We start from the raw sequence: 137073 nt of genomic DNA on the forward strand, positions 1-137073 counted from the left end.
TTGCTGAGGTTACCAGATTGGGGTGAGGAGGGGTTGTGAACTGTAGGAGTTAAGTGTGCTTAATGTGGGTTGACATAGGGGGGAGGGGACAGCCCGAAAGTGATGCCCAAAGTGATGTCCTGGTCTCTGCAATGTGAGAGCTTCAGGTTCCTGGTGTAGGGAGGGGATTAACAGTTGGTTGCTTGGATGGAAGTTCAGCTTGTTTCTCTGTGGGAACGCCAAAGTGAAGGGTTGATTCTCTTTGAAAAAAAATACAAATCCCCAAAATAGAGGCTAATGGCACCAAAGAACGGTAATAAGCAAGCAATGAGATGTCTGGTGTGGCAGCGACGGACCCAGAGAAGACCCTTCCTTCGTCAGGGGCTCCGTGTGGGGTGGAGCAGGAGCACTGAACGCACTTGGGTTGGGTGCGCATGGGGAGAGTGAAAGCAGCTGTGCAGTGAGGCTGCGATGGCTTCAGACCACGTTCTCCTGCTGCCCTGACTGCTGCTATGTTGGCTGGCACTGCGCCGGAGCCCCGAGAGTCACTGCGGTTCACCAGCGTTGTCCTTGACCTTGGTCACTCGTCTGCGGCTCTTGGGGAAGTGGCTGAAGGATGTCTGCTCATTCCAAGGGTTCCTCGACTTGTTCTGGTTGGGGTGAATGTCTCTCCTCCAAGGAAAAACATCTTGGGGTGCAGGGAATAATGGCATCAGTGTTCAGAGATGCAGGGGAGATTTAGGTTAGATATAAGGAGGAAGCTCTTCAGAATGAGAGTGATAAAATGCTGCAACAGGTTGCCCAGGGATGGGGTCCCTGAAGAAATACAAGATCAGACTTGACGTGGCCCTAGGCAGTCTATTTGGAGGGGGTTTGGACAAGATGACCTTTGAGGGACCATTCCAGCCCCCGACACAATCTGTGGATGTGTTAATTACCCCCATGTGCCATCCAGTTTGAGTGGAAATACTACAAATTGTGTGCACCCAGGAGTCTTGAGTCTTGGCAAATCCATAGTGCAAAGATGCTCCCGGAGCCCACCTGTGCAGCTCCAGAATGGGAACAGCCCCTGGACTCTGCTGGATGGAAGTTGAAGGTTGTAAGAGGCTGACTCACCGTCTGAGCCCAGCAATGGGATTCAAGTTGATTTGCTCTTGGTTATTGTGTCAACAAGTGGTTGGTGATAAAAGGTCATAAAGCATTGTGCCGTGGCGCATTGGCAGCCGCTGCCTGGGATCCAGGGGACAATTCAATCCTAATCCAGCAGCGCCAGTGAGCCTTCCATGTGACCAGCTTTATTTCCTTTTAGAGGGGCATGAATTTTGCTCCCTGCTGTGTGGGCTTGAATTTACTCCTGGTCTTGCAAACTGTGTGTGTGCACACCATTAGAAGCAGGGGGGACTGCTCGTAAAGTAAGTGTGAAAGAGATGGTGGAATGAGCTTTAATTAGGGGTTTTCTGTCACAATGAAAAGCAACTTTATTTTTTTTTTCCCGTGAGAGGGAAATCAATACTTGGTTTTGGTCTCAATTCTAAGGCCAGGATTAACCTGGACTTTGTGTCGTTGTAACCATGCTACTGCAAGTTTAATTCTGGTAGCGTTTTTGATACGGAGAACTAATACCGCAGAGCTGCAGAAGCACAAAGCTGATGTTGATGATTGCTTTCTGATCCCTCCCGGCTCTTGGGAAGCAGGCTGCCAAGATGCTCAGCTCTTTGACAAAGCACCTTTTCAAAACTATCACTTAAAGGTGATTTGCAATTCAATCCGAATATTTTCTTGCCCTAACAGATAAAATAAATTGTGTTCAGATTTAATTTTGTGTGAATGCTTGCATCCGAGTCAGATCTGTGGGTATTGGAACAAATAAAACCAGTTCCTAGACTCCTCCTTGGATAGGATTTTTTTTTTTTAATCTTTAATATCTCTGCTACTTAGACTCATTTTACAACTCCTGCAGCAGTGTTCAGGGCTTATGGCAAAGGTTTTACTTATCCTATCACTGCTTTATTAACGGAGGGGAGATTTAGACTGGAGATGAGGAAGAAATTATTTCCAGTGAGGGTGGGGAGACACTGGAACAGGTTGCCCAGGGAGGTTGTGGATGCCACCTCCCTGGAGGTGTTCAAGGCCAGGTTGGATGAGGCCTTGAGCAGCCTGGGCTGGTGGAAGGCATCCCTGCCCATGGGACACAGATATTCTTGAAGGTCCCTTCCAACCCAAACCATTCTATGAATATGAAATATTTGTAATTTCTCAGGTCTGTTTCTAGGTATACAAACATCTAGATGCAGCTTCTAAAGCACATGTGTAGCATAGAAGTCCTCTCTCAAAAATCTCAAGATACCAAATGCTGCCTCTTCTAGCAGAGGACAGTTGTTAATTTTTGTCTATTTGGCTTTAACACATGAAAAATTTCGTTGGTTGGCTGCAAATGGAGTAGCAACACAAGGTTGCTTAAACAACAACAGTTAACTACAGCATTGGTTTAAAAAAAAGAAAACTTAAACATGAAGTGAACGTTGCTTGGTGTTTTGTTTGGTTTTTTTTTTTTTTTTTTTTTTTTTTTTTTTTTTAGCAGGAGTGCAGGCAGAGCTGCACTTCACATCCCTCTGGATAAACATCCTGGTTATTACAGGTCAGTTGTGTTTGTGAATCATTATCCTGCAAAGCACTCAGGAAAAGGTCATTAAATGGCTTTCAGAGGTCTTTATCTGATAAAATTGCCCCCCTCTGCTTCAGCCTGATGCTTTCACCTCTGCTTCAGCTGAGGCAAACGCCCCTGAAGGGGCATGTGTGAGAACTGGACCTGAGTCCCCTTCCAGGCATGTGGAAGCTTTTGAAATGTTGATGCCTGTTCTTGCTGTGGCTTGTTTGGGGCTTTATCTGCTGTGCAGCCTTTACAGCTTGGGCTGATTTGGACTCGCCCTCCGTGTGCTCTCCTAATACAAATAACCAGCTCTGCTTACCGGAATGTTTAACAGTGAGTTGTTGCTCTTGTGACAGTTATGGTCCCTGCTTAGTGATGGCTCCTGGCAGAAGAGGCCTCCAGCTGGATCTGAATTAGTGGTTTCAATATGCAGTGACATGACAAACAGTAGCAGGAGCATGGCATAGAATCACCAAATGGTTTGGTTTAGAAGGGAATTTAGAGATTATCCAGTTCCAACCTCCCTGCCATGGGCAGAGGCACCTTCCACTAGACCAGGTTGCTCAAGTCCCCATCCAACCTGACTTTGAACACTGCCAGGCTTGAAGCTTCCACAGCTTCTCTGAGCAACCTGTTCCAGTGCCTGACGACCCTCATGGGGAAGAATTTCATCCTAATGCCTACTCTCAATCCGGCTTCTTCCAGCCTGAAGCCATTACTCCTCACTCTGTCACTACATGAGGCCCTTTCTGCGTGGAATTAACTGTATTTTTGTAAAGCACACGAGTCTCAACTAACCTTTAGCCATTGGGGTGCTGTTGTCTTTTGCAGAGGATGGCGCTGCACCCACGCAGGGTGCGCCTGAAGCCATGGCTGGTGGCCCAGGTGGACAGTGGGATGTACCCTGGCCTCATCTGGCTGAACCGAGAGGCCAAGCGGTTCCAGATCCCCTGGAAGCACGCAACACGGCACAGCCCCCAGCACGAGGAGGAGAACACCATCTTCAAGGTGAGGGAGGGACAGCTGGGATAGACCACGGCTCTTAAACACAGACAAAGGCATGGATTGTTGGCCCAGGAGCTGGGCAGGAATCTCAGGAGCTGTTTCCAGGCGCATTTCGTCTTCTGATTTCTTTGACCTTAGAAAAGAAACTTTGTGCACCTGGATGCCAAGCTTGGCGCTGCCTGAAAGGGTATTGAGTTCTTTAACCCTTTCCCACCACCACCAAAGGCCAGATGGTTGTGTGGAGTCTAGAAGGTTACTGCTGTTTGTGTCATCTGCTGGGTTTAGGATGTGGCAGCTGCTTGCTCTTGGCAGCAAACCATTAAATACTGTTACATAAATCTTAAGAGATCCACCACAAACTTCCAGCACTCATCATTGTTGTCCCTAATACTCTTATCCCAAGGGATTCATTATAACTCCTACACTGCTTTTGAGGAATTTTTGCCCTCTGCCTTGGAGGGATCTTAGGTCTGATAGTCTGCTCGTCAGCCAGGTGTCTGTGGCTGCCCTTCCACTCCATTTGAAGCCAGCCTGTTCCTCCTGGCAGGGGATGGCTCGCTGTCAAAAATGACTTCTGGTGTTGAACCTGAGGGACCTAGAAATGCTCACTGCACAATCCTGTACAATTTGTCCTTCCTTAACTCATGTACAGGTGCATGTCCAAAATTGCTCATGGATTGTGGAAGTTCAGATTGATATTTTGTTTCCTCCCCTTTCTTTTAATGGGAAAAAGCCATCAAAGCAGGAATTTGTCTTGGTGCTATCAGCAGAGCTATAGTGAAGACTCCCGCAAGACAAAGATTTTTTTTTTTTTTCTTCAGTCAATTTGTTTGGAAGTTTGATTTCTGATAAAAGCTGCTCTATTGAAAGGACTGGACTGAACAGACTGTACTTTGTCCCCAGGCATGGGCTGTGGAAACAGGAAAATACCAGGAAGGAGTGGATGAGCCAGACCCTGCAAAGTGGAAAGCGCAGCTACGGTGTGCTCTGAACAAAAGCCGAGAATTTAACCTGATGTATGATGGCACCAAGGAGGTGCCCATGAATCCTATCAAAATTTATGAAGTGTGTGATATCCCCCAGTCCCAGGGATCAATCATTAATCCAGGTGAGGGCCTTGCTCATACAGGGCTGGTGACTGAGCAGGTGTTTGTCCAACACCAGTTCCTCCCTCAGTGGTGTTAACTCTCAAGCTGCCTGTGTGCAGCAGAGAGCAGCTGCCCTCTCCAAGCCCAGCTTAAAGAGGACTCTGAACCATCCTGTACCTGTAGGATATTAAGCAAGCTGTGCACACCTGCTCGGTTTCTGCACAGCCCAATGTTTGGGATAGTTTATCTGTATCCTTAGCTTTTTAGAATTCCAGAATGCCAGGTTGGAAGGCACTCCAAGGATCATCTGGTCCAGCCTTTCTAGGTGATAATGGAGTTAAAATGAGCTGGCCCAGCCTCCTGGCAAGCTGAGTCTTAAAATTGCCCAGTGTAGGGAAGTCTACTGCTTTCCCTGGCAGATGATTCCAGTGTCTGATTGTTCTCATGGGGATAAAAATGTTCTTCTGGAGTCTAATCAGAATCTCCCCAGGAGTATAACAATACATTACACTGAACATGGCCTGTTGAACGGATCAGGTTTTGCCTTTTAAACTTAGATTTGGAAAACATACAAATAAATTTTCCATACAGTGCAGAAGCAGTATGAAAATGACACTATTTTGTCAAGAAATGCACTGCAGTGAATGTGCTTGTCTGCAGGTTCCACTGGCTCAGCTCCATGGGATGAAAAGGATAATGATCTTGATGATGAAGAGGAGGAAGAACTGAATCAATCCCAGCATGTCCCCATTCAAGAGACATTTCCATTTCTTAATATCAATGGTTGGTGGCATAGTCATGATATTGGCTTGTGAACTGGTGTGTGCTTGAAAGAAAACTTTGGTTTATTAAAGAACTGTTTCCCTTTTTTTGTAGATTCTTCGATGGCTCCTGCCAGCGCAGAAAACTGCAGCCCTGAAACTGTTTGGCCAAAGAATGAACCTCTAGATATGGAAATGCCCCCAACTGCACTGCAACACGACTTCTTCAGCAGCCCTGAGCTCTGGATCAGCTCTCTGCCAAGTATGTGCATGGATTTGTAATGCTTCTGTCATTGTAGTTTAAAAACAGAAGTGTTTTGACTTTTTTTTTTTTTTCCCCTTTTGTGGCTGTTTGGTTTTTAGCCTGGGGAGCTGTGTGTGGTTTAAACTTCCCTGTGACTGTGGTGTGGACTGAGTGGTGGTGTCTCTAGTGCTGGTGAACATCCAGGGAAAGCCATGCTGACAGTTTCTCTCTCAGTGACAGACCTAGAAATCAAGTTTGAGTATCGAGGGAAGGAGACTGGACCAACGACCACCGTAAGCAACCCACAGGGATGCAGACTTTTCTACGGAGAGCTGGGTCCCATGCCAGACCAGGAGGAGCTCTTTGGGCCTATTAGTTTGGAGCAAGTAAAATTTCCAGGCACAGAGCAAATCACCAATGAAAGGCAGAAGATCTTCACAAGTCGGCTGCTGGATGTTATGGACAGGGGACTGATCCTGGAGGTCAGTGGCCATGCCATCTACGCTGTCCGCCTCTGCCAGTGCAAGGTGTACTGGTCTGGTCCCTGTGCACCTTCCTCCACTACACCAAATTTGATTGAGAGGCAAAAGAAAGTCAAACTCTTCTGCCTGGAAACATTCTTAAGCGGTAGGTAACTTCCCCTGCTGGAAAAGGGCTTTGGATGCTGGTCTGGTTACCTGGTGGCACTATTGGAAAGGGTGGTCTGAGTGGGGCTCAGCATGGATGAACCAATTAGTTTTGCTTGTATATGGGGTGTGGGTAGGGGCTGCTGCTTCCCAGCTTCAGTGGGCCACGGAGCAGAAGAAAGTGAGCATGCACTTATTTCATACTCTGAAAAACATGGGAGGGCCTTGCTGCTTCTGAGTGCAAGAAATGAGATGTAATTGTGTATGTATAAGAAGTAGCTCTGGCAAAGGAGAACCTGGAGGTAAGACCTGGAATGGTAAAGTGAGGAGGGATGTGGTGAGTTTATCTAACAGAAAGAACAAGCCTGTAGCATTCTGCTTTTCTTCCTAGAGCTGATTGCCCATCAGAAAGGACAAATTGAGAAACAGCCACCATATGAGATCTACTTCTGTTTTGGAGAAGAGTGGCCTGATGGAAAACCCAGGGAGAGGAAGCTGATTGTGGTTCAGGTAGGAGCTGAGGCTCTGAAGTGACAGGTACCAGCCTTTTTGGGGCCATTGCATTGGCTCTGGATGGATGCCCATGGATACCAGAGACCTGTTCTTCCCTGTTGTGGTTACTGACAGTGGGGAAACCCTAGCAGGCTGCTAGGTTTTATCATGACAAATAGAAGTGCTGTGTGTGTGACACAGCATCAATCTGAGAGTGCACTTCAGGCCACTGCAGAGATCAGGGCAGGGGATTCTTGCAGAATAACAGGAGGGACTGCTTAGAAGGGCTTGTAGTGATAGGGTGAGGGGCAACAGTCTGAAACTGGAGCAGAGTGGGTTTAGGTTGGACATTAGGAGGAAGCTTTTTACAATGAGAGGGGTAAAATACTGGAACAGGCTGCCCAGGGACGGGGTTGAGAGCCCCATCCCTGGAGACATTCAAGATCAGACTTCATGGTGCTGGACAGTTTGATCTAGTTGAAGGTGTCCCTGCTGACTGCAGGGGGCTTTGGACAAGATGACCTTTGGGGGTCCCTTCCAACTCAGTGCAATCTGTGAATCTGAATATGTTGTGTGACCAACTGACTTCTCTGGCACAGGTCATTCCAGTGGTGGCTCGGATGATCTATGAAATGTTCTCTGGTGACTTCACACGCTCCTTTGACAGCGGCAGCGTGCGCCTCCAGATCTCTACACCTGACATCAAGGACAACATCGTGGCTCACCTGAAGCAGCTGTACCGCCTGCTGCAGAACCACCAGGAGGGGTGGCCGATGCCAGCCCCCCCCATGCACATGGCACAACCCCTGCCAGCACAGTGACAGACGCTTTGCTTTGCCCTGTGGTTTCTTACATTGTACATACAGGAAAGTATTTCTCAATGAGTGCCTTGCCTTAGATCAGAGTAAAATCTGTAAATCTGGTCCTCTGACTCTATTTCAGTAGTCTATGGTGCTTTAGTGTTGGAAGTGTTCAAAACTGAGGGGCTTACACCTGTAGCTCCTTCCCTGGGTTCAGCAGTTTGCTTATGCAACCACTATGTATAAATCAGATTTGCAATTCTGTAATATTTTTTTTTGATCCACTACTGATGTATTGTATATAAATACTTGATCGTGGGAGGGGGAAAAAAACCCAATCTGTGCTCTATTAAAACTGCCTGGAGAATATCACCTTGTCTGTTTTTCTTTTAATTGCTCTGTAGCTGCAAGCTGGGAGGATGACACTTTGTCCAGCTTGCTTTTTTATAGCTATGTATATATTTATTAAAAAAAAAAAAAAAAAAAGCCAGTTCTGCACACTCTGAGAAGTCACCTGAAGATGAAAGCACCTTAACAGCGGGTGATGCCTTAGTGCTGTGCTACCCCTTAGTGCTTCCCCAACTACTGGCTGAGGATGAAGGCAGCGATCTGCTCCTGAACGGTTTCTTCCTTCACGATGAGGTGGCTGGGCCAAGGCTCTGCTCGGGCCCAGCACTGCTCGGGAAGATCGCCCAGCCCGAGCTGGGCGAAGGTACCTCCCCAGGCGTGCCCAGACCTAGATCTAGAGCGGGCCGGACCGTAAGCACCTCCCCCGGGCGGCTCTCGGCTCCGCCCCGGGGTCCGCCCACGCCAGCGCCGAGGCTGCCCCGGAAGGGTTGGGCTCGGCCGTGGCTTCCATGGGCTCGGCGGAGGCCCCGGCAGGTGCTGCCTTATTGGCGCCGCGGCTGGTAGCGGCGGCTCGGGAAGAGCTGGCGGCTGGGGCCGGGCGGCGGCGGCGGTGGTTGCCGGCAGCCCGAGCCTTGCAGCTGGCCGGCGAGGTGCTGGCGGTGGCGGCGGGGCTGAAGCCGGCCTTGTTGTACGACTGCAGCGCGGCGGGGATGGCCGAGCTGCGGCGGTACCTGGCTCGGTTGAGGGAGGCAGGGCTGGCCCCGAGCCGCCTGCATTTGTTGGGTGTGGAAGGCTCGGCCCTGCTGCTGCACTCGGGGCTCGTCCGGCGGAGGCTGACGGCTGTGCTGCGAGCCCACCCTGCACCCTTCATGGATGTCTCTGCGGGGCGGCATTGTCCCGTTCTCTGCGGGCCGGTGGAGGCTGAGGCCATCAAGGGACACCTCGCTGCCCTCCTCGCTCACCTGGGGGCTGCAGAGGCTTCCAGCGCTGGCCCTCTGTCCTCCAGCGAGGTTGTCCCCACGGGCTGGAACCTCTGCACCATCGTCGGGGTGCTGCTGGGCTACCCGGTGGCATACACCTTCGCCATGGAGGAGGGGGAGAACTGCCTGGCAATGACACCGCTGAGAGTGTTCACAGTCCAGGCTTCCTGTCCCAGGATAAGTGACAGTCTCAGAGTCCAGATCTACTCCTTCAGTATCCCGGAGATCCTCTGCATGGAGCTGAAGGAGGTGCTGGACACCTGGTGTGGTGAGCTGAAAGAAGCCTTCAGTGCTCAGAGAGACTTTGTAGACCTCCGCATTGCAAGCGAGGTGGTGTCGCTGCCAGCCGTTGCCTTGTAAAATACACACTTGGACTTTTTTGGTGCATCTCTCACTTGCACCTGGGACTGAGGTGAGAGATCTGGTTCCCACTGAGTCTCAAGAGCCTCCTGAGCGCCAAAAGCTGAATTTTGACCATCTCAGGCCCTGGAACTTTGTGGGCCAGTTGCAAATCAAACAAGTGCACTTCCCAGAAGAGCAGTGTGTGGATGGAGGCACTCACAGCTGCTCTGCAGCCTCCATCTGGACTGCAAAAGGTGCCCTGTGAAGTCAGGGTGTCTTTATTTGCTGCAAAGAGCTGAGGATTAATAACCTGCAACACCATGGTATCCTGACTTTGCAAAGTTTCTGTGGGCTTCATACTGTATTTACTACTCATGCAAGGCGGTGTCACACACCTCCTAGCTGAGCCTCTGCTTGAGCAAGGGCTGTGTGCTACCTTAAAACCTGCACGGTGCAGCTCCAAAATAGGCTTAAACTCCCCATCTCTGTCAAATAAATGTGAAAGGGAAGCAGGTACAGCTGTGGAGACACTTGGCCATGAGACAGTGGCCCACACTTGCCCTGGAGGGCAGGAGATGGGAAGATTGCTCAGGATGGGCAGGGGACTGAGGTAAAAAGTGCCCTTAAACTGTGTGGTTTCGGCCAGGTAGTAGTGGAGATGGTCCAGAGATGAATTTAGGGAGGTAATAAAAACGGAAGATAATTTTGTAGTTCTCTCAGCTGCCAGGCTGGAAACCAGGGAAGCTGGATCCCAAGGGCATGGGATACTCCATCCCTTCTGCCTGTGAGCCCTGGCAGTGGCAGGTGGAGCGGCTTTGTCCCTCAGTGCTGCCGAAACTGGGTAGCACAACCTTCACCTGACAGAGAAGAACCAAAGCAGCCAAGGGAAGGAGTCATCTCCCAGCATTTATTTGGATTGCAGGAGATTGGAGTGAGACCAGCTCAGGATAGGAACCAAAGCAGAAGGTGCAGTGTGGTGAGGGTGTGTTGCTGTTGGTGAAGCAGTTCCTGTAGTGAAGTTGGTCATCAGGTAGGTCCTTCATGGTCTGTAAGTTGTGAGGAAGGTGGCTATGGCCACTGCTATCACTGCCACCAGAAGAGGGATCCAGTGACCACACTGTCTCTGCAAGGAGAAACAAGTGTTACTAGGAAACTAGCTGGGAGACGACTTCTCAGCTCAGCCCTAGCAAACATCTTTCCACAATGCACAAATAAATGAGGGAATTTTCCCCAGACCACTCTACAGCCCCAGTCTGAAAGCACTGGGAGTCAGGGTGAGGAACATCTCCTAACTTTGCCTGCCTGCTGCAGCAGTGGTTAGGATTTGGGGTTGGTATTCAGGGTGAGGAACAGCTCCCACCTTTGCCTGGTTGTTGTGGCAGCAGTTGGGATTTAGGGTTGGGATTCAGGGTGAGGAAGAGCTCCCACCTTTGCCTGCCTGCTGTGGCAGTGGTTGGGATTTGGGGTTGGGATTCAGGGTGAGGAACATCTCCCACCTCTGCCTGCCTGCTGTGGCAGTGGTTGGGATTTGGGGTTGGGATTCGGGGTGAGGGACAGCTCCCACCTCTGCCTGCCTGCTGTGGCAGTGGTTGGGATTTGGGGTTGGGATTCAGGGTGAGGAACAGCTCCCACCTTTGCCTGCCTGCTGTGGCAGTGGTTGAGCTCGTGGCGGCACTGGCGCAGGCTGCTCAGGCAGGAGCGGTACTCCTCGCTCAGGGCCTCCAGCTCAGAGCGCAGCTCCCTGCACTGCAAGCAGAGTGAGGGGCTCTTAGCAGGGGGCATCCCCTCGCCCCTGTACACACCCAGGCTGGCAGGGCTCCCACAGCACTGGCAGCACTTCGCCCAGGCACGGGCACTGCGGTGACAGGGAATTGTCACTGCTGCTGCCTCTTTGTCTGTAAGTACCTACGGGGGACAGAGCAGACCTCAGTGTTACTGGGAATGTGGTGATGGAGGCAATGCCCAGTCTTGGTACCAGTCCCTCACCTTCTTCTTTCAATCTCATGGAAGGAAAAAGCAATGATTATTTCTCATGTGGGTGTGTGCCAGTGAGGAATCACAGAATGAGCTCCAGAGATCGTCCAGTCCAACCCCCCTGCCAGAGCAGGATCACTTAGGGCAGGCCACACAGGGACGCATCCAGCTGGGTTTTGAATGTCTCCAGAGAAGGAGACTCCAAAACCTCTCTGGGCAGCCTGCTCCAGGGCTCCATCACCCTCACCATAAAGAGGGGTTGCCTCATGTTGAGGTGGAACCTTCTGTGTTCCAGCTTGTACCTCTTGTTCCTTGTCCTATCACCAGGCACCACTGAAAAGAGCCTGGCACCTTCATCTTGACACCACCCCTCAGATATTTATAGATGTTGATAAGATAAGGAAGAAGACATGGAGTGCATTTCAACTCCTGAAGTGTGGCTTTGGCTTTTCCTTGTGAGACTGAGACTCTGTGAGCAGAAATTGGTTTGTATGGCAAGGGCTCTGCTCTACAGTCCCTGATGCCAGGCATGCTGGTGCCCAGCCCCTGCATGCAGATGGTGCTTCGAGGGTTTAGGATAAAAATTCTTCAAAGGTAATCCTCACAGGAGATACCAAGTTTAGGTCACTTGCAGGAGCTTTGGTTCATTGTGTTGTGCTGCTGCTGCTGCTGCTGCATTTAGACCAGCAGCTCACTCCTCACCAGGCAGCTTGGTCCTAGCTGAAATTCAGTGACTTCCTCACCTCGTTCTCCTTTGCTGTAAGCTGGGATGTCCTTTTCTGCACCTCATCCTTCAGATTCTCTTCTCCCTCCTTCTTCTCAGGGTGCTCTAACAGCGCATTTTGTTTTTCCTTGGCAAGAGTGAGAGGTGGGGTCTGCGTGGTTTGAACCTGGTCTAGAAAACAGGCAGGCTTCTGATGAGAAACAGGTCCAGGCTTTCAGTTTGCTTTAGATCTTGCTTGATCAGCACAATTTACAGATAATGTTTGCATGCTACACACACAGCAGAGCACCCAGGAGCTGAGCTGGTTATCACAGGCCTACCTCTGCTGTAGCTACGAGTTAATCATCTTTAGAGGACTATTTCTAAGTAGCTGTGAGAAATGGAGGAGAGGGAGAGTTCAGATAAAATGCTTGGTATGATTTTTTTTTTTGCCAAGTACCAGCTGTAATTGCAATTATGAACTGGAATGTGGTTGGGGGGAGGTGGTAAAAAAAGGGCATTGCCACTGGAGTAGAATTTGCAATGAAATCCATTTATTTTGTAAATTGTCATCATAAATACGCTGATGCTTTAACATTAGCAAAATAGAGTAACTCGCTTTGTGCAGCTTGCAAACAGCTTTTATTCTAAACCAGACCTAGAGCCAGGTCTGAGGTTCCTGTGCTAGATGGGGTTAGAGAATTTGCTGACCTTTCCTTTGCACTGTCACCTCCTGGGGCTTCCATTCCTTGCTCTGGTTCTGTATCAAGTCTGTGAAGGTAAAAAAGCCCAGGGTTACCCTCAGTGCTTGGGCAGGCCTCTCACTCTGCAGCTTTTTGTGTTACTTACTGTGCATGTGGCTGATTGTTGCCTCCAGTGTCACCTTCTGGCTTTGTTCTTTTTGCAGTTTCTCTGGGGAAGTGACAGAAGGAAATGCAGGTTGGTGGCAGGCTCTGTGCATCTCTGTGCAGGGATGGCAGCATTTCCTTTCTCAACATGTGTAAAGTATAATGGATGTTGTTGCTTAGGCCAAACTTCCTCCTCTGCAGGATGTGATTTTAGCTGTTAGCTTCCCTTTCAGCTTTGGCAGCTTTTTCTAAGTGTTCCTTACAGTCCATTAACTTGGGTTTGATTTTAAAGCTGTTCATAGGAGACCTCTTACGAGCTGGAACTGCCACTATTTACTCTTCCTTATTCACGTTTTAAAATAACCACCTGCAATGTGTGTGTTTCCTTGCCTCTGTCTGAACTGGTGCTTTGATTAACTCCCTGGCAACATCCACCACCACCCAGCAGCACCTCAGACAGTCATGGGTGCTGCCTCCCCACCTGAGCAGGCTCCCATTGCTGTGTTTAGGTCTGACAAGGATGCAAAAGTCCTCATCAAAGCTGAGGACTCATCTTTGATTTCTTGGCAAGTCTCCCATTCCTTCCTTTCTTCTAGAAAAGTCACTGGCCTTCTCTGAAGTCCTTTGATCTAGTTGGAAACAACTCTAGGAATGGCTTAGTTGGGAAGGGACCTCAGAGATCATCCACCCCAACCTCTCTGTCATGGGCAGGGACACCTCTCAACTAGACTTGGCTGCTCAGGGCCTCATCCAGCCTGGCCTTGAACACCCTCAGGGAGGAGGCATCCACAACCTTCCTGGGCAGCCTATTCCAGAGTCTCACCACCCTCACAATGAAGAACTTCTTCCTCAGCTCCAGCCTAACCCTCCTCTCTCTCAGCTTCAAACCATTCCCCTTTGGTCTCTAGACACCCTTGTGAAGAGTCCCTCTGCAGCACATTCAAGGGGAGGTTCTTCTGCATGCATCTGAGCTTGGCTTTAAGGACCAGGGTTGGAAGAGTATTTTCCTTAGCTCTTCTGTTTATTGTGGGGACAGATTCCCACATGTCCCTGCACCAAATACCTTCGATGGCAGTGATGTGCTGAGCCTTCAGGTGGTTGTCCTCCCGCAAGGCGCTGGCTCGCTGCTGCAGGGCTGCGTGCTCGCTCTGCAGGCTGCGCAGGGCCTGGCCCAGCTGCTCCTTCTGGGTGTCCACTTGCTGTGGGTAAGAACCCTGGCATCAGCCCAGCCCTGGCACCACCACTGCCCACCCCCGGGCAGCTCACAAGCACGTGGCACCACCGACTTTCCGGCAATGAGTGGCAGCTCTGAGCTGAGGACCCGGTTGCATGCGTGGCCACTGTGCTTCATCAAGGAGCTATTTAATCCAGGGGGCTCAACCTGGGGGCTTGCCTGCTTGAAAATTAGGGCAGGTGGATGCTGTGCCTGTGGGGAGCTAAGGTACCTGTGGGGAGCTCAGGTACCTGCAGTTCACTTTGCAAAACGTGGAAGCTGTTCTCCAGCTCGGTGTGCGCCGTGGTCATCTTGGTCAGCTCATCTTTGAGTGTGGTGTAGTGCTCTTTCCAGAAGGCAAGATCCTCTCTCGTTGCTGCCAGGCTTCTCTGGGAAGGAGAGCAAGGACCCATGGGTGGGCTGTGACCCGTGGTCCAGTGGGACCATGCTAGACTGGCCTGGATAGCATCTACAGGTGTTGGTATCAGGTGGCCCATGTGTGAGGCTGGGGCAGCTCTGGGTTGTAAGAAGCTGTGTGGGGCTGATGCCATCTGATGGACAGAGTCAACATGGGCAGAGGGTTTGCTGTGAAACCTGAGTTCCTCTGCTGCTGGGAGGATTCAGAAAGCTGGTGGTCTCTGGGATATACCTTATTTATTGCTTCAAAAATACCAGTTAGCAATTTTTTGACCCACGGGATACCTCTTGGGGGAAAAAATCCAATTTCATACTCCAGACAAAGCATCTGTGGAGACCTCAGGCCATGAATTCTGTGTCTGGCTTGTTTCTCTGTGCATACAGAGCAGGGAATGGGAAGAAGGGAGGGTGGAAGAGATAGGATTACACTTAAAACTCCCAAATAGCAATGTATTTGACAGTTGAACTTGATGGCCTCAGAGGTCTTTTCCAGCCTTAATGATTCTATGATTCCATTTTCCTAACTATATGCTGTTTTAATAACCTGATGTGCAGCTCACAAAATGAGCACAGGTTGCCTCTAAGCTGCTTTGGACTTTGCTCAGGAGCTAAAAAATGGTTTCTTTTTGCATGTTTGTTACTAATTCATCACCTTTTCCTAAAATGAGGGTTCTTGGTCACAGTCGAATTAGATTAAAGCAAAACCATGTTCCAAGTAAACCATGTTCCTTACCTGAACATTTTGGAGCTGCTGCTCTGTTTGAAGTTTGTCCTCCAGCATCTTCTGAAGAGCCTCTTTTGCCTTCTGCTCATAGGTCTGCTTCTGTTCCTCCATCTCTATCAGGATTTTCTTCATGCACTCCTTTGAGTAACTCTTTAAAGGAAGAATGCAAGTGCTGGAAGGGTCTTGTCTGACATACTCCTAAGCTGGCTAAGCCTGAATATTAGCAAATCCTTCAAGTGCTGGAAGGGTCTTTTCTGACATATTCCTAAACTGGCTAAGCCTGAATATTAGCAAATCCAGGGTGTGCAAGTGCTGCTGCTGCTAATTTGCCATGAAACATTGCTTCAGCAAAGTGAAAAAATTTCTTTTCAGATCCATATCTAATCAAATTGCTCTAGAAGCTGAGACCTGACCCAATTAAATGGCTGAGTATTCTGTTTTCATGCCTTTCTTCACCTGTGTTTGTTCCTCAGCAGTCAGATATTACCTGGGTGCAGGCCTGCAGCTGGTTTTCAAGTGCCCTTAGTTTACACTGCAGTTTGTCTTCGTTCAGCTGACCCTGGAGGAGAAACAACCACAAATGAGCTGATGTGTGGAATCATGAACTACACAATATCCCCCCCACCCAGTGTTTTGGTAGCTTGTGTTTTAATTCACTCTCTCCCTTCACCTATAATACTGTGGCTACATTTGGTCCAAGCCTCTCCAATGCTCAGCGTTCAAGTAAGCCCTTCATGATCTCAGAATAAATGGGATATGGGGAAGTGAAACTTTTCTGCATTGAAAAACTCTCCTGAGGCAGTTCTGCTGGTTGCTGAGCACAGGTACTTGCAGGAGATGAGGATTTCAGGTTAGTCTGGATGGGTCTGGCAGAAGCAGAGCTGGTGCCTGTTCCCTGCCTGCTGGTTCCTCCCTGCAACACTCCTTGCCTAAAGCTTCAGCTGGTGCTAAGGTCTTGTCTTGCTGGTTTCTTTAGAAAATAGGTTGGGTCCATATTGCAACATCTAGCAGCTGGGCAGGGGGATAGAGAGCAGCACTGATGATTCATTTTCCTTATTGTCATCTCCTCTCACTGTTAGTCAGGCTTCTTAGGTTTTGTGAAACCAGCCTGCATGCAAGTTCAGATACAACTTCTAGCAGCATTGACGTAGGCTGGGTTTCCATCACTGATGCTGAGAACTCTGCTGTCCTCTCTGCTCACTGCTGTTTGAAGCCTCTGAAAAGCAGCTTACAGGAGTAGCTGTTAGACCCAAGCAAAACCAGATCCTCTGGTGCCTTAGTGCTGTTTATATTTGCTTATTATATTTATAGTTTATAGTCCCCAAAATCTAAATCTTCCCAGTTCAGTTGTTGGTCCAAAGACCTGGTTGGACCAGATGATCCTTGGGGTCCCTTCCAACCTGGTATTCTGTGAAGTAAAGGCTCTATCCTCCTAGAAAGCAGGTGGGAGTCTGAAAAGCATTTTTTCCATGTGAAATATTATGCAGAGCTCTCCTCTGCAGTTTCTCTGATTCTGCTATCTGCAAAGGCTCACCTTGGAGGATGGTGGTGTCCCAGCCCCTGTGCACAGATATAGATGTGCAAAGTAGAAGGCAAGGGAGCACTGGGCTCTTCCTAAACTTCAGAGCAGACAGGTGCTGGCAAATTCCTCTCATGGAGATGCAGCTTATAAACTGGCCAAAAACCCCCCAAACCCCAAACCAACCCAGAATATAAAGGTCTCCTTCAATGGAAGGAGCTCTCTGTAGGGCAGAACAGCATGGCAGTGAGGGGTGTGTGAAGGATGTGAACACACATAGGAGGGCACAAGAAATTGTGCTTCTGATCAGAGCTACTACATGAGCAAATCCTGGCCAAGAGTTTGTGTTGAAGATGATCTCTGTGAAAGGGGCTGCTTTAAAATAAACAAGTCACATTTCCTGAGCTGGAAAATCCCTCTTGAACTCTTCTGCATTTCCCTGTTGCTGTCATTTAAGTGCCATAGAAGTATTTTAAACTGGTTTGGCTTGACAGCTGTAGTGCTCTGGTTGTCCTGTGATCAGTGAATTCTCTGTTAGTCCTTCCCTTAGTCATTTTAAATCTTTGGTTTAAAGCAGTAACAATGAATGGTGTGTCTGGAAGGCCTCCAGCTTGCCCAAACACCATTCTGCTGCTAGAAAATGAAGTCCACCTAGCAGCAGTAATGCACTGGAAATGGCAAAGGACTTCAGCTCTGCAGAGCTGCAAGGCGCTTCCAAAATCCAGGCTCAACTTCAGAGGTCAGGAAGGGAAGAAAATATATTGAAGTAGCAATTTGCTTCTTTAAGGAGAGAACAGCTTCAAATTAATCACTCTTCATAATCATAATTGAGACTTAGCTTCCTTCATCTGGCAGCATTTTTGAACCAACTAAGCAAGTTTTCCAACAGATGGGGGACTTGGAGTACAGACCCTGTGTCTCTCTAGCTTGGAAGTAAAATTGTGGGAGGGAGAAAGAACCAAATGCTTTAGCCCTTCAATTTAACAACACCCCCACCTTCCAGCTCCATCAAGCCAGAAGCACCCAGAAACATGCCAGCCCCTCAGAAGTGACTTTGTGGCCATTTCAGGAGTTACTCCTGTATCTTTGATGGGTGTGCAGCAGTTTTTCTTTGAAACCCAAAATACTAGAAAGGATTAAAAAGCTGCTGCAACTACTCTTTGGCATCTCACCTGGGTCTGGAAACAGGTAACCAACCATCAGTTTTCACAGCAGTGTCATGGTGTAGGACCTGCCCATACCTCCCAGAGAGGCCACTTACTCCCAGCTGCCCCCCACCATGGGAGATCCTGGGGGATCCCATCCCAGCAGGCAGCATCTGCTGCATTTGCCCCCTTGGCACTGGTGCTAGCAGTGGGCTCATTTTCAGTCTGCTGAAGAGCTGAATGCAAGAGGCAGCAGCAAAGTCTGAGCAGCACCTACCTGTTCTGATCTGAGGTTTCATGGCTGCTTCCCCTAGAGTGTGTCAGGGTGGTTTTTTCCTGCTCATTTTATTTGAAGCAGCAAGCAAAGGCGGAAGTTTCTAACCACAGAACATCTAACACAGGAGGGTTTTTTTATACCATCTCACCCAGCCACTCAATTTTCTGCCCTAACAGTCTTTTGGGGCACAAAAGAGAAAAACTTGAAGCAATGTAACCCCCTAACTTCTGACTTTGTGGTCAGCCCCCTCCTAAAAAGAAAAGTGACAGGAAGGAAAGAGGCCAAGCAAGCAGCTACTCGCAGGGGAGCAGTTCTGCACCTTATCTTCTCTGCCAGGTGCCAGCTCTGGATGTTAAATCAGCAACATCTCCATGCCTGCCAAGCACTGCAACAGGGCAGAGCTCAAAGAGGAGACCACCCCCACCCTACTTCTGCACACAAGCCCGATTTCCACCAAGGCAAAACCTGCCCCAGCCTCCCAGGCATTGCCTCCTGCAGCTCTCTGGTACCTGCCAGGATTTTTCTGATGCTTGCAGCAGTGTGGAGAAGAGCTCCTGCAAAATGACCATCTTCTGCTTGAGCAGCAGCTCACGGTGCAGGGCCTCCTGTGGGGAAGGGGACAGTTGGTCAGAGGGCATCCCCCCCCCAAGCTGGTAGAGACCCTCAGCACTGGCAAAGGCAGCCCTGCTCCCCTTCAGCTCAGGACTTCTGCTGCTTGGGGGCAGTTCAGGTGAGTCTTGGAGGCTTCTCTGTAGGCTTTGTTGGCCACATTAAAACTGGGCATGTAGCAACCCCTTCATTTCATCATGATTTAAAAACTGTTGCCCTACTTGCCACAGACCTGCTGGCTGCTAGGGACTCAACAACCTTTGGTGCCTACCTTCAGGTAGTTGGACAGCTGCAGCATTTCCTGAAAGGGAAAGGGTAAACATTTACAAACAGTTGGATTGTTTCAGTTTATAAACGTTTTATGAACTGGCTACAAAATCCAAATATTTTGGAGTAGAACTGAAAATAACAGCCTGCATTTGGGAGGAATGGGAGAAGACTCTCCTGGGGTTCCTTTGGTTGTTTTATTTCCAGGGAAATCAAAATAGTCTCTGCAGCAACTGACAGCATTGGAGTTGGGGCATCTTTGCCATGTGGTGTATCAGGGGATCATAGAATGGTTTGGGTTGAAAGGGACCTTAAAGGTCATCTAGTCCAACTCCCTGCAGTAAGCAGGGACATCCCCAGCTAGCTCAGGTTGCTCAGTGCCCCATCAAGCCTGACATTAAATCTCTCCATGCAGGGAGCAGCCACAACCTCCCTGGGCAACCTCTTCCAGTGTCTCACCACCTTCACTGTAAAGAATTTTTTCCTAATCTCCAGTCTCAATCTCCCCTTTTCCAACTCAAAGCCTTTGTCCCTTATCCTGTCACTCCCAGCCCTTGTCAAAAAGTCTCTGCCCACCTCTCCTGTAGCCCCTTTCAGGCACTGGAAGACTGCTCTAAGGTCTCCCCAGAGCCTTCTCTTCTCCAGGCTGAACAACCCCAAATTTTAACCTTTTGCAGAAGGAAATAAAAAAAAGATTCCACTCACATCTTCAGTGTCCCCAACCCATAGACTGAGGGACACTGGGGACATGGAACTCCCTTTCTTTACTTCTGGTGCCCATGATTGGCAGTATCAAATCAAGGCAGTACAGAATGGGGGCAGGAGATGCCTGTGGGAGGACAGGAGATGCCCGGGGCACAGAAGTGCCTTTCCTCCTCTAGCAGCAGTGTCACCATTTCTGTTTTATTTTCTTGAAACTACAGAACTTTATCACCAGGCAGTGTCCAGGTGAGAGGTTTTAGAAACTGATTCATTCGAGGGTTGTTATCTGTGGTTTCTTACCTTATTAAAAACTGCTATTCCCCAGCTGAAATAAAACAGAGAGTGTTGCTGAGCAGAGCAGCATGCAGGGTCTGCAGCAGCCCATGGCTCTGCAGAGTGTACAGCAAAAGCTTGTGCCAAGGTGGAACATGTTTGGGCAGCAAAGGCTGCTGCCCTGTGGGTATCCAATTCCCAGCCCAGGGATGGAGGGGAGGACAGGAGCAGCTTACTCTGTCTGCTGGCTTGAGTCTTTCATCATTGTGCTTGGGTCTGTCAGGGTCTGGGTTCCTGTGAAAGCAAAGCAAAAGGATGGGAGTTGGCAGGACCTGGAATAGGCTGCCTGGGGAAGTGGTGGAGTCTCCATCCCTGGAAGGATTGTGGAGATGTGGTGCTGAGTGACATGGCTTAGTGGTGGACTTAGCTGGGTTAAGGGTTGGACTTGATCTTAAAGGTCTCTTCCAGCCTAAATGATTCTGTGACTGATCTCTGATTGTATGATCTCAAATCCAAGGGGCTGGGAAGTTTTGCTCTTTGAGCATCCACCTCAGCTCTCAGAGATGGCCTTGCTTCGAGGATGGAGGGCAGTGGCTTAAACAGTGCCCAGTAACACACAGGGATAAGAGGCAGAGCCCTGTTCAGAGGGACAAGCAGAAGTCGAGTAACTCTGAGGACTGAAGCTACTCCAGGGTCCTGGGTAATCTGGGGCACTACTGGGATGCTGTAGGGCAGAACATCTGCTCAGGTAAGCTGTGGGCTGGGCTGGTTTTATCCACAGGAAAAATATCTGTAACACCTGGAGTTTGCAGGGGAACCTCAGACTGGGATGGGAAAACTTTGTGTGGGGGCTGCTGGTGGAGGAGCTGGGGTTGGAGGGGGAACTGGGGTTGGAAGGGAGCTGTCAGCTTGCACTCTAACAGCTCAATGGAGAGGTGGGAGGGGAAAGCTGCAGCTGCTGTTGTGCTGAGAAACCCAAACGTCCCACACCTACCTTGGGTGTTCACAGAGGCTCCTTGCCTGGAGACCACTCTTGATGAAATGCTGAGGGGGATGCTGAGGCTGAGCAGGGAGTGTGCAGGGGGAAATATGGGGCAGCTCCACTGGTGCTGGAATGAGAGGGCAGCTTGAGTGAGCCTCTGTGGCTGGGTCAGGCTTTGTACCTACAGTGCCTGGGTAAAGAGCATCAAGGAGATGCCAGGAAACCATGGCAAATCCACAAGGATCTGCTGCTTTGGCTGCAGCAGTTCCTGAGTTCTGTGGGGAGGTGGGAGAAAACCTGCTGGCCTTTGGGTGGGGTGGAATAGACACTAGAACAGGGCAAGGAATTTTCTCCAAGTGTCTTGAGATATTTTTTAAATAGATGAAGACTTCTGGTGGCAGGAAGCTGGGTCCTGAATTGAGTCTTTGCTACCATTTGGCAGCCTTGGATCAGAGGTACCTGCTCTGCTCTGGCTTCCCCCCAGGGGCTGGGGGAGCAGAGTCCTCATCCCACCAAACCTCTTCCCTCCCCCAGCTTCCTGCCCCTTGTTACCTCTGCAGAAGCCAAGAGGGGAAGTCCATGTGCATGTAAAGGCTTGTTCCAGATTCCTGCTGCCTAGCAGGTGATTAAACCTGGTGAGGCAAATGGAGCAGGAGGCATGTAACTGCTCTGCATGCTCCTGGGCCTCTGCCAGTCCTCTCCTGTCCCACTGCCTCTGCTCACATGAATTTGGGAACCTCCTGGGCTGAACTCACAATAAACTTAGAAAGAAGTCAGTTTGGCTCTCAAATTGAGGTGTTTTGCATCTTTCTACAGATGTTATTGATGGTGGGGAACCCTCGGGGTTACTGGTAGCTGTGCAGCACAGGGGAGGCACAGGGTAGCAGGGAGTCTCCCAGTTCCTGCACCATTCCTGTGACCAGCAAAGGTGGTGGAGGGAAGCCAGGGGTCAGGAGCTCAATTTTCAAAGTCAAAAATAACTTAAGTGCAAAACTGTAACATGTCAGCTAGGCTGTGGGGCTGTGCTCAGAGACAATCTCCATCTAGCTGAGGGTTTGGAAGCTGGAGAGGAACAGACCAGGAGGGTGCCAGCTTCACCCCTGCCTGACTCTGCAGTTCGTGAGGAAATGTCCATTTTTGTGCATTCTCGCTGTCTGGCTCTACTTGGATTTGCATCCTGGTGCTGTTGGGATGGGTGGGCAGGCTGTGGGTGCTTTGGTGGGTGCCAGCTGGAGCAGGCAGAGCACTGAGCTGCGTTACCTGGAGCCGGACAGGTGGTCCGGAGTCCACCCTTGAGGAGGGCTCCAGGAGGACTCCTGCTTTGCAGTCCTGTCCCAGCTGTGTCCTTGCAGCATCGCTCGGCAGGTTTCTCCTCCTGAGGAACTCCCTTTGGCGGGGGCTCTGTTCTGGCCCCTCTGCTGCCCTCCCGGGGTGGCGGCAGGTGGTCAGGTTGTGCCTCCTCCGCAGGCTCTCCCTCGTCTCCTGCCGCCGCTCACACTTCTCATCGTAGCTCTCTCCCGCACACCGGGGCCGGGGCGCAGCCTTCTCGGGCTGGCTGACCATCCTGGGCCAGCTCCACTCTGGGATCTTCTGTCCTGATGAAACCAAGAGAAAAAGCCATCACAGAATCACGGAATGGTAGGGGGTTGGAAGGGACCTCTGGAGTCATCCAGTGCAACGTCCCTGCCAAAGCAGGATCACCAAGAGCAGGCCAGGCAGGAACAGGTCTTGAAAGTCTCCAGAGAAGGAGACTCCACAGCCTGTCTGGGCAGCCTGCTCCAGGGCTGTGTAACCCTCACAGCAAAGAAGTTTCTCCTCATGTTGAGGTGGAACCTCCTGTGTTACAGCTCATACCCTTTGTTTCTTGTCCTGTCACTGGGCACCAGTGAAAAGAGCCTGGCACCTTCATCCTGACACCCACCCCTCATATTTATAGACATTGGTCAGCTCCCCTCTCAGCTTTCTCTTCTCCAGACTTCACAACCCCAGGTCTCTCAGCCTTTGTTCATAGCAGTCCCTTCATCATCCTCATAGCCCTCTGTTGGACTCTCTCCAGCAGATCCGTATCTTGAAGTGGGGAGCCCAAAACTGGACATAGCACTCCAGGTGTGGTCTCACCAGGGTAGAGCAGAGTTATGTCTGAAAGGTATTGGAAAAGTTCCAGTTAAATGTCCTTTGGTGTCAAACAAACCCACCAGAACTTCATTGGTCTCATTCTATCTCAAGCAATTAGGAAGTTGTTGAGTCTAAATGGGAACAAGTAAAGGCTATAAAGTCATCAAATACTTTCCTGCTTTTTAGGCTGCATTCAGATCTGTCCTTGTCTCTTTGTTGTCCTGGTGCTAGCTGTGGTGCACCCAAACCCCATGGCTGGTGCTGTCTGTTCACTACAGACTGCTCCTTTTGGGAGGAGAGCAGAGCTTTTGGGGAGGTCAGCTCCTGCTCTGGGCAGGGAAGGTCCCTGCAAGCCCAACGCCAGGACACTGCTTCCAAGGCTGAGTCCAGATGGGTTGTGGGCTTTGAGAGCCCTCAAGTGTGGTACTGGCTTATGTGCTCTGATTCATTTTTATCTGAATATTCTTTTCTTTGAGGAGCTTCTGAAGCCTCTCGAGTTTTAAATTTACTGAAGGATCCTAACAGTGTTTGGGTATTTAACTGTGATACAGCTGGAGGAATTCAGGGTTATAAAAGGCTGAGAAGGTTACTCCCATGCAGCTCTCACATCCTCAGCATGACAAACCCACTGTGCTCACCCAGGGCCTCTTGGTGCCCACACACTTCCTTGGGCCCACCAAGGTCTGGCCAACAGCTTCACACTGAGAAATGCAAGTTGGGTCCACTCCAGTGCCCCACAACGTGCTCCCTTGAAGCTGGAGATGAGCTCCATGGCTTGGGATAAAGCTTGTATCTACAGCCAGCCTGCTCCAAGCTCCTCAGCACACTTTAAAGCTTATTTTTCTTAATTTTTAGAAATGGCCCAATTGCACGTTCAATCCAGACCTTGGATGTCCTGCCCAGTCCCTGCTCATCCAGTTCTTCCCTTTGGGAACAGCTCAGCCCCTCTCCCACCTGCGCTGTCCAACCTCACGGCCCAAGAGCAACTCTTAGAACAGGTTCAGTTCACAAAAAAAAAAAAAAAAAAAAAAAAAGTGATTTCAAGCAAGGTAAAGCTTAAAGAAACAGCCAGGCCATTACTCACCCCAAGCTGAGCAAACTGCTGAGGCCTTCCTGACAAGCTAATGCTCCGTTTCCTCCTCCTGTTACCCCAAATTACCCTCTCTAATTAACAGACGTGTCCTTTATCTTTGCTTTCCAAGCTCTTACACTTCTAGCTTCAAGGGAAACCAGAAATTAAAAAAAAAAAAAAAAAAGTGCTTCTTGCTGGTTCATGTTACAGCCTCCCAGGCTGAAAAATGGGGTGAAAAATGAGGAAAAAAGGTGCACAATGCTGCCTTCAGTGCTGCAGCTCCGCTCCCCTCCGTCCCTCCCCATCCCCAGCTCCGTGGGCACTTACCTGCCCGGGGGATCCTGTCCTACCCCCGGAGCCCTGGGGAGCAGTGGGGTGAGCAGGGGGTTATCTGGCACAGGCAGGCTCCAGCTGCCACCTTCGTGCCACCCCCCTCGAGTTGCTGCTCTCTCTCTCTCTCTCTGTGTCAAACAGGAAACGTTGCAGCAGAGCCCCGGTTCCTGTCTCTGCTCCCAGCACGGCTGCAGGGTGCAGGGAGCCGGCTGGTGGGGGGGTTTGGGTTATCTTGGGACCCCAAAGTCTGCAGCTTCTCCCCAAGCAGCGCTAGCAGCTATCTCCTGGACCATCTCCCATTATCGGGCTCCGACAGGCGGAGGTTGAGCGCCAGTTCATGGAGCTGCTGCTGGTGGCACCCAGGGACTGAGTCTCCCCAAGCTGCTTTGGGGTAGAGGAACCAGCCTTGGGGCAGTACAGTAATGCTATTATTTTTAAGGCTTCTTGCAGATTGGAAATTAAAAAAAAAAAAAAACAACACACGAAACCTGTGTGTAGGGCAGCTGAAGGGAGGTTAGGAATGGCAGAAATTCATTAAGGTCGTTAGAGAAGTGAAAGCTCGTTAATGCAAATCATGCAGGGAGGTGAGTTTGAGCAGCTGGGTGCTGGTATGGGCTCTGTGCCCAGGCACGTGGGGAAGGAGCATGAGTGGAAGCAGAAAACTCAGTGAAGTAACACAGGATTTATTTTTACAAAGACCAGCCTGGAAAGGGATACATGATAAAGAATTTTCCTGGGTCAAAGGCCCTTTATGGGTGGCTTTGGGTAGTTTTTGCTTGGCACAAACCCTCATTCTGAGCGAGGGCTCTGCTGCCCTCTGTGCCCAGCACTGTGGCCTTTGTGGCTGTGGATGGGGGAACCTGCTGGTGAGCAGGATGCTAGCAGCAGATCCTGCTGCCAGAAGCTTCTCTAAGTGTGCTTCTTGGTTGGAAAAAGCCAGTTGCAGGACTTCATGTCTAAAAAGCCAGCTGCAGGAGTTCATGACTAAAAAAAGCCAGCTGCAGGAGCTCATTCCTATGAAGGACCTTTCCATCCTGTGCACTACAGACTTCCAGTGCATCGCATCTTGGGTTGGCATGGGGCTGCCCTGGTGACGTGCGGAAGGACACCCGAGGAGCTGCATGATCACCCAAATCCCTTCTGCCTGGCCCAAGGTGTCCACCAGCCAGGGGCTATGTTCTTTGGATGTTTTCCACCTTGTAGTTGTTCCTGGTGAGAGAGTCGAGGAACTCGGGGGCGAAGGCCCTGAGGAGCAGCAGGATGCTCACCAGCCGGGGTGGGTAGTGCACCTCGCGCTGGCGCAGCGCTGCCCCTTGGATGATCTGCAGGGCGCAGTCCTCCTTGGGCGCCGGCGTGTCCTGGATGACGTGGGAGACGGCCCGCACTGCGTTCTCTGCAGGGATGGGATGGGATGGGATGGGATGGGATGGGATGGGATGGGATGGGATGGGATGGGATGGGATGGGATGGGATGGAGGAGCAGTGTTGGAAGGAGGAGCTATCACAAGCACCACCAGCTCCACTGGGGTGTCCGTGGCCTCCTCTAACCAATCGATGAGCGCTGGGGATCAGACCTGCTTAAGGCTTGCATGGTTACAATAACAGTTACAGCAGGGTGCTTCCTGTTCCTTTCCACTTCTTGAGTGACCACAGGACTGAATCCCCACCTCCCCTACTCCTTAGAGCACAGCCAAAGGTCTCAGACCACACTTTTTAAAGAGCTGGGGTCCTGTTCCCATTGCAGATAGAGGTTCCAGCAGCAGTGTGCTGAGCAGCCTGGGACTGGGTGCAGGGCTTGGCTTGCCTCTGGAAACACAGTCGTGGGGCCAGTGACACTGAGCTTACCTGTGTTGATGTAGCCCAGGATGCAGAGTGTGATGGAGACGTTAACCTTCTCTATGATGAATTCATTCCTCAAGGAGCCAAAGAATCCATCTAAGGCAAACTTAGTTGCAGAATAGGGAGCAGCAAACGGGGAGCTAGTTTTACCTGGAGCAGAGAGACAGTGTCAGTGCTCCTGAACTGGGTAGAGACCAGGCTGCACTGGTCTCCCTTCCTCTGTCCTTCAAGTAGCTGCAAGATGTGACTTAGGCTGACTGAGTAATCTGTTATGGGTGCTTGAGAGAAATGAACTAATGCAGGAAGGTTTAAAATGGAACATATGGCACAGAGAGGCATGAAGGACCTTCAGGTGTGGGTGGTGATGTTCTTGTACCCTGCATGTGTACCGGTGTGTAGCTAATGCATGTGCAATGTGTGACCACGCACACAAAACAACTCGCAGTGCATGGAGGTGCTCAGTGGGTGCAGAGGCTCGCAAGACAGGCCACAGCATATAAATCTTTCTTGGGCCTTGAACTGTGGCACCAGGATATAAATCACAGGCTGGTCCTGACTCCCAGTGGGGCAGCTCTTTGCCTTATGGTCCTCGTTTTGCCCTTTGGAGAAGAGCTGCAGCAGGGATCCCTTGCAGGCAGGGGAAGGGATATGGGGCAGGAGAGCTTTGGACCTTGTATGCTCACCTGCCAGGGATGAGACCACCACGATGCTGCCTTCACTCTCCTTCAGCATGGGCAGGGCAGACACAGTCATGGCTACGTAGCTGAGGAAGTTGGTCTCCAGGAGCTTTCGTACGTGCTCCACGTCCCCATTGAAGTAGTTGAAGTAGGTGCGACCAATGTGATTTAAGATGAGCATATCCAGGCCTCCTGGAAGCAGAGCAGGTTTGCTGTGAGCAACCAGCATCTCAAAACAAAGCAGCTCCTTGCTGGCAATGTAGCAGGGTGTACGTTGGGGAGGGAGGAGGGGCAGCTCCCCATCACCTACCCCAGGTGTTCTCAGCCTCCCTCACCACCACCTCAGCGAATGCGGTGTCCTCCATGGAGCCGCTCACATAGCTGGCGGAGGCAGCACCCAGCTTGAGGCACCGCTCCACAACCTGTGGTGAACAGTGAGAACAGTCTTGGCAATGGTCCCCCTCCATGGGCACCCTCCCATCCCCTGAAGGCTGTTCCTGTCTTGGGGTGGACGGGCAGCACATCTCTCTGCCCTGCTGGAAACCCTTCTCCCTTCCTGTGAGGGGACACATTGCCCAGAGAAATGTTGTCAGCTGTGGAGTTAAGCAATGATCCATCTGGGCCAAACATTCAGTATCTGTACGTGGGGATGGGATTGCTTGATTCTGATTCTATTGTATACAGGAAGCAAAACCAGTTCAGACTTTGAGAAAGAGCAAGACCTGGTCAGACCAGGGCTTGGCTGGACTTGATGGTGGAGATAAGAATTCATAGCTGAAGTCTGCAGAGAAAGAAATGCCAGGCTGTCAGCACTGAAAACGCAGTTTGTTGTGGTGAGGGATGTTAGCACAGGCTGGTGCCTGGAGAGCCCTGGGATGGATCTGTGGCTATCTGGCATCCCCATGTGCCCAGGGTGGGTGAATGGCTGCATCCTGCCCACCTATGGGGCTCTGGGATGTGAATGTTTTACCAGCCCAGCATGCCCTGCTTGCCATTTACTTTCTGCAGCTTGGCCTCGGTCCGTGCCGTCAGCAGGAGGTGAGCTTCCATGCGTGCCAGGTGATATGCCATCTGCTCCCCAATGCCACTGCTGGCGCCCGTCACGATCACCCGCTTCCCCCGGAGCATCTCTGGAAAGGAGGGCACAGGGCTCAGAGCTGGCACAGGGCTCAGATCTGGCACAGCCCCAAGAGCTTGTGCACCGCGGTGCCTCTCTGCCCCCACTGCCCCTCGCCTCTGGGTGCAGGCAGCTGCAGGCAGCAGCATTGCCCCACTGTGGTGTCTACCACTCATGGAGCCCCTGACTGGAGTCTGGTTGTTAACTCCAGTTTGGTGGGGAGCACGTGTGAGGTGGCTGGTCTGGGAGCAGCTTTTAGGAATGGATAAATGTTTAAAGTGGAAAGCTGCCTGTTGCCTAAATAAATCATTTACTGAGCTCACACACCTACTGTGCAGCCCAGCAGATGCAACACAATCCTGTGAGCCTTCCTGTTCAGCACAGAGTGCTCTGACCCCTCTGAGCCCTCAGCCTCCCCATGCTTTGGCTTTTCTGTCTGAGCTTCAGAAGGTTCTTCAAATGACCCTGTGTGGGCCCAAGCTGGCAGCAGCTGCCCTGATTGTGGGTTTCAAGCCTGGTTTTCAATGACTTACCTTCACTGAAATTCATGGGTGCTGAGTACAAATAAAAGGCCAGTGCCACTCCCAGCAAGGGGATGAAGATCTTCAGGAGCAGACCCATCCCTCTGCAGTACAGGCAGGAGCAAGACAAACTCTGACCCAAGGGAGGTGGATGTGTCAGTGAGTTGCAAATGGGGCTGGGACTGGTAGCAGTTTGGAACTGGTTCTTATCTTGCACAAGCTTGCTGGTATCTATTGGACCTTTTCTTTGCACTGCCTGTGATTTAGCAAACATTAACCTACCTCACTTTGGACTTTATGCTGTCCCTTTGCACCCTCTTCCTGCCACAATTTTCAGGTGTGGTTTTCGAGAAAGGCTCTGCAAAGCTTTTAGCTCCAGAGAGTAGTGGGTGTGGGCTGCCTTTGGTGCTGGGACTCCTGTGTCCCCTCAGTGTAGACTTCCATGGGATGGCCTTTCTTCTCTCTGTCCACTCCACGTCTAATCCAGAGGCATTTCCTTGTCCTGCAATTACATCAGGGCGCTTAGGGCCCCATTAAGTTTGAGCTTGAATGCCTCCAGGGATAAAGGATTCTTGCAAGGATCCTACCTTCCTGTGGAAGGCGAGTCAGTGGGGTTGTGCCTGTCTGCAGCTGCACTGAGTAGCACAGAAAGGGGGATAACAAACCCACATAACACAGGCAGTTCTTAGGTTAGTACAGTTTATTCAACAGTGAGTTTGTTCCCACTTTTCCCTGTCTGGGGAGGGGTACAGGGCCACCCAGACGGGACAGTGCAGGGGTTGGGAATTCCCGCTGTCCCACCTCGCACTCCGTGTCCATCCCAATCCCCCTCCGCGGTCATCCACCCTGTTTACCAATGCAATAATGACTTGTTCAAAGCACAAGAAGAGGCAGGGAGGGGAGGGCAGGCCTGTCCAGCCTGGGGGGGGAGGGAGGCAGGCAGGCGGGGAGGCAGTCCCACCGCACAGCCCTCAGCGGCTGCAAGACCCAACTGCAAGGTTCATCCCCGCCGGCAGAGGACGCTGTTGTGCCGGAAAACCCTCCCGAGCCGGCGGGCGCCGTTAAGGCGGGCTGTGCTGAAGGAGGCGGAGCGGGGGGAAGGATCGGGACGCTGTCCGTAGGGGCGGTGCAGGGTGCCGCTAGGGGCGCTGGAGCCCTTCCAGGCGGTAGCGGCCCCGCACCAGGTAGTCCAGCAGCTCGGCGGCGCAGTCGCGCAGCAGCAGCGGCAGCCGCGTGGAGCTGTAGCGGTAGTAGAGCTCGCGCCGCCGCAAGGCCGCCCCCTTCAGGATCTCCAGCGCGCACTCCTCGCGCGGCGCCGGCCGCACGCGCAGCACGTCCCCGGCCGCGCGCACCGCGTTCTCTGCGGGAGGGAGGAACGGGAGGGAGGAACGGGAGGGAGGAAGGGGAGACTCAGGAGATGGGGAACTGGGACCGAGACCCGGGAAGAGGGAGTCCGGGGGTGCAGAACCGCGTTCTCTGCGGGAGGGAGGAACGGGAGGGCTCAGGAGATGGGGAACTGGGACCGAGACCCGGGAAGAGGGAGTCCGGGGGTGCAGAACCGCGTCCCAGAGGATGGTCTAGAAGGGGACCGAGAACCGAGGCAGGGGGAGGGGAAACCGGGTCCCGAGAGGAGGGGTCTGGGAAAGCAGAGCCGGGGGAGGGAGTCGAGCTTCGAGGGGTGCATGGGGAAATCGAGCCCTGAGTGGGCGGTCTGGGGAACGGAGCCCCGAGGCTTCGAGGGGGGAAAAACGGGGCCCCGAAGGCTCTGGGGGGGAGCCCGAGCCATGGGGTGGTCGAGGGGAGCAGAGCCCAGTTGGGATGCAGGGGGTGAAACAGCAGAGAGGACCCGGGGAGGAGCTCTTAGAGGACTTGGGAGTGGTAACCGGGGGGAAGCTGGGGTCCAAGGGGAGCTGAGCGTGAGGGGAGCGAACCGATGGGGCTGGGGAGCATCCTGAGCAGGCTGAGGGGAGGGAGCTGAGGCGCTGAGGAAGCATCAGAGAAGTGATGCACAACTGCCTTGTGCATCGCTGCTAATGGGAGGTGGGTGGCACAACACTGGTGTTAACTGAATGCTAGGCTGTGTGCACCGCTGGCTGGGTTCGTGTAGTGTGGGGGAAGAAATGAGTTGGATTATTTTTTAGTATGAGAGAGGTTGGATTTCCCTCTGGGACCAGGCTGTGTTTGCATGCACTTAGGCTACAAGCCAGGCCAGAGCAAAAGCAGCAGCAGAAGTGACAGGGGAGAATGGTTGGCAGAGGGAGTGCAGTGGCAGGATAAAGATCTGGGCAGGTGATGCTTGGCTCTTAATCAGATCAAAGAGCACTGATCTTACCTGTATCGATGAAGCCAAGGATGCAGAGTGTGATGGAAACATTAATGTTCTGAATGGTGAATTCCTGCCTCAGGGAGCTAAAAAATCCATCCAGGGCAAACTTGGTTGCAGAGTAGGGGACAGTAAAGGGAAAGCCGACTTTACCTGGACACAGAGTGAAGCTGTGTCACAGCACAGAAAGCTGCTGCTAAACCTCTGCTTTTCCCTTCATCAATAAAGTATTTTACCCAAAGGGAGTTTGCTGTTACTGAAGTGTTGCCCTGGCACCTGAGCAGCAGCAGCATTACAAACTTTCCCATCAGCTTCTAGCTCTTTTCAGACCTTAAGGCCAACACAGTGGGCCAGGGTATGAGCAACCCATGGTAGCCATGAAACCCTCAGAGGGGAGAGGTAAACCACAGTTTAAACTCTTGGCTCTGACTATGGTGCTAAGATGATCACCAGCAGACTGACCAAGATGCTGGCTGGGAGTGGGGACATCTGTTTGCAATTTAGTTCCTGACTTAACAGAAATTCATTAAGTCATTTTTTGTGACTAGAGTCAGTCAATAACTCACTCTACAAATATTAGCAGGAACTTGACCTACCAAACCAAGATGAACAGGCAGAGACCAGCACACTGAGAAACTGTTGCATTTCCTCTTTTCTCCATAAAATTGAATTGTGGAATCACAGAATGGCTTGGGTTGGAAGGGACCTTGAAGTTCATCCAGCTCCAACCCCCTTGCCATAGGCAGGGACACCTTCCACTAAACCAGGGTTGCTCAAGGCCTCCTCCAACCTGGCTTTGAGCACTTCCAGGAAGGGGGCATCCAATTTTCTGGGCAACCTGTTTGAGACCGAAGGTCTGCAAGCTGTGCTCTGAGCCTGACACCAGGGTGTGGGGTTTAATTACAGGGCTGGAGCGGTTGGGTTGCAGCAGGGAACAAATTCCATTGAGAAAGTACAAAAAAAGCTTTGGATTTGGGTTTTTCTGAGGATTTGTTGGAGTGCATTAAGCAGTCCTGGCTCCTGGTATCTCTGCGTTCTTCTTGCTTGTGAAAATCAGCCCACGGTGCCTTGTGACTGAATCCCCTGCCACCTACCTTGGTCCCCACTCACCTGCCATGGACGAGACCACCACGATGCTGCCCTCGCTCTCCTTCAGCATGGGCAGGGCAGACGTGGTCATGGCCACGTAGCTGAGGAAATTGATCTCCAGGAGCTTTCGTACGTGCTCCACATCCCCATTGAAATAACCAAAGTAGGACGTGCCAACGTGGTTAAGAATCAGCATGTCTAGGCCTCCTGCAGGCAGAGGAGCAGGCATTAGTGCTGGGTGGGATAGGGCTGCAAGCAGAACAGCAGAGCTTTTCCTGGGAGCAGGATGGGTGCAACCAAAAGAAAGTAGGTTTTTGGGTCAGAGCTGTGACCTATCACCTCTGGAGTAGGGATAGAGCCTGGAAATTTTGTTGATACTGCTGTTTTTCTCTGGTTCAAAACACAAACGCTGTGGCACAAGGGAGGTCACCCTTGAGTTGTCTGTGGGTGCAGGGCAGGAGAAGGGGGTGCTGCCCACAGAGCTGAGCTGTTGCATTTCCAGGGCCATGCCCCATGACCGCAGTAACTATGGGCCTGATGGATGGTTTCAGACCACAGCAGCTAAGGGTGATGAAATCCAGGATTGTGATACTGGAACAGGATGTCACAAGGGCACAGGGCTGAAATTGAGAGCGCAGTTCAGTCTGAGCTGGAGCGGTGAAGATGGGCAGAGGAGGAGGAGGACCACAAAAGGTAGGATTAGGGACAAGTCTCTCCCATCTCAGCCCACCTCCATCTCTCCACTCAAAAAGCAGCCTGGCCAAGGCAAGATGCAGTGTTCCCATCTCCTTTGTGGAGAGCAGGCTGTAAACCTACCCAGTAAGATCTCTGCCTCCTCCACCACATACTTGGCAAAGGCCATGTCCTCCATGCTGCCACTGATGTACTCTGCAGAGGCTGCTCCCAGCTCCAGGCACTGCTCCACCACCTGCCACAGCAACAGCATGGGTTAGAAACCCCTGCCCTGCCCTGGGAAGCCTCATGCCTCATGCAAAAAAAGGGTGTCTGTGCTCCCTGTGATGTGTCCCCACCTTAAATCAGCGGTTTGGAGTTTTGGGAGTGTGTTTGAAGCCTTTCAAGCTTCAAAGAGAGCCTGGCAAAGTGGTTCCTTTGGTGAAAGCATTACCCAAGGCAGTGTGTGTGTGGGGTGAGCAGGAGGGGATATCATTGCCGTGGAATGAGGGTGTGTGTGCAGAGGGAGCTGTGTGTGTGCTGTGTGTACATAACTAAGCAAGTTCAAATACCATAGTGTGTGCTCTGCAGAGTGCAGGTATCTACAGGAGAGGGGGTTCTGTGCCCCCAGAGAGCAGGACAGGTGTGACTGTGCCCCTCTGCTGTTTGTGCCATGGCCATTACAGATGTGGCCATGCATGTCCCTGTGATGTGAGATTGCCTCCACGTGTTTGTGTGTGCCTATGTGTGAGAGTGCTGAGCTTGCCAGTTACTTTCTGCAGCTTGGCCTCTGTCCGTGCAGTGATGAGGATGTGGGCTCCCATCCGTGCCAGGTGGTAGGCCATCTGCTCCCCAATCCCAGTGCTCGCTCCGGTGACGATCACCCGCTTCCCTTTCATCATCTCTGGGGACCAAGGCACAGGGCTTTAATTCATCCAAACACCATTCAGAAAAGAAATTAAGAAGATCCTCTAACGCCCTTCAGAGTAAGCAGTTAACAGGATGCTCCATGAGCCTGCAAATGCAGAGTGTCCAGCAGCAGGATGCCTTTTCCATCAGCTGGAAAAACCTGTGCTGAGGAGCAGCAATCTGCAGCTCCTCATGAGCACAGCGACACAGGGACAAGCACTTGACCCCCTCAACAGCTTTTCCCCCAAGTCAGGACACAACTTACAAACACCTTGACTGCTCTCTACTAAACCCCATCTACTAAGAGCATGTTTCAGAACTTAAAATCCAACATTTAAAAGCCACGTTTCCAAATTGATTTGCTGCAGGCTGGTAAATGAGAGCATTGAGACCCCACTCCACCTCAGCCCCCCAGCCTCACCTGCTCCCTTGGGAAGTTTGGAATCAGTTTGACTCCAAAGCTTTGTTAAAACAACTTTGCAGCATCAGCTGCCGCACAAAGGCTCAGACATGGTTTGGTCCAAGCTCTGTGCAGTTTCCCTGCACAATGCTCAAATGTGGCTTTCAGTATCTTTGCTGAAAGAGAGATTCACTTTTCATACTTACCCGGTTTGAAATTCTCCCTCGCAGAATAAAACCAGAAGGCCAAAACCAATCCCAAAAAGGGAATCAGTATCTTTTCCAACCGACCCATCCCACTGTGGAGTCAGGAAATCAAGCATGAAAGAGAAGGGAGGAAAAAAAAAAATCCCCTCTGCAGAGCTGCTCCAGAGGGAAAGCAGCGATGCCAATCCTTTAAAACCTGTTAGCGAAGGAACTACAACTTCCAAAGCACTGGAAAATCACAGGGGTGGGTGGCAGGGGGGATGGATAAGAGAGGGAAAAGCTTGGATTTGCTGCCTGTCGGAGCAAAGCTCGGCCTAACCCGGCGGTGCTGTTTGGGTTCTGCCCGGCTCTTTTCATATTTCCTGTGCTACGTTAAAATGCAGAATTTTGCACAACACCCTGAAGAGGTGTGTCCTTGTGGAGCAGCGTCAAGTTTCACTTGGAGAAGATCAGAGGCAGCCCAGTGCAGGTGGTTAAACACTGGGGTTTGTTCCTGGGAGCACCCTATGTGGGTGCGTGGGGAGATGCAGCCCAGGTCTGATCGCCTGCAGTGGGTAGGGCACTGGGGGGCTGCTGAGGGGGGTGGGATGCTGCAGGGCCTCAGCAAAGGTCCTCTGCTCCCCAGGGCATCACTGAGCCCTGGAGCAGCTCCTGAGATGCTGGTCAGCAAGGACTCTTCACAGTGAGGATGGTAAGACACTAGAACAGGTTGCCCAGAGAGGTTGTGGATGCCCCCTGGAGATGTTCAAGGCCAGGTTGGATGAGGCCTTGAGCAACCTGGGCTGGTGGAAGGTGTCCCTGCCCATGGAAGGGGTTTGGAGCTGGATGGTCTTTAAGGTCCCCTCCAACTCAAGCCATTCTGATTCTGTGATAAACATCTCCAGAAGTGCTCTGCTGCAGCAGGTTTTATATTTTCATTTCTACTTACTCCTGTGAGCAGAGGAGGGAGCAGGGGCTGAGCTGAACCCCTCCCTGGGATGCAGCCACCCTAGCTCCAACGAGCTGCTCAGGCACAGGAGGGTTTGCAGTGAAGTGCTGAATGTTGTTCTCTGCAGAGAAATGAGGGTTCTTGCTGCTGTGGTTCCTGCTTTGAGTGTTGCAAGAACTTTGTTCTTACTTTGAAGTGAATCTTTGCTTCTGAGGAAAAACCACACAACATCCCTGAGCTGCCTGCATCTTGGCAGCAGCAAATCCAATGCCATCGATGTTATGCAATGACAATATACTGTGCTCCAGCTTTCATCTGCTCCTGGGATCTCCACCAGATCAGAGCAGCAGCACTGCTGTGGGATGGGGACACACTGCAGGAGCAGCCTCTGCCTTGTCAGCTTGGGGGACATAGCCTCATCTGCAGTGCAGGGGCTGCACCATGGGCTGACTGCCATGGACACATTTCTGTGGTGGTCCCTCTTAGACTCCTCTACATAATCAGCCAGAAAGTTTATTTCCCTTGTTGCAGCTTTAGAATAGAATCCTGTAATGGTTTGGGTTAGAAGGGACCCTAAAGATGATCTAGTTCCAACCCCCCTGCCTTGGGCTGGGACACCTCCCACTGGACAACATAAAATTTGTGTATGTGCCATTTAGAGTGTCCTGTGTGTGGATGGAGCCCCAGGGTGCTGGTGTGGTCCTCAGGAGGGCTGGGGGCTGCGGTGGTGACGGGAGCAGCCGGATCTGGCCAGCATGGATTTGCTCTTGGCTGCCGGTCACCCCTCCAAGGTACTGCTGCTCCTCGCTCCCACTCGCAGCTCTTCCTGGGTTTGTTTTGCTCCCTGCAAGTTAAGAACTTTGTTTGTAACCTTTTTCCTGGGGGTGGGGAGCCAGGGAAGGAAGAGGAGGGCAGGAAGAGGCAACTGCAGAGAAGCGTAGTTTGATCTTAGCTGGTCCTGGCTCAGCTGCTGCCAAACCTTTGCCCCTCGGCGGCAGGGAGCCCAGTGGGGTGTCCAGCCCCAGCCCAGTGAGACGGAGCTCTGGGGACAAAGGAGAGCAGCCTGCAGCTTCTGAAACGGCTCCACCCGAATTACCCTGAATCTATCCCCTCGCTGCAGGCCGCTCCTGTGTCACTGCTCTGTTTGAAGGGTGGTTTTCAAGGGGCGATGCTCGGTATGCACTGCCTGCTCTGGGGAGGTTCTTCAGCTAGTGCTGCCAGGAGCTCTCTGGGAGGAAAGGCTGGCGTGAAGGAGACTTGTTCTGATACCAACTGGCAGAGGGGAGCTGCTGGAGAGTCCCTACCCGTGTCCCCAGCCCGGTGCTGCCTGGGGGAGCATGTTCCGGGGCAGGACTGGGGCAAGTTTGTGCCTGCAGCTCAAGGACTCGAAAGCATTTGGCAGGAACTGGGGTTTCATTTTGTAACTTCTCCTTTTTGCTTTTGAGTGATGTTTGGTTTTGTTGGTTTTGTTTTTGTTTTTGTTTTTGTTTTTTTCCAACCCATTATCAATTCCTTGATAAATGCAGAGGATTCTCTTTCTTTCTTTTTTTTGTTTTTAATTCCTTTGCCTTTTGCTTTCCTTTATCCCATAGATCTCTTTTCTTATACCCAGCTCTCCCAGCAAACATACTTTATCATGAACCCAGATCTAATTCTATTCTTTACAGAGAATCACCATTATAAAAGGCTGCCCTCGGCTGTTGTCACGTTGGGCTGATGTGTGTCAGCATGGTGCTGGAGGGCTGTGACAGATGTGTGTGCTCACTGCCTCACCAGGGCTCCTGGGCGCAGTGCTGGTGTTCTGCCATCACTGTCACAGCTCCACTGCTCCTGGAAAATGGAAGGAAAAAAGGAAGACTTGAGATGATTGTAGGGACTGGGTTTGATTTTTTAAGGGTGAGAAAACTTGGGGCTAGAGAAGAGCAGCCTGAGAGGGGATCATCTGAGCACTGATGGGTGCTAAAGGGTAGGGGAAAGAAAATCAGGCAAGACTCAGTGGTGCCCAGTGACAGGACAAAGGGCAGTGGGCACAGACTGAAACACAGTGGTTCAACCTAAATTTGAGTTAAAACTCCTTTGCTGTGAGGGTGCTGGAGCCCTGGAGCAGGCTGTCCAGAGAGGTTGTGGAGTCTCCTCTGGAGAGATTCCAAACCCACATGGACGTTGTGATCCTGCTGTAGATGCCCTGCTTTAGCAGGGGGGTTGGACTTCATGGTCCCCAAAGGTCCCTTCCAGCCCCCACCATGCTGGGATTCTGTGACATGCCATTTCTACTCACTACCAGGTTAGAGAAAGCACTCTGATGTTCAAGCTGTGTAATTTAGTTAATTTTTTTTTCTTTTTTTTTTTTCTTGTGTGACCCAATCAGTAATTCCTGCCTTGATATGTGATTGTTGGAACTGTGCCTGCTTGAAATCTTGGCTGATGTCCATGTTCCCAGTGCCCTTGGTATTGGGTGGCAGAGGCTGATATACTTATCTGGGCCTCTAATTTTAGCCTGGCAGCTCTTGAAACATCCAGGGTCTAAACTGCAAATAGCAAGAGAGGACTCTAAAGACATTTGGCTTCTGCCCATGAAACCCCTGGCCTGTGAGGGAGGGCTGCTGGGTTTTAGGTGGCCTCCACCTCCACATGATGAAAGCCTGGACAACGGCTCCAAGCTGAAATAAGATCTTCGGAGAGGTGTTGCAGGATGGGTACAGAAATATATTCCCCAGATTTCATGCCAGCTGCAGTTTTCCTGAGGATTTAATGCACCAGGAAAATGTCTCCCTTGCAGGGGTACACTGAACTGGGTTCAGACAATCCTAAGAGGAAGAGAACAGAAGTCAACCTCATGTGACACTCACACCTTGGGTGATGTGTGGCCTTCCTCCAGAGTGTATCCCTCAGGATTTGCGCTTAATTCAGGCTTAAATGCTCCATTTGCTTCTGCACTATAGCTTGCCTGGGGTGTCTTCACTAGCACTGATTGTGGATCTTACTCCATCTGGTTGCTCTCTGCTATATCCCAGCACTTACAATTAAAATTTCTCCTTGCAATTCAGCCTCAGGCTCTTAGAATGCCTTGGCTGTGCTCTGCTGCCCAGTGTGTGTGGAGGTGGTTTACTGGTTGCCTGGGGTTGTATTCATGGCAGTTGTACTGGCCAGGGCTTTCTGCTCCTTACAATCATAGAATGCATTGGGTTGGAAGGGACCCTTGAAGCTCCAACCCCCTGCAGTAAGCAGGGACTAGATCAGGTTGCTCAGGGCCTCATCAAGTTTGACCATGAATGTCTCCAGGGATGGGGCTTCCACCACATCCCTGGGCAACTTGTTCCAGTGTCTCACCACCCTCATTGTGCAGAGCTTCTTCCTGATGTCCAACCTGAATCTCCCCTGCTCCAGTTTCAAGCCATTGCCTCTCATCCTATCACTTACAAGGCCTTCTAGACAGTTCCTCCCCAGCCTTCCTGTGTCCTTCAGCTATTGAAGTGCACCTCTAAGGTCTTCCTGGAGCCTTCTCTTCTTTTTGTCTAGTGTTGAAATGCAGCTGTCAGGGACCTTGGGAGATCATAGAATCATAGAATCAGTCAGGGTTGGAAGGGACCACAAGGCTCAGCCAGTTCCAACCCCCCTGCCATGGCCAGGGACACCTCACACAGATCAGGCTGGCCAGAGCCTCATCCAGCCTGGCTGCAAACACCTCCAGGGATGGGACCTCAGCCACCTCCCTGGGCAACCCATTCCAGGCTCTCACCACTCTCATGGGGAAGAACTTCTTCCTCACATCCAGGCTGAATCTCCGCATTTCCAGCTTTATTCCATTCCCCCCAGTCCTGTCACTACCTGATAGCCTAAAAAGTCCCTCCCCAGCTTTCTTGTAGCCCCCTTCAGATACTGGAAGGCCACAAGAAGGTCACCTCAGAGCCTTCTCTTCTCCAGACTGAACAGCCCCAACTCCTTCAGTCTGTCCTCATAGGAGAGGTGCTCCAGCCCTCTGCTCATCCTGGTGGCCCTTCTCTGGACACCTTCCTGCATGTCCAGATCCCTCTTGTAACAGAGGCTCCAGAACTGGATGCAATACTCCAGGTATGGTCTCAGCAGAGTGGAGCAGAGGGGGAGAATCACCTCCCTTGCCCTGCTGGCCACACTTCTCTTGATGCAGCCCAGGCTCTGCTTGGCTCTCTGGGCTGCAAGTGCTCACTGCTGGCTCCTGTTGAGCTTCTCATCCACCAGCACCCCCAAGTCCCTCTCCTCAGGGCTGCTCTCCAGCCAGTCCCTGCCCAGCCTGGATTTGTGCTTGGGATTTCCTCGACCCAGATGCAGGACCCTGCACTTGGTCTTGTTGAACCTCCTGAGGTTGACTTGTGCCCAGCTCTGCAGCCTGTCCAGGTCCCTCTGGATGGCATCCCTTGCCTCCAGCCTGTCTGCTGCACCACACAGCTTGGTGTCATCAGCAAACTTGCTGAGGGTGCACTCAATGCCACCAATGTGGCTGGGGAATGGGCTGGAGAGTCCTGCCGTGGTTTAAGAGCAGGGAAGTTTGCTGAAGCCTTTTAATCTAGTGCGGCTCAGTCAGCTCTGTCTTTCATCACTAAATGGTGATGCTAAATGGGTGCTGAGCCTCCATGCAGGCTGAACTGGTCAGTATGTGCTCTAAACAAGACTTCAGGCAGTCGTTGTGGTAAGCCCAGGCATGAACGTGTCTGACCACGCTGCAGGGAGCTGGTCCTGTGAGAGCTGGGGAAGTGATAACGTGTAGGCTTCACCTCCTGGGCTGACCTTTTGGGGTAATACAGAGGAGGTTGTGACCTCTGGGCTCACACTGCGTCAGGAGGCAGGAGATTGTCTTCTGCAGGACAAGGTTTTACCGAGGTGGCTGCAGCACTGGCGGCGCAGTGCCTGCTTTAGCTCTCTAATCCCCTTAGCTGCCTTAGCAGCAGCTATTTTGATTGTTCCACAAACCTCTTTGCTTTAAGCTCATAAATTCCATGACTGGATAACTGTGGAGAGAGGAGGTGTGGGCAACATAGTGCCAGGAGGCATCATGTGCGAAGACAACCTGAGAAACAGTGGAGGCCATCCTGGATGGGCTTGCCTGGAGCTCCCTACTCACCTCAGGACCTGGGAGCTGGGCTGCTTGAGACCTGCTCCATCTCCTCAGTTTAAGGTTTTCCCTTTGCCACAGATTGATAGAATGGTTTGGGTTGGAAAGGACCTTAAAGATCACCCAGTTCCAACCTCCCTGCCATGGGCAGGGACACCTTCCACTAGCACAGGTTGCTCAAGGTCTCATCCAACCCGACCTTGAACACCTCCAGGGAGGGGGCAACCACACAGCTTGGTGTCATCTGCAGACTTGCTGAGGGTGCACTCAATTCCACTGAGTTCCACTTGGTTTGATGGGACAGGGTGAGACATCTGCAACTTGTAGAGAAGGGATCATCAGAATGAATTGCATGGTTCTGTGGTATGAAAATGTAGGGCTGGAGGTGCTCAAGAGGGGATTGGACATGGCACTTGGTGACATGGGTTAGTAGTCATGAGGTCTTGGGTGACAGGTTGGACTTTGATGATCCTTGAGATCTTTTCCAGCCTTATTGATTCTGTGATTCTGTGAACTTCAGCTGCCTTCTTAGATTTCCAGACTCTGAAGTTGTGCAGCTCTGGGAGGAGTGATGCCTTCAGCACTAGTGTCAGGCAGAGCTTTCTCATTTCCCCTCATTTCCTGCTGTTTGTATCAAGGGCTTTGTTTTTAGCTAGGTAGTGACATGTCACTGATCCATCTCCCAGTTTCTGTGCAAGGTGTGGAGCAAACCTAGAGGCTCTTTCTGCCTCAGTCCTGACTGGCAGAGATTGTTTTCCTTCCCTCCCTTTTGCAGCACCATCAGGATGGCTCAGCTGTGGCTGGCTGGAGGTTTGTTTGACTAACGTGACCCTGAATGCAACAAACAGATTCTTAACTGAGGCCAAGAAAGATTTGTAAATAGGTGAAAGTCCTCTATTGAGGCTGGCAGTGCTCTGGGTACAGCCCTGAGACTTGATCCCTCTTTCCACACCTCTTGGACTCTTCCTGCCTCCATTTTTCCAGCTGTGCCACCACTCTGCTGCTGGAAGCTAATTGTCACTCTGCACAGCCTAGCGGCTGGGGTGGGTTTGGGAAAGATCCCAGGGAAAGGAGCAGATTTATTGCAAGTTTTTCAGCTGTGCAGCAGCCACAACCTGTTAGGGGACTGCTGGGAGGTGGACAAGAGGTGGCTTGGGTTTTTTTTTTAGCAGTTCTGTGCACACATGGCCGTAGGAGAGACAGGAATCTCTGTCATCAAACCCAGATAACCCCACAAAGTACAACTCCACAGAGTACAACTCCACCCCCAACTAGAGCCATGTGGCTGTCACCTGTGAGACAAATGCTACCTCCTCCCCTCCCCCCACTTGGCCCACTTTGGAAGGCAGCAGCTGTTCAAGGTACAGCAATGCCACCTCCTCAGTCCCAGAGCAGCTTTACTGGGAAGGGGCAACCACCACTCTCAGCACTTCCTTGGGTCCCCCACACTGAGAGGAACCAGAGATGCAAGGGAAAAACCTATTTGCAAACTCCATAGGAGACAGAGGCTTTGAAAATAAAGGCAGCTGGAGAGCATGGGTACCATATAAAATATTTATTGATCTTTGCAAAATGGTGTAAAAGGCTTCTGTAAGAAAAATAAGAAACCATGCTGTGCATCTTGCACAGGGTTATACCAACAAAAGGTATTGTTTCCCCACTGCTGCACAGCAGCAAATAGAACCATTCACTCCTTCTCTAGTCCTGCACTTGGGGTCTTCCTCCTTCAGCCAACTCTTCTCTCTTCTTGCTGGAACCACCACCGAGGGGACAGCAGAGTCTCTTGTGCTTGGTTGCTCGGCCACAGGGCTCTTAGAGGCCAGGCTGCCTGGTCACCAGGGCCCTCTGCGCTGCCACTGGCTTCTTGCTTTTATCCAAGATCAAATCCTCCTGTTTCTGGGGATGCTTTTGCTCTGGCCTCTGGGTGGATTTCTCCTCCTCCTCTTCTAGCCTCCCTTCAGAGGTGAAGGGACTGCAGACCGTCTCCACCAGGCCAATAACCACCCCAAAGAAAGCCAGTACACTGCCCACCATGTACATCTTGACCATCTTCCTGTTGGGCTTCTGGCTCATCATCTCCTTGGCAAAGGGGATCAGCTCATGCATGGTTTCCATTGCTTTCTGCAGCAGGTTTGCAAGGTGTCAGTTCTGGAGGAGAAGACAGAAGGGAGAGGGACATTAGTCACGTCTGGCTGCTGTCTCCTGGAGTGCCCAGAGCCCCCTGTGCAGTCCATGCTCTCTCCACAGCCCCCGCCCCCAGCCCTGCTCTTAGTGCAGATTGACGGTTTTTTTGCTCAAAGCTCATTCCACAAAACACAGCCCTGGTGCCTGGAGGGCTGTTGGAAGGAGCTGTCCGGCTGAGTAGATCCTTTGCATGCAGGCTGTGACAAGCTGGGGTCGGGGGGCGGGGAGGGGGGGGCAAGACCCAGCCAGGCTCCACATGCCGTATCCCCACGTTCTGCACTGCACCCCACTCCATCCTCCCGCATCCCGTCGCATCCCCTCCATCAGATCCCACCGCAGCCCTTCTCACCCCCTTACCCGGAGGCTGCGCCGGCTGCGGCTGGTGCTGGTGCTGGTGCTGCTGCGGGCTGCTGCGGGCTGCTGCGGGCTGTGCTGGCCCCGGAGTGAGCAATGCTGGTCAGTGCTGAGCTCCGCTCCGCAGCTGCTGCCCGCCACTCGCCGCCTTCGCTTTTTATCGCTGCCGGGGACAGGCGGGGCCGGCCGGCGGGGGCCGGGTCCGGGCAGCACGCCCCGAGCACACCGCCAGCACGGGCAGTGCCCCCCCTGCCCTGGCAGCCCTTGCCCTTAATCCAGCCAAGCTAAAAAAAAAACCCTTTTCTTTTTTTTCCCTCTTAATTTTTTTCTCTCTCCTCCTCCTTCCCCCCTCCCCTTTCTTCCTCCCTCCCCCTCCCTCTTTCCCTTCTTTCACAAAACTTGCTGGTTGTCAACCTCCCCTCTCACACCCCCCCCCCAAAAAAAATGACCCCAAAATCTGATTTAGGAGATCTTCTTGTCTGACTGCATGTGTTTTAATACATGAGTTAATATAAAATCAATCTAAGAAGTTAATATAATTAATATATTAGCTTTCCTGAGCTTGCACTTGGGGGTGAGGAGAACGCTTTGTGTCCCCACAGCTTGTAAAATATTGCAACGTTAGGGGCTGGGGATTGGATGTGGGCAAGGTCCAGTTGAGCACAGCAGATGGTTTTTGCTTTCCTGTCTTTTTTTTTTTTTTTTTATTTGAGGAAGTAGGTATTAAAAAAAAAAAAAACCCACAACACAACTAAGTGAGACATAGCAAAGGGGTACCCAGGAGAAGGTGTGAAGATGCTGGTCAAAGGTAGCTCGTAGCAAAGGGAACCATTCCAGTTGCACCAGGGGAGGTTTAGGTTGGATATGAGGAAGAATTTCTTTCCTGCAAGAGTGGTCAGGGCATTGGAACAGGCTGTCCAGGGAGGTGGTGGAGTCACCATCCCTGGAGGTGTTCAGGAAATGTGTAGCCATGGCACCTGGGGACATGGTTTAATGGCCATGGTAGTGTTGGGTTGATGGTTGGACTGGATGATCCTAGAGGTCCAACTGAAACAGTTCTATGATTTTGTGAAAGCAGAAATGCAGCATGTGACAGCACCAGGATTGCTTGGAAATGAGAGAAAAGCTGGAAATTCCCAAGGCAGTGAAAGTCAGAGGCAGCCCATTAAGGCTCTGATTCTCCCTTTTCCTGCACTTGATGCTGAAACTCTCCAGCCCCCTGCTGTGTCACTGCCTGTGATTCAGCCCCAGCACTGTGTATTTCCTTTTTTGGGAAGAGCAGCAGGCAGCACTGTCAGCCTGCAGCCCTGGCTGCCTGCCTCCCAGCCTTGCATCACTGACCTCAGGCAGATGACATCAGCTGCTCCCAGCAGAGGCCCCAGCGCTGCATGGATCCTGCTCTGCCCAAAGAACCAGAGGCAGTAGAGCAGCTGATGGCCTTGGGGAAGGTGCTAAAGCCACAAGGAGTTGTTGGGATTTACAACTTCTGACCTCACAAAGCAGATGATGGTGTCTGGACAGGTTTCTCAGCTGATCTGTGTGGCTGAGATGACAACTGCTTAGGGCAGGAGGTGGAAATGACAGCACCATGTGAGCTGATGCACCAGCATCACCTTGATGGAGCAGCTGGGAGATGTGGAAAGAGGGAAAACTCAGAGGGAGCCTTCACAGAAGGTGCTGTGCAGGAGGCTGGTTGAATCCTCATCCCTGGAGGTGTTTAAAAGACACAGAGATGTGGTGCTGAAGGACATGGTTTAGTGACAGCCTTAGTAGAGTTAGAGAATGGTTGGACTCAATGATCTTAAAGGTCTTTTCCAACCAAAACCATGCTGTGATTCTATGATCTGGCTCACCAGGCTTGGACTAGGTGATCATTAAGGTCCCTTCCAAACCAAACCATTCTCTGTTTTTTTAATCAAACCCAGTCTACAGTCTGGCTTGCATTGGGGTCACAATTCCAAACCTCAGGCTGTAATCCTCTGGGTGAGGACTGTGCCACCTTCCTCCCCTTTCCTCCTGCCCTCCTTGGGCTTCAGGCTTTAGTGCCCCACATGCTGCTCAGCTCAGGGACCTGGTGCTTGACTTTTTTTTTTTTTTTTTAAATACTTTCTTTCCTTGCTGAGCTCTGCTGTGGGCAGTGGAGTGGAGCAGTGAGTCAGCCCTTGCTCCTCACATCCCGCACGTCCTGGGGGGGGCTGGAGGCTTTCCCTGCAGCAGGGAGGGCGTTCACAGCAAGCAGAGAGCTCCAAGGAAACTGCCCAGGAAAACTTGGAGGTTTTTTTCTTTCTTTTTTTCTGTTTTGACTTTTTCTTTTCTTCTCTTTTCTTTTCTTTTCTTTTCTTTTCTTTTCTTTTCTTTTCTTTTCTTTTCTTTTCTTTTCTTTTCTTTTCTTTTCTTTTCTTTTCTTTTCTTTTCTTTTCTTTTCTTTTCTTCTCTTTTCTTTTCTTTTCTTCTCTTTTCTTTTCTTTTCTTTTTTTCTTTTCTTTTCTCTCTTCTCTTCTCTTCTCTTCTCTTCTCTTCTCTTCTCTTCTCTTCTCTTCTCTTCTCTTCTCTTCTCTTCTCTTCTCTTCTCTTCTCTTCTCTTCTCTTCTCTCCCCTTCCCTTCCCTTCTCTTCCCTTCTCCCCTTCCCTTCCCTTCCCTTCCCTTCCCTTCCCTTCCCTTCCCTTCCCTTCCCTTCCCTTCCCTTCCCTTCCCTTCCCTTCCCTTCCCTTCCCTTCCCTTCCCTTCCCTTCCCTTCCCTTCCCTTCCCTTCCCTTCCCTTCCCTTCCCTTCCCTTCCCTTCCCTTCCCCTTCCCTTCCCTTCCCTTCCCTTCCCTTCCCTTCCCTTCCCTTCCCCTTCCCTTCCCTTCCCTTCCCTTCCTTCCCTTCCCCTTCCCTTCCCTTCCCCTTCCCTTCCCTTCCCTTCCCTTCCCTTCCCTTCCCTTCCCTTCCCTTCCCTTCCCTTCCCTTCCCTTCCCTTCCCTTCCCTTCCCTTCCCTTCCCTTCCCTTCCCTTCCCTTCCCTTCCCTTCCCTTCTCTTTTTTCTTTTTTTTTCCAGTGTTCAGCCTGCTTAGGAAATTGTGTTGCAAGACTGGCTGTAAAAGTTGCTAAAGACTTGTCTATCCTTCCTCAATGTCTCAGTGTCTGGGTTTGTTGTTGTTTTTTTTTTTTTCTTCTCTTCTTGAAATAAAAGGTCCTTATCTTCCCTGCCAACTTGGCAGCAAAGGTTGCAGCTGACTCCTGCATTCAAGCCACGTTTTGCTCTTCTGCAATGCTTTGGAAAATGACCATTGCAGAAGAGATAGCTGGAGGAGACAGCAACCAGACAGGGCAAGTTCAAGGTCTCCATATCGGCTGGTTGCAGGAGGAGGCTGTCAGCTCTTTGGGGGTAAGCTGTGCTCTCTCCTTTCAGTCTGGAGAGTGAGGAGCAGTGAGAGCTGCTGGGACCCTGCACAACCCCCAGGACACAGTTTGTCTGCAGTATGCAATGCCAGAAGCAAAGGTCAGGCTGAAGTGTGACATTTTGCCTAAAGAAAAAAGGTTGTGTGGCTTTTGTTTCTTCTTTTTTTTAAAATGATTATTTATTTTTCCTGAGGCAGGACTTTCTTTGCCTCCTGAACCTTATATTTGAAAGACTCTTCTCCAACCTGAGGGAGTGGAAGGTTGCTTTTTCTTTGTTAAATAGAGCTGGAGATATCCATGCAATCCCAAAGTACTAAGAATCATGGAATCATTAAAGTTGGAAGAAACCTTTAAGATCATCAAGTCCAGCCATAACTCAACTACCAACAACACAACTACTGCTAAGAACCACAATGTCCAGGATCATTTTGAAGGCTAGCCAAGCAGCTGATAATCATATGTGGCAAAGGCCTCTTAGAGCAGCCCTCAGATTGTGTTGATCTAATTCAATAATATTTAATTGAATTTTATTGTGCATTGGGCTAACAAAGTCTGTGCAAACTCTCCGTGTGGACGTTTAAATTGGATTAAGGGTGGATAAAGGGATTAATGATTAACACTAAATTAGACTAATTTTAGCTGCTCCTAATCTCATGTAGTAGAGAGAACAAGGAGGTTGTCAGGTTTAATTGCAACTTTGATTAAACCAGGCTTTAATGCTGGGAGCACTGCAGCAGTTGAACGTCATCCCGGGGAAGAGCTCTGCCTGAATTTGCAGAGCAGCGGAAGCACCTCAGGCTTAACCTGAATATTGCTGGACAGGGCAAGACCAGGATGTGTGACCATGCACAGCAGCTCAGGGAGATGATCACAGAATGGTGGGAGCTGGAAGGGACCTCTGGAGATCACCCAGTCCAAACCCCAGCCCAGGATCATAATGGTCCAGTGGGGTTTGGAAGCTCTGCAGAAAAGGAGATTCCACAACCTCTCTGGGCAGCCTGTTCCAGGGCTCCAGCACCCTCACACCAAAGAACCTTCTCTTCACGTTGAGGTGGAATTACTGAGGTTCCAATTTGTGCCTTTTGCCCCTTGTCCTATCACTGGGCACCAGTGAAAAGGGCCTGGCCCTAATGGCTCTGCCCCAAGCTCAGCTGGTGCCTGATGTGAGGTGCTGGAGCCACCAGCTGGGGTAAAGGTGGTTTGGAATGCCTTTGGAAGGTGCAGGCAAAGCTGTGCTGTGCCCACTGCACTTGTTGCTGCTCAAGGCTGTGCCTGCTGGAGCCCAGGCTGACTTTGCTGCTGGCATGGCTCATCTAGCATGGAGACAACCTCGGTGATGCTCAGGAAGGGGAGCACTGGGAGCTGTGCCCTGGCTGTGGGTCAGTGTGCTGAGGAGAGGAGTGCTGAGCATTTCCAGCCCTGGAGAGGGGTTGGCTTCCTGAGTGGCTCAGCTCTAGTTTCAGCTCTGCCCCTTGGCTGGAGCACAGCTCCCTGCTGCTGGGGCAGCCGTGGGCAGCTGCTCCTGCTGGGCAGGGGCTTGGCAGGCGCTGGGCACGCCGCGGGTGCGTGCTGGAGGCTGTAGAGGTGAGCTGGGGTGAGAGGGGCTGGGAGGAAGATGAGCATGGCATAAAGACAAGCTCCTGCTGCCAGAGCTCCAAGAAATCTTCTTGGAGTTGGTCTGCTCTGACACAAGTGTGCTGTAGGCTTTGTCCCCCCAAAACACATGGGTTAAATGGGGATAGAGACCAAGAAGGAAGCCCCAAAGCCCAGCAAAGCCCTCCTAAGGACCTGCCCCTATTAAAAATGAATCAAGTGCTAGACCCTTGGTGGTATTTCTCCAGCAGTTTCTCCTGGGAAGCTGAGCCAAAGCACCCAGCTGACCTCTGCCTGCTGAAGACATTCCCCCAACTGTGGCAGAGCATCATCCCAGTGGGTCTCCCCGGAGCCCTGCTGAGGTGGAGGGATGTGTTGCCTCATCTCCCACATGTCTGTGTGGACAAGGGTTGGGTGCTGCTGGACTTTGTCCATGACAAGCACAAGCTCTGTGGTGTGGACACAGGGCTGTGCTCACTCGCTCCAGCCTGACATGCTGCCCTGGGAGAGGGGCAAAACACGTGGATGTTACCCTGGCAGCATCAAACCCATGCACAGCAAGCTGGAAAGCAGGAGCAGAAGATTGTGGCCACCACTTGTGGTGCCAGGGAGGGTACATGGCTTAAAGTGGGCTCCCAAAGACCCCATTCATTTAAACTTCCTGCTCTTGCAGATGGAGGTTGCTGTGCTGGGAGGGGCTCGCTGGGAGCAGCAGCACAGAGACCTCCTCCCTGCTCCATCACCAGAGCCTGGAGAAGCCAAAATCTTCCAGACAGCAGCCAGGCTCTTTCCTAATGGAGTATCTTCCCATTTAGAAAATGGGGACATGACAAAAATAAAGATGTTCCCCTGCAGGGATAATTTTATCAAGTGTCCCCATGGAAAGCAGGCAGGCTTGCCAGGAGCTGTCCCTGCCCACTGTGTGCCCAGGGAGGCTGTGCCATGGGAGGTGAGCACGCACAGACCATGCAGCCTCCCGTGCTGCCACTCTGGGCATGGGTGTGGAAAGGAGCTGGCTGGGAAAAATGGAAAAGTTTGATTGAAGGGTAAATGCTGGCAGCCTTTGCTTTAGCTTTACTGCACAGCTGGTGGCTCACTCCTGAAGGAGAGCCAGCCTCACCTTCACTGCCAGCTGCTGTGCCCTCTGGCACCTGCCCAGTTCAGATTTGGGCCTCCTGTGCTGGGCAGGCTGCATCACAGACAGTGCCCTCTGGAGCCAGCTCCCAGGGTAACCTGAACTTAAGCCCAAAGTAGGCAGCTGCTGCTGGGTTTGAAGGTTTATTTTGTTTGCTTTCAGAGCAGGTGGAGGGCTTTCAGAGCAGGTGGAGGGTTTTCAGAGCAAGGGCTGGAGTATCACTAGAAATCCCTGCAATGGTTGAAAAAGAAAGATGGCAATTAGCAAAGAGTGTTTGAAATCCTCACAGCCTGTGCTGGGAGGAGGAGGGGGTTTGCTGCTCAGGTTTTAATTGAAATGGGAAATTAAAAGCTGAAGTGGAGCAAACCTTGTTTGATTGCTGCAATCAGCAGAGACTTGTCAAAGTTGGAAGGAAGGGCAGCAGCAGTTCTTAGCCCTGACAGAACCTTCCCAAGTTTCCCTCTTCCCATGCAGCTTCTTTGCTTCCAGCCCCAGGTCTTGTTCCTCCTGCCAGGGTTTGCTGTGAAGGTTTGCATGCAGCTGACAAGATGCTCATGGCCTGTGCTTGGCCTGATGGTGGAGAATGGTTGGAGTTTCACCCCTGCTTCGGGAGGCAGGGACTGGAGGGGACTGGGACTCTGGACTTCCCTGTAGCAAGATCCTGCTCAGTGTCACTAAGCAAATCACCTCTCTGCCTTATCTTTCCACGTAATAGCAGCTGCCCAGATGAGCTTTCAGGCTTTTATTAATGCTTCAGAGTAAAATGCAGCAGCAGCAGCAGTGCTGTTTAACCTTGACATGCTTGAGCTGTAAAATTATCCTCAATTAGCAACATTTTTCTTTAGTGGAGCTTCTGTATTTAAAGAGATTTCAGTGTCCTTGCATGCAGTGCTCTGTCCACACCCCCCCCCCCCCCCCCCCCATTTCCAATCACCTTTGTGTTCCTTTGAACTCCAGAGAGAGAAGTTAAAGACCAATTGAACAGAATCATTGCAGGCTGGGCAGTGCTGACTAACTTGTGTCACACCTCAGCAACTCAGTCTAAAGCTGCTGAGCTGGGATGATGACCTTGGAAGGGCTCCCAAAGGAGTAAAGTACCCTTGTGCCTTTCAGCCAGACAGAAAGCAAGTGTCAGACCACAGGAGGGCAAACAAAGCTACTCATGCAGGAGTCACATCCTCTTCAACCTGCTGAGAAGGTTAGAGTCTGATGGGGTTTGGCTTCGTGGCAGGGGGTTGGAACCAGATGATCTTTAAGGTCCCTTCCAACCCAACCTGTTGTGTGAGTTCTGGCAGAGCCTGAGGTCTGGGGGTGCTGCCTCACTGCACAGTGTTGTGCTGGTTTGGGGCTTGGATCAGGCTGCCCAAGAGGTTGTGGAGTCTCCTCTGGAGATTTTCAAAACCCACCTAAGTGTCTACCTGTGTGACCTGCCCTGGGTGACCCTGCTTTAGCAGGGGGGTTGGACTTGATGCTCTCCCTTCCAACCCCCACCACGCTGGGATTCTGTCACCACGGGGGGTCCACCGGCAGCAGGAATGGTGTCAACAGCTCATGACAGCTCTCATCTCTCACTTTCTCTGTAAAACATTCCAGACTTTCTTCCCAGCTGGGGCAGGAGGGGGATGGTGTGCAGGAGCAGGAATGTGGTACTACCGGATTGCTGAGTCGTGCCAGGGCAGGGCGGGTGGCACGCCCAGCACTGCAGGCACACCTCAGCAGGAAGCTCTGCCAGTTCCTCACATCCTGTAGCCTCAGGGACAATATTTTTGTCCAGCTCTGTGTACAGCTTCTGTCTGGGTCCTGCTGCTCAGCTCACACATGCCTGTGTCCCCCAGCATGAGGACAGGCAGGTAGGTAGCACCCACCAGCAACGCAAGAGCAGCAAGGATCTGGAGTCATCTGCTGGGATCTGCTGAGCCCTGCCCAGTCCGGGAGGGGTTTTGATTTTGGGGGCATTTCAGTAAAGGAAATGGCAAAGGCTGCCCGGGGAGGTTGTAGAGTCTCCTCCTCTGGAGACTTTCAAGACTCATCTGGATGCATTCCTGTGTGACCTGCCCTAGGAGATCCTCCTCTGGCAGACTTGATGATCCCTGGAGGTCCCTTCTAACCCCTAACATTCTGTAATTCTGTGAACGTTTTCTGAGGATGAAAAACCGCATTTTAGGTAAAATGCAGCTCATTTTACCTAAATGAGTGGTTCCCAGGAGTCCTGTGTGGGGCGAGGGGGGTTGCATGTGTGAGCTGCTGAGCTGCACTCCCAGCTGCATTCGCCAAACACTCCTCACTTCACACAGATTTGTTAAAATGTTGTTACTTTGCTGGCACAGCAAAGAAAGCAGAAATAAAGCTGAGTCTGTTTCCATCAATACTCCTGCAAAGCAGCAGTGATCACTGAGCTGTGTCAAGTGCAAGAGAGCTCTGAGTAGGGTCCCAAGTAAAGGAGAAGGGCCCCTCCTCACCTTGATGTGCAGCTGGGTACCCAAATAAGAATGATCCTTCCTGAAAAATATGACTCTGGCTTTGTTCACAGCTGCTGAGTTTCAGGACTGTTCTGTAGAGAGCTCTCAGGCTCCTCCTGGGTAATCTGTGTCCTGAGGAACCCCAGAGCTGCAGACAGGAGAGGGACTGGGTGAGCTGTGAAGCCCCAGCGCTGCGCTCGAGGTCACCTTTGGGCTGAGGTCTGATGTGTGCATAGTTGGTGCCATTCTCACTCACATGGATGTCCTGAATTGGGCTGAAAATGTCCAGGTGGAGGAGCTGACAGCAGCACTGCTTTGTCCTCAACACATGGAAAACCTGTCTGAGAGGTGGGGTGGGCACTGGGGTGTCTTGCCTGGAGCCAAGCCCTGCAGTGGCTCAGGAAGGAGCTGAGCTCAGGCTCACTTGGTGATGTCCTGGTGGTGGCCACACAAGCCCCAGGTGGGCCAGCTGCAGATGAGCTTTCACTTGCTGGCTGCCTGCTTGACCCCCCACCAGCATCCTCCGAGGTGATTCCTGTCTGCAGCCCTGTGCCTGTCTGGGAGCTGCCCTGAGCTGTACAGGAACTGGGTGTGGATGTCTGAAGATTCCTGAATCACTCCTTTATCACCACAGGCACCTTCTCTCCCAGGTGAGCAGCTGTGTGCTAAAAGCCAGGAGAGGAGCAAGCCAGCTCCAGGGATCCTGAGGCTGTGGATCAGCTGCTGGCTGGCGCAGGAGGAGAGTCCTTGCTGGGGACACGGCAGGCACCAGGGACACGTTGAGGACTGGGGACAGTGCTCCTGTTCCTGCTGGCAAGAGGGCAGGTGAGGTTTCTGCCGGCTCTCACACTCACTCTGCAGAGGTTTTTGTGGGTTTCTCCTTTTTACAGAACGAGGCTTTGGGGCATGGAGTGAGGTTTGGTCTCGGATCCGTTCTGGAATCGCAGGGCAAAGGGTGGGGCTGGAGAGCAGAAAATGCAGCCCGGCTGGGGGTGTTTGGGGGGTGGGGACACTCCTTGGAGCATCCTTTCAGCCATGCACTGTGACTTGGCGTTGGCTGCCTGCCCATGGCAGATCGTGGGGCTGGGGGCTGCAGCTCTCTCAGTGTCCTCAGTCAGAAACTGCAGCTCCTCTGAGTGTCAGGAGCTGTGCTGGGAGCTGTGGTTCACCTCAGCAATAACACCAAGATCCAAAGGTGGTGCTGGGGTAGAGGGAAGTCTCTTCTGTGCTTTAGAAGCTTGTGCTTGATGAACTGGATGGGAGCTGGGATTCTGTGTGCATTAAAACCAAATTCAGCCCAAGCTGATGATTTTCCTCCTTGGCTATTGATTTTCCACCCATGTTACTCTGTTGTAAATCAATTAAAATGATCTCCCTGTAAACTGAGAAGGATTGTGAAGGGCCTGAGCTTCAGCCTGGCATTTTCTGCTCCTTTTCACTCACACTCTGCATTCTTCCCTAGGTGTGTCCTCAGCAGGATGGAGGCTCCCTGTCAGCTTTGGCCGTGGTCATTATTTGTCCTCCTGGGTAAGGCTCCTGAAAGGATGGGGGGGAAGGTGGCTAGACAGAGACACTGCTCATCATAGAGTAGTTCATGCTGGAAGGGATCCATAAGGTTCATCAAGTCCAGCTCCCTGCTCTTCACTAACCCCAGTGACAAAGAGCTTGGAGGCTTTGTGCAGGAGCAGTGTTGTGGCAGCAGCTGGGAGACTGGGGTTTGATCCTGGTGCTGGTGTTTGGCAGAAGGCTGCTCTCTGTCCTCAGCCAGTGGCTGTTGGGCTGGGTGTAGGTGAACAGAGGACACCAAACAGGGCTGTTCAGTATGAGGAAGCAGGAGCTGAGCATCCCTGCTGCAGCCCAGACACTGGGGTGGTCGCTGAAAAGAGTTTCAGGAATAACTCAGTACAAAACACTTCTAAAGTGCCTTTTTCTGATCAAAATTAAAGGGGATTCAGGGGCAAAATGCCTTTGTCCTTTTTGACAGATGCATTTGGTAGGCTTGTCCCAAGCATGGCTTTGTAGTTGGGTCTGCTGTGCAATCCAGCAGATGTGCTGGCTGATGCGTTTGGTGCTGAGGGGCATGGTTTAGCACCAGAATTAGATAATGGCTATGTCTGATGATCTTAAAGGTCTGTTACAGCTGAAACAATTCTATGATTCTGTCTGTCTGCCTCCCTGACACAACCCCAAGTCCTGTTTTCCTGCTGTTGCAGCTGTCCCACAGCTGCTGGGTGCACAGGAAGCCTGCTCCCAGGGTGCCTGCTACCCTCCAGCCAGAGATCTCCTGCTGGGACGAGCCCATGACCTGAAGGCCTCCTCCACCTGTGGCCTTACCAAGCCTGAGACCTACTGCACACCCCATGGAGAGGTATGTGTCACCTCCCCAACCTCATGGGTAGATACTAAAGTCATCACCCACCCCTATCATCCCTACCCTCTTTCAGAGATGTTTAACATATTCAGGTTTTGTTGGGTCCCTGCACTGCCTGTGGTGTCCCCTTGAACCATCCTAAGAGGAGCTGAGCATGAACATGGTGGAAAGGGAAAGGGCAGCAAAGCACTGGAGTCAAAATGGAAGCTTTTCCATCCAAAACATCCCAGGCTTTCCTACCCTCAGACTTTTTAGTTTATAAGCTAAAAATGGGAACATTTCAGGTCTTTCACAGACTTGGAAAAGCTTCTGAACCAAACAACTGTTTTCAATTATGCTGCTTGTGTGGGGGCAGGAGATGATGCTCCAGAGATAAGGTTTCAGCCAGCTGCAGATCCCCAGTTCCAAAGCTGCCACCAAATCAGAGTTTGTGGAGGAGTCTGAGTACAGAGCTGCAGGGATGAAGTCCCTGGTGTGAGCACTTCCTAAAGCCTTTCTCTGTTGGTCTGTCAATGTTAACCCCATAACTGCCCTGGGAAGAGAGGGTTCAGTGCAGGACAGGCAAAAAGGGTCTTGGAAGAGATGCTGGGGAGGAGAGGAAATGGCAGAGCTCCAGCTGCAGTGACATCCAGCTTGAATGATTCAGCCTTCTTCTGGTTTGAATTCCCCTTCAAGCTGAAGGCCAAGATGTGGCAGTAAGTGGTTTTATAGTGGGAGCTGGTGATGTTCTTGCTGGGCAGGAGAGATTTTAGTTCCTTTGGGATGGCTGGGAGCTGTTGGCTGGGGTAAAGCTGCAGCAGATCCTTGGCCCTGACCTGTGTGAGCATCACATCCTCCTGGGTGCTGGGCTGGCTGCAGCATCTGCCCTATCTTAGGTTGTTTTCCAGGCTGACACTTGGTCTTGAGGTATTTCCTCCATGCAGGCTCCCACTCACTATTTCTGGAGCTGTTTTTCTGCTCCTGGGGAGCAGAAAACCCTGGGGAGGGTTTGCTCACCTCCCCAGCAAACCCTCACTGCTTCTCACAGTGGTGTGGCCCACAGACAGGAAAAAAACCAAGCAGTTATTTCTGCTCTGGCTTAATTATTTTCTCTTTTCTTCCCACTTTCTGTTGTACTAGAGGAAAAACATAGATAAACATACCTCTGAAATCCTCTCTTAATCTTGACTTCTGACAGTGACTTTCACTTGAAGGGAGGGGTTGAGTGTCTGCAAGACCTCATTTAAGCTGCTTGTCCCAGTACCAGCTGGAGTGAGTTAGTTATTGTCATTGCTTGACCTTGAGGGATCATCCTGAAGGGCTTTCAGGTGTCATCATTTGCAATCTTTGAAGTGGAGCCTGAGTGTCCCTGATGGCTGTGACACACCTGGGGCAGAAATGATCCGTTTGGAGCAGAGTCAGGGTGGGAAGTCTCATGGTGGTGCTGTGCAGGAGGACAGGAGCACGACTGCAGCTCTCTCTTCTAGCTTTAAGTCCCTAAACGATTCAGTTTTCATGTGGTTTACACTTTGCCTGACAAGCACCGGGATTAAAGGGGATATGGAACAATTAACACTGGTAAGGTAAATTGGGCTCTCCAATCCTAGCTTTGGGAATGGGGGATTTGCTTCCTCAGATGTATGTGAAGAGGATGCTTTATGAAATGAGGGAGGCATCGTTGCTGCGAGCAAATTCCTCGAGGACCCTGATTTCTGTTCTGCAGCTCTGATGGCTGATGGCAGTTTGGAGCTCCCCAGCTCCTCTCTTTGCAGGAGAAATGCCTTCAGCATTTCCTAATTTTTTTTTTCCCCTCCCATTTTTTTTGACTTCCCTAATTTTAGCAAAAACGAATCCCCTGAACTCAATTTTCCTCTTCCCGTCACCAAAAAAAGTAAGCACATTTAACTTCTTGACTTTTATGACTTCTTTTTCTGGGGTTGCAGGTCTTGCTCTTATTTAGTTGCCAAATAGGTACAAATTTGGAGTGGCTTTTGCAGTCTCAGCAGAGGGCATGGGATGAGGGGTTGCTGTTGCTGGCTGCCAGTGCCCTCGGTGGGGCACATGCTGTCTGGCCCCGCTGCCAGCCCCTGGTGGCCCCAAGGTTCCTCTTTTGCAATGCTGGTGGGTCACTCACTCGATTTCAGCCTCTGCTCCAGCTCCAAATCCCTCTAACCTTTATACTTTGCACTACTGATTGCTCCATTCCTTGGCTGTAGGCTCAGTCTAGTGAAATCCAGGAGGGACTCAGTGTGGCCATTTATAGCGCAGGGGACTGCAGCCACCGTTAGGGAAGCGCCGAGGGGTGGAAAGCAGACCGACCAATGGTCTGGCTTGGAGGTCACTTAGTGCTTGGGAAATGGCTGCTCTCCATTCAGCAGGGAAAGGAAAAGCAAGAGGGAAACTGAAAATAAAATTGGAAAAGAAAGTGAGCCGGGATTTGGAGTTAGAAAGGTGCTGAGGTGTGGAAAGGATCTGGTTGCCTGAGGGTGCAATTCAAGGAGCTGTTAACTCATCTCTTTATTTAAATGCTAAGTACAGAGCTTTGGTAGGGAGAGGGAGAAGCTCACACTGCCTGGCTCTAGCCAAGGGAGGCTATGGTGTGGCTTTCATGTGGATTAGCAGGTTCCTAATCCCCTTGCCTGACCTGGCCCTTCTGAGTGACAGCTGTGAGCACCTCCAGCTCTTTGCTTTGGTGGCCGAGGCAGAGCATCTCTTTCCTCCAGGCTTCTGCAAGGATCTCAGCTTAAAGACACATTCAGAACTAGGAAGCAGCTACAGATTTTTCTGGTTGTTTTATCAATTTAGGAGGGTACCCCAAACACCTCATGTGTCACTGTGGAACCTTGGCCAGAGACAAGAGAAGAGAGGAGTGAAGTTGGCTGTCCTTGTGTGTGTGTTTCACTGCTGATTCCTGTGTCCTACAGTGGAGCAGTTGTGTGTCTGGATCCTTACACCCCAGCCCTGGGAGGCTTTGGAGACCAAAATGTTGTTTGCATAAGGTCAAGGGCCAGGATTTTCTTCTTTCACCTGCTTTTCATGGGGTATGAAGAATAAAGGGTGGGAAGTCACAGCTAGTCACCCCTTGTGCCCTGGTGACATGGGTCACCCAGGGGGGAACTGAGATGAGAGGTACCAGAGAAATCCCTGAATGGGTTAGTGGGAGTGGGAGGCCCTCGGGCAGGGTTGCTCCTAGCTTGGCAAGAGGGCTCCAGCTCCTGCTGACAGGTGGGTGGCTGCAGCTGCCTGGCAGAGCTTGGTCTGTGGCATCTCTCTCTGTCTTGTCTCAGCACTGAATCGTCCTTGCTTCCAAAAATACAGACCAATGTCTGTGAAAGAGAAAATGTGCAAGACTGTTGCCTCTGTCTGCCTTGCTGCTGCTGTCTGATGGTGGCATCTGCTTGCCCACCTGCATGAGCCAGGCAGGGAGTTCAGCACTGATCCTGAACACGCTGCCTGCTGAGTGCTCCAGCAGGCCTTGGGCATGTTGGGACAGGGCAGAGCATGCTGAGCTCCCCTCTGCCTCCCAGCTTGTTTGCTTTCCAGGCCCATGCCATCAAACTTGAGCTTTTTACACAGGAAAATGCATCCATGAAATCATGGCAAACCTGTGGCCAGGTGGGATCACAAGAGCTCTGTGATGCCCTGATCACAGCAGGGCTTCTGGTTTGGGCTGCTGCTTCATCCTGTCAGGGGTTTGCATCAAATGATTTGTGTTCCTGACCTGTTGGAGGTAAATCAACAGCCACAAGTTGCTGCTGTTCTGGCATCCAGACACACCCTGCTCTTTGCTGCAGGGATCTGCCCCTACATGCAGTGGATGTGCAGAAGAAAAAGCCTTTTCCCCACATTTTTTCCCCTCCTTCTCCCTTCTCTGTATCTCCTCACGACTGCAAACTGACACATATGCTGGGAGACATCACGTCATCCCCTTGCAGGCAAGCTGCAGAGGCACCAGGACCTGGGTGCTGGGTGGGGGTGTGTGGAGACAGGCTGGTGCAGGATGGGTGTTGCAGACTCGGCCTCCTGGCAGCTTTGAAATGAAGTTTTGCTGGGGGGGGGGGGGAGGGAGATGATGTGAGAACAGATGGGGTGAGGAAAAGAGGCACCCACGTGCTCACTGGCAAGCAGGAGAAATGAATTCTGTTTCCTTCAGCCCTGTAGCCAGGATGTTTGTCCAGCTTGTGTCTTCTCCACCAGCTCTGCTGTCACCTTTCAATTTGGGGGCCACTGGTAAAACCAAGCTTGTTGGGCAGAGCCCTCTCTCTGTATTCCAAGCAGAAGCTCAGGGCTGACTTTCCACTTATGACTGGGCAAGCAGGGATGTGGCATTAGATGTGATGGCTTAGAGGAGGGACCTGTTTCACAACAGAAGCACTCCCCAGTTTGGCAAATACCAGTGGCTCACTGAGAAGTTTAACCATGATGACATCACCATGGGGAACTTCTGCTGCCTTTTCCCATGGCAAATGTATAGAGGATGAGCCCTGCTCCTCCAGCCTGGCATAGCTGGGTGGTAACAGGGAATGGAAGTGGCTGGGAACTGAGGATTGCATAACCTGGCTTTCAGAGGTACTTTTGTTCCCAAGGTAACTTATTCACAGATAATTGCATGGGGTTGGAAGGGATTCTCAAAGGTCATCTTGTCCAACCCCCGCTGCAGTTAGCAGGGACACCTCCAACTAGAGCAGGCTGCCCAGGGCCACATCAAGTTTGGTCTTTAATGTCTCCAGGGATGGGACCTCAATCACCTCCCTAGGCAACCTGTTCAAGTGTTTTATCACCCTCATAGTGCAGAACTTCCTCCTGATGTCCAACCTAAATCTTCCCTGCTCCAGTTTCAAATTGTTGCCTCTCATCCTGTCACCACAGTCTCTCCCCAGCCTTCCTGTAGGTCCCCTTCAGATACTGAAATGCAGCTCTAAGGTCTCCCTGGAGCTTTCTCTTCTCTAGCCTGTCCTCATAGCAGAGGTGCTCCAGCCCTCTTATCTTTGTGGCCTCCTCTGGACCTGCTCCAGCAAGTCTGTTTTTGCTACCCACCCCAAGTTTTCTGTAACTCTACATCTCTCTGCATCCATCTAAATTCCCACTGCTCTCCAGATTGTCCCTAAATAAACTCAGAGCAGGAATTGCTGTCCCTATACAATATCCATTGTGCAAGCCCCCCACAGGGCTCCCATATGGGAGGCTGGGTGCCAGGAGCCTGACTGACACAGTGCCTCTGGCTGACACCAAGCTGGGTTCAGCACAGCACCACCAAGGGCTCCACAGCTAGGAAAGGTTTTCATTTCATGACTGGAGAGAAGCAGCTTTCCATTTTTGCTGATGAATAACTCCAGTTTATTTTGGGTTGTGCACCTATGCCAGGAGGTTTTATTTCAAGGGCTCTCTACTCGTATTTAAAATGGCAGCTAGAGCTACTTAAAATACTTTGGTGGGAGGCCATCAGCTTAAAATTGTTTGAGGTTTTTTCTGCCCCTGCATGAGCGGGGAGGCATGAGAGGCTGCTCAGAGGTTCACAAGGTCAGAGCAGGAGAGCAGCAAGGACTTGCAGCAAAGCTGCAGAGAGCCCATGGAAGAGGGCTGGGTCTGTCCCTGTGTCCCTGCATGCACCATGCAGAGAGAGTCCCAAGGATGGGATGGGCAAGTTTTACAATACCTGATTGTTCCTCTACATAATTTGGGGGTGGTTTGGTTTCTTGGGGTTTGTTGATGGGCTTTTTTTCCTTCTTTTTTTTTTTTTTTTCTTTCCCCCTCCTACTTAATTCTAAGCCATGACTCTGTTCATTGTCAGCACTCCAGCTTCCTCTCTTCACTGCCTCATCAATTACCTGTCAGAAAGCTGGAATGAGTTTCCTTTAATCTCTGAGCCTCCATACCCTGTATTTTGGGTAACTCTTAAGAGTAGCTTGGAGGCACAGAGGGTGATTAGTGGTTTCCATGCAGGCTTACAACTTCTTTTTCCTTCCTATAGACCCTTTCAGCCTCACATCCCAAACCTACTCAATCACATCCCAGTTCTTTGCTGCAGCAGCACCAGGGCTGGGGACTTTGGTGTCTGGAGAGCCGGTGCTGAGGCTGCCCTGGGGGTTGATGACTGAGCTTAGACCCTGAACTCATCATTTCCATTTGTCACATAGTCCCATGGCCCTGCTCCAGGCAAGCCTAGCTCTGAGGGTCCACTGAGCCTGTTGCTATGCTGGTAAAGAATGAAGGGGAGAGCTGGAGAAAGGCTTCTTAGCTCTGGTGGACCTCCCCTTGGCCCAGCACTGTGATGGCAATTTTGGTAAATCCCTTCTCTGTCCTGAGGAACTTTGAGCCACAGTCACAGCCAGTCCTGGCCAGTCCTGTTGTGCAATACAAGAGTTTCACAACTGGCTACAAGGACCTGAAGTGAATTTTGCTTCCAGTGTTAATTTTAGCCTTAATTAAAGAGCCAAAGAAAGAAAGAGAAAAAAAGAGAAAAAGAAAGAAAGGAAGAAAGAAGGAAAGAAAGAAAGACAGACAGACATCTATATAGGAGAAGAGTTTTTTTGCAGCTCCCAGGCTGCCTGGGGAGGGGAGGGTCTGTCTGACACAGTTTAAGCTTCAGCTTTCCTTAGCACTGCATTTTAAGTGTGGCTGCAGCTCCTCTGCCAACAGGGCTTTGGAGCTGCTAGAGGCACTTGTGTGCCTGTGTGAATGGCCTAATGAGTGTGTGTGAATCACTCCTGATGAAGAATTTAGCCAAGATTAACCTTTCCCCTGGCAGAAAGCCTCCCTTGCCCTCTGCTAATCACACTCAGAACTGTTGTGGGGTTTAATTGTTATTGGGAATTGCTCCCTGGATTATTTCAGGAGGTAATTCCTGTAGCTCCCTGACAATTTGCTGCTGGTAGTCATTATCTGAAATGAGTTCTTCTGCCTGGACCCAACTCCATTATTTCTGATTTCTTGCTGGCAGAGCCAGGAGGAGTTGGTAGAGCCAGGGAAATTGCATGATTATATACTTTGAATTCTCTGTTTGCTTACTTTGCAATATTGTTATAAATATTGTAGTTGGGCAACTCCTGTTCTGGATATTTATAGACAGAGAACATAAAGACTGTAGAAAATATAATGGAAACAGATCAGCTAAAAGTGAGGATCTCTCCTCAGTACCCTGGGTGCCCAGGCCTGGGGGCAGAGCAGAGTCAGGTCTGGGCTTTGTTAGGAGCAAAACCCAACCCACAGTCTGAGTTCACATCTGTTGGCTGCCACCTTGCCCTGTGCCATCTGCTCCTGGAGCATCAGCATGGGAGAACCATCAGGCAGCTTTGCATCTGCTGTGGTACCAATGAGTGCAAGGCCAGGCTATGGCTTGTGAGAGCAAGCAGAAAGGTAATTCAGGACCAGATTTCCATGATTTTTCATTTAGGTTTACAACTGAAGGTAGTTCTTGTGAAGCCAAGTCCCTTTTTGTAGGACTAAGAGACTTGGCTGGCTTAGCTGAGCCTGCTTCAGGAGCCAGGCAAGATGGGTCAGCCATGAATGAACCTTTCAGAGAGGAAAACAGAAATCTTTGTGCCACTTGTGGCCTGCTGGCCACCATCTCCTCTTTGAGGCACAGCTCTGTCCTGACCCCAGCTCTTGGGGAGGGTCATCTTTAGCATCTGGGTTAGAATTGGCTCATTTAAATATCAGATGGGGAGGTTTTTAGCACCGAGGTGTAAAGTGCTTCTTGTCTCTGCTCTGCCACAGAAAGCTGATCTCATCACTGGGGTCCCAAGCATGCCCATTCCTCTGGTGTCACATTATGCCACCCCAGGGGCTGCCAGCACTTGCAGCAGGGTATCTCATTGCTGTCCCAGTGTCAGCTGTCAGACCTTGTGCCAGAAACACTCATCACCTCTCCCCAAACTCCCTTCCCTCCAGGATGACCTTTCTGAGCCTGCCATCCCTAGCAAACCCTCTTCCTGATCTTGCCCAGTTTCTCAGGTGTTGGGCCGTGCTGGTGTGGAGTGCAAGTCCCACTGGTCCATGTGGGAGGACACTTCACTGCTCAGGCCACCAACAGCTTTAATTTCCAGTTGAAATATTTCACATCACTTTAGCTTTTGGGGCAGTGTTCCCCATAAATTGAACAACTCTGCCTGCCTGGCTGGGCAGCCCCAGAAGCCTTTCTAGAGAGCAGGATCTGCTCTTCCTCTCTGTTTCACCAGCACCAGCTTTCCCTTCCTGGTGGCCTCTGCAGCCAGTTGTGTTTGCCCCACTGAGCATGGCTGGTACTGAGTGCTTCAGACAGGGTCTCTCCTGTCCCTGTGGGCTGTCCTCACCTGCTATTTCAACACCCCCTGGAGAAGTCGTCATCCCTGGAGGTGTTTAAGAGACGTTCAGATGAGGAGCTTCGGGACAGGGTCTAACAGTGGTGTGCAGGGAGATGTTAGGTCATGGCTGGACTCAATGATCTCAAGATCTTTTCCAACCAGATGATTCTCTGAGTCTATGTCTTGCCTCACCTTGGCCTCACCTGAGTGTCTGCACTCCTTTTGTGGTGGTCCTTGCCTGCTCTGCTTGTCAGTCACAGAATCTTAGAATCAGTCAGGGTTGGAAGGGACCACAAGGCTCAGCCAGTTCCAACCCCCCTGCCATGGGCAGGGACACCTCACACAGATCAGGCTGGCCAGAGCCTCATCCAGCCTGGCTGCAAACACCTCCAGGGATGGAGCCTCAACCACCTCCCTGGACAACCCATTCCAGCCTCTCGCTTTGGCTGGTACCTGCACCTTCCTCACTTTCCATCTCTTGCTCAATCTCTCCCCTGCTGCTTTCTGCACATTCCTGAGCCTGCCCATGTGCTGCACGTCCCCTGCAGCCCCATCTCGGCGGCCGCCCGGCGCGTTGCTTGGAGAGTCAGGTCTTGGGTATTTGTTTGCTCCTCAGGGACCTGGGTTTCTCCCAGCACCACGTTCCCTGTGCCACTTCTCTGTTTGCAGCCTGAGGAACTTGCTCAAGTGAAGGGCTGAACTTTGAGCTGCTCGACTTCCCACCCGCTGACTTCTCTCCTGCTGAGCTGTTTGCTTCTGCCCTGCTCCCCAGGGAGAGCGCAGGGGGCTGCTGGGCACCAGAGAAAGGCTTTTCTGTTCAGGCAGCCAAACCCCTCCTGGCTGTGTGGAAAAGGCAAACCGGGCCTGAAGAGCTGCAAAGAGCTTTCTGTTCAGTGTTGTCTTTGTGGAGAAGGGGGTTTGCTTCCAAAAGGACATTTTTGCTGCTTTGCCAAAGCTGTGGTTTAGTCCAAAGTGGATTTGTTTTAGCTTTCAGACCAAAAACCCCCCAGAGGTGTTCTTTAATGGGGTGTGGATGGAACCACTGACTGCTGGGTGTCCTTAATCTTATTGATGGCAGTTCTCTGGGTCTCTAATGAACCAGCTGTACCCATGCCCTTTGTTCCTGGGCACTTGGACCCCTTGCCCCCAGCGTCTACAGCGGGGTCCTTCCCTCCCCAGCTGAGCCAGGACAATCATAGAATGGGTTGGGTTGGAAGGGATCATCTAATTCCAACCCCCCTGCCATGGTCAGGGACACCTCCCACTAACCCAGGCTGCTCAATGCTTCATCCAGCCTGGCCTTGAACATCTCCAGGGAGGAGGCATCCACAGCCTCCCTGGGCAGCCTGTTCCAGTGTCTCACCACCCTCACTGTAAGGATGCTTCCTAATCTTCAGTCTCAGTCTCCCTTATCCCAGCTCAAAGCCATTGCCCCTTGTCCTGTCACTCCCAGCCCTTGTCCAAAGTCCTTCCCACCTATCCTGTAGCCCCTTTCAGGTACTGGAAGGCTCCTCTAAGGTCTTCCTGGGGCCTTCTCTTCTCCAGGCTGAACAGCTGCAGCTCCCTCCACCTATCCTTATAGGGGAGATTCTTCAGCCCTCTGGTCATCTTCATGGTCTCTTCCGGACCTGCTCCAACAGTTCGATGTCCTTCTTGTGGGGGCACCAGAGCTGGATGCAGTGGTCACTCCCAGAGCTGGACACAGTGGTCACTCCCACCCCCCTTTCTCTTCCAGTGGAGTGTGAGATGCTGCAGGTGTGACTCACGGCTGCCTCACTCCTACAACGGGCACCGTGTGGAGAACGTCCTGTCCTCGGCCGGGCATGCGCGCTGGTGGCAGTCCCAGAACCGTGAGTACCACCCCTGGGACACCTCAGCTCTGGGCTCCTAGCAAAAGACAGCATGAGGGGAAGAGGAGGAGGTGTTGAGCTCCATAGGTTGGAAGGAGAGAAGGGATGGGCAGCTGAGCTGTTCCTTTTCCTGTGCCTGCAGGTGCTGACCCCGTGTCCTTGCAGCTGGACCTGGAGCAGACGTTTCAGCTCAGCAGCATCCTGCTTCACTTCAGGGTTTGTGTGCAGCCTCTCTGCTCATGAGGAGGTCACAGATGATGGTGGATGGGCCCTGCTGGCTCCCCGTGGGATGTGGAGATCTTAGTGCACCGCTCCCTTTGGGCTCCTCATAGAATCATTTAGGCTGGAAAAGAACTTTTAAGATCAAGTCCAACCATAAGAAGGAGGGTCCCCATCCCTTCTCCTTTCCTGTGTTTCATGGCTGTCCCTTTGGGTGTTTGGCAGGAGAAGGACCATTAGGGTGGTGAATTTCTGTCCCACATCTGCCCACTGAGAAGGTCTCCTTGGTGCAGAGGTCTACTTCGTAGTTGCAGCAGGGCTGGCTGAAGAGAGCAGAGGGACCCAGGAGCTGTTGGTAACCTGCAGAGAAGGGGATTGCTCCAGCAGCCTGTGGAGACCTGAGCCTGGAGGGATTAAGAGGAGGAGGAGCAGAGGCATCCCCAGGCCCTGTGGTAGGAGCTGGCTGGGGTTCACTGATGTCCTCTTTCCCTGCCTGCAGTCCCCGCTGCCTGCTGCCATGCTGATCGAGCGCTCCTCCGACTTTGGCAGGACCTGGCAGGTCTACCAGTACCTGGCCTCTGACTGTGCCACCTCCTTCCCCCACGTGCCCCAGGGCTCCCCCGAGAGCTGGCAGGATGCTCGGTGCCAGGCGCTGCAGAGGCACCCTCTGCATGGGGGCAAGGTAGGATCTGTGGGGTCGTGTGGCAGGGCCCCCCGTGTGTACCTGTTCCCCCTGCTGTGGCCTGGCATTTGGGGTGGGTGGTCTACAGAGCGCTGCAGGAACGTGGTGGCCTGGGAGGCTTTTGCATGTCTTGTACCTGGTGGGGATGGAGCTGTGGATACCCAGCGCTGCTGAGGGCAGTCCTCAGGAGGATTCCTGCTCCTCTGGAAGGGAAGATCTCAGTGCTTTGTGGGGTTCTGCTGGTCCTCCTGCAAAATGCTCTGCAGCTCTGAAGTCTTTTCCATGTGTGGAGTGATGTTCCTTACAGGCAGGGCCAGAGCACCTGCTGCTCACAGTGTGAGAAGAGAGCTCCTTGTCTTTCCTGCTTTTTAACTTATGTCTTTCCCTCCTAAGGTGACATTCAACATCCAAGACCTGGCATCTGCCATCACTTCCTCCTACAGCCAGACTGTTGACAGTAAGTGACCAGCCTCTTTCATATCTGAGAGAGGGACAAGGGGCAATGGCTTGAAATCAGAGAAGAGATTTAGATTGGATGTTAGGAACAAGTTCTGCACCATGAGGGTGGTGGAACACTGCAACAGGTTGCTCAGGGAGGTAGTTGAGGCCCCATCCCTGGAGATATTCAAGGTCAGGATCAACAAGGCTCTGAGCAAGCTGGTCTAGTGGAGGATGTTCCTGCTGACTGCAGGTGGGTTGGTCAGGATGACCTTTGGGTTCCAACCCAAACCATTCTATGGTTCTTCCCCCATGTGGTAGAGAGTGCTGAGCAGGAGTAGCCCTGCAGGGGAGCAGGCGCTCAGCACAGACCTTTTGCCACATGTTTGATGGCTGCTCAGGTGCCTCAGAGGTGTCAAGGAGCAGCATTTGGTCTTTGCTGCTGCTCTTCCTGCTGATGTCTCTGTCTCTTGCTCCGAGCCCTCCACACCACTTGCAGTGCCTACTGCATGTCCCCTCACACCTGTCCTTGGTCCCCAACAGAGCTGGGGCCATTCACCAACCTGAGGATCAACTTCACTGAGCTCCCCCACGTTCCACACCAGGGCTACCACTCGCCCAGCACCTTCTATGCCCTGGCGGAGATGCAGGTGCTGGGGAGCTGCTTCTGCCATGGCCACGCCGACCACTGTGGCCCTTCAGAAGATCCACACACTGAGGTGAGCCTTGCAACCAAGTGAGAAGCCTGAAGATCATCTCTGTGTTACCAGGCTCCATTATGCAGCCAGGGAGTCCTTCTCAGGAGGCCTTTGCCAGGATGACCACAGGCTGTTTGTCATCAGGGGAAGCGATGCCCTCTTTTGCCTCAGCAGTGGGGTGCTGGCTGTGAGACAGCAGCCTGTGCTACCCCCATGTAAAGCCCTTTTCTGTGTTTGGAAGAAGGTGGAGGGACATCAGAAGAAGTGAGAGGCTGGGAAGCTGCTCCTGCCAGCACTGGATCTTGGCTGGATGGGAGATGCAGAAGGTTTAGGAAGGCTCCTTCTTGCCTGGGAGGGTTTGTCAGTGCAGGCAGTTAGCTGTTGTGGGATTTTTTTGTCCCCAGCTTGTGCTTGTCTGCTTTGCCTTGAGCCTGGTTGCCCTCAGGTGAAGCGTAGAGGTGGTGAGAATTGCCTTTGCCACTGTGAGTGAGGATCAGCCTGACCTCGGTGCTGCAGCAGCCCAGTTTGAACGCTGGAGCTTCAACCCTCTGCAGGGAATGGGGCAGGCTTGTGCTGGAAAGCCATCAGGGGGGTGAGCTCTGAAGTGAGCAGCTGCCATGCAGGGGAGGTAAAGCATTGTCTCTGCAGCAGGTCCATGGGCACTGTGTGTGCCAGCACAACACCGCTGGGCCCCACTGCGACCGCTGTGCCGACCTCTACCACGCCCGGCCCTGGGCACCTGCTGAGGACAGTGACCCCCACGAGTGCCAGAGTATGGCCACTGCCTCTCCCTTCTCCCCTCTCCCTTCTCCCCTCTCCCTTCTCCCCTCTCCCTTCTCCCCTCTCCCTTCTCCCCTCTCCCTTCTCCCCTCTCCCTTCTCCCCTCTCCCTTCTCCCCTCTCCCTTCTCCCCTCTCCCTTCTCCCCTCTCCCTTCTCCCCTCTCCCTTCTCCCCTCTCCCTTCTCCCCTCTCCCTTCTCCCCTCTCCCTTCTCCCCTCTCCCTGCTCCCCTCTCCCCTCTCCCCTCAGCAGCAGAGAGCTCCAAGCCCTTGCTAGCACCCATTGAGTGGCTGCATGTTGGCAGAGGTCTCTTTGTAAATGCAACCCCAACCTGCTGGGCTTTGCTCTGTGGGGCTGCAGCTGGGGGGTGCCAGCTGCTGAGCTGCACCAGTGCTTGGCCACACTGCCCAACTGGTGCCAGTTTGATCCTGGAGCAGTTAGCCAGTGTCACTGTGTCATGCAGGGTACACAGGCACCCTCTAGTGCCAGAGCTGCCGCTGCCAGAGGGGTTGGCATGGCTGCAGCACTGACTGGGACATGTCCCTGCTAACTGGGATGTTTTGCTGGGTTCTTTTAGGGTGCAACTGCAATGGCCACTCATCTTCGTGCCACTTTGACCCGGAGCTGTTCCGTGCCAGCGGAGGGGTGAGTGGGGGAGTCTGTGACAACTGCCAGCACAACACTGAAGGCAACAGCTGTGAGCGCTGCAAAAGGAACTATTTTCGCAACCAGCAGCAGGATCTGGCCCATCCTGAAGCCTGTCTGCGTGAGTGTCTTCTTGACCCTCACAGCTCCTTCCCTGGACCCCCCTGACCACCATTCCTGCCCCTCAGCAAGGCCATTTCTTGCCCATTTGCAGCCTGTGAGTGTGACCCGGATGGCACCGTGCCAGGCTCCGTCTGTGACCCCCTGTCGGGGCACTGCGTCTGCAAGGAGAACGTGCAGGGGGATCGCTGCCACCTCTGCAAGCCAGGCTTTGCCCAGCTGGACAATGCCAACCCCGTGGGGTGCCACAGTGAGTACACCCTGGGACAGCCTCTGCTTCCCAGCATCCTCAGTGGCTCTGGAAGGGACCTGTTTCCAGCCAGCTTTGATTTGTAAGCTTGAAGAGGGGAGATGTAGACTGGAGATTAGGAAGAAATTCCCTCCAGTGAGGGTGGGGAGACACTGGCACAGGTTGCCCAGGGAGGTTGTGGCTGCTCCCTCCCTGGAGGTGTTCAAGGCCAGGTTGGATGAGGCCTTGAGCAGCCTGGGCTGGTGGGAGGTGTCCCTGCCCATGGCAGGGGGGTTGGAACTGGATGATCTTTAAGGTCCCTTCCAACCCAACCCATTCTATGATTTTATGATTTGGGATTTCCAAGCCAAAGGCTCATTTTGTAGAGGTTTATCAAACTTGTTTGCTCTTTGTGGCTTGTCTTGAGTATAAGCTTGACACAAAGCCCAGGGGAGGTGGATTCTGGGGGTGTGAAGGACTGTAGCCCCTTTCTGAGAGCCTCCCAGATGCGGGAGAGCAGGAGAGCTCATCTGGGGGTGGCTGCAAGGCCCTTCTTAGCACCTGGCTTCAGGAGAAGCTGGGCTCTGGTGCTCTGCACTCATTTCTGGTGTAACAAAACCTTTTCCATTTCAGGATGCAGCTGCAATGTGCTGGGCACACGGCAGGACATGCCCTGTGACGATGAGTCTGGGAGGTGCTTCTGCTTGCCCAACGTGGTGGGCAGCGACTGCGACCAGTGCGCCGCCGGGCACTGGGAGCTGGAGAGTGGCCGTGGCTGCCAGGCCTGTGGCTGCCACCCCCAGGGCTCCCACAGCCCCCAGTGCAACCAGGTACTGCCCAGCCCACCCTCAGTGTCCTCAGAGCAGATCCTGCACATTTCAGCAGTATTTCATTTCCCTGCCTCCCTTCATCCATGGAGCAGGTCGTCTGGGGAGGTTGTGGATGTCACCTTCCTGGAGGTGCCAAGGCCAGGTTGGATGAGACTTTCAACAACCTGGGCTGGTGGGAGGTGTCCCTCCCTGCCCATGGCAGAGAGGTTGGAACTGGATGATCTTTAAAGTCCCTTCCAACCCAAACCATTCTGTGAAACTACGAATCCTTGGTTGCTGCTGTGAGGGACTGCTGGTGGCAGGGGTGGGGCTCAAGCTGCACAGCTGAGGTTGTCCCAGCCACCAGAGCTGCATCTCTGCTGGGCACCACCACACTGGGTCTCTCTTGGAGCATCAAAACCATCTGCTGGGGGGCTCTGTCATCCTGTCCCATCTGTGGGAGCCTCCACAAAAAAGGGCTGTGCGTTCCCTGGCACCTCCAGCTCTTGTTTGCCTTTTCCCATTTCCTAGAAAACTCTGGCAGACTGTTGAGGAAAATGAAGGGAGGTGGTAATTATTGAGGCAAGATGAAGGCATTTTAAAAGGCCTGGTATTTAGCAAGGAAATCCTAATGAGACCTCTTCATGCAGGCAAGGCAAGTTAATGATCCTCATTTGTCAGTGAAAAGCGTGCGTGTCACTTCAGGCTTGAGGGACAGCTGGGAAAATTGAAGTGAAATGGAAAAAGATAATAAAACCATGACAAGTTCTGAGAGCTAGAGACAGGTTCCAAATGAGCTCAGTGCAAGGAGGAGACCTGAGAACCCAAAGCAGCTGCTTGTGGGTGATTCCTTTTGTCTTTGAACCAAAGCTTAGAACTCAGCTCTGCAGTGCTGAGGCTGTTTGGAGGCTGTTTGGAGGCTGCTTGGGTGTCCCTGGCTGAGCCTCAGCCTGGCACGAGCAGCACGGGCATGTTCTGGGGCACAGGCTGGGCAGAGGAGGTTGTCCGTGTGTTTGGATGAGGGGCTGAGGGCCATGGTCTAGCAGGTGTGTACAGGGAGATGTTAGGTTATTCACAGATTCATAGAATGATTTGGGTTGGAGGAGACCTTAAAGATCATCGAGTTCCAAGCCTCCTGACACTGGCAGGGACACCTTCCACTAGACCAGGCTGCTCAAAGCCTCATCCAGCCTGGCCTTATGGTTGGACTCGATCTTAAGGCCTTTTCCAACCAGGTCATTCCTTGACTCTATGATGATTCTGTGACACAGAGCTCCCTGTCCTGGCTTTAGTGCTCCAGAGCAGCTGAGGGAGGTTTTTCTAAGGCAGGTACCCAGGGCTGGCTCTCCCTGATGTTTGTCTTTCCTCAGTTCACAGGACAGTGTCCATGCAGAGAAGGCTTCACGGGAAGGACGTGCTCTGCCATGCAGGAGCAGGTCTGCCCAGACAGACACTATGGAGATGCCTGGGGAAGGTGCACAGGTAAGGAGCACCCATTTCACCTTGGCATCAGGGGTTATTTGGGCAACATCACATTGCCTGTGTCCTCACATCAGTATTTCCCATGCTGCTTGGTAAGAGAAATGTCCTTTCTGGAGCAGGTTCTCCCAGTTCATTCCCATCTCCAGGTATCCACCAGTCCCCTCCTGGTAGCCTTGAACGAGCTCCTTGGCCATGCTGGTCTGGTTCTGCAGGCTCAGGAGCTGAGCAAGCAACTGGGCTTGGAGACTCTTCCCATTGCTCTGCCCATGCCACCTTCTTCCCAGATGCTGCAGGGGCTGGGGGATGAGGTTGGGCCTCAGATCATGTTGGTGTCCCATTAGCGGGAGCTGGTTTTATATAGAGAGGAATATAAACATAAATAAAAATTGTGGGGGGTTTTCTCTCCCTTTCACTGGGTTTCACCTCTGTATTTCTTCCCCTTTCCACCACCCAGAGTGTGACTGTGACTTCCAGGGCACAGAGGACGTGGGGTGTGACAAGAGCAGTGGTCAGTGCCTCTGCCGCCCGGGCGTCACGGGTGCCCGCTGCGACCGGTGCCAGCGTGGCCACTGCAGCACCTACCCAGGCTGTGAGCTGTGCCACCCTTGCTTCCACACCTATGATGGAGATATCCAGAGCCTGCTCCTGCGCCAGGCTGGCCTCAGCAACTCCACCTCACATCTGCCCCCTGGGACTGGGGCGTCCCACCTCGGCCCCCGGCTCTCGCAGGCAGAGGGCAACGTGCAGCGGGCACAGGGTCTCCTCGGCCACTCTTCTGTGACAGAGCAGAGCCTGGCCCAGGTGGACAGGGCACTCACTGCCATCAGGTGAGGGATGGGTGCTGCTTAGGGAGTGCATTCCTTAGCTGGGAGGAGAGGCTGGCTCCGTGTGTGCTCACTCTGCTTGGCACGCTGAGCTGCTTGCACATGTTCTGCTCTTTCTGCACCTGAAGATCTTGCTCTGCTCATGAGGGATGCAAGAGGATTGTGCAAACTGTTGTGGAGGCAGGAGGCTGTGGACAGGCCCTGGGTGATTGGCATCCCTTCATGGGTGTGTGGTCCCTTCATGGGCACAGTCCTGCAAGCTGGCCTGGTGTGGGAGAGCTGTAGCCCAGCCCTGCTCTCTGCCACCTCTGCAAACCATGAAAAGCCATGGAGTGTCCTCTGCCATCAGCTCTGTGGGCTCAGAAGTGCCTCTTCGCTGGGTGTTGGCAGTGTCCCAGCAGAGAGGAGCCCTGCTCTGTCTGCTGGTGCTTTGCTCTCCTCTTGAATTCACATTTTCTGCCTTTCCTTCCCCAGAGAGCAGGTCCAAGGCATAAATCCTGACCATCATTTTCGGGATGAGACTGCCTCTCTATCACGGGAGCTGGAAGCCCTCAACAGCAGCTTGTTTATCACTAACACCCAGTACCAAAGCAAGAAGAGCCAGCTTGAAAGCAGCCACAGCACAGATCTGTCAGGTACAGTGCTGCAGCTGTAATATCTCTTAATTTGCAGCCATTAATTTACCTCATCCTGACTGTGCCTGATGGTTTCCCACCAGCTGTGTGGATGAGATGGAGCTTTTAACGTGCTGGCAGCTTAGGAGCAGCCAATAGATCTTCCCTCCCCACGGAGAGGAACACTTTCTGCCTCCAGGGTGGGACCCAGGACCTCTTGCTATCAAGATATTTGCTCCAAGCTTTTTGGGCAGGGTGGCACATTCAATGGGCACCACATTCTTGGCCCCCAGCCAGCACTAACTCCACTGCTGGGGAGTGGTGGGGAGAGGGGAATCCCACTGGGAATATGTCACCAAACCCAGGAGCAAGCTGGGATAATGAAGGTGGTGCACAGATGGAGGGGCTGGAGGGGTGGGGAAGGGAGCCAGGCTGTCAGGAGCTCAGGAGAAGAGCTAATTAAGCCAGCACTGGTGGTGGGCTGCAGCTCCAGCCCTGCTGCAGCTCTTCCTCTCCAAGCATCTCACTGCTGCCTCCTGCTCTGTGCTGCAGCTCTCAGCTCGGCCAGACGAGGACGTGCGGGCTGTGGACACAAGCAAGCCTCCAGCTGCAGCAGGGCAGGGTTAGGTTGGATGTTAGCAACAATTTCTTCACCAAAAGGCTCACTGGGGGCTGGAACAGGCTGCCCAGGGAGCTGGTGGAGCCACCATCCCTGGTGGAGGTGTTGAAGATTAGACCTTTGGATGAGGTGCTGAGGGATGTGGCCAAGCAGTTGTGTGCAGGGAGATCATAGAATCAGTCAGGGTTGGAAGGGACCACAAGGATCATCCAGTTCCAGCCCCCCTGCCATGGCCAGGGACACCTCACACTGGATCAGGCTGGCCAGAGCCTCATCCAGCCTGGCCTTAAACACCTATGTTAGGTTATGGTTGGACTCGATGATCTTTTCCAGCCAGGTGGATGATGATTCTGTGGTGGTTCTGTGATTCTATGACGGATAGCTCCACTTCCTCACCACTCTCCTCCTAGGCTGCACTGGAAGGGAATGGTGGGGCCTGCCCAAGAGCCAGGGAAAGGGCTCTGAAAGCCCCATCCTGCCCCACCAAATCCCCTCTGGGCTGCACGTGGACATCATCTTGCTTTTGTGTCAGTCTTTTAACCCCAGCCCAGAGCTGGGTCCTTCAGCAGAGCTCTGAAGGGGGAGCTGGAAGGCATTTGGGGCTGAAGGAGCTGTTTTGTGCTGCACAGTGACTAATCCTCTGCTGTGTCCTGCTCTTCTCTGCACATCCTCTCCTAGGGTACACTCAATGTCTTCACTTCAGGTTCTTCTGCTGCAGTTATGAGTCATGGAGGCGTTTTGTGCCATTTAGTGGTTTTATTCCTGCAGGAGCCTTGAAGACAATCAGATCTGCTTACCAGACATCCAGCAATGCCAGCAGCATGGTCACCACTGCCTCCAGGCTGCTGGCTGAGGCCCGGGAGAGCCGCAGGAGTGCTGTGGGACTGGAGGGGGGGCTGGCTGAGTCCACCTCCAAGCTGCTGGCCATGAAGGGGCAGATGGCCTCATCCCCCAACCTGACCCCTGTCATAAATAAGGTGAGGATGCAAAGTGCTTTCCTGACTTCCCCACATGTCTGGTTCTCAAGAGGTTCCTGTAGTGCTCAGGAGAAGCCTCCCTGCAGTCTTGCATCTTTCCTCAAACAGTCCAGCATGGCAGGACAAAGTTTCTGTGCAGAGAGACACATAAATGGCATCTAAGCTACTTTGGGACATCAGTGGAAAACTGTCTGAGTATCTCCTGCCTGAGCATCACAGACAGCAAAGGATTGCCCACCACCTCCTCCCAGGCACACACTTTTTCCTCTGGGGACTCTTGCATGTGTCAGTTCTTTTCTCTCAAAGCCTCACTTAATTTCTGGATGAGGTTTCTTTTATTTCTCCTTCTCTGCTTTGTTATTGCCATGGAGATCCATTTCAGTGTCTCCTAATGCATGGTTGCTGTGGAGACCACCAACCTCCCCTCTCTGCTTTTCAGGGCATCAACACATTCCTGAGCACCCAGGCTGTGCTGGTGCCTGCACTGGCTCTGGGTTTGGCTGGGCCCCTGCTGCAGTGACTCTTTGGTGGGTGGAAACTCCAGAAGATACCATGCAATTAAAACCACTGATGCCTAGGGGCTTCTCATCCTTCTCCCAAAGCAAGCTGCACAGGTTGGACAGAATTCCCCTGCCAGGAGGGGAAGAGTTGCTGTCCTGAGAGGAAATGAGCTGCTGCTCCATGCAGATGTGCTCTGTTCCTCTTCATGAGCCACTGAAGTTTAGCTTCTGTTTCTGCTCCAGCTTGGGGTGGTGAGGAGATGCCAGCCTTGTGTTGCTGTCTCAGGTAGGGCACTCAGCTTTGCCCTGCACACAGCTCTGGCACACTCATGGTCTCCATCATTCAGTCCCACTGGAGTGGGTTGGCTCCATCCCTTTTCTCATGCACAGCTCCCACAACATGAGTGTGTCAAGTCCTCCTTGGCAAGGGCCTGTCAAAGCTTTGGCCCCTGGTTTGCTCCCCTAGGGTACTGAGGTCACACCAGTGAGGGGAGGGAGTGCCCTCACTGCTCCTCTGCTCTCTCCCTCTCCAGATCTGTGGTGGCTTCCGAGCAGAGACCTGCACACCAGCCCGGTGTGAGGAGCTCCTGTGCCCAAGGGACAACAGCAGCAGCTGCAGGGATGGGCACCTCTGCCATGGCATCTTCCCTCTGGCCCATGGGGCTGTGGCCACGGCTGGGGAAGCTGCCAGGGAGCTGGGCAGCCTCAGCACTAGGCTCCGGGAGACAGCAGAGCTGGTGAGTGTGGGCAGTGAGCCCTCTGGTGTCCTTTGGGACCCTCTGGAGCCTGGGGGGACAGCTGTGGAGAGCAAGCTGTGATCATCCCTCGCTTTCAAACTCAATGAGACTTGATGGTGGAGCACTGGACCAGGCTGACCAGAGAAGGTGTGGAGTTTCCATCTCTGGAGCCATTCCTAACCCACCTGGATGCCAGCCTGGGCAACCTGCTCTGAGTGAATCTGCTGTGCTGGGGAGGTTGGACTCAATCTCCAGAGGTCCTTTCTAACCTCCACCCTTCTGTGACTCTCTGATCATTTGGGCAGCTTCAGAACTTCAGTTTGTGAGTGGGAGACTCACTGCTGGGTGAGTCCTGCCTCCCCCTGCGCAGCAGCCACAGAGCTGGTGGCACATGAGTGGCTCTGGGAGTGCCAGGAGGAAACCTTTTCCCCTTCCTGGGCTGGGATGAGAGTGGCAGAAGGGTTGGGGATGTGGAAGCCTGTCTGATACCACAGCTCTGTCTCCTCTACCCTTGAGTACGTGTGGTAGTGCTTTGCAGCTTCTTTCTGCAGCCTCTTGGGGGCTGGCAAAGATAAAGGAAGATCACAAAGTCATTCAAAAGCTGTCTCTAAGGTGTTTTAAACAGCTCTGTCCTCTTTGAAGGCTTCCTTTGCAAATCCAGCCCTCAATCTTTAACATTTAGGTTGTGGAGTCTCCTTCTCTGGAGAGATTCCAAACCCACCTGGTCATTGTGATCCTGGCCAAGCTGCTGTGGGTGCCCTGCTTCAGCAGGGGGGTTGGACTGGATGATCTCCAGCGACCCTTTCCAACCCTCACCAGTCTGGGATTCTGGGCTCCTATGATTTACAACCCTTGAAAGTGGTGGCAGTATTAAGAATGAGGAGCAGCACCATACCCAAGAGCCTTGCCCAGCTCACTCAGAGGTGAGGTCAGGCTGCTGGCATTGCAGACCAAGAGGACAGGGCTCCACCAGGGTGTTGTTGCTGTTTGCAGATCAGAGCAACAGAGACATCTGTGAGTCAGATCCAGAGCAGCGCTCGGCGGCTGGTGGAGCAGATGAGTGTGACCAGGACCCAGATAGAAGGAGATGTGAGACGTGTCCAGAAGTTCATCCAGCAAGTCAGAACCTTCTTGGCAGGTGGAGCTGTGGCAGCTGTGTGTGTGTGCAGGTCCCTGTGTGCATGGAAAAGGGGATTTTTCAGGGAGTACAGTGCAGCTGGACAGCTCACCCCAGTTAAGCTCTGGGATGCTCAGTTTGCCTGCCCATGAGTGTTACCAGAGCAAGGTAGGGACAGTGTCCTCTGGAAACCAGAGAAGACCTTCTAGCAGGATCCAAATCTGTGGCTTTGTCAGCAGCTGTGCTTTGGCTCAGGTTTAACCACACTGTTCAGATTGACTCAGATTAATCCCAGCTCTGTTGTCTGTGTCAGCTTCCCTGGGGCAAACCCTGCCTGCTCCCTTACAAAGAGCTTTGGGAGCTCATCTGTGAGGTCCATGGGGCAGGAGGTACACACAGCCTTAGCCCTTCTGTGTGTGGGGCTTCCTAGATTCACAGAATGGTTTGGGTTGGTAGGGACCTTAAAGATCATCTAATTCCTCTAGCCCAGGTTGCTCAAGGCCTCATCCAACCTGGCCCTGAACACCTCTAGGTAGGAGGAAACCATAGCCTCCCTGGGAGACCTGTTCCAGTGTGTCACCATCCTCATTGTTTCTTCCTAATTTCCAGTCTAAATCTCCCCTCCTCAAGCTTCAATCAATTTGCCCTCACCCTATCACTGCAAGCCCTTGCAAAAAGTCCTTTCCTGTAGGCCCCCTGCAGGTACTGGAGGGGTCTCCAACATCTGCCTAAGAACCACTCTCAAATATTATCTCTAAACCAATGAGCTGAGCTAAGAGCAATGAAAAGCTGAGGTGTGGGTGGTCTTTGGTCTTTAGCATGGACAGCATGGAGTCATCTCAGACTTGCTTGGAGTCATCTCAACCTTGGGCCATCTATGGGGCTTGAGGGCAAACCCATCCCCATGTCTGTTGCTCCCTGAGGGTTTGCTGTTGGCCTTGGCTGGTGCAGAGGAGCTCAGGGCGCTGAGCAGGGCGAAACAGGCAGCTCCTCTCTGGAGCAGGCTGTTGCTCAGAGGAATCCTTTGTTGTCCTACAAACCACTGGGATGACTTATTGTTCACAGACAGATTGTAATAACATAATGAGCCTCGTGAGCATTAGCTGGGGAAGAAAACCAGGTCATTTGGTGCTGCCTGGTGTTAATGATGAGTGAAGATACTACTGAGCTAATCGCTGGGCTAATGTCCCTTGGGCTCTGCCTGCCTCTGATTCTTCAGATTTATTAACTTGTGTTTGTGCAGTAAAAGGAGGCTTGTCCTGAAACACAACCTGATCTGCTCAGTGAGGGCTACCTGCTGTGCTCTGGTGTGAGGCTGAGAGAGCTGGGTTTGGTCAGCCTCCAGAGGAGAAGGCTTAGGAGAGACCTTATTGCCATGGACCAGGACATAAAGGGTGGCTGCCAGGAGGATGGAAACTCTCATTTTACAAGGAATCCCATGGCAAAGACAAGGGATGATGGGGACAAGATACTGCTGGGGAGATTCCCTCTGGGACCCAGAAGGAAATCTTTCCCCATGAGAACAGTTAGCAATGGGAATCATCTCCCAGGGGAAGCAGTGGAGACCCCTACACTAGACAGTGTCAGGACTCAGCTGAAAAGGGTGCTGGGCCAGCTCATTTCAACTCCACCATCAGCTGGAAAGGTTGGAGCAGATGATCCTTGGGGTCCCTTCCAAGCTGGCATTCTGGGATTTTCGTCCTCACTGCCACGTTAAAGGTCTTGTGTTGGTCCTTTCCTGGAAGTTTTGCTGGTGTGAATGAGAATTGTGTGGGATTCAAGGGGGTCAAATTCAGGGTGCATGGCTAGCTGCCCTTGTCCCTCCTTTCCTCTTTCTGACTGTGTCTGCTCCCCAGACAAGGACCTGGACCCCACCACCATCCAGGAAATCAGTGAGTCAGTTCTGTCCCTGCGGCTCCCCACGGATGCTGCCGCGGTGCGGAGAAAAATGACCGAGATCCAAAACCTGGTGACTCAGCTGCAGTGCCCAGAGAGTGTCCTGGCCCAGACAGCCCAGGACATGGCCAAGGCCAAGCAGCTTCAGCAGGAAGCAGAACAAGCCAGGTTGGTTGAGGTTCAAGGACTCTTGGCAGATGAGGATCACTCAGCTGGAGCGAACGTGGGGGTTCTTGGGTTGAAATCTTGCTCTGCTGGAGGTACTGACTTGCACAATCTGAAGCTTTTGGCCAGGATCTTCTTATGTCCATACAGTGCCTAAAAGAATGAGTCTGCCATCTCCACAGGCACCTCCCTGCTGCCCCAATATCTGGCTGCCAGGAGCAGTTGCTGTTGTAGAAGGTCTTTACCAGAAGTGATGGAGGCTCTTCTCTATCTCTTGAGTCACTGTGATGGGACATGGCAGGGTTGCCTTGCTGCTACTGGATGTTGGTGACCTACATCCCAGTTGCACAAGAGAGCATGAGGAGATGAGGGCTGCTTGTTTTCTGGGTGAAAGTTGGGAGGATTATCCCATGATCCCTTAAAAAGTAATTCCAGATTGTCCTTGCAAATTTGGAGCATCTGCTTTGTCACATGCTGGCTTGCAGCAACATCCCAGCCAGAAGGTTAGTTGGGTAATAGGTAAACTGCTTGCTGGTGTCTGACACCTGCTGAATCTGCTGCAAGGGATGAGACAAAGGGGTCTGGCTTTCCATGGAGGGCTTCCTTATCCAGCCTGAACAGCCCCAACTCAAGGAGAAAGGTCCTCACTGGAGCTGGTGCAGTGGTTCATGCTTTCCCTTCGATGCTTTTTCTTGCACCACATCCCCACCTCACTCCAGCCTCCTTTCAGGGAGTTGTAGAGAGCAATGAGGTCTCCCCTCAGCCTCCTTTTTCCCAGGCTGAACACCCCCAGCTCCCTCAGCTGCTCCTCCCCAGCCCTGTTCTCCAGACTCTTCCCCAGCTTCATTGTCCTTCTCTGGACCTGCTCCAGCACCTCAGTGTCCTTCTTGCAGTGAGGAGCCCAAAACTGAGTGCAATATTTTGAGGGAGGGAGATTGCAACCTTCTCAGCAACAGTCCTGGCTTGCTTCTGATTTTCCCTCTGCACCCATGCCCCCAGTCTATGCAGCTCTCTGGGTTCACTCCTGGCCCTTTCACCCCTTTCCCCAGGAACCGTGCGAATGCCGTGGAGGGGAACGTGGAGGAGGTGGTTGGGAATCTGCGCCGAGCTAACACGGTGCTGCTGGAGGCCCAGGGCACCATCAGGGGCTCTGGCTCCTCCCTTCGGTTCATTCAGGAACGTGTCGATGAAGTGAGTGATGCAGAGCAGCCTCCCAGTGACCACACTGAGACCTCCCACTTTGGTAACCAGAGTCCTGCACCAGCACAGCTGGCAGATGGGATCTGGCAGAGCTTTTGCTGTTAGAATCTCTTCTTTCTGCGGTGCCTCACTTGTGTGCTTATCCAAACTCCACTCATACTCCCTGCTGGAGTCCCCTGAGCCAGCCCCAGTGCTTCTGGGAGAGAGCAGCCCCCATTCCCTGCCCAAACCTCAGTGTTGGGTCCCTCAGGCAGTGCAGTTGGTTCCTGCACGGAGGAGAAAGCCAGGAGGAGGGAGTGGGGCTTGGCTGTGATTTCCTCACTAACATGGAACACTCTGCTCTTAGATTGAGGCTGTTCTGGGTCCAGCTGAGAAGAATGTGCAGGCCATGGCAGGCCAGCTGGCTGGGCTGCTGGAGAGGATCTCACAGCTGCAGCGTGGGGTGGACCAGAACCGACTGCGGGCAGACGATGCGCAGCAGACAGCCCAGGAGGCAGCCCAGCAGGCCAGGAGTGCCCAGCAGGTACCAGGCTCCAGCATGGCCGTGGCTGGGGTGCCCACAGCCATGCTCAGCTTCACAGAGTCACAGATTACATCAGGTTGGAAGAGAGCCTCAAAGGTCATCTTTCCCAACAACCCTGCAGTCAGCAGGGGCACCTCCAGGCTGCCCAGGGACACATCAAGGCTGATCTTGAATGTCTGCAGGGATGGGGCCTCTACCCTTTTCCCCAGTCTGTTTTCTGATCCTACCTGTTGTGCTGCTTTGCTTTCTCACAGGCTTTGGAACAAGTGAAGCAAATGTACGTGGAGCTGAAGGGGAGGCTGGGAGAGAGCCCAGCCCTGGGAGAGCAGGGCAGCAGGGTGCAGAGCATAGACCTGCAGGCACAGGCTCTCTTCGAGGAGACTTTGGCCATGATGCTCAGGATGGAAAGTAAGAGCCTTTGTGATCTCACTGTGATCATCTCCTGTCTTGGGGAAGGGGCTTTTGACTGCCAGAAGCAATGATGAGGATGGCAGTGGGATGATGTGGATTTGGGCTGTGCTGTGCTGGAGGATTCAGAGTTGTGTTGAGTTTTTTGGAGGGAAGAAGGCAGAATGCAGGATGTTTGGGTTTTTCTCACCCCACCAAAGCTATGCAGGAGAGGATGCTGGGAGGATAATGACCATGAGGCTTCTTCCATCTATGTGGTTCTGTCATCACATAGAACTATTGAGGTTGGAAGAAACCTTTGAGATCATCAAGTCCAGCTGCTCACCTAGAGCTCCCAATCCCACCACTACTGCTAAGCTACCACCACCAGACCACATCCCTCACATGACCCTTTCCTGCCCTCTCTCCTCAGCTTTACAGACAGAGATTCAGGAGAGCAACCAGGCTTTGATGTCCAAGACAGCCAGGCTGTCAGGCCTGGAGGAGCAGGTGGGAAGGATCCGAGATGCCATCAACAAGCAAGTTGCCTACTATGGGAGCTGCTCCTGAGTGACCTGCCTGTGCCCCAGCAGCACTGCCTGCCTCCTCTGCACTCACTGACTTAGGGATTTATTGCTCCCACTTTCCAGATGGAGCTCTCCTATGCCCAGTATCTCTATTTTTAGCAAACTGAGTTTCCATACCTCTGGAAAATAGCTGCACTGAGCCCAAGGAGCAACCCCATGGAGAGGGCTGACCTTGGCTGGACTGGCTGAAGCCACTCAGTGGTTAGAGGAAAAACTGGGAGGAGATAACAGCCTTCCATGGCAAATAAAAACATCCCCAGAGCTCTCATTTCCAGAGGGGTTTATGAACCAAGACACTTTTTTCCTTGTTCTTGCTTTAGCCAATTCAAGCTCTTTAAGCTGGATTTTGCTGTTCAAATTAAAACCCTCTTGTGAGGTCTTTAAAAGCTTTTGATCCGTGCTGCAGCTAATCCTTCAAACTTGCCATAGCTTCAGTTCTTCCCTCCTGGAGCTTGCTTCAAATAACCAGATCACAGAGATGGAGGCTTTCATCTCCATCATGTCTGTGCCACACACCTGTATTTATACAAATGAGAGAACCCCAGCCTCATGCTCAGAGGGGAAGTCAGATGTCTCGTTTGACTTTCTGCCACAATCTGCTTGTTTACTGTGTGATGCTTGGCCAGAAAAATACCAGAGGGAGCAGGTCTGCAGATGCAGAGGGAATGCTTTAGAGAGAACTTAATAGACCATTTCCACATCAAATTTCTATGAATAATCAAGAGGCACTTTACAAAACAAAACCTCAGCTTTATTAAGCAAGTATTTATTGTGCAATTACAGGCTTGGAAGCAGGGAGCTTAGACCTTGCTGTGATTATTATCAGACATATGGAGGGTGCTAGCAGGTTGTCTCTCCTTTTTGTAGCTGATGTGAGGACTGGGCAGCTGGTGGATGCTGAACTTCAGACAGCCAAAGCCTGAGACTAACCAAAACCCAAGGAGTGGATAGGGTGAAGATTGTAAAACCAACTGACCTGCCACTGAGTCAAACTCTGTGTGGCTTTGGCCTGCAGGGTCTGTGTTGTGCAGTGCTCTTCTGATGCATTGGACAACAGGAGACAGAAACCAGCAGCTTACAGCACTGAGCAATGTGGTATGGAAAATATACACTGGAATGCCAGCAGCAGCAGCCTCTGACTTGCCCTTGCCTTCTCCCAGCTTTAAGGATCCAGAAGCCTCCCAAGGCCACTGCTGGGATGGATTCTTGGGGTTGGTTCACCAGCTGGTCACTTCTGGACGCTGCTGCCACCTGCTCCTGGCAGGACTCAGCTGCTTTGCACTGTTGATGTCTGGCTTGGAGTGCAGGAAGGAGTCAAAGAGCCCTTCTGTTCCTGCAAGAGAGACAATTTCAGCTGAGGACAGAGCTGTGTTTTGCTAGGCTGCTGCTTTCAACATGTGCTGTTAATAAGCAGTGGTGTAGGGGTTAGGAACAGCTGAGAGCCCTTTGTGTGCCTCAGTTGGGAAGGGTTTTTATGTGACTGATCATTGGCATGGACCCTTTTGGAGCTGATCTGACTTGCATCTGTCTCTTAGTTTAATCCTTTGTGTATCACAGCCCTGTTGATACAATCTCATCACTGGAGAGTGTCACAGAAGAGGGCAGGAGGCAGCTCACTTTGTGTGGCTTTTGTGGAGAGCTCTGCAGGCTTTGAGGAGCACTCTTTGTTGCAGGATCTAACAGCAGTGCCTCTTCCTGCTCAGGGATAATGTGCTGCAAATGCCAACAGTTTAGCTGCTCCAGAATTAACCCAGGCTCTGCTCAAGCAGGGTGAAACTCCCCTGGCTGTGCTCTGCTCACCTACAGAACCAGCTTCTGCACACTCTGCTAACACAGCAACTTACACTGACCAGCCTGGACCAAATCTGGGGGAGGGAATGGCTCTTCAGGCTGCAGAGATGTCCAGCCTCTGCTTGGCCATGGACCAGAGCCTGGTGTCAGCCCTTTGCTCATGCACACAGCTGAGACCCAGCTATGAAGCTGTTTGGTTCCAGTGTGGTTCCCAGTGAGCAGCTCTGAGCAACTGCAGAGCTGGGGATGGCAGCTCCATGCTTGGCTTCCTTTCCCACATTCCTTGGGCAACCCTGTTGTGGTGTAACAGCTGGATTCAGAGTCACTGGACTGGCCTTAATGGAAGCTGAAAGATGATTTCTTCCTCAAAGGATGGTTTAGTTCAGGGTTTTTTCCTGTGGCAAACCCCCTGTGAGTGAATATATTTCATGTGCCATTTCACTCTGCCATTTGTGCCTTTCTCTGGCCATAATGGGATTAATTAAAGCAGCTGGTGATTGGATTGGGAGCACTTACCACTGGGTGATGTGGGGAGCCTGCTGGCTGCCTCCTCATCACATGAGCAAACAAACTCCAGTTTGCCCAGTGCCACAGTGCGAGGAGTGCTTACTGGTTTTCATTGGGACCAGAACTTCTGATTTGAAATGGCTGGTTGGGAGTGGAAGAGTGGGAAGGAGAAAAAGAAAAAAAGAAAAAGAGAAGCAGCAAGTTACCATCACCCTGCAGGTGAGCTGAAGTGGTGGAGTTTAACACAAAGACCATCAGGTGCTGAGGGCAGAGCAGAGCTGGATGTGAGTTGGGGCTGGTCAGCCTGGAGAAGAGAAGGCTCTGAGGAGACCTTCTTGTGGCCTTCCAGGATCTGAAGGGGGCTAGAAGAAATCTGGGGAGGGACTTTTTTAGGGTGTCAGGTAGTGACAGGACTGGGGGGAATGGAACAAAACTAGAAATGGGTAGATTCAGATTGGGTGTTAGGAAGAAATTCTTCCCCATGAGGGTAGTGAGACACTGGCACAGGTTGCCCAGGGAGGTGGTGGAAGCCTCAATCCCTGGAGGTTTTTGCAGCCAGGCTGGATGTGGCTGTGAGCAACCTGCTGTGGTGTGAGGTGTCCCTGCCCATGGCAGAGGGGCTGGAACTGGCTGAGCCTTGAGGTCCCTTCCAACCCTGACAATTCTATGATTCAAGGCAGGGGCCAGTCAATGTCAGGCAAGTGGCAGCAGCAGCTTTAGCCATGGGCAATTTTGGTTTGGGGAAAGTAAATGTGCTCAGGTCGCTGGTGCATGGAATCAGAGCCCTGCTGCTGCAGCTCACAGCCAGCTCTACCACAGCGTGGGCACAGCCTGGCAGTGTGCCCCACCTGGTGCTCCTACAAGCATGGGAAACACTTGACTGGGCACCACTATCCAGCCAGTCAAAGCCTTTGCTTCTCTCCTTTCCCCTCCCTCTTTTCTACCTCCACTTGGGGCTGGCCACTTCAGTGCCAGGCAACACTTTCCAGAGGTGGTTATTGCCATGGTCTTGGTTGGAAGCTTTGGCTGATGGCCTGGATACCTACTGGGATTTTGAAGACTTCTTAAGAAGCACTGTCTCGGAGCAGAAGGACACCTTTGCTTTCTCGTGCCCCACACAGGCTGGGCTGCAGCCACAAGAAGTTCTGCTTGGTGGGCTGTGGTTGTCTGGTGGCACTGGGCTGCTGCCTGGGGGCAGTGCTCTGTTCTCTGAGTGGCTCTGCAGCTCTTCCTCTCTCGTTCCTGTGTCCTGCTCCAGCTGAGAGGGAGGCTTTGGGCAACCCTGCGTGGGGGCCAGAGGGAGGGAGGGTTCCTGTTCGTCGTTTGGTGTTGCTGGCAGGGTGGCCACCGAGGGGGTGTTGGGTCTGGAGGCCTCTGAGACTTGCAGGACTGGGAGGGAGCCCTCAGCTGCTGCGTGGCCATTCATGTGGAGCTTCTTCATGTGGTGCACCACGGCTGCAGCGTTGAAGGCTTGCTGGGGAGGAAGACAAAAGCCCCAGGGTGAGCTCCTGGTGCTGCCAGGCTGGGGGGGTGCTGTGGGGTGAGTGGTACATGGGCTGAGGGGAGGACAGGGGCTGGTGGGCTCTGAGTGGCTGTTGGCACAGTATCTGGGAGTGGGATGTGCTCAGCCCTGGCATGCACCCCATGGTTTCACTGACTGCAAGCTGCTGCTGCTTTTGGAGGTGCTACAGGAGAAAGTGACGAGGAGCAGCTGAGAGCTGCCCCAGTGTGCAGTGGGGACTAGAGCTGAGTTCTGAGTGTTCACAGTGCTGCTGTACACACTGTTCCTGTGGCATTCCTCTCCCCACCTAAACTCTTAACCAAAACTCATGATATCAATGAAGTATCAATTTATCTTCAAGGCTGAAAGGTGGAAAAGATGGAACAACCTCCCCAGAAATGCTGATGGAGCAGCAATTTCACTCCCTCTGTATAAAGGCAAGAAGCCTTTCCCACTCCACTTTGCTCTCCTGGTGAGGCTGCTATGGTGCAGTGCTAAGGGGAACCTAGCAGGAGGAGTTGCAGCAGGGAATATTGGTCCAATATGAACCAATATTGGTCCATAAAGACAGGCTGAAGGAATGGGGGCTGCTCAGCCTGGAGAGGAGAAAGCTGCAGGGAGACCTTAGAGCTGCATTTCAATATCTGGAGGGGACCTACAGGAAGGCTGAGGAGGGACTGTCTAGAAGGGGCTGTGGGGATAGGATGAGAGGCAATGGTTTGAAGCTGGAGCAAGGGAGGTTGGAGATCAGGAGGAATTTCTTCACAGTGGGAGTGGTGAAACACTGGAACAGGTTGCCCAGGGTTGTGGTTGAGCCCTCATCCCTGGAGACATTCAAGATCAGCCTTGCTGTGGCCCTGGGCAGCCTGCTCTAGTTGGAGGTGTCCCTGCTGAGTGCAGGGGGTTGGACAAGATGACCTTTGAGGCTCCCTTCCAACCCACTGCAATCTGTGGTTCTGTGAAGCTGCAGGCAATTTTCAGGCAGCCTTTGGAAGATCTCAGCTTTTGGGTGCTTACCCACCCAGCCAAAGCCTTGCTAGATGGCAGCCACTGGCATTTGTTGGTGAAATGGCTCTAGGCTCCCAGCAGCAAGTGACTTACCCTCCATTTGCTCTTTGCAAAGTTTTTCTGGATCTGAGCACTGACAGATGGGTAAATGTCACGGTGCAGGGCTGTGTTTCCATTAATCCTGCAGATGGGGAGAGAAGGAAACTGGCTGGTAGGCAGATGGCATTTGTAAGGCATTCCACATCCTGCAGGCAGCTAACTGCTTTGTGTGTTCAATCAGCAATAATTAAACCCAAAGGAGGGGGGGGGGAGGGGGGGAGGGGGGAAACACCAACAACAAACAGCAGCAACCAAACCTAACCCAAACACACACTTCAAAGCCTGGGAAGGCTCAGGGTGGGATTTCTTCTGTGCCTCTGTTTGTGGAGGCAGATCTCCACAAATTGCAGCTTTAATTATTCGTTGTTCTCTTCTTTAGCACATGAGGGGAAAAAAAAAAAAAAACAAAAACAAACAACAAACACCACCCAGGGCAGAGGCTGATGGTGACAAGAGGGGCTGGGGAGATGTCCTTCTTCTCAGCTACCCCCACCCTGGAGGCTGGTAAATCCCCCTGGCCACCAACCCCTGCTGGGCTCTGGTCCTCTCACCATGGGTGCCTGAGGGCTTCCTCACAGGTGAACCTTGCCTTTGGGTTTTTCTCCAGCAAGTGTCTGATGAAATCCTTGGCTGTTTGGGAGGGCAGGAGAAGCAGAGAGAAAAGGTTAGTTTTCTCCTCATTCCAAGGTGTGATTCTACTAGGATGTGGGAAACACTTGTGGACATCAAACTGCTGGAGCAGGAACAGAGGAGGCCACAAAGATGATCAGATGAGCAGAGCAGCTCTGCTCTAGGGACAGCCTGAGGGAGTTGGAGCTGTTCAGCCTGGAGAAAAGAAGGCTCCAGGGAGACCTTAGAGCAGCCTTCCAGTACCTGAAGGGGGCTACAGGAAAGCTGGGGGGGGCTTTAGTGACAGGATGAGAGGCAATGGCTTTGAGCTGAAAAAGAGGGGAGATTGAGACTGGAGATTAGGAAGAAATTCTTTGCAGTGAGGGTGAGGAGACACTGGAACAGGTTGCCCAGGGAGGCTGTGGATGAATCTCCTCCCTGGAGGTGTTCAAGGCCAGGTTGGATGAGACTTTGAGCAACCTGGGCTGGTGGGAGGTGTCCCTGCCCATGGCAGGGGGCTGGAACTGGATGATCTTTAAGGTCCCTTCCAACCCCCAAATCCCTGGAGTCCCAGGGAAAACTGAAGCCTACTCTGAGCTCCTGAATCATTTGTGAAAATCTGAGTTATGTTAACAGAGGCTGCTGCTGAGGATGCAAAGCAGCCCAAACTCTGCAGCACTCTGCAAGCAGTTCCCACATCTGGGGTTGGCTGCTGAGTGACTCAATGCTCCATCCATGCTGTCCCCTCCCTGCTGAGGCAGGTGACAGATGTTCAGAGAGTGCAGGCTGGTGCAGGCCTGTTCCTGTGGGTCACAGAGCTCCAGGTTGCAGTGGGATGCTTCCCAGTCCTGGAGCTTTACCTGACTCGGAGATGTCATCCCAGAATGGAGACTCAAACTCATAGTAGCCTTCCTTAATCTTTTCAAACAGTTTGGATTCAGTCTCTTCATAGAAGGGAGGGTAGCCACACAGCCTGCAAGAGAGTAGAACCTTCAGCAGCAGAGCAGAGGCAGTGACCCCCCCCCCCAGGAGCAGAGCAGAGGCAGTGACCCTCCCAGGAGCAGAGCAGAGGCAGTGACCCCCCCCAGGAGCAGAGCAGAGGCAGTGACCCCCCCCCCCCAGGAGCAGAGCAGAGGCAGTGACCCCCCCCAGGAGCAGAGCAGAGGCAGTGACCTCCCCCAGGAGCAGAGCAGAGGCAGTGACCCCCCCAGGAGCAGAGCAGAGGCAGTGACATCCCCCAGGAACAGAGCAGAGGCAGTGACCTCCCCCAGGAGCAGAGCAGAGGCAGTGACATCCCCCAGGAGCAGAGCAGAGGCAGTGACATCCCCCAGGAGCAGAGCAGAGGCAGTGACCCCCCAGGAGCAGAGCAGAGGCAGTGACATCCCCCAGGAACAGAGCAGAGGCAGTGACCTCCCCCAGGAGCAGAGCAGAGGCAGTGACATCCCCCAGGAGCAGAGCAGAGGCAGTGACCCCCCCCAGGAGCAGAGCAGAGGCAGTGACCCCCCAGGAGCAGAGCAGAGGCAGTGACCCCCCCCCCCCAGGAGCAGAGCAGAGGCAGTGACCCCCCCCCCCAGGAGCAGAGCAGAGGCAGTGACCCCCCCCAGGAGCAGAGCAGAGGCAGTGACCTCCCCCAGGAGCAGAGCAGAGGCAGTGACCTCCCCCAGGAGCAGAGCAGAGGCAGTGACCCCCCCCAGGAGCAGAGCAGAGGCAGTGACCTCCCCCAGGAGCAGAGCAGAGGCAGTGACCTCCCCCAGGAGCAGAGCAGAGGCAGTGACCCCCCAGGAGCAGAGCAGAGGCAGTGACCCCCCCCCGGAGCAGAGCAGAGGCAGTGACCCCCCAGGAGCAGAGCAGAGGCAGTGACCCCCCCCAGGAGCAGAGCAGAGGCAGTGACCTCCCCCAGGAGCAGAGCAGAGGCAGTGACCCCCCAGGAGCAGAGCAGAGGCAGTGACCCCCCCCAGGAGCAGAGCAGAGGCAGTGACCTCCCCCAGGAGCAGAGCAGAGGCAGTGACCTCCCCCAGGAGCAGAGCAGAGGCAGTGACCCCCCCAGGAGCAGAGCAGAGGCAGTGACCCCCCAGGAGCAGAGCAGAGGCAGTGACCCCCCCCCCCAGGAGCAGAGCAGAGGCAGTGACCTCCCCCAGGAGCAGAGCAGAGGCAGTGACCTCCCCCAGGAGCAGAGCAGTGGCAGTGACCCCCCAGGAGCAGAGCAGAGGCAGTGACCCCCCCCAGGAGCAGAGCAGAGGCAGTGACCCTCCAGCCATCCCCATCTGCACAGGCTTCTCCCCAGCCTGGGCACCACGAATGACTGACAGAGGAGGCTGCCCTGTCCCCCCCTCTGTCCCTCCCAGCTCAGGGTGGAGGTAAAGCTGCAGAAAAGAGCTAAAATCTCAGCAGCAGCAGCAGGACAAAGCCACAGCTGGTCCATGGCTGTGTGGTGTGGGAGGCAATGAAACAAAAAGTACCCAGGAAGCTTGAGTGATATTTGCAGGCAGCTGGGAAAAACACAAAGCCTAGGATGAGGCACATCACAGAGGAGATGTGGCTCCTGCCATCTCCACCCCAGTGATTCCCCACATCCCTCTCCTTTCTAGGGGCTTGTGCAGAGGGAGAGCACAGCACTGCTGCATCCATCCCTCTGCTCCTGCAGCAGAATGGGAGCTCCAGGATCGCCTCCGCTCCCACCACCGCTCCGCAGGGGCGTGGGAAGCGATGGAGGAGTTGGAGAAGCCATGGAAAAACAAGTGGGATGCTGGTCGCTGTTACTCACAGGATATAGGTGATGACTCCAATGGACCAGCAGTCCACAGCTTTGCTGTATGGTTTCTGGGCAAGGACTTCAGGGGCTGCAGAAAGGCAAAACCAAATGAGAATTCTGAGCAGTCGTGAGCGCTGCGCTGCTGGGGAGAGCAGCAGGGTCTTGGGCACTCAGCCCCTGAGGTGCCACTAACAGCTCCATTTACCCTCTGGGTAAATGCCCACTGGGCTGGTCTCTGTTTTTTGTGCCTGCTTTATGCCCCTGACTGGAAAGAACCAGTGGCAGCTTCTGCCTAAACCTGGAGCTGTTAACCAGAGCACTGCAGATGGAGGCAACGCAGTCTGGTGGACATCAAAAACAAAACCAAACAAACCCATTCCCTCCCATTTCTGTTCAAATGGTATTTGTACTTCTGACTAATGCTGAAAAATGGCTCTTAAAATGATCCTTTTCTTTCCACTTTTAAACACTCTGGGCTTTTTCAGTCCCCACACTCAGCTCGAAGCCAGTCTTTATGTGGTCCACGCACTGCATCGTGAGGAGCACCTTGTTATTAGTGTAATTATGGAGGGTTTTTTTAACTCCCCTCTTCCTGCTAGGCAACCTACAGAACATGCACAACCCAGCAGTCTCCCAGCACAAGCCCATTCCTGATTCTTGGCTTACCAACATATCCTGGAGTCCCACAGGCTGTGGACATGATGCCATTCTGCTCCATTTTAGACAAGCCGAAGTCCGTGATCATGATTTTGGAGTTGTCTTCAGGAGTGAGGTAAAGAAGGTTTTCAGGCTGTGAACACAGAGGGGTCAGAGGTGGAGGCTGGGGGTAGGAAAGGAAGGGCAGAAAGTGACAGGGAGAGCAGCTGAAGCCTGGGACAGGTCTCACCTTCAGGTCCCGGTGGACTATTCCGTTCTCATGGAGGTACTTGACTGCTGTCAGCACCTGGTGGATCACCACACTTGCATCTTTCTCAGTGTAAACTCCTCGCTCCAGGATCCGGTCAAACAGCTCTCCCCCTGATACCCTGTGGCAATGGCAGTGCAGAAAGGAAAAGGGAGGGGGGAAGAAAGATTAAACAAAGCTGATCATGCTTTGGTGTCAGGCAAGCTGATGTGCTGCTCCTTTTGCAACTCCACCTGCAGCAGGACTGCTCCTTGGGCAGCTCCTTTGTGAGGCTGAGCGTGATGGATGGATGCTCTTGAGTGCAGTCATTGAGGCTGGGAAAGCTCTCTTAAGATCATTGAGTCCCACCATCCACCAACACCACTAAACCATGTCCCCAGGTGCCCTGGCCACACACTTCTTGAACCCCTCCAGGGATGGTGACTCCACCACCTCCCCGGGCAGCCTGTTCCAACCCCTGACCACTATCAGGGTGCAGTAAGCACTTCTGATGAAGCTTAGGAGTTTGAGTGAGGGTATGAGGCACCTCCCAGCAGATCTGAGCTGCAGGCAGCTGGCAGGGTGGGCAGGCCTGCCTCCAGGCTCTGCTCCACCAGTGGAGATAGGGTCTTGTGTGATTGCTTCTCAGCTAAATTTGCAAGTTAGCAGCAGCTGGGTGCTGGGGGCTGGTGCCCTCCCCGAGCTGCTTCCTCTGCCGCTGACATGTTGCCCATTTTCATTTCTGGAAACCCTGCGTGGCACAGCTTTAATTAGAAAGACTTCTGTCTCTGCCCTGCTAAACTGTGAGGAATTAATTTGCATAAACAGAGCCTAATCTTGGTTCTGGAAAACTTTCTGCTGGAATGAGCCAGGGCCCAGACAGCAGGAGGCAGCGTCCAGGGGAGCTCAATCCACTCGCGAGGGGGTTTGGAGCAGCTCTGCTGTGTGCAGCCTTTACACAAGGGATACTCCACTGTGTGGGTGCTGGCATACGGTGCTTCACCCTGGTCCTGCCACTCTTCTTCCTCTGTGGCCCACACAGAAATGGCTCTGCTGATACTTACAGCTGCATGACCAGGTAGAAGTGGGTTGTGCTTTCATAAATGTCTTCTAAAGTCACGATGTTTTCGTGCTTTATTCTGCAAAGATAAATGTGGGTCAGAAACAAGCCCAGCAAGGACAGAAGTGGCTTCTCGAGGTGGAAAACCCAACAGTCCTTAATCACTTTAATCACCAGTGAAAGTTTAAAGGCTGATCTCCCTCACCCTGCCTGTCAAAGGATCCTTGACCCTGCTGCAAACTGCCTTTGGAGCAGCATCACCACAGACCCTCTTGTCCCTCAGCAGCTGCCTCCTCTCTGCCAGGTTGGTTACTGGGGCTGCAGAAGTGTCCCTCCTGCTTTCCCTTCCCTGTGCACTGCTCTGCTTCATCTGTTTCCTTCTACACATCCAGAGCAGCATGGCTGTGCTGGGGTTACAAACCCAGCTGAGGGATGAGAAAAGAAATTGCTCATCTGCTACATCACAGTCACATTTATCTGTTCTGGAGAGAGAAATACTTCTTGCTGTATTTTGCTCTTACTGTAGAGCCGCACACCTTGGGAAAGGACGTTTGCCCTGCTTTACAAACACAGATCCTTTACCTACTCACTTTTTCAGCACTGCTATTTCATTCTCCAAGCTGCTGTCCCTCGTGAGAGGAGACTTCTTGATGCATTTCAGAGCAAAGAGCTTGCCTGTGCTTCTTTGCTTCACCAGGAACACCTCTGAGAAGGCACCTCTGCAGAGAGAGGAGAAGTTGTCTTGCAGTAGCTGCTGCTGCTGCTGTGAACTGGAAGGGTACTTAGAGGAAACAGCAAGAAAAAGCAACGTGGGAGTAATTTAACTCTAAGTGGGTGCTGATTGTAAAGCTAGAACTGCATCTGGTCAATGCAAGATTATGCAATATGTAAGGAAGAAAAAAAAAAAAAAAACACCAACCCCCAAACCCCACAATTTTCTTTCTTGGAAGAGAAAAAGATTAGTTTTGAATAATTCAGCACGGAGCTGTGTGGAGTTGGAGGACAAAAAAGATCTCTGCAATGAAATGGCAGAGTCCTGAAGAATAGGATTTAAAGCCAGCCAAGTGCTTTACTCCTGCAGGTGCCAGGCTGGGTGAGCTTCAGCAGTGCCAGCTGTGGAGCACATTGTGGGGAGGCTGAAGGCCTCAGGAGAGGGTTTTCAGTGTGTGCTTCAGCTGGATGCAGGAGGAAGCACCATCCCTGGTCTCACAGCTTGCTGCCTTCCAAAGAACCTTTGCACCTGAATCCATTGGGACTGGGGTGGATGTTCCCAGCCAAAGGCAAGCCCACCTGAGTGGCCTGGTTGATCACCCCCTCACTGGTGGGGCAGTCTGGGGTTCAGATTAAGAACCTGCCCTGGAAAGATCTCAGTGGGCTCCATGCTAACAGGATTCCTGCTTAATCCCCACAGTGTTTCCTCAAAGCCCTCCCTGGCTGCTCCTTAGAGCAGCCCTTGACTTTCTCTGGTCAGCACTGCTCTGAGGACTGGCACAGCTGAGCTGCAGTGGGCAGAGCCCAGTGAGGTTGTGGTTTGGGTCTATCAGCCAAGGCTCTCTGTATCTGAAGTGCAAAATAAGAACAGGATGGCCTCAGTTAATGTTTTCATTCAGCACCTCGTGTGTTTTCCTTTCTGCAGAGGCTGCTGACACCTGCAAACCCCTGGTGACAAAGTGACAGTGAGTGTCTCGTGCATTCCTGATGCCAGTTCAGCCCAGTGCAGCTATCAGCAGGTATTTTATAACATCCCTAAAGCTCCCAATCCTGTTAAGGGTTTGTCTCAGGCAGCTGAACACGTGTCTGGGGATAGCCACAGTGCATCCTTTGCCAGGTCAGTCCTCAATAATCCTCCTCAAATGAGCAACAGATTAATTGATGGCAGTGAAATGGAACTTGCTGCTGAGTCTGCAAAGCCCTGGAGGGCAGAGTGAGGAAGGTGAGCACTGTGGAGGCAGCTCCTTGGTGAGGAGGCTATTGCAGCAAACCCTGTGAGCAAGGGCAGCAAACTTGCATCTCCTGTAATCCACTAAAGAAGGAATCCAGCACCCTGCATGGGCTGAGCATGGAGCTGAACCCATCTGGTGCCTTGCTCACGCCTCTGTTGGTGAGTTGCAGAGATGATGCAGAGGGAGAGCTGGAGCCAAAGGCAGCTCCTCACTCAGCTCTGCTTTCCTTACCCTCCCAAAACAATACACAAGACCAGTGAGGATATGAAGAACTGGGCTGTGCCAGGGCTAGTGCCTAGCAAGAAAAAAAAAAAAACCCAAACAAATCAAAAGCCACCACCAAAAAAAAACCAACCCAACCAAAAAACCCCAAAACCAAACCAAAACCAGACAAAAGATTCCCCAGAGTTTGGGAAAGGTCCAGTCCCAACAGATTGATTCCAATCTTTGCTTCACTCAGTAAATTTTGTGTAATGGTCCTCTCTTCTCTGGCCCCAGAAGCAGGTAGTGTTGGGGCCTTTTCCTTTATGTCATGGATCCACAGAATGGTTTGGGTTGGAAGGGAGCTTAAAGCTCATCCAGTTCCAACCCCTTCCCATGGGCAGGGACACCTCCCACCAGCCCAGGTTGCTCAAGTCCTTGCCCAACCTGGCCTTGAAGACTTCCAAGGAGGGGACATCCACAACCTTTCCACATCTTTCTCCTTTTATCCACATAAACCCTGAGGGCTGTCTCATGGAAATTCCTTTCAAGTTCCTGAGAGCTCTCAGGGAATAGGCAGGGATGTCCTTGCTAAGGTCCCTGATCCAACAGTTGTATTTGCTGGGGAAGGTGACAGTGAGCTTCCAGGTAGTTTTAGGTGCTGGATCTTCATTCCTATTCCTCAGCCAGCTGAAGTGGTGCACGTGGGAAATGCCCAATTTCTGATGCTAATTTTCCCATTAATGCAATAGTAGGAAATTAACAACCTACAAATCAGATGCTGGGACATCTGTTCTGTGTGTCTGTCCCAAACAGTTTATAATAATTACGTCCCTTATTTAAAAAATGATGAATCAACAAGTTGGCAAGGAAAGAACAAAGCTTTTCTAACCTCCTTCCTTTAGGGAAAGCTGCTGGATAACTGAACCAACCTCTGAGGCTGACCAGGAGCAGGATGATACAAAACGTGGCCAAGCTCTGGAGTAAGCTGCATTGGGAGCTTTGCTGTGGCTTCTAAAGTCACACAAAACCTGGCCATGACTGAACTCACTGGTGGAGGTAATTCAATTCCTCCTCCACCACCACCTTGGAACTGTTTTCTTGTCTCATTTGCATGAACAGGCACAGGAAACTGATAAGTCACAGAGGAGTATTGTACAACTTGAACATCCCTGTTCTTGTTTCATCCCTCGACTGAGTCAGGCCTTATGAGCTAAAGATACACTTCTTATGATAACAGCTCCCTCAGAGCCATGCCTTCACCTTGCCTGACCTACCAGCACCAGCAGCAGCCCAGTGTGCACAGCAGGGAAAGAGCAAAGACTCAACCAAGCTGCCATGCAGGCTTGGAGGGAAAAAAGGAGAGGGCAGAGCTGTGCCGTGGGCTAGGAGGGAAGGAGCTGCTTTGGAGACTCTTGGCAAGGTGTGAGCCATGAATTGGAGCACCAGCAGCAACCATGGAGCAGTGATGGAGCACCCACCCCTCACCTGGGACACCTCTCACCCCTCACCTGGGACACCCCCCACTCCTCACCTGGTACACCCACTCCTCACCTGGGACACCCACCCCTCACCTGGGGCACCCCCACCCCTCACCTGGGACACCCATTCGTCACCTGGGACACCTCTCACCCCTCACCTGGTACACCCACCCCTCACCTGGGACACCCACCCATCACCTGGGACACCCATCCCTCACCTGGGACACCCACCCCTCACCTGGGACACCCACCCCTCACCTGGGACATCCACTCCTCACCTGGGACACCCATCCCTCACCTGGGGCACCCACCCCTCACCTGGGACACCCACCCCTCACCTGGGACACCCATCCCTCACCTGGGACACCCACCTCTCACCTGGGACACCCACCCCTCACCTGGGACACCCTAACCCCTCACCTGGGACACCCCCACCCCTCACCTGGGACACCCATCCCTCACCTGGGACACCCACCCCTCACCTGGGACGTCCACCCCTCACCTGGGACACCCATTCCTCACCTGGGACACCCATCCCTCACCTGGGACACCCACCCCTCACCTGGGGCACCCATCCCTCACCTGGGACATCCATCCCTACCTGGGACACCCACCCCTCACCTGGGGCACCCATCCCTCACCTGGTACACCCACCCCTCACCTGGTACACCCACCCCTCACCTCGGGCACCCACCCCTCACCTGGGGCACCCCCACCTGGTGACTGCTGCCTGTCTGCCAAGGAGCTGTTTTACCCAGTGCCAGGAAGGGAGTCCTTGCCCTGGGCTGGGAAGCTGGTACCTAGAGGTGGCTCTGTGTGGGGAGCACTGCTGGTACTTACGATCCCAGGGCCTCCATGAAGATGAAGGTTTTCCGGATGTTGCTCGTCTGTTTCTTCCAGGAGCTGCTGTCATCCTCTTCTATGCGACCCATCTCCTCCAGAGTGGAAGCAGGGAATGCTGTGAGGAGGAGGAGGAGGAGAGGTGACCTATGTGGCTGGAAGAACCCAAGGGGCTGGCTGGATTCAGGGTTTGCTTGGTCAGAGGAGTCAGGACTTTCACAGGAGCACAGGATGGTTGGGGTTGGAAGGGACCTCTGGAGATCATTGAGTCCAATCCCCCTGCCAGAACAGGACCAGAGAATCCAGCACAGGTCATACAGGAGCACATCCAGATGGGGCTTGAAAGTCTGCAGAGAAGGAGACTCCACAACCTCTCTGGGCAGCCTGTTCCAGTGCTCTGTGAGCCTCACAGGGAAGAAGTTCCTCCTCATGTTGAGGTGGAACCTCCTGTGCTGCAGTTTCTATCCATTGCCCCTTGTCCTATCCCAGGGTGCAGCAGAGCAGAGCCTGTCCCCTCCCTCTTGCCCCCCAGCCCTCAGATATTTATAAACATTGATTAAATCCCTTCTCTTCTCCAGACTGAGCAGCCCCAGGGTTCTCAGCCTCTCCTCAGAGGGCAGTGCTCCAGTCCCTTCATCAACCCCTTGAGCAGATCCCTCACAATTTTGTGCTGCTCCCAGCTGCTGCTGCTGCTGCTGCTGCCCATGTCCCTGCCTTAGGTCCCTCTCCAGCCATCAGTGCAGCCAAGCACCCACCAGCTGGGGAGGAGCAGTGACCAGCTGGGGAGGAGCAGTGACCAGCTGGGGAGGAGCAGTGACCAGCTGGTGATTCTCCCCTGTCAGCATCCTCATTTAGGTGGCTGTTGGTAATCAGGAATATTTATGTTGTGCTCCATATGCAGTGGGTAGAACCTCCCTGCTGAATGGTTGCTAATTTTAACATACAGCATCCCTGGTTAATGGATTAAAAGTTAGGTACAACCAGCAATGGAGATGGGGTGCAGCTGAGCTGCTTTATGGCTCCAATAATGAAAAATTTGTAGAGCTGAGGGCTGCAGGGAGGGGAATTGATATCAAACATTTTTGTTGATCTGTCTTGTAGAGTTTGCACTGCTGTCAGCTTTAATTTTTGTTAATTGCCAGGTTGCTTTTGCTCTGAGTCACAACCTTCCCCTTGCCTTGGCTGTGATGCTGGTGGGAAGCTGCTGGTGAGGCAAAGGGGTGCCCAGTTTTCAGTGCTCTGCCCTGATGGTTGTCTCTGTGCTGCAGATGTGGAGCCAGTGGTCCCTGCCTGCAGTCCCCAGCCCACTCTGTGAGCAGGGGGTGGTGAGAGCAGCTCACAGAAAATGGCTTTCTGGAGGCGTCCCAACTCTGCAGCTCTGCAGCTCCCTGAAAGGAGGCTGGAGTGAGGTGGGGGTTGGTCTCTTCTCCCAAGTAACAACTGGTAGGATGAGAGGAAATAGCCAGGCAAGGTTTAGGCTGGTTATTAAGAAACATTTCTGTGCTGCAAGATTGGTCAGGCACTGGAACAGGCTGCCCAGGCAGGTGGTGGAGTCACCATCCCTGGAGGTGTTCAAAAGCCATGGCACTTGGGGACTTGGTTTGCTGGCATGGAGGTGCTGGGTAGAAGGTTGGACTTAAAGCCCTTAGAGGTCTCTTCCAACCTTAGTGACCCTATGATGATCCTGTGCAGGGTGGTGGCTGAGCAGGTGTAATCAGCACGGGAGGATGTTGGCCTGGCAGGAAATGCAGCCATGGGACTCTGTCTGAAACACTGCTCAGGGCTGGCTTGACCTTGGTCAGGTCCCAGTCCCCCTGCTCCCCCCTCCCTAAGCTCCTTAGAGTGCAGCCTGGGCAGCACTGCTGTGGTAGAGAAAGTTACACCATCAGCCCTGGGGAGCTCAGAGGAGCAGAGCTTGCCAAGGTCTGGCAGGTGTGAAATGTTACACAAACATCTAAGGACTCTTAAGAAGATCAGGTCTAACACTACAGAGCTGGAAGTACTCTGGAAGGTGACACAGGGGCCCTCAGACTGGGAAAAAAATGTTTTAGGAAGTGGCTTGTCCACACTGTCAGGATGCAAAAGCAATGCACTGAGAGTGTCTGGAGAAGAGCAGCCTGAGGGGGATCTTCTCAATGCTTACAAATACCTGAAGGCTGGGGGGCAAGAAGAAGGGCCCAGGCTCTTTTCAGGGGTGTCCTGTGACAGGACAGGGGGCAGTGGATACAAACTGGAACCCAGGAAGTTCCACTTCAACATGAGGAAAAACTTCTTTGGTGCTGGAGCCCTGGAGCAGACTGCCCAGAGAGGTTGTGGAGTTGTTTCCTGCAGAGACTTTCAAAACCCATCTGGATGTGTTCCTGGGTGACCTGCCCTGGGTGATCCTGCATTGGCAGGGGGCTTGGATTTGATCTCCAGAGCTTCCTTCCACCCTCTGTGATTCTATGTCCCCAGGCAGCAGGGGCTTGGTTGCTGACACCAGCCCCCTTGGCACATGGAGCATCTTCTGGAGGGCAGAAACAGCTGCCCCAAAGTCTGTGAGACAGAGCTGAGCCCTGGAAAGACAAATCACCATCTCCTGTGTGAAAATAACCTGCCTTGGAGGAGGCAGAAGTATTAAAGCAGAAAAAAAACACCAAAAGATCTCATTTCATGATGGACAGCTGAGATATTGAATTCCTCCTGAACCTACTTTATCTCCTTAATTAGCACAGTTTCAGGGTTTTGAGCTCCTTGACACATTTCTTTTTTTTAAAGGTTAATTTAACCTTACAGAAAACAAAATTGACTCAGCTGTAAACAGTTGAGGGCTTCAGTCCACAAAAATCACCAAAGGCCAGGGTGCACCTGACCTTTATTTGCCTTCTGGGTTCTGCTGCCTGTGTACCTCCAAGAAGCACAACTTCTTATCCTGCTGTTTGGAACCAGAGAAGATCCAAAGCTCTTCACAACAAAATGCTGATCAATTAGTCAAAATCCTCCTGCCCATATTTGGAGTCCCCCAAATGAAGATTTCTTCTGCAGCCATCCTCCCACCCCAAACTTCTACAGATGTGGAATGCCACAGAAAGAGGCTTTGCAGCTGGGACATTCAGGTGAGTTTTACCCACTTGAAATAAATATCAGTGTCAGTGTGGTGCTGAATGACTGGGACAATCCAGGTGCCCTCTCCATTTATTTTTTCCCATCTTGCTCTCAAAAAAAAAAAGTATATCAAGGGAAAAAAAATAAGAAGTAGGTCAGCCTGGCCCCAAGGAGATCAGGATTTTAGTCCATGTTCCTGTGTAGTCCCTGTGCTGAAAAACAGCCTGAGAGCAGTGGTGGTGCAGAGAGATCCCTCCAGGGCAGGCTGGACTGTGCAGCAGGGCAGAGGTGACTCCTTGTGCCCTCTCCATGGGAGCTGACAGCAGAGCCATAGAATCACGGAGTTGTTTTGGTTGGAAAAGACCTTTAAGATCATCCAACCATTCTCTAACTTTACCAAAGCTGGTGCTGAACCATGGCCCTCAGCACCACACCTCTGCAGCTTCGAAACACCTCTGGGGATGGGTGTTCCACCACCTCCCTGAGCAGCCTGTGCCAGGCTTTGAGAACCCTTTCAGGGAAGAATTTTCTTCTAATCTCCAACCTCAGCCTTCCCTGCTGCAACTTGAGGCCATTTCCTCTTGTCCTATCACTTATTACTAGGGAGAAGAGACCAACCCCCATGTTCTGTGAAGCTGGCCTGTTTGAGCACAAATTTTCTCAATGTTTGCTCCCTTCAGCTTGATTCCCTTATTATTCTGAGGCTGAATTCCTTGTGGATTCAACAAGTTGCTCTTTAAAATGGGCTTTGCTTCTGAGGGAAGGTAGCACTGTGTTTTCTTCAGCCTCCTGTGAATCATCTGTTCATCTTCCAGTTCCTCCTCCTGCCACTCACGGCTCAGCGTTTGATGCTGCTGATCTCTGGATGAATAGCTCTGACTCCCTACACGTGGGGTTGATTTCCTGCTTTCTCAGTTCTGCTCTGCCATCATAAGCAAGTCATTTCCTGCCTCCCCTTGCCTTTCTGCAAGGAAGGGGAGGAAATGCTGCTATTCTGAGAGCAAAACAATGAGGTGTTGGGATTGGCTGCAATGGAGAGCTGCCTGTGAGCTTGGGTGAGGAATGCTTGCCCACCTTCCTCACGGTCTCAATGCTTTTTTCCACTTTTGAATCATGGGGAAATATTTGCAAAGAGGCTTGGTGCAGGATGCAGAGGTTTCTTGGTCCAGCTCTGGAGTCCTCAACACAAGGACATAGACCTGGTGGAGCAGGTCTTAGAGCAGGGACAGAAAGATGATCAGAGGGCAGGAGAGCCTCCCCTGTGGGGACAGGCAGAGGGAGCTGGGTCTGCTCAGCCTGGAGAAGAGAAGGCAACAGGGAGACCTTAGAGCAGCTTTCCAGTACCTGAAGTGAACCTACAGAAAGGCTGGGGAGAGACTGTTAGAAGAGCTTTTAGTGACGGGACAGGGGCTGTCCTGTCTGAAACTGGAGCAGGGGAGATTTGGGTTGTGCATTAAGAAGGAGCTCTTCACAATGGCAGTGGTTGAATACTGGAACAGGTTGCCCAGAGAGGTGGTTGAGGCCCCATCCCTGGAGCCATTCAAGGTCAAATGATGTGGCCCTGGGCATCCTGATTTGGTTGGGGATGTCCCTGTTGACTGCAGTGGGGTTGGACAAGATGACCTTTCAGGGTCTCTTCCAACTGATGCAATCTGTGAATCATGAGAGCTGGGACTTCCCTGCTGCAAGCTCTGGAGCTCATCTCTGCTTTGTTAAGGCACTTGTTGCACTGTGCTGCACATTTGAGGAATCTGGTGTTTGATTTTTGTTATTTGTTCAGGCTCTGGCCCAGCAATGTCCTGCCCTGTCTCCATGGGGTTAGCAGGGTTTAAGGTATCTCCTCGCTTTGAAGCAGCTTTGCTTTTCACAGGAGTGGAAAACATCTCAACCAAAGCTGGGCACACAGACTCTGTGCTGGCATTCCTGCCATCTGATGTGTCCCTCTCTGTGCTTCCATCACATTCCTGGCATGCTCTGTCTGCCAGATCCCTCCTGACACCCCATTCATGCATGCATCACCCCCAGCTTGGTGGGCAGCCCTTCCAGCCACAGCAGTGGGGTGCAGGGACACAGGACACCCAGCACCCCCTTGGCAAACACAACCTGATCTAGAGCAGGGCCCAGGTTCCCCTTTTTGCCCATTCACCTTCTGACAGGGCAAGGACAGCAGTGTGTGCAGATTGCTCAGCAAGGTGGAAATGCCCATTAATTAAGGCAGGTAAAGACCTTTGGAGATTAAACTGAAGCACATAAAACTGCTTTAATTTTTTAGCTTCCCCATTTTCCCCCCAAAATGACAACAAATTAAGCAGTCAGCAGGACTTCAGTTTGATGAGTAGGAGATGAAAGTAGCAAATAGCTCCAACATTAATGGCTCTTCTACAAGGCTAAGTCACTAACCAGGGCTGCTGCTCTGCTCTGTCTGCTCCAGCCACAGCCACATCAGTGCTGGGAACAGAAAGGTTGTTATTATAATGACCTTGCTTCAAGATTTCCTGGAGAAATTTGTTCTGCTTTCCTATCTCCCAGTAACAAATGCATCTGCAGCCAGACCCTGCTTCTGAATGGATGCACTGCATTAGCAAATTATTGTAAGGCATGATTAATAGTCTTGTGACAAAGTTCCGTGTGGAGGGGGAAGATACACGCTGCTTTCAGGGGTTTGCCTTCAGAATCAGAAAGAAGTTCAGGGCAAAGAAGGAGAAGGCAAAGTCAAAAGGGCTTTGCTTTAAAAAGCACCACAAAACCCCAAGCCATCTGCATGTGAATGACTTCACTGCCAGGCCAGCCTCCGTGCTCAGGGACAAAAGAAGACGGAATTGAAAACAGAAGCTCGCCATCAACGAAACAAATCCACGTTCAACATCTTGTGCTCGCCCCAGCGCTTCCAGAGCAGCACCTTAACTTCACAGCCCTCCACAGCAGCGCTTGTACCGTCCCTGTTTTCATTAGCAACCTTTCAGATGCCTTCAATTACTTTTGAAGCAGAATGTCAGAAGGCAGCTTTCTATGAAATTGCTAAATATAACCTGAGTGCTGGAGGACACTCGACTGAGAGTCAATGCTGGAAGTCCTCCTGTGTTTGCCTGTTCCTAGATAAATATTCATTAAAAAAAAAGGAAAGCCCTGCTCAGCCAGAATCCCACCTGCTCCCTGCCTGGAAGAGCCAGGAAAAGCAAATGGCTATTGAAGGAAAGAAAATGTTGCTTACCCAAGTCAGCACAAACAAAGCAACTCCTGTTGGCTGCTGCTCCGGCTCCGCTCTGCGGGGATTAGAGCCCGCTCGGTGCTCACCGGCAGCAGGGAGGAGGAGGAGGAGATGATGATGATGATGATGGTGGTGATGGCTCTGCCGTGGTGGTAACCAGGCAGCACTTCACCGCCAGTGCATCGCCAGGAGCAGGAGCTGCCCGTGGGTGTGCTGGCACGGCGCGGGCACCTGGCAGCGCAGGGACGGGATCCCAGCGCTTCCCCAGCAGGAATTGGTTCAGCTGCTGCTGGGAGAAATGGAGCAGGGTATGTGTGTGGCAGTGGCTGCTCCTCACCGGTACCCAGCTTGGTGCTGAGATATTCCCGACTGGAATGCAAATAGGATTTGTCTGAATCAAACAAATGACTTCTTAGTATTACCGAGGGGAAAAAAAAAAAACCAAAACCAAACCAAAACACAAAAACCAACACCCCACCCCACCCCCTCCTCCCCCCAACCCATTCTCTTTTGCCTGACATTGGGAGTTCTGTGGGGACACAGTGTGAAGTAGGACTGGAGCAGGATAGGGTTTCCCATGGGATGCTCCAGCCCCTTCACCTCCTGCACTGGGAAGGTGATGCTCTCATTGTTAGGTGGCACAAAACTGTGGAGACAGAAATCATTCATTAATCTCCATGGCCCAGCCTTTTGGGCTGTTTGAAACCCCACAATGGCTCTGTTTTGACTTCCAAACCCTCTGTGTGTGCCTTCCCGAGAAGCACAGAGCAGGAACCATTGAGAATCCTTTGGAGCTTTTCTGTAGTGCAGGGTTTTTAGAGCTGGCAATAACAACTTTACTGACTGCACTGGCAGTTGATTTACACTGCCACCTAGAATAATGCATGGAAAAAGTGCAGATCATTGCAAAGTTTAGCTTTATATCAGGAGTAAATCAGCTCTGAGGCAACACTGGGAAAGCACATTGCTTTTTTTCCCCCCTGTATGGTTTTTTGCTTCAGTATCTGTGTTCTAAGGTGAGGGCTTCATGTCTTTGTTGGCCAGACTCCATCACTCTGAGCTCCAAAGTGTTTGGAATATGAAAGGGATCTACAGGAAGGCTGGGGAGGGACTGTGTAAAAGGGTTTGTGGTGATAGGATGAGGGGCAATGGTTTGAGACTGTAGCAGGGGAGATTTAGGCTGGACATCAGGAGGGAGTTCTGCACAATGAGAGTGATGAAATGCTAAAACAGATTGGCCAGGGCTGTGGTTGAGGCCCCATCCCTGGAGACATTCAAGGTCAAAGCTGATGGGGCCCTGAGCAACCTGGTTTGGTTGTGGAGATGCTGCCTGCAGAAAAATTGGACAAGATGAGCTTTAAGGGTCCCTTCCAACCTAATGCAGTCTGTGAATCTCTGATTTTGGTCTGGGAGAAATTTAGGGCAAAGATAATGACAAGGGCAACAAAGCTGGTGAGGGGTCTGGAGAACAGCTTTTATGAGGAGTGGTTGAGGGAACTGGGGTTGTTTAGACAAGGAGGCTGAAGGGAGACCTCATTGCTCTCTACCTCTCTACCTGAAGGAAGTTTGGAGTCAAGTGGGTGTTGGTCTCTTCTCCCAAGTAACTAGTGAGAGAATGAGAGGAAATGGCTTTAAGCTGCACCAGGAGAGGTTTGATAGGAAAAATTTCTTTACTGCAAGAGTGCTCAGGCATTGGAACAGGCTGCCCAGGGAGGTGATGGAGTCCCCATCCCAGGAAGTGTTCAAGAAACCTGTGGCTGTGGCACTTTGGGACATGGTTTAGTGGCCATGGAGGTACTGGGTTGGTGGTTGGACTCAATGATCTTAGAGGGCTTTGCCAACCTTAATGATTCTATGATTCTACAAATAAAAGGGAAGGCTTTACTGAGCTGCAGTCCTCAGGGTTCCTGAGTTGTCACTAGTTGTGTTGAAGAGGAGGTGGCTGTGATAAACCAGAGTGGGTAGGTGCTCCTCATCTTGCTCTTGGAGCACTTCTGTAACACCTTGTGAACGTCACAGAGAGAGCATGGCTGCAGCAGGGTGATGCTGGGGACAGTGACAGCTTGGAGAAGGAAGAAACTTGCCTGGAAAAAAGGCAGTGGGAGCCAGAGGGAAAAGCTGCCTTCTGTCCTCTGCTGTGGGAAGAAGCAGCGGAGATGGTGGCTCTCAACCTTGCCTGATGGAAATCTAGGACAGCAGGCAATTCAATTCAGGGACTTTTGCTGAGCTCTCAATGGGCTGGAGTGAAAATAGCAGCTGGTAACCAAAGACACTTGGAGCTCCTTTGTAACTGTGTGAATCAGGAGTGAGGAGGTGTGATGGAAACCAACGACGTGCAGAGTGCAGCAGCCCCTTTGCAGAGGTGTTAGGAAGGCACCATCAGCTTTGTCCCTCTGGGCTCTGCCATCAGAGGCACCCAAAGGAGATGCTCAGGAAAATCACCTCTGGTCTTTGATCCTGGCCCTGGGTGGTGTTCATCAGACAGTGCCAGAGAGCTTTGCCTTGGAAATGAATTAAATGGTGGAACTTAGCTCAGGTGTCCTGTGGTGAGAGAGGAGCTGGAGCACTTCTGGGGGTTTTTGCAAAGAAATTAGGAGAGAAAGTACCTCCTGCATATTAGCAGTGAGGGGGCAGCATCTGAGGAGGTGCATGCACAGGGAGTTTCAAGCAGAGAGGTTGTGAGATGTGACACCCTGAGTCTCAATATGAACTCGGGAAGTAAATACAAAGAACCACTGGTGGTAATCTCAGGGTTTTCCAGGAGCTTGACTCATGGGTTGGAAATCCTTGAGGCCTGACAGTACCAGGAAGAGAGTGAGCCCAGGGGTGGGACAGCTTTGGCAGTGCTTGTGCCCAGCTGCAGCATCTCTGGAATTCCCAGGCTGGTGCCAGCAGAGAGCACTGCAGCACAGCCAATGAAAACAACATGGCCTTTGGAGCAAAAATAAAGAAATAAGGACTTCTGTGAGCACTGCAGCTGGGATTTCTGAGCAGTTGGGGAGGGGGGAGAGAGGGAAAAGTGTTGTTCTGGATGAGCTCCTTGAAATAATGTGCAACTCAATAACCTGTCCCTCTCCAGTGGCATCAGTAAGTTGTATTTGTTTTCCTTCCTTGCCTGAAAGCAGACACTGAATGCAAAGCCAAGCAGGTTCCTTCATTTACAGCAGGATTGGGAAGGAGTTGCTGTGGAAGGAGATGCTGCTTCTGCACAGCCTGTGCTGGGGAGTGTTGCTCTTTTCTGCAAGCTCTGCTTTCCTAGATAAAATGGTTAAATTGGTAACTGAGTTACCCAAAGAACTTAGCTGCAGGTTTTGCAAGTTCTTCATAACCTGGTGACTGTGATCCTGGGAGCTAAGTGGTGACCGTTCATTTGCAAATGGTGAAGAGTCATGTAATTAGCTCCTGCTAGGCATGGTCTGTTAATTAAGTTGTTCAGTGGGACATTTGCTATACAGATTGATTATCTGTCCCTAAATAGTTCCAGCCAGCACATCTCTCCTTGCCATTGTTTTGATAGAAAATGTCCAGAGGAGGGCCACAAGGATGATCCAAGGCTGGAGCACCTCTGCTATGAGGACAGACTGAGGGAGCTGGGGATGTTCAGCCTGGAGGGGAGAAGACTCCAGAGGGACCTTAGAGCTGCCTTCCAATACCTGAAGAGATCCTACAGGGATGCTGCAGAGGGACTTCTTCATAGGGTGTGTAGAGACAGGACCAGGGGGAATGGTTTGAAGCTGAGGGAGAGGAGGGTTAGACTAGAGGTGAGGAAGAAGTTCTTCAGTATGAGGGTGGTGAGACTCTGGAATAGGCTGCCCAGGGAGGTTGTGGCTGCCTCCTCCTTGAGGCCAGGTTGGATAAGGCCCTGAGCAGCTGAGTCTAGTCAAGAGGTGTCCCTGCCCATGGTGGGGAGGTTGCAGTAGATGAGCTGTGAGATCCCTTCCAACTTAAGCCCCTCTGTGGTTCTATGATTTGATCATTCACCCAGGTGCTTGGCCATCCTCCTCCTGGTCTGCACAGTTCCTGCCATGCAGTGCATTTCCCATGTTGATAGTTCATCCTCAGAGTTGTCTAATAGGAAGTAACAACCAATTAGGAACCCAAAAGGGCCTTTCATTACCTTTTGGAAAAGATTAAGTGCTAATTATGTAGGTTTGAACAAATGTTTACTCAAGGGGTTAGTTTTGCATCCATAAAAAGCAAACCCAGGTAATTCTGTGCATCTGGGGAGGAGAGGCTCAGGGAATGGTGGTGTCTGCTGGCTGGTGGGGCATGGGAAGCCTTGGAAAAGTTCAACCTTCCCACCACTTGAGCCTGGAGAGCTGCAGAGGGAGAGACCATCCTTTAATGGCAAGCTGGAGATAACTGATGCAAAGTGCAGGCAGGGGCAGCCCTGCTCTGTGCTCTGCTCTGTTTTCTGTGTCCTTTGCACAGAATTGCTGTGGCTGCATCAAGGACTGCTCCTGGGCCACCTGACCTGGTGCTCTGGGGCTCTGCTCCCCAGCACTGCTGCTGCCCTTCATTCTTGGGCCCCAGCTGGCATCACCCTGGGAATTTTGGCCAGTGCAGGGCTGGGGCTGGGGCTGTTGTGGTTTTCAGCTTCACAGTGCCTCTGGCAGCACCCTCTGAAAGCCATCAGTGGCATCTGAAAGCCATCAGTGAGATGCCTGCTGCAAACAGAGTGGCCCCCTTGGATGGCAGGACACCTCCCTGCTAGGTGATGCTGATGGGGAGAAGATGAAAGCTATCAGTTGTTGCAGGAATGAAAGATAACAGCAGTCATAAAATTCAGGATTTCCAGAACAATTATTTTTACCCCATGTGGTGGCTGTTAAGAGCCAAAGCTATTAAGGCATTCCCAGTAAAAATAAACTTGCTTTCTTATTTATTTTTTTTTCCCAGTTAAAACATAAATCTTTCAGGATGCTGAAGTCTGGCTGAAAGGCTTCACCAAGAGCAATTTTTCATTGCTTATTTCTGTCTGCAGTAAATAATCAAGGAGATAAGAATTTAGCTTAGGGAAGAATCCAATTAGATTCTTCTGGGCTCATCTCATATAGGATTATGTGTGTTCCTGTTAAGATTTTTTTTTTCCTCTTGGGCCAGATAGAAGCTTCAAATCACTTTTTTTTTTTTTGCTCCCCCTTCCCTATTTCATCTGTGATTACAGGCACAAGAACAAGAAGGGGAAAAAAAAATCCCCTCCTGTAAGTGATACACCAACACCACCTCCTGATCTGCTCAGCACTCTGAGGACAGGAGGGCTAATTTCTGCAGGAGCAGGAGTGTTTGTTTTGCTTTTTGAGTGATGACAAGTGAGCAAACAAGATCTGAGCTTCACATCTGCTCCAAAGACTTCTCTTCCTCTCTGTAAGTAGCCAAAACATATCAGGAGTTGGTAAGACAACATGTCTGATGGATTTAGGCTTTTTTTTTTCATCAGCTTGCTGAGGAGTGGAAGCTAGATGACAAAACATTTCATAAGCAGGCAGAGAGTCCACCCTTTGGTGTGTGTGGGAGTGCTGATAAAAGCTGGCTTTGCCTGGAATTGGAAACTGCACTTTGGTAACCCTTGATTGGTGCTCTGTGATGTTGTCCTCATGTTTCCCATGAGCTCTGGCTGGCCATCAGCACCTGAAGTGTTCACTCTGCTCACCTAAGGCTAAGATGTCCAGAGAATCAGAGATTCATAGAGTGATTTGGGTTGGAAAGGACCTTAAAGATCAGCCAGTTCCAACCCCCTCCCATGGGCAGGGACACCTCCCACTAGAGCAGGTTGCTCAAGTCCTCATCCATCCTGGCCTTGAACACCTCCCTGGGCAACCTGTTCCAGTGTCTCCCCACCCTCACTGGAAAGAATTTCTTCCTCATCTCCAGTCTCAATCTCCCTTCTTCAAGCCCAAAGCCCTTGCATAAAGTCCCTCCCCAGCTCTCCTGTGACCCCCTTCAGGTACTGGAAAGCTGCCTTAAGGTCTCCCTGGAGTCTTCTCCAGGCTGAACAGTCACAACTCTTTCAGCCTGACCCCAGCTCTCATAGCCTGAGACATGGTTCAGGATGATTTCCTGAGGTGCCCTGGTCTGATGGTGTTTGGAGAGAATCTTACCTGCCTGCATCCTGCTAGGTTCAGGACCTTTGTTTCCTGACAAACGTGGGATGGCTGCTGGCAGCTGACTGCTCTGCTCTGACACAGGGAATACATCCAAACCTGTTCAGATAATCTTTTCTCTGTTCTGCTTGGAGAAAGGGCAGTTGTGGGTAAATGAAGCCCCTTGCAGGTGCTCTGTCATCTTCAGAAACACTGTGCAGCTGGTTACAGCAGCACTAAATCAAAACCTCTTCTTGTCAGAAGGAACCTTCCCACTTCCTTCCTCTGGAACTTGACAGGGTACAGGACAGATAATGGCTCTCTGGCTCAGGTGACCCTCTGGCTCCATCTCACCCATACTAAGTGGGTAATTGAGACAGTGACACAGCCTCTGTTATTTCCCTCCTCCCCAGAAGTCAAAGTTTTCTAAGCACATTAGAGAAGAAGGCTGGAATAGCAGAGTGAAAAAAGGGAGAGGTGACTCAAATAGGTGCTGGATACCCTTGGGATTTGGCATGCCAGGAGGGAAACACCACCAAAGGTGGTTGAGGACACAGAGCTGATGTGCCCAGGGAGCTGCTAGCTGCTGGCAGACAGAGGGGCACCCTCCTGGTTCACAACCTCTGTTCAGCCAAACCCTTTCTGCAGATGTGAATTTTGGGCAGGGCAGGTTTCTGGACACACAGCTCCTGCTCCTCACACAACCACAAAAGCACAGCACCTGCAGCCAGGGTGTGCCCTCTCCAGCACCTCCTCCAGCACCTCACAGGTCCCCTTGTGCCACATGGACAACGTGGGCTGTGAGGCAGTGATGAAAGAGATGCTTAGGTATCCATGCAGTGAAAATAATTATTTATTATTAAGGTCTGGAGTGAGACAAGCTCCCCAGGTGGCCACATGGAAGAAAGTGATTTTTGGGTCCATTTTTCCTCCCCCCCACAACATCCAATCTTTTGAAGTGCAATTGGCAGCAAGAGAGTGAATGACAATGATTTAGGGGACAGTGATGAACAGAGCCCCCAGAGTTTGAGTGGTGCAGGTGTGTTCCTTAGCCCAGCCCTTTGCCAAAGATTGTTCATAGGAAACCAGCTTAAAACCAGCATAAAAAGTGCTGCAGCTTCTCAAATCTGAGATTTATATTGATGGCTTTTGCAGCAGAGCCACCCTCCCTCCTCATAAAGCTGCACCTCAGCTCTGAGATGCCAGACAAGAGACCACCTGCCTTTCTCCTGATTTATTAGGAGAGTCATCTGGTGCCATTTGATTCCTCCCAGTATGAAACCATTCATTATTTATATGGCAAAGACCTAGAAATAGCTGTCAGGTGTCTGTTGTCAGGCTGGCAGTGGCGGGGGGGGGAGCGCAGGGTGTTCAGCGTGCAGGATGTGAAAGAGAAACTGCCCTGAGGCCACCTTAGAAGGAGCAAAAAGAGGAGACAAAATGTCCTTTCTATGGGAGATGCTGCTGAGGACCCCCATGCTGGCATGCAGGGTGCCAACATGCTGTCAGGAGATGCACGTCCTGCTTGCCACCACCCACATGCTCACCAACAGCTCTGCACAGCACAGAGAGGAACTGGAACTTCTTTGTTCTTTCTCCTTAAGCCAGTCTGTACGCTTTGAGCTCCACTGATCTTGTCTGTGAGGTCCTCCTGGGTTTGGTTTGTTTGGTAAACAGGTGTCTTGGCTGTGATCCTCATTGTTTTACAGAGAATCAGAGAGTGGTAGGGGTTGGAAGGGAGCTCTGGAGATCTAGTCCAAGCTCCTGCCAAAGCAGCATCACCCAGGGTAGGCCACACAGGAACACATCCAGATGGGTCTTGAAAGTCTCCAGAGAAGGAGAATCTGTGACCCCTCTGGGCAGCCTGCTCCAGGGCTCCTGCACCCTGACAGTAAAGAAGTTTCTCCTCAAGTTGAAGTGGAACTTCCTGGGTTCCAGTGTGTGTCCATTGCCTCTTGTCCTATGATAGGGCACCACTGGGAAGAGCCTGGCTCCTTCTTCCTGACACTCACCCTTCAGGTATTTGTTACCACCAATAAGATTCCCTCTCAGGCTTCTCTTCTCCAGACAGAACAGCCCCAGGTTCCTCATCCTTTTCTCCTCACAGAGATGTTCCAGTCCCTTCATCATCCTCACAGCCCTTTTAGCTGAATGAAGAATTGCAAGGTCCAACTTTCTGCCTTCACACACTTGATGGCAGAAGTTGGGACCTTAAAGTTTCATTTCAGGCTCTTGGTTCATAATAATCTCCCAGCCCAAACTGCAACAGAAGCTCTGAGCACCTCTGCCAAGGCTGAGGGGAAAGCACAAAGAGAGTTTCAGTATGAGAGGGTGATAGGACACCAGAGCTGCAGCAGCACAGGGTGAAGGTGGATTGAATATGGAAGCTTCATGGTTACAGCATCACATTTTGTAGTGTGCACGGGGGTGGTTTGATCTGTGCAGCTTTCTCCTGAGTTAACCAGATTTGGGGAGGGAAAAAAAAGAAAGGCAAAAGGACAGACAGGATGGGAGCTGGAAGGAGGCATGGGATTCAGAGCCAGGAAAATCAGGCTTCTTAGGAAAAGGTGGTCCTTCTGCAAGAGAAAGGCTGCTGTAGATGCAAATGCAGACTTGAAATCATCCTCACCATGTGTTTCCCTGAATTAAAGTGTTAATATTTGCTGCAGATAATTAATAGAGAAGCAGATGAACAGCAAAGACCAAGCTACTCCCTAGCAAAGCAGTTTCTCATTATTTTCTGTTGCCTTCCTACTCTGCTTAAAAAAATTTATCCAGTCCCATCTGATAGATGAGTGCAGCTTGCTGCCAGTGTAAGCAGCCAAGCAGTGAGTATCCTGGAGGATGTGGATGCCAGCTCCTCAGGGGACAAGAGGGACACTTGCCAAAAGCCAAATACTTTCCAGAACTTACTAATGAATTTGCAGAGATATCCCAAAATGCTGTCTCCAGGCATCTCATGGAACCACAGAATGGTTTGGGTTGGAAGAGACCTTAAAGATCATCTAGATCCAACCCTCCTGCCATGGGCAGGGACACCTCCTGCTAGACCAGGCCTGGAGATCATGTCTTGTGCAGAACAGCTGAGGGAACTGGGATTGTTCAGCCTGGAGAAAAGGAGGCTGTGTGGAGACCTCATTGTTCTCTTACAGCTCCCTGAAAGGAGGTTGGAGTGAGGTGGTGAGGTGGGGCTTGGTCTCTTCTCCCTTGTGTCAGGTGATAGAACAAGAGGAAATGTCCTCAAGCTGCACCATGAGAGGTTCAGGTTGGAGATCAGGAAGAATTTCTTTCCTGCAATGGTGGTCAGGCACTGAAACAGGCTGCCCAGGGAGGTGGTGGAGTCACCAGGAGAGGGTACCTGGGCACATGGTTTAGTGCCCATGGTGGTGTTGGGTTGATGATTGGACTCAATGACCTTAAATCTCTCTTCCAACCAAAACGATTCTGTGATCCTGTCATTAAAGATGTTCCTCTAACCAATAGCTGTCTGGAGCCCAGCACCTGCAGGAATGCCTTTCCCCTTCCTGTGCAGGTGGGGAGAGGTGATGGGACAGAGCTGCTGTAGCACAGGGAAGCAGACACAGAATTTTTGAATCCAAATTCCAGCATCCCACTGTGCCAGAGCCTGTGAGGTGTTTGGAAGGGGAGGCTCCTGCTGAATGTATTCACGTGTAAATAAAGAAATACTGTCCTCTGCCTTATGAATTTGTGAAAAGCTAAAGCAGAGAGGAAAGAGGCACTGCTGGGAAGAGGCTCTGCTCAGGTGGGTGACACAGGGCACCCCTGCCAGCACCTGGCATCTGCTGCCTTGCTGTTGGCTCTGCAGAGAGGCTGTGAATCTCTGCCCTCAGCTGCGAGTCTCTGCCCTCAGCTGTGACTATTCAGGCATCATTTTTTTTCCTGGGCTAAACAAACAACCCCAAATCTCATTCTCTCTCATTACCACAAACATTCAGCAGCAAGGCTTGCTTGCTTCCTCGCACTCCAGGCTGGGATGCACACATATGGATGGACGAATCCGTGTGGAAACTGTTGGAGGGCTCTTTCATGCCTCCTGTAATGACTATAACAGGGATCATTTCTTTTAATCGGCTGACAGCCCTGCAAGCTGTCAGCCACCACAGCACAGAGAACAAAGCATCTCCCTTGTGTTCCACTGGAAAGGTCTTAATGAAGCTCTGCCCATTTCTGAGAAGCCTACAAATCTTTGTGCTCCTTCCAGCACAGAGCTGTGTACAAAATACCTGAGCTACTCAGTCCCTCTCTTGGGTCTTGGCTAGGAAATGAATTGTTTTATTCAAAGTATTTTACCCCTCTCGCTCAGTTGTTCAGCTCTTTGCTAAAATTATCCTTTGAGTCATGGAGAGCTCTTTTAGACCCTTCCTCCTGGTTTATTTTTCCCTCCCTCAATGGTTTTTAATAATTAAATGTAATGGAGAAGCTTTGATTGGATTCCTCACTCAGCTGGTTAATTAGGTATATCTAAATAAGTTACCAAGTGTATTCCTTTGGACTCAATCCCTCTTCCTTTATCCAAACTAAAATCCACTGTTCTCCAGAGATTTCTTGTTTGAGAATTGACTGAAGGTAATTATTTCAGATAATTAAGATCACTAAGCAAAGTAATTTAATTTTCTTCCCTGCCTCTTCCTCCTTCCAAGAAATGTAAATGTCTGTGTAACACCTGATCAATAAAGAAAACCTTCTCAAAGGTTAAGTTGGCCAAGTCTGCTGGTGAGCATGGAGTGAAATCCAGCAGAGCTGTTTAGAGCAGTAATGAAATTGCCAATTGTATTAATTTCTTCCCCCAAATATTTATTTTATTTTGTTTTGTTTTGTTTTGGGTTTGTTTTGGTTTTCGTATTTGTGTTTGGTTTTGGCTTTTTTTTTTTTTTTTTTATTGTGTGGTTAGGGAAGTCTGGAAGAAGTCTGCACTAACCTTTTAGTTGGAACAGGAGAGGATTGTTTTGCTGTAAATCACAACATTTTCATGTTTAAAGCTGGAGAAGGGATGAAGTTGGGAACTCTTTGCTTTTGTGCTTGGTTCTGAGGCTGTGAGACAGGGACCTGCTTACCAACTGTGTTTTGTGTAACCAAAGAAACTGCAGAGCCTTGAGGTTTTTCTTTGTTCAGTGAGGTCTTGAGTCATTCCTGGTCTGGCCATTTTAATCCACTTTTTGTTTCTCTTGTCTTTTACAAATGTTTTTTCTTGTTTTAGCTGGATCCTCTCTGTGTCTTGAGTTGATTGTGAAGAGACTTGGGGATATTTGTGGAGGAAGCATCTTTTACAACTCCCTTTCCCTGTAACTCTCTGGTATCTTCAACTGCAGGTTCAGAAAGTGCTTAGTCTCTCATCAGTGTCTGGGTACAGAGAAGCAAAAAATAGCAACACTTAGTCCTAAGCAGCTTTTGGGATTTAAACTTTATTCAGTCCTGAATCCTGGGCTGTGCTTTAAGCTCAAACCTCATCTACAGCTGGGTCAAACCTTCCTGACCTGTTTAGCTTTGCCTTTTCCAAAAGCCTTGGGCTGTCTTGAAGAAGTTTTGCTCCTGCCTGTGCAGCCTTGTCCCCTGTGTGTAGGCAAGGAAGGGTCACTGGCAGAACAGATGAATCTCTGGTCTTGTTAGAGTGGGAAAATATCTCACTGCTGAAAAAGTCTGGGCTGGAGGAAATATTGGGGATGGAGGGTGGATTTAAAATGGATATTAGGAAGACTCTTCTTTTATAGTGAGGGTGGACAGACACTGGAACAAGTTACCCAGGGAGGTTGTGGATGCCCTCTCCCTGGAGGTGTTCAAGGTCAGGTTGGATGAGCAACCTAGGCTGATGGAAGGTGTCCCTACCCATGGGAGAGGGTTGGAACTAGATCTTTAAGGTCCCTTCCAACCCAAACCATCCTAAGAATCTATGTGTCTGCATGGCTCTAAAGATCACTTCAGCTCAGAGAAGACAGACTCCCTGCTTGTGTGGTTACCTTGAACTGCTTTGGCTTCTCTTTCTGGGGTCTAATGGAAGCCATTGCTGTTTTTAAGGTCATTTGTAATACGATGCATACTCTGGAGAAGCAAAAGTTCTGGAGCCACTTAAATGTGGCTTTGTAGAAAGGACAGATCCTGGACAGTGTGTCCAGGTCTCTAACAAGCACCTGCAGAGTGTTTGGGAACGCTGGCTTCTTTCCACAGCACCAACCTTCCCACCTGTTAATTTCCAAAGCTCAGCTCAGGTATTTCAGCTCCAGCCGTGTGCTAATGACTGCTCACTTTTATCAGAGCTTCCTGGGGAGCATTCATTACAATTTCTGTTTTACAAGGGCCACTCACTGAAGTGCACAAACACTTCAGCAACCTGTCAGTGCTGGGCTTTGAAGCCAGCGCAGAGGTGAGCACCGAAGATCTGCTATCTTAATTAGTACAAGAGGTTACAGAGATGTTAATACCTGATCTTGCAGGGCTGACAGAAAGGATTAAAGGTTGTGGAATCAGCAGCCTGTAAAACAGGGTTCTGGGCACCACTCTTCCTTCTGAGCTCAAGTTAGCAGATTGTGGCTTTGCTTGCTTGGGTGAATGTGCTTGTTGGTGCCAGTCTTGAGTTGCAGCATACGGAGATGCGTGGCTTGCACTTGGGCCAAGGGTGGGAGCTGCCAGGAAGGGCTTAATTCCTTCAAGCTTTGAGGCTATCAAATTCTATCAGAAATACTTGAAATAATGCCCACACTGTGTGGTGAGGAAATCTGAGCTTGCAGTCTCTGAGGGTTTTTTTTTAAACAGCCCTGCTGCTGTGGTTAGGAGGCTTTGGGAGGTGCAGGTATGAGGTGTCTTATCAGCACCTCTTTCTGCAGACCCCCATGACCTGAGGCCAGCAAGGCCCTGGTGATGTGTCTGCTGCCCACAGCACCTGCACAAAGCCCTCTAGATAGCAGCCAGAAGCATGTTTTTCCCACTACTGTGATGAACTGGGACACTTGGTTCCATAGTGCTGGGATGCTGAGTACCTCATGTGTGAGGATCAGCAGAAAGGAAGAGGCACCTCGGGAATCCCAGCCTGCTCCAAGGCTGTGCAGGGAGGTTACACCAGGCAAAGGGTGACTCCAGCAGGTATTAGTGGTAGTTAATGGAAATCAGATACCGGACAAGATGTACCTTTTGCAGACCTGTTCTCCCTGCCCTTGCCAAATCTGTCCTTGTGCTTCACATGATGAAGCTCCTGAGGTGCAGACAGTCCCTCTGTACCAGCTAGAAGTCCTCAGTCATTGTGGGTATGGAATACCAGGGATGCTTCAGGCTTATTTGTAGCTCTTGGAACACTGTGTTACAGTGGGGGTTGGAGCCCTTTGCCCACACTGCTTCCATAGTCCTTCCCCTGAAAGGCTGATAGCTCCAGGCCCTGATTCTGCAGTAGGGTGGTTTTAGCTGAACCTTTCAGGGTATCTGTATGTGACAAGCAATGCCCAACCTGTCTACAGGTGGTAAAAATCTTGTTGTAATTAATTAACTTATTGTATTTTATGATGTTTGGTGGTGTCTCCTTGGCACCCAGAGGATCTCAGGTCTTGCTGATTTATTGGGCAATTATGCCTCTCCACACCATCAGTCATGCTGGAAAGAGGCACTGTGATCTCATCAGGCTGGGAGAACGTGACATGGAAGGACTTTTATCAAATGAAAGGGGGGGCTGATGGATGGAGAAGTCTTGGAAGTATTGATTCAAACCAATACATTATTTTCTACATTAATATTGTGCAGACAGTAGCTAATAGAGACCCTGCACTACTGTTAGTGGCTTTTCCATGATGAAGAATTTGCCGTCTGTGAAGTTTCATTTCAGTGAGGGATGATGGTGTGGGACATTAAATGATTTCTTAGGGAAATGTTAGTTCTTTCATTAGACAAAGAAAGAGGCAAAACACACAATTATTTTTCTTGCTGTGTCAGGAAGAAATGGTGTGAGTGGAATCCTCTTGGGAACACGGCTTGAGAGAAGAGTTCTCTGGATGTGCTGCTCTGTTTTGGGGGTGACTTGGAAAATAGTACCTGGTGGGTCCTAGCCATGGGTGTGTGACTGTTGGAGCCCACTGACAGCCTGTGAGTGTTTTGTCTGTCCAGGAGCAAGCTTTGGGATGTTTCTGCAGGTGCATCACAAGGCATGGTGGCCCAGGTCATCCACTTAAGAAAGAAACTTTGCTGCAGGTCTTAGGCCCAGATGGTGTCTATGCAAAGGGGAGATCAAGAGAAGAGTTTTAATGTTTAGTCCTGTTGGCTTCCCAAATGGCAAATGGCTCCTGAATCAGGGCCAGAATATGCATTATGTGGCACAGCTTCCCTCCTTCTGTTACTGTTTCTTTCTAAGTTTGAAGGTCATTCCCCTGAGTTCAGCAGAGGCTTTTCTCTTGGTGACTGATGCATTCCTCCAGCTATCTGTTCCACCTTGTAATGCTGGATTTATTAAAGCATCAACAAAGTTCTTCCTGCATTCATCAGGGCCAGATGGTGATAAGAAGGATTTCTGCTTTAAAAATGAGAGAAAAGGAGGGGATTAATCTTAGACTAAAGGTGTTTCACTTGATGCCTGCCTCCAGAAGTCATTAGTAAGATAACCAGGTAATGAGACTGATGTAAGAGATCTTGACTTGTGTTGACAGAAGAGAGGGTGAACCATTGTGCAGCACTTTTGTTTTTTGCTGGGATCAAGCTGCTTTGTACAAGATACAGCACAGCCTTACAGTAGCAGCTGCTGCTGGAGATGCTCTTTGCCCTGCAGACCACACATCTTCCATAACTTTGGCACAGATAACCCATTTCCACTGGAGAGATTCAAGTGGTCAGTGTGTCTCTGTACACTTGTCATAGAATCATAGACTGGCTTAGGTTGGAAGGGACCTGAGAGACATCTGCTCCAACCTCTCTGCTGTGGGTAGGGATACTTCTCAACTAGACTCAGCTGCCCAAGGCCTCATCCAGCCTGGCCCAGAACATCCTCAGGGAGGAGGCATTCACAACGTCCATGAGCAGCGACCTTCTTCCCAAGATCCAATCTAAACCTACTCTCCCTCAGCTTAAAACTTGGGGCTGAGCAACCCCAGCTCCCTCAGCCTATCCTCATATCAGAGGTGTTCCAGCCCTCAGACCATCTTTGTAGCCCTTCTCTGGACTCATTCCAACATTTCTGTGTCCCTCTTATGCTCGGGACACCAGAACTGGATGCAGTATTTGAAGTGGGGTCTCACAAGAGCAGAATAGAGAGGCAGAATCACCTTGTCATGGGTTTTATTTCTTGAGATAGTAAGAATTTAGGGTAAAATAGTTGAAGGTGCTTTATCAGAGTAGACAAGTTGAAGCATTCTGAACTTAGACCATGATAATGAATTTTACAAATAGTCTCCCTGTGCCTAGTAGTCTGATGCTCTTGGGTTGAAAGAAGTTCTGATGCTCTTGGGTTGAAAGGAGTTAATGTTGCTTTGATCCAAGCATAGTTTTTTTTTTTTCATGTGCTGTCATGTTTTTCATGAGCATGTTGGCTCATGTTGATTTCTTTTGTTTTCTCTGTCCCATGAAGACATGAAAGCAAAGTTAGAGAGCAGCAGGGTCTCCATGTGATTCTTCCCCCCCCCCCCCCTTTACCCTGTTGTCAGAAGGGTGAAGGCTTTCACCTGAGTTGTCTCTATCGTAAAGGGATGTGAGAGTTAGAGGGATGTGAGGATTAGTTTGAACTTACCTGGCTAAAAATGCCGAGGAGGGATCTCAGACCACTTGATCTGCTTGTTCCTCAGGCAGTGAAAGTGGCCAGGCTCTGCAGGGACATCTCAGCCCAGCTGTCTTTGCTCCAGGGTTTGCAGGCAGTTCTGCTGTCTGTATCTTCAGCTGGTTCCCACTGGATGTCGCTGGAACATTGTTTACCATTGTCCCTTAGAACAAAGGAACTGCAAACCTGACGTTTCCTGAAATGAATGTTTTACATTTTCAGAGATTTTTAATCAATTTTACCTACGAAACCAAATCTCTAAATTGCTGCTAATCCCTGTGTGTAATAGGGATTTTATAAACGCTTCTTATGCCCTGAGGAGCCATCAGCAGAGTCTTTATTTTGCAAAAAGTATGAATCAACTGATAGGAATTTTGAGACAGGCTCCTGGAATGGGTTCTCTGTGCCCCAGCTTTTCTTTGTCATACCCTGATGGACGTGTCCTAAGTGCAAAAACATCCCTGAAGCCATCCTGTGTTTATCAGCAGGAAATGTAAATGCTGCCATTGCCAATCATTTTGTTGCATGTATGTTTTGTAGCTGCTGGAAAGAAGCTGAGCAGTTTGGTGTTCTGCAAAGGCCATCTTATTGAAATTGCTTCAGACCCAAAGAGGCAAAAAGTGGCTCTTTTCCCTCCCTTCTGCCCTGTTCCTGCCCACTCAAATATTTGGGAATGTGCTCAGATACCTCTCCTGTCCTAAACACAGACTCCCCCCTCATGCATCAAGAGCCTTCTGCACTTGGAGCAGAAGCAGCTGCCAGACTAACAGGATCTAATTACCAGTAATAAGAAAAGTTTGGCAACTAGTCACAGAATCAACAATGAAAAAAAAAAAAACCACCAAAAACCAAACTAACAACAAAGCTTCCTCTCAACCCATCTATCAAAGTGCGTGCAGTTGCTGTTAATGATAGACTGAATAATAATTAGTATTAACTAAAAGGATCTCTTTTATATTCCCCAGTGACATTTAAAGTCAAGAAAGAGATTCCTGACTTTTTGGGTGCTATCCAGTTTCAATAGAGTGAGGGGGGTTGTATTTTAGTCCTCTTATGTGAAGTGCCCTTATGAAATGTAGCAGCTTTTGGTAAATTAGGTGCCATTTGCTCTAAGTTTTTTAGCTGCGAGTGCACTGCTAGAGCAGTGCTTGGTCCCCTTTGAAAATGTGTGGGAGGAGTTGGGGATTTCCATTTCAGATACAGGCACTTCCTTTAAATCTGTTCCCACAGACAGCTGATGGATCCACAAACCCTGCTGGAATGTTTCTCAGATATGCATAGGTGGAAAAAAAAAATCTCAGAATGCAATTCTCTCCACGAGAGTTTCTGTTAGAGAAACACAATTTGTTGTTACAAAATTTTCAGCAGAGCTTTAAACTGCTTGCAAGCCTGTTTGGGGAATTGGGATTTGGGGCAGGGTCAGTCTGAGCAGTCTCCCTTGACAGGTGCTGTGTGTAGGTCTTTTACTGCTGCCTTTTCCTGATGCCATTACCAGATACATCAGGTAGAGTCTGTCTGGTGAATTAAGGTGATAGATCATTTGGCCTCTGACAGCCATCAGAAGCCTCATGGGGAAGGTTTTTTAACAGCTGACAACATGTTTTTCTGTTCTCTCATGTAGCCCCCTCCAAGCTCCCCAGTGGAAAAAAGATAGGTAAGGAAAACTCCAGTTCATGTTGCTGAGGAGTGCAGCAGTGGCTGTGCCACCGCAGTGGTGTGGCAGCCAGCCTGTGGCAGTGTGAATGGGAGCACAGGGCAGCACAAACTGCATCATGTTGGAAGGGACCTACAAAGGGCATCTTGTCCAACCTCCCTGCAATCAGCAGGGACAGCTCCAATTAAATCAGGCTGCCCAGGGACACATCAAGTCTGATCTTGAATGTCTCCAGGGATAGGGACTCAACCACAGCCCTGGGCAACCCATTCCAGTGTTCCACCACTCTCACTGTAAACAACTTCCTCCTAATGTCCAAACTAAATCTACTCTGCTCCAGTTTCAAACCATTGCCTCTCACTCTATCACTCCAAGCCCTTCTAAACAGTCTCTCCCCAGCCTTTCTGTAGGCTCCTTTTTAGATTTTGAAATTGTAGTTATAAAATGTAGTTATACAAGCAGACTGGCTGGGCTTTGAAGAGGCCTCTAGCAGACAGAAAATGCTAAAATTGGTCTAATGGCCTGGCTGGAGTGTCTGCTTCAGATGGGCACTCCAGGTGAAGAGCTAAACTGAAGTGAGATAAAGTCTTATTAGTGCTCTTAAGATGCCCTGCTCCTGCACCCGGGGAGGACACAGCAGTGGCCACAGAACCAGCTGGAGAGAGCTCTGCTGTCAGGCTCTTCACATGGAAAACACTCTTGGTATAAAGCCTACAGAAAAGTAATGCTTGATTGTGTTTACTGAGTAATTTTTCTTAACCTAAATAATAGGTTCATCTCAAATTGATGATGAATGCAGGGACTCCAGTCCTGAACCACAGAGATTTGATTAACGCATTAAAGTGGTGAGGTACTCGGCTGGAATAAGAATGCACTTGCACATAAACCCTCTGTGATGTGCTCTGCTTGGGAGAGCCATGCTGGGTTTTTTGTAAACAAGGTGCTTTTCTGTGCTCAGAGAGGGCAGGCCATCTCCTGAAGGGCAGCAAAGCCTGGAGAAGAGGAGGCTGAGTAGAGACCACACTGATCTCTACAACTCCCTGAAAGGATGTTGGAGTGAGGTGGGGATTGGTTTCTTCTCCCTCTTATCAGGAGACAGAACAAGAGGAAATGGCTTCAAGTCGCACCATGAGAGGTTTAGGTTGGATATTAGGCAGAATTTCTTTCCTGCAAGAGTGGTCAGGCATTGGAACAGGCTGTCCAGGGAGGTGGTGGAGTCACCATCCCTGAAGGGGTTGTAAAAGCCCTCAATGAGAGTGGTGAGAGCCTGGAATGGGTTGTCCAGGGAGGTGGTTGGGGCCCCATCCCTGGAGGTGTTTAAGGCCAGGCTGGATGAGGCTCTGGCCAGCCTGATCTAATGTGAGGTGTCCCTGCCCATGGCAGGGGGGTTGGAACTAGATGATCCTTGTGGTCCCTTCCAACCCTGACTGATTCTATGATTCTAAGCATGTGGGCATGGCACTTTGGGACATGGTTTAATGGCTGTGGTGGTGTTAGGTTGATGGTTGGACCAAATGATCTTAGAGGTCCTTTCCAGATGAAACAATTCTGTGAATGTTAGTGCTGGGTATTAAATTACAGAGATGGAGGTCTCTGGTGCCTCCCTTGTTTGAAGCTGTTGGCAAACGTAAGGGACAAGAAAGCTGACTTGATGTCTGCTGCCAATAACGTCTTATCCAAGGTTTTGCTGAAGAACCATCTCTGTTATTTGCCAAATTCATCAGCCTCAAAGAGGTTCCAAATGCCTGGTGGGATGTGAAGGTATTGAAGCAAACAAGGAGGAAAAGTGGCTCCCTTTGCACCACAGACCACATCCGAGCCCGGGCTGGTCTGGAGCAGTAGAGCTGCTTTTGATGCGTTTAAAAGCTTAGACTTGAATGTTTGCACTAAAGCCCTGGAGCCTTAAGAAAGAAGATGCAAATAACTTGACTCTTTTCCCATGGAAGCAATTAAGAAAGTCTGTTAATAAGAAATCAAGTTGTTTGTAAATTTTAATGGTTTAAAAGATGCCCTAGGGAAATCACAAACAAATAGGACACCGCTTGATGAGGACCCTGGCTAGCCAAGCAGCTCCACCTATGCTGTAGATGTGATCAATTAAAAATTATCAGGAAATGATAAATTCTTTTAGCTGAATGTGTTTAGCCAGAAGGATTTTCTAACATGATTAGAGGCTAGAAGGAAAGTGTCACTATGTTTTGTTTCCTCATTTAAGAAAAAGGGGAAACTGCATCTTGCTAAGGGCTGGTTGGGAATGCCAGGAGCAGAATTGGCAGGACTTTGTGTTAATATGGGAATCATAGAAGAGTTTTGGTTGGAAGAGACCTTTAAGATCATGCTCTAATTCCACAGTGTGCTGGCAGAGAAATGGTATGAAGTGCATTTGAGTATCAAAATCCATCTGTGGTGTGGGTTTGACTTTTTGCTGGTGCCACCCAGAGCTGTAGGGACAGGCGGATTTGGGGCATCTTGAGTGGAATGATGACATGAAGACTTAACAAGTGACAGGATAAAAGCAAATGGCCTTAAGTTGCACCAGGGAAGGTTTAGGTTGGACCTTAGAATCATGGAATCATAGAATCAACCAGGTTGGAAGAGACCTCTAAGATCATCCAGTCCAACCTATCACCCAGCCCTGAGCAATCAACCAGACCATGGCACTAAGTGCCTCATTCAGGCTTCTCTTGAACATCTCCAGTGGTGGTGACTCCACCACCTCCCTGAGCAGCACATCCCTTTGGGCAATCACCCTTTCTGTGAAGAACTTCCTCATAATCTCCAGCCTATACCTCCCCTGGCACAGCTTGAGACTGTGTCCTCTTGTTCTGCTGTTGGTTGCCTGGGAGAAGAGCCCAACCCCCACCTGGCTACAACCTCCCCTCAGGTAGTTGTAGACAGCAATGAGGTCTCCCCTGAGCCTCCTCTTCTCCAGGCTGAACACCCCCAGCTCCCCAGCTTCTTCACTAAAAGGATTCTTAAAGACAGGAACAGGCTCCCTGGGGAGGTGTTTGAATCCCCATCCCTGCAGGTGTTTAAAACACACAGAGGTGAGGACATGATTTAAGCCCAAACTTGGCAGAGTTAGAGAATGGTTGGACTCAACAATCTTAAAGGTCCTTTCCGACCAAAGCCATGCTGCCACTCACAGTATCACAGTACAGCAGAGGTTGGAAGGGACCTCCAGAGATCATCAGGTCCAACCCCCCCACCAGAGCAGGATCCCTTAGGGTAGGCTGCACAGGAACACATCCAGGGGGGTTTGGAAAGTCTCCAGAGAAGGAGACTCCACAACCCCCCTGGGCAGCCTGTTCCAGGGCTCTGTCACCCTCACTGGAAAGAAGTTTCTCCTCATGTCGAGGAGGACTATGGCTGTCACCATTAAGTATTATTTTGCCCTGCTCCCCTGGGGTTTGGCTCACTTCAGCCATTACCCAGCAGCAGGGCCCACAGCACAGGAGGGACCTGAGGCACTGCCAGTCCAAGCTCGGTGCCCTTGAGTCAGGAGAGGCTGCAGCTCCCCCTGGGCACAGATGGGACGTTGAAAATGTGGTGCCCAGAGGTGCTGCTGTTCCTCCCTGCTTAGTCTAGGTAAGCAAATGGGGTGAACCTTCCTCTCACAGCTTCATAGTGGTGACGGTAGGGTGGGGGTCTTGCTCCCTGTGCTGGAGACAGCTTTGTTGGGCAGTGCCTTTGTGGCGCAGTGCAGAAGCCCAGCGTGTGCTGGATGCAGTGTGAGGGACTTTCCCTGGGGGTGTCTAGCAATAAGACAAGGAGGACTGGTTTTAAGCTGAGGGAGAGTAGGTTTAGACTGGATCTTAGGAAGAAATTCTTCAGCAGGAGGGTGGTGAGACTCTGGAAGAGGTTGCCCAGGGAGGTTGTGGCTGCCTCCTGCCTGGGGGTGTTCAAGGCTGGTGTGGCAGTTTAGGCTGGGTGCCCCCTGCCACTGCCGCATGAGATACACCTCTGGTGTCCCAGGTACCCACCCACAGGGGGGGACACAGGAAATGGCATATTTCTACCCATAAGTCCTGCGCCCTATAAGGCCATCTGCAAAGTCATTCTCTTCCTCTTTCTTCCATCTCTGCTCCCCTAGGAGATGTCCTCTCTTATCGGGTAATGCCGGGGGAGTATCCTCAAGGCCTCTTAGGCCTGTCTAGGCCTAATGCCAGGAAGAGAATGGAGGGGGGGGCAGTCTCAGACCTGGCCAGCCTGAGACTTGCCTAGCAGCGGGAGGGGGAAGAAAGAGCCCTGAGGGGTTGGGTAGACCCTCAGGTGGGAAGAAGGGAAGGATTGGGAAGCTTTGGGAATTCTGTGAGGGGTTCTGTACGCTTTGGGATACTCTTTGTCACTATGCTTTGTAGTTTGTAGTTCTCTGTAGCTTCACCAATTGCTTTTCCATTTAAACTTTCCATCACTCTCCAATCCGTTTGTGTGAGTCTCATTCTTTTGTCCCTTTCGGGGCAAGAGACGATCTGTCTGGCCCCAAACCAGCACAGCTGGGTTGGATGAAGCCTTGAGCAGCTGAGTGTAGTTAAGAGGTGGTGGAGTAGATGATGTCTGAAGTCCTTTCCAACCTAAGCCATTCTATGATCTATTGTGGCTTGGAAAGGGTCCTGCAGAGAAGCCCTCTTGGTTTGCAAACCTGTTAATGTCTGCCACACGTTAAAAGGAGCGAGCTGTGGTTTTCATCCTGCTGCTGTCACGGAGGGAAATGGGAATTCGACAGGAATGGAAGACAGAGCTTGAGGCACAACTCTTGTACTGTGAGGCAGGTGAGAAAGAGGAGAGTGACTAAATGACAACTGCTTGCTGCTGGGGGGGGGTGTGTGTGTGAGATGTATGTGGTCTCCACAGGGCTGGATTATTGTGATTCATAAGAAATTCATGCAGCTACATTTACTTTTATGTAGTGGGTGTCTGCACATACATGAACATCAACAGCAGATCTCCTTTTTGCCATGACACGTGCCTTCTGACTTGCTCCCTCCTATGATTATTGCAATTTGTTTCTCCTGAAATTTCTGTAAGGCATGACAAGACACCAAAGTTCTGGTGAGTTACACAAAGGACTCCTTTGCATATTAAAGACTTTGTATTGTCACTTGACTAAATTTGGGAAAACATCTACCACTGTGAGTGTCATTAGAGAGAGATGAATTCCAGTGCTCATTACCGGGGTGCTGTGACAAATAGGTGGAGGAAGGACTATAAAGTGGCAGTGTGAGGTTTTTTTTTCCCAAGCCTTGTCGAGGCTCATTTTCCTTCTCTCTGTCTCTAGCAGTCTCAATCCCTTGATAATAAATGCAGCTCGCATATGAACAACCCCCTGGACTGATTTCTTTCCTCTGGAAGAAGTGATTTAAAAGAAGACGAAAAAAGACATTGAATGTGTTCATTATTGATAATCTTAAAGATTTACTGTGGGCTTTCAGAAAAGCTCTTGCCTTAAAGCAAGCTGCTTTTATCTTCTTTTTTTGTTTGCTTACTTGGCTTTTGTGGATTTTGTGGTTTTGGTTTTTTGTGTATTTTTTTTTTCCTTCAGCAGCTCTGGTAGGTAGGAGCTTGAATGTTTTTTGTTTTGGTTTGGTTTGGTTTTTATTGAGGAAAAATTTGCCAGCTCCTGCTAACAGTGGGAAAGCTCAATGAGAGCTGCACAAGAATGGATTTTGCTGGTGGAGTGTTGTGTGGACTGCACCAGACCTGTCTTTAGGTGCCAGTGGCTGTTAGGCAGCTGGCTTTGTCCATGCTGGGGAATAGCATGGTGCTCATAGCTTCATAGAATGGTCTGGGTTGGAAGGGACCTTCAAGATCATCTAGCTCAAACCCCACTGCCATGGGCAAGGACACCTTCCACTAGCCCAGGTTGCTCAAGGCCCTGTCCAACCTGGCCTTGAACACCTGCAGGGAAGAGTTGTTACCAGCACAGCAGCTGTGTCCTGCTCTCTGGGAAAGGTCTGCCACCCTTAGGCACCAGCCTTCTTTAAAGCATTCTGAATTAATAACTGGAAGTATTTAAACAAGGAAAAACCACCTTAGCAAAGTGATGGAGAAAATTACTCAGCCCCTGAAACTGTTTCCAGCCTGGTCCTTCTGATCCCACATGGCAGTGTCTGAGCTCTCTTCTTGCTTGTGCTCCCCTGTACCCTTCCAGAGCACTCATCTTGGGTTTGGGGTTAGAACGTTCTTGGGATGGTACATAATTGCATTAGAGTGGAGGAAGCCAAGAGGAAAAGGAAGAGCAAAGGGAAGTTTAATTCAGATGAATTCCCAACTGCTCCTTCATGCTAGCTCAAGGAAAGATGTAGACAAGTAATTATCACAGTGGTTTGCTGCTTCCAGCTTTCTTCTTGAGGGAACAAGGAGCAGTTGGTGCTGTGCAAGAAATTGGATGGCAGATGGGAGTCAGGAGCATACTGACCAAGTCAAAACATGGGAAACCAGGAGAGTTGGAATCCATACTAAAAAGCCCAAGAACAGTGAATTTCCCTGTTGGGTTCTGACCTTTCTGAGTCCTCATCAAAGGGCAGAGACAGTTGTCCTGTGCTTGGAGTCATTAGTTATTAGGAGTGTTTAAAGTAGAAGACACTAAACCAGGAGGTGTGGGCCAGCTGTGCCCATTCACCCCTTTGCCCTTCAATCTCCAGAAGTTCCAGAATCTCTAATTAAAGGCAGAAATAGGTTCAGGGAGGAGCAGATGGCATTAGGAAATCAGGATGTGTGAATGAGCTGCCACGGGGATGTGAACTTGTTTCACCCATGTAAGCCTGGGATGGGCCCTGGGAGAGCATCTTGCTGTCCTGAAACTGCCATCTCATGAGGAGGTTGCTGCTGGAGCCAGACAAGGAGGTGGTGGAGAGATTATCATGGGGAGAGCAGGTGGGTCAGAAGCTTCAGCTCAGTTCTGTGCAAAGCATGCTCATTATTTCAGAGCAATTAGGTTTCCTGTATGGATGACTATTAGGAAGCAGAGAGCACTGACCCAAAAGTCCATCAAATTGAGAGAAGCAGCAAGTTCTCATGTGGTGGGTTGAGATCCACCCCCCCCCTAGCATTAACACTGAAAAATCAGGATGTCCAGGAGAATCTTGCTCACCTTTTGCCTTTCTGTCTGGAGATAAGCACCTCTGAACTCCAGAGGACTTGTGAACAAACACAAACTCTCTGGAATTTAAATCTTAAAAGGGAGGGTGCTAGCAGCAAGGAAGGAACAAAGACAACTCTGTAATATCTCAGCTAAGATGAGTTGTACAAATGGATACAATCAGAGCAGGACATGGAAAATGTTATCCTAATGTTAGAGCAAGGAAATGGAATCATAGCATCATTAAGGTTGGAAAAGGCCTTTAAGATCATAAAATCCAATTGTCAATATAACTTTGCTTGTGTGGGGACTCTGGGCATGTCATCTTTTCCCTGTTGATGCTCTCCTGTTGCAGTGTGCTTTCCTCAGTGATATCATAGAATCATAAAGCTTGGAAGAGACCTCCAAGATCATCAAGTCCAGCCATTAATGATACAGGATCTTGGGAAGAAAGTGCCATGAAATAGCTTTTATGGCACAGAAGTGATTACTGTCTGGGGTGAACTCATGGGCATTCAGAGGCCAGATGACTGGAAAGGTTTTGTAGGGTTCAGAGCAAAAGAGTTTGATTCATGAAGGTGTCTAGCAATAGGATAAGAAGGAATGGTTGGGAGCTGAGGTTTAAACTGGGTCTTAGAAAGAAGTTCTTCAGAATGAGGGTGGTGAGACACAGGAATACGTTGTCCAGGGAGGTTGTGGATGTCTCCTTCCTGGGGATGTTCAAGGCCAGGTCGGGTGAAGCCTTGAGCAGCTGAATCTGTTGAGAGGTGCCCCTGCCCATGGTGGGGATTTTGAAGCAGATGATTTCTGAGGCCCCTTCCCAGCTAAGCTATTTTGTGATTCTGTGATCGACTACTGGTAGGAAATACAGAGAAGTTGGTGTACTTTCTTGTCAGGTTCAGTATGGTGTATCATTGTAAGCAAGTCCCTCTGGTTTAAGGTTTTCCTGCATGTGTAAGTGGAAAATTGCCAGGCAGGAGTAAATTTGTTGACATGTTGGAGCAAAAGCAGACCTGAATGAACTTTGGGTTGTTTCTTTTTCCTAAGAAGCCAGCATGAGCCAGGTAACTTGAGCAGAAATTGATTGATTGTGTGCTCTCATCCTGGAGTGCCTTTGCCTTCCACATTGTGCTGTTTGCTTCTGAAGCAAGAGAGATTTCCCAAAGGTCTCTGAGCATGTGTAGCTGTATTTCATCCCCATAGTTAATTCAACAAAGAAGACTGGAACACAGAGTATCAGAAAACATTTTCTCTGTGTTCAGAAAGCAAAACCATATGCTCAAACCCTGTCATCACTTCAGAGGCGTTTAATAACCTCATACTTCACCAATCAGAATAATTAAACAGGCTCATTATTTTAAATATTCATTGCATCCCGATTCCATGTTTGGCTTTCTTGGTCAATTTGGTTTTTGCTAATCTGGGGGAAGGAAAGAATGTTCTCTAGTGCTTAATTTGCATTAAAAACACTATAATTTGTAAGTAAATTGGAAAGCTTTTAAGTGAAGAGGGAACATCAGTGACTTGACAGTCAAAGCTCTCCTTTGTTTTTCAAACATAATGTTCCAGAAAGACGCTCTTCCTTTCTTGGAATTACATGGTGGTAAGAATGAAGCCTTGTAATTGTTCATTAATCCACAGTTATTAGGACAGTGGTGGAAGAAAGCACCAGAAAAGAAAAACAAACCCAACGTGGGTAGCCTTGTGCCTGTGATACCTTTACTGGAAAATTGATTTTTAGGTTATTCAAGGGGGGAAAATTATCATCATCAGAGCTGTTGCTGGTCCCTGTGTGGAGGCTGGGGAGATGGGGGCTGGTGCTATGTCTGCAAAGTGCAGCAAGACCTCTCCCTGCCTGCTGCCATGCTGAGCCAGACCAGCTCTTTCTGGGATCTGATTATTGTTTTTTTCCTTTTCCTCTAATTTCAGAGTTGTGCAAAATTTCCTCTTACTGGTGAGCTGGTAAGAGTGGCCCACACTAAATACTAACTGAAGCTTGGCCAAAAGGAGCAAAAATCTAGAAAGATGAATCATTATAATTAAATTGTGTGTGTGGAAAGTTCCTCCTCTTTTACTTAACCAGCCTGACACAAAGAAAATTCCTGGATTTTAGGAATTGCCTCAACAGGCTCTGCTTCTCCTCCTTTTTTTTTGGTGTCTTTGATTGCATGGAATTTTCTCTGTTGTATTAAAGATGTTGCTTTCTTTGTTGCTTTCACCTCTTTATTTAGGAGGAGGAGGAGGGGAGAGGAGTGAGGAATGCAGCAGAGGAGCTGATTTCAATGCAAATCTATTGTTAATAATTGCAGTTTTAAAATCTTCTCAACCTTCAGCTGAACAATGATAAAAGAATAATGGCTGTGACTTATTAGCTGCTCCACTTGTCTTCAAAATAGGTCTTCCTCTGTTGTGATACTTGAATATATTTATTTCTGGTTTTGTTTTATGTGCATGTGCTTCCTGTGATCTTCATTTTCTTTAGGACCTCTGATAATTCTGCATTCATACGTTTGTTATGGCTATAGAAGGCTAAAATCAATTAAAACTCTACTTTATTTCATGCTTCCATTGTAATCAGATGCATATTGCCTTTATTCAGTTTCTAGGGATAAGCAATATCAGTATAAAAATGAACAGTCTGGGGAAGTCAGATGGGTGAGTCTGGTGCTGCTTGGAGTCTTTTCTGTAGGTGTTTGCAGAGGTGGGCTCAGTGCTGAGCTGTTGAGCTCCTTGCTGTCATTGATGTCCAGATTTGTAGCTGCAGTGAGTGCAGAAAGCAGCTGGGGTGGGGTGCAGCATTTTACACCATTTTGTATTTTTATGTGTAAGTGACCTCCAGGTTATGAAGTGGAGGGAATCCAGCCCAGGGGATTCTTACCTTCTGTGTGCAAATGTCTGTCAGCTGAGATTAGCTCACAGAGCAGAGAGGACTTTTTATTATTATTATTATTATTGGACTTGTTTAGTTTTATTTCCTCATTTATGAAAAAGTTTAGAGATTTAATGGCAGCCATGAAAATTCCTCAGAAGGAAAGGGAGAGAGGATTTGAATAGCAGTAAATAAGAACAGAGTGAGCTACAGCCTCTGAAACATGTGTGCTTAAAACCACCAAGCTACAAGCTCTGCTTGCTTCCAGGCTTAGTGTTAAACACCTTTTCCCTCTAGATCCTGGAGCCTTGCTTGTAGCAAGCCAGGGCTGTAACTGATGATTGTATTTATCTGCTGTGGCAAAAGAAAGGCAAATCGAGATGGATATGTTTCCACCTGTCTGAACTGACAATTCATCACCCTAATTCCTAATGGATCAAGCATTTGCTAAAAGAGGGTAATTGTTTGGATGTGAGACTTGGCTTTGTGATGCAAGGGATTTATGATGTGTCAGGTTGTGGACATAAAGTATAACATCATATTATGCTAATTCTTGTCATGCTTATGCGTGTCGTGTGACAGGGTAAGACAATGTGACTATCTAACGTGTGAAAGGAGCAAGTGTCTCTGAAATGAGGAACACCCACCCCTAATTCAGAGGCTGAGAGTCCTACAGAGACACATTCTGGAAGCAGAATAACCCTATTAAGAGAACAAATCGACTTGTTCTGCCTCCATGCCCAGGGCTAGATCTTGGCATGGGAAACTCCATTTTAGAGCAGCCTTCCAGTGCCTGAAGGGGGCTACAGCAGAGCTAGGGAGGGACTTTTTACAAGAGCTTGTTGTGATGATTTGGTAGGGAATGGATTGAAGCTCGAGCAGAGGAGATTTAGAATGGATGGAAGAAATGTCATCCTTTCTTTCCTAATTCCATCCAGTTCTTTCCTGATTGAAGAAATTCTTTACTGTGAAGGTGATGAGACATTGGAACAGGTTGTCCAGGGAAGTTGTGGATGCCCCTTCCCTGGATATGTTCAAGGCCAGGTTGGATGAGGCCTTGAGCAACCTGGGCTAGAGAGAGGTGTCCCTGCCCATGCCAGGGAGATTGGAACTAGGTGATCTTTAAGATCCCTTCCAACCCAACCCATTCTATGAACCTATGAAACTCTAAGCCATGGAGTTTTTGCACAGACAATTGAGTGCTGTCTGGTTTATGTGTGGAAATGGTCTCCTCCTTCCAAATAAAGGAATTATGAACGTATTTGGGGTTTTTATTTGGAAGCATGTGAACGATAAAAGAAGGAGGTAGCTTTTTTACTCCAGGAAGCCTGTGTGAGAGGAACACCAAAGTTCCCAGTGATGTGATGAAAACAACATTAAGGATGGAGCTTATAACAAGCAGATGAAGGGAGCTTTGCCTTGGTAAAGTGGCTTTCACTGCTTGCCAGAGTAGCAAAGAAATGTCTGATCAAGAAGGTAGGACTGGACTGCTAATGTGTAAGTAGGAAGATAAATTATTAATGTGTGGAGCAGGATCATCTTCTGAGACTCCGTAGTTCAATGTGTTCTCACTAAGCCCTTTAATCAGCCATTGGGATGTGGCAGACTGGGTTGGGAGAGTAGGAAAAGTCTGCCTCATCTTGGAGGATGTTACACCCATAAAATCCATGCAGCTTTGATGGGAATCTGCCTCTGGCATATGTTACCTGTGGCTGCTGAACACACATTTGATTCTGAGGACAAACATGGAGTTGTCAAGGATTTGAGTGTTTTGCTCAGCTGCTTGAGGAGTGTTAGACCTTATTGTTGTTGACGGTGCACTTCAATTAGGCCTGAAAAATAAAATTAGTAGTACATGCTCTCTGAAATTGGAGGAGCTGTGGTCGATGCCTCAGAGAACTGAGCTGCTTGATTTAGGCTTAAGGATGATGTTTCTCCACAAGGGAGTCACCAGTCACAATAATTACATCGCTGTCTTCTCATAATATGATTTATTTAGATGTTGCTGTATGAATTAATTCTCTCTAATTGCTGCTCTTCTCACTGTAAATCAAGGTTTCTTGCTTTCTGGAGAGTAGTGAACATGATCCTACACTGAAGTAATTAGTCCAATTAGAATGGAAAGCAGATGTGGAAAACCAATTACTTTCAGGAATATGTCTGCTCTTCTGTAACCCAAATGGTATTGAATCAAAATGTTAAGAGTAGTTTAATAAAACATTGTTTGATTCCTAAGCTCTCTCCAACATTAAGACTACACCAGCACTTTTGGAGAAGCCAGTCTGGGCTAGCTCTGTGGCTGATGAACTTTCTTCTGACTTGCTCCTAGCTGACATAATTCCAGTGAGAGAAAGCACATGGAGATCAATGACCAAGGGCTGGATCTCCTTTCTTCATTGTACACTTGTCAAGACAACATCTATCAGAGACTATGCCAGCTGAGGTGGAAATGGCTCATTACAGTTGCACTCCCCCCATTTTGGATGGTGAGCCCCTCCACAGGCTTTGCCTGCAGCTAAAACCATATCAGAGAGATGAAATTGGAGTGAGTGCCTGGCCCCATCCAGCCCCTGCTTCCTAGAGCTGTGTCAGTGCTCACTGCTTTCCAGTCATCTGGGACCTGGCCACAAACTGGGCAGTGAATGCCCATCAGCATCCAGGTCATGTTCTGACCCAAATCATTTAAGAGCTGCTGTTAAAAAGGAAAGTTGTTATGGTGGTGATGCAAGAGCCCACGATCCCTGCAGGGTTTGTCTGAAAAGCTTTTAGTGAAACCATTTGTGGTGTTCCTGGTGTGCTTCGTACAAGCCAACCTTGCTTGATTGTATCCGTGGGGTTGCAGTGACTGATGTTGATGGAGGTTTTTAAATATCTGAAGCTCAAGATAGTTCACAGAACTAAATAAATCTGGAGGAGGAGAAATGCAGGTACCCAAGTGAGAGGAAACAGGGTGTTCAGCAGAGTTCTGAAAGGAACTTGAGTTGACAACAGCCTTCCAGAAACCGGAGGATGAATTGTGCTGCTCAGATGAGAGTGTCTGGGAAGAGTACTGGAAAAGGAGGGAGGAAAAGGGAAAGCACTGAAAATGTGAACAAACCCCCAGTGCTCTTTATGCAGTGCTCCCATTTGCCACTGCTCTTGGAGCAGAATGAGCCCAGTAATGAGCTTGTACTCAGCCCCAGCAGCACTGCTGTGGGGCTGGACCCATCAGTCTCCCGCTCTCATTTTACATCCGAGTTCTGCAGTGTTTATCAGCAGGGATTTTTCAAATTTACAAGCAGCAGCAAGGTTCCCACAGTCTCTTCCACTCAATGTAGTTGTCAAACCCAGTGCTTGTGCCCAGCCTGAAGTAGCATCTGAAGCTACCTACTTATTTCTGACAGCAAACGGCCACCAGACTGCATTCAGCACTTGCAGCTATATTTCATCAGAGTAGTTCTGCAAAGTTTTAGGCTAACAAACATTCCCATTAGACAAGCAGGAGCTTGTGTAGTTGGGAGAGGTGGTTCTGTGTTCCTATGCCCATCATGCCTCTCCCAGTCTGGAAATGGGATTTACTTTACAAAGGATGCACTTTGTTTAGCATACAGAAGTAATCTATAAGACATCAAGTGCAAGAAAAGGAGGGAGGCAAATGCTCAGCACTTTCCCCTGTAATTAATTTCACAGAGCAGCTCTCAGAGCAGTGGCTGTCACAGCCTAGCACCAGGAGGGGCACAACCAGAGAGCAGAGCAAACAGAGCTCATCTTGTCTGCAGTGTGAGCCAAACAAAACCAGAATGGTCTCTTTGGGGTTTGGGTTTTAAGCCCTTCATTAAAATACCTGTGGAGGAGTTTTGCATTGGAAGTTCACCCATCTATTTTCTTCTATCTGCTGCAGAAGACAAGTGTTCTCATAATTGGGCCATTAAAGGAGGTGTTGAAATGTTACTAATTGTCAAAGGCAATTAAGTGTAGCAACATGTCACAGGTAAATTAACGAGGCTCCAGGTGTTTTGAGCAAATTACATTTATATGGGTGTAAAACAATTCCCATCCTCTCTGCTCCTTGTCTGTACAGTTTTGATGTGCTCTTTTTTTTTTTTTTTAAGGAATGTAGCTCTGCATCAGCACTTTGCTGGCTGTGTTTATAGGGTCTCTGTGATGTGCTACATGTTGTGTAACCCTGACTTCAAAGGTTGGACCAGATGATCTTTGGGGTCACCTCCAATCTGGCATGCTGTGATACTGGGACTTTAGAGATATTTAAAGTCCATGGCTGCTATTTTCTGGAAGATGTTCCCTCTAACCAATGTTTTCAGGCTTGCTCTGACCCAACAGAAATAAACCTTGCACCAGTTTCTGTGACTTTTCCAGGCTCAGAGGTGCTTCAGAGGGACTTTGAGATAGTGCAGTAACTTCTAACCAGTGTTCCAACAGGTTTAATTTTCTCTCTCCACATCTTTGTCAGTCCCTAATTCACAGAGCTTTTGTGCCTCTTTATCATGACCTTGAAACAGACAAATTAGTTTCCTCTTATTTGTACATCATATGTGCTCTTCCCCCTCTGTCCTGCACTGTTGAGACCGTATCTGGAGTATTGTGTCCAGTTCTAGGCTCCCCAGGGACAGGAAACTACTGGAGAGAGCCCAGCAGAGGCTATGAGGGTGATGAAGGGACTGGAACATCTGTCTGAGGAGGAAAGGCCTCAGCCTTGGGGCTGTTTATTCTGGAAGAGAGAGAAGCTTAAGAGAAGGTCTTAGGAATGATTACAAATATCTGAAGGGTGGGCGTGAAGGAGCAGCCAGGCTCTTTTCAGTGGTGTCCTGTGATAGGACAAAGGGCAATGGATATGATCTAGAACCCAGGAAGTTCCACCTTGACATCAGGGAAAATCATCTTTACTGTTAGAGTGCTGGAGCAGGCTGCCCAGGGAGGTTGTGGAGTCTCCTTTTCTTTAGGCTTTCAAAACCCATCTGGATGTGTTCCTGTATGAGCTGCCCTGGATGATCCTGCTTTGGCAGGGGGGTTGGACTTTGTGCTCTTTAGGTCCCTTCCAACCCCCTTCCATTCTATGATCCTATGATTCTGTTGCAGCATGGCTTTGAGTTTTCTGTTTGCTACAATACTAATTTGTCTGCTGAGAAGTATAGGAGCCAATTTCTTCAGACTTTTCTTACTCCCAACAGCAAGAATGCTGTTATCTTTGCTCCATGCATAGCTATTTTGAGGCAGACCTGCAGTGACCCCGAATCACTGTTGAGAACATTCAGAGTTGTAACCTTTGAACAAATATCAGGGATTTGATTTCTGCTTACAACTCCAACACACACACACAAATCTGGAGCTGCTAAATTGAGAGTGGCCAGCAGCTGTATCCCTCCTGCCAAAAGCAATGGCATTCTGCCCTCCCCCTGCAGCTCCCAACACTCTGGATATTAGGAGAGACCACAAAAGGGTGGAACTGTCACATGGTCCCATAATTATCACTCTTTGTTCCTTTTCTCTTCCTGATGTATTAGATGCCCTCCCTGCAAAGAGATTTGTGATTGTGTGTACGTGCACGCGCGTGTTTGAGGGTGGCTGAAACCCTAATTGTATGTTATTAAAATATTATGATTTTTTCTCCCCCCTTCCAAGCTGAAGCAATAAGCAGCACCTCCCCAATGCCTCGTGCAGCTGGCTTTGACTGGCACTTGCAAGGTTGTCCTCCAGGTGCTGCATCAGAAATCTTTTGACACAGTGTCAGTAATTAAGTGTACAATTAAGAGAATGTCTGCAATTAAGTTCAATCAGTCAGTCAATCAAATCTACATTTGTAAAGGGTTTCTAAAGGGCCTCTTATCCCAAGCTCCCCTCTGCTTCCCAGCTCTGCAAAGTTAACACCAGACACAAGGCAATGTTTATTTGAGGCAACTCAAAGAAAGGGCTAGGTTTGTGCTGAGAGGTTATCTGAGACCTTGCTGTCTACTGAATAAAAACTGACTTTGGGTAAGGAGTTGAGGAACAGCACTGAAATCTAACTATTTAAAAAGGTTGAAAACTTTTAGCTTTTCTAGTGTTTGTCTCCCTGGGTGTTCAGCTCAGCTCAATAATATTAATTCTCCTCTTCCTTTTCCTTTACTGATATAAGCTGACCTGGTTTTGTGGCCATTTTGGGCATCTTTCAGCTCATGCCAATTGTAGTTTTTGAGTGGGATTTGGTGTGGCTGTGCACTTGTTGCTTTTGTGCTGCCCAGTATATGAACCTTGAGTGTAAGCACTGCCCTGCTTGGGGGAGTTATCTGAGATAATTTTCCTTGACTGTGCCAGTTCCATCCTACCACATGCTTGAAGTTTTTAATGCACCTCAATACAACAAATGACTCGCACATGTAAGGAATTGTGCCCTGGTTTCTGTGCAGAAGCCCTTCCTGGGACTGGAGCAGCTCCCAAGTTACAGAGCACGTGGTGAAATCCAACAGTGTCAAAGTGCTTGTTCATAATTTGTGTGGCTTTGTAATGGGAGTCTAAGAAATGGCAGCCTTGAAGGGGAAGCAGCTGCTATGGTTCCTATTCTTCCCCATGTGGCCTTTCCTAGAAAGAGGTTCTGGGATGCCCTGAAGACATGTTCTTCAGGAAATGAGATACCAGGAGCCCTTTTTGACTGTTTATGTGTTACAGAATTGCTGTAGAGATGGAATATTAGATGGGTAAGAAAGTATAGCCAGCACCAGAAGCCAGTGACCTCCCCTACCCCCCAACATGCCCAGTAAACAAGGACCAACACACCCAAACCCCAAAACCAGAAGCATCAACTGGAACAGGAAGCCTCTCATATTCCAGTCTAAACTTCAAGCCTCACATTTGAAGCTGGCATGACAGCAGCATGATATGGAATATCTTCAGCAGATTCAGCTCAGCCCATGAGACCAAAACAGGGTTGGCTAGATTGTGGTTTGAAAAGATGTTGTGGTTGTCTTGTAATGGTCTGACTTGAAATTGAGTGTAACTAAGAGTGAGCAGGGAAATCACTCTCTGCAACAGGGTTGTGTGTTCATGCTTAAGAATGAGCCTGGAAATGACAGAAGCTTTGACAACTTCCCATGCTGACTGGAAGAACACCACTGGACATGGAAGCTGGCTATTGGTTTTCCACATCCTGCAGTGGTCTGGTTGTAAGAAGAGCCATCAGCAAGGAGTTCTTGAATGCTTTTAAAGTCAGTCATAGAGGGAGGTAAGGGGAAAGAAGGATTAGGCAAGCAGCTTAGAAATACAGGACAATAAATTCTTGAAATCTGGTACTAAATCTATCAAAGCAAATAATAGGTCCTGATGGTAGAGGACATTATTTGGTTTTTTGTCTTAAATTTGCAAGACCTCATTTTTTGGGGGCATTTATCTTGGAGGTGAGGGCTTTGAAAAGGCAATTACAACTGGAGACTGATTAGTGTTGGATGTGACACTTTTATGCATCAAATATGTTTAACTGTATTAACCTTAGAGGAATTTACACTGACACCTTAAAAGATCTATCTTGTGCTCAGCCTGAAAAAAAATCTAAATTCTCCTTCAACTTAAATCTTATTTACATTCATTTTATTACCAAATAAACAGGGCTGAAATTTTAATGGAGTTTTGCCAGGTTCTGAAGGCATTGTGGCAGCAGAGTTGGAAGGAATCCAGTGTTGCTGGTGTGATTCCTTAGAGAAAGACCCTTGGGGGAAGGTGGAGTGGTGCACATGCTCCAAAACATGGTTACAGTCTGGTCTCTTGCCTGGACATACCATCCTAGAGGGAAGATGTCTGAAAGCAATGAGATTACCCATCCAATTTATCCACATTAGAGTTTTAATTTCCTGCTAATAAGGTATTTAAGCCTTCCAGAAAGCAGCTTGTGGTCTTTGCAGACTTTCTAATCTTTACATATTATGCAAAAAGTAGGTACATTCTCAAAATGGGTTCTTACTGGAGACTTGCAGGAAATATTCAGGTCTTTAAGGTGCTTGGTGAGCTGCTCCTCTCCATTCCCCTGCATGTTTGGATGCCTGGAATATCCAAATTTCCATGCAGCTTCCCCATCTCTGGCAGTGGGAAGCAGTTCCTCTTGTTGCTGATTCATCTCCATGTCTCTTGTGCTTCACTCCACTGAAATCTGGTTAGGTATGAGACAGACTCCGGTGGAATGAAGGACAACAGAACCCATGGATGGTCCTTATTGCACTTGGAAAACGTGGGTGAGCTTATCACACATTAACATACCTGGTAGGGAAGCACAGCTGGGGCACCTGTGTCCAAACCCTCTGTAGGAGGCATGAAACTCTACAGTCAGTGCTTGGGGAGTGCTATAGGCTCAAACTTTCATTGGCTCTAATTTTTTTCCCATATCCCTGTTGTTCCTTCACTAATTTCACCCTGTAACAAAGCAGCCAGGTATATTTTGGCATGTTAACTGTGGGAACAACTTACCAGAGCACAGGGCAAGGCTATACTGTTTGAAGGTCTTAAACTCCTCTCCAAATTTAACTGCTTTAGTGTTTTGTGCTTTTATGGCTTTTACAAAGGAGGGCCAACAAGATAATCGCCATATTCCCTTCTGGCCTTAACCTCTGGAATTTGCAAAATCCA

At 50.7% G+C, this 137073-nt stretch overlaps 8 protein-coding genes across 8 annotated transcripts; 3 read left to right on the forward strand and 5 right to left on the reverse strand.

Moving 5' to 3' along the window:
* The first annotated feature begins 3463 nt into the window (after positions 1–3463).
* On the forward strand, positions 3464–7666 carry IRF6 (interferon regulatory factor 6). The gene is made up of 7 exons (XM_054395846.1): positions 3464–3637; positions 4538–4742; positions 5383–5505; positions 5599–5745; positions 5962–6354; positions 6745–6863; positions 7445–7666. The coding sequence occupies exons 1-7, from the start codon at positions 3464–3466 to the stop codon at positions 7664–7666; spliced, it is 1383 nt and encodes a 460-aa protein (XP_054251821.1).
* An 836-nt stretch (positions 7667–8502) lies between these two features.
* On the forward strand, positions 8503–9333 carry C35H1orf74 (chromosome 35 C1orf74 homolog). The gene has a single exon (XM_054395962.1). The coding sequence runs from the start codon at positions 8503–8505 to the stop codon at positions 9331–9333; it is 831 nt and encodes a 276-aa protein (XP_054251937.1).
* Positions 9334–10346: 1013 nt separating this feature from the next.
* TRAF3IP3 (TRAF3 interacting protein 3) lies at positions 10347–22531 on the reverse strand. The gene is made up of 15 exons (XM_054395919.1): positions 22229–22531; positions 20981–21095; positions 20223–20280; positions 20014–20038; positions 19016–19045; positions 18645–18740; positions 15682–15753; positions 15204–15344; positions 14305–14442; positions 13904–14039; positions 12842–12904; positions 12704–12763; positions 12033–12184; positions 10948–11220; positions 10347–10438 (listed from the first exon to the last, which is right to left on the reverse strand). Exons 1-15 carry the CDS (start codon positions 22529–22531, stop codon positions 10355–10357), a joined length of 1746 nt encoding a protein of 581 aa, XP_054251894.1. The 3' UTR covers positions 10347–10354.
* A 3129-nt stretch (positions 22532–25660) lies between these two features.
* On the reverse strand, positions 25661–28742 carry LOC128978131 (11-beta-hydroxysteroid dehydrogenase 1-like). Its single transcript, XM_054395907.1, has 6 exons — positions 28655–28742; positions 28004–28134; positions 27315–27426; positions 27011–27196; positions 26334–26477; positions 25661–25881 (listed from the first exon to the last, which is right to left on the reverse strand). Exons 1-6 carry the CDS (start codon positions 28740–28742, stop codon positions 25661–25663), a joined length of 882 nt encoding a protein of 293 aa, XP_054251882.1.
* Positions 28743–29781: 1039 nt separating this feature from the next.
* LOC128978133 (11-beta-hydroxysteroid dehydrogenase 1-like) lies at positions 29782–34478 on the reverse strand. The gene is made up of 7 exons (XM_054395909.1): positions 34438–34478; positions 34242–34333; positions 33500–33630; positions 32871–32982; positions 32076–32261; positions 30975–31118; positions 29782–30002 (listed from the first exon to the last, which is right to left on the reverse strand). Exons 2-7 carry the CDS (start codon positions 34327–34329, stop codon positions 29782–29784), a joined length of 882 nt encoding a protein of 293 aa, XP_054251884.1. The 5' UTR covers positions 34330–34333; positions 34438–34478.
* Positions 34479–41810: 7332 nt separating this feature from the next.
* G0S2 (G0/G1 switch 2) lies at positions 41811–42839 on the reverse strand. The gene is made up of 2 exons (XM_054395908.1): positions 42800–42839; positions 41811–42406 (listed from the first exon to the last, which is right to left on the reverse strand). Exon 2 carries the CDS (start codon positions 42371–42373, stop codon positions 42071–42073), a length of 303 nt encoding a protein of 100 aa, XP_054251883.1. The 5' UTR covers positions 42374–42406; positions 42800–42839; the 3' UTR covers positions 41811–42070.
* A 10004-nt stretch (positions 42840–52843) lies between these two features.
* Positions 52844–80077, forward strand: LAMB3 (laminin subunit beta 3). Its single transcript, XM_054395844.1, has 22 exons — positions 52844–52892; positions 53579–53733; positions 63733–63847; positions 63990–64063; positions 64566–64748; positions 65142–65205; positions 65730–65905; positions 66536–66656; positions 67241–67429; positions 67523–67678; positions 68291–68487; positions 69837–69948; positions 70403–70775; positions 71247–71407; positions 72774–72982; positions 74016–74219; positions 75213–75357; positions 77193–77400; positions 78447–78588; positions 78944–79120; positions 79375–79528; positions 79941–80077. The coding sequence occupies exons 1-22, from the start codon at positions 52844–52846 to the stop codon at positions 80075–80077; spliced, it is 3501 nt and encodes a 1166-aa protein (XP_054251819.1).
* A 2362-nt stretch (positions 80078–82439) lies between these two features.
* CAMK1G (calcium/calmodulin dependent protein kinase IG) lies at positions 82440–94861 on the reverse strand. The gene is made up of 11 exons (XM_054395812.1): positions 94770–94861; positions 90895–91023; positions 90309–90383; positions 89248–89386; positions 89028–89151; positions 88374–88449; positions 86470–86582; positions 85552–85630; positions 84995–85082; positions 83439–83866; positions 82440–82533 (listed from the first exon to the last, which is right to left on the reverse strand). Exons 1-11 carry the CDS (start codon positions 94859–94861, stop codon positions 82440–82442), a joined length of 1437 nt encoding a protein of 478 aa, XP_054251787.1.
* Positions 94862–137073: the final 42212 nt, after the last annotated feature.

Source organism: Indicator indicator, chromosome 35 (genome assembly GCF_027791375.1).
Source record: "Indicator indicator isolate 239-I01 chromosome 35, UM_Iind_1.1, whole genome shotgun sequence".
NCBI classification, from domain to species: Eukaryota; Metazoa; Chordata; class Aves; order Piciformes; family Indicatoridae; genus Indicator; species Indicator indicator.

Bases quoted from the DNA above. Each gene is read 5' to 3' on its own strand.
- IRF6 (XM_054395846.1), top strand. From the start codon at position 3,464: ATGGCGCTGCACCCACGCAGGGTGCGCCTGAAGCCATGGCTGGTGGCC. The intron at 6,355-6,744 runs GTAGGTAACTTC...TTTTCTTCCTAG, and splicing joins CCTGGAAACATTCTTAAGCG to AGCTGATTGCCCATCAGAAA. The intron at 6,864-7,444 runs GTAGGAGCTGAG...TCTCTGGCACAG, and splicing joins GGAAGCTGATTGTGGTTCAG to GTCATTCCAGTGGTGGCTCG.
- C35H1orf74 (XM_054395962.1), top strand. From the start codon at position 8,503: ATGGGCTCGGCGGAGGCCCCGGCAGGTGCTGCCTTATTGGCGCCGCGG.
- TRAF3IP3 (XM_054395919.1), bottom strand. From the start codon at position 22,531: ATGGTCAGCCAGCCCGAGAAGGCTGCGCCCCGGCCCCGGTGTGCGGGA. The intron at 14,040-14,304 runs GTACCTGAGCTC...TCTTACCCACAG, and splicing joins TTTTGCAAAGTGAACTGCAG to CAAGTGGACACCCAGAAGGA. The intron at 10,439-10,947 runs GTGGGAGCTGTT...TTCTCCTTGCAG, and splicing joins GCCACAGCAGGCAGGCAAAG to AGACAGTGTGGTCACTGGAT.
- LOC128978131 (XM_054395907.1), bottom strand. From the start codon at position 28,742: ATGGGTCTGCTCCTGAAGATCTTCATCCCCTTGCTGGGAGTGGCACTG. The intron at 28,135-28,654 runs GTAAGTCATTGA...CCTCCTTTCCAG, and splicing joins ACCCATGAATTTCAGTGAAG to AGATGCTCCGGGGGAAGCGG. The intron at 27,427-28,003 runs GTAAATGGCAAG...TGTTCACCACAG, and splicing joins CCGAGGCCAAGCTGCAGAAA to GTTGTGGAGCGGTGCCTCAA.
- LOC128978133 (XM_054395909.1), bottom strand. From the start codon at position 34,329: ATGGGTCGGTTGGAAAAGATACTGATTCCCTTTTTGGGATTGGTTTTG. The intron at 33,631-34,241 runs GTAAGTATGAAA...CTTGGTCCCCAG, and splicing joins GAGGGAGAATTTCAAACCGG to AGATGATGAAAGGGAAGCGG. The intron at 30,003-30,974 runs GTAAGATCAGTG...TCCCTCCCGCAG, and splicing joins CCTTGGCTTCATCGATACAG to AGAACGCGGTGCGCGCGGCC.
- G0S2 (XM_054395908.1), bottom strand. From the start codon at position 42,373: ATGGAAACCATGCATGAGCTGATCCCCTTTGCCAAGGAGATGATGAGC.
- LAMB3 (XM_054395844.1), top strand. From the start codon at position 52,844: ATGGAGGCTCCCTGTCAGCTTTGGCCGTGGTCATTATTTGTCCTCCTG. The intron at 64,064-64,565 runs GTTTGTGTGCAG...CCCTGCCTGCAG, and splicing joins GCATCCTGCTTCACTTCAGG to TCCCCGCTGCCTGCTGCCAT. The intron at 79,121-79,374 runs GTACCAGGCTCC...GCTTTCTCACAG, and splicing joins AGGCCAGGAGTGCCCAGCAG to GCTTTGGAACAAGTGAAGCA.
- CAMK1G (XM_054395812.1), bottom strand. From the start codon at position 94,861: ATGGGTCGCATAGAAGAGGATGACAGCAGCTCCTGGAAGAAACAGACG. The intron at 88,450-89,027 runs GTAAGCCAAGAA...GCCTTTCTGCAG, and splicing joins TGGGACTCCAGGATATGTTG to CCCCTGAAGTCCTTGCCCAG. The intron at 85,083-85,551 runs GTGAGAGGACCA...CCCCATCTGCAG, and splicing joins GAAGCCCTCAGGCACCCATG to GATTAATGGAAACACAGCCC.